General features: G+C 36.6%; 6 protein-coding genes and 1 pseudogene across 7 annotated transcripts; 3 read left to right on the forward strand and 4 right to left on the reverse strand.

The window, feature by feature from the left end:
• Nucleotides 1-505: 505 nt before the first annotated feature.
• Nucleotides 506-20,833, reverse strand: LOC121407632. Its single transcript, XM_041598800.1, has 5 exons — nucleotides 20,396-20,833; nucleotides 5,126-5,268; nucleotides 4,558-4,774; nucleotides 3,902-4,027; nucleotides 506-3,470 (listed from the first exon to the last, which is right to left on the reverse strand). Exons 1-5 carry the CDS (start codon nucleotides 20,589-20,591, stop codon nucleotides 1,810-1,812), a joined length of 2,343 nt encoding a protein of 780 aa, XP_041454734.1. The 5' UTR covers nucleotides 20,592-20,833; the 3' UTR covers nucleotides 506-1,809.
• A 3,289-nt stretch (nucleotides 20,834-24,122) lies between these two features.
• LOC121409412 (melatonin receptor type 1B-like) lies at nucleotides 24,123-28,362 on the reverse strand. The gene is made up of 2 exons (XM_041601350.1): nucleotides 28,275-28,362; nucleotides 24,123-26,619 (listed from the first exon to the last, which is right to left on the reverse strand). Exon 2 carries the CDS (start codon nucleotides 26,564-26,566, stop codon nucleotides 25,511-25,513), a length of 1,056 nt encoding a protein of 351 aa, XP_041457284.1. The 5' UTR covers nucleotides 26,567-26,619; nucleotides 28,275-28,362; the 3' UTR covers nucleotides 24,123-25,510.
• A 19,165-nt stretch (nucleotides 28,363-47,527) lies between these two features.
• Nucleotides 47,528-58,774, forward strand: LOC121407633 (alpha-1A adrenergic receptor-like). Its single transcript, XM_041598801.1, has 2 exons — nucleotides 47,528-48,995; nucleotides 56,280-58,774. Exons 1-2 carry the CDS (start codon nucleotides 47,984-47,986, stop codon nucleotides 56,420-56,422), a joined length of 1,155 nt encoding a protein of 384 aa, XP_041454735.1. The 5' UTR covers nucleotides 47,528-47,983; the 3' UTR covers nucleotides 56,423-58,774.
• A 16,835-nt stretch (nucleotides 58,775-75,609) lies between these two features.
• Nucleotides 75,610-82,441, forward strand: LOC121409413 (annotated as a pseudogene).
• Nucleotides 82,442-85,657: 3,216 nt separating this feature from the next.
• Nucleotides 85,658-91,225, reverse strand: LOC121407634 (low-density lipoprotein receptor-related protein 12-like). The gene is made up of 5 exons (XM_041598802.1): nucleotides 91,089-91,225; nucleotides 89,814-89,990; nucleotides 88,774-88,965; nucleotides 87,712-87,825; nucleotides 85,658-85,973 (listed from the first exon to the last, which is right to left on the reverse strand). Exons 1-5 carry the CDS (start codon nucleotides 91,192-91,194, stop codon nucleotides 85,765-85,767), a joined length of 798 nt encoding a protein of 265 aa, XP_041454736.1. The 5' UTR covers nucleotides 91,195-91,225; the 3' UTR covers nucleotides 85,658-85,764.
• Nucleotides 91,226-92,390: 1,165 nt separating this feature from the next.
• On the forward strand, nucleotides 92,391-99,314 carry LOC121407637 (lengsin-like). The gene is made up of 3 exons (XM_041598805.1): nucleotides 92,391-92,508; nucleotides 96,912-97,029; nucleotides 97,495-99,314. Exons 2-3 carry the CDS (start codon nucleotides 96,966-96,968, stop codon nucleotides 98,817-98,819), a joined length of 1,389 nt encoding a protein of 462 aa, XP_041454739.1. The 5' UTR covers nucleotides 92,391-92,508; nucleotides 96,912-96,965; the 3' UTR covers nucleotides 98,820-99,314.
• Nucleotides 99,315-100,109: 795 nt separating this feature from the next.
• Nucleotides 100,110-112,291, reverse strand: LOC121407636 (cytochrome P450 2J6-like). Of its 2 annotated transcripts, none has more exons than XM_041598803.1 (7): nucleotides 111,638-112,291; nucleotides 107,188-107,330; nucleotides 104,602-104,905; nucleotides 103,850-104,058; nucleotides 102,637-102,818; nucleotides 101,887-102,005; nucleotides 100,110-100,976 (listed from the first exon to the last, which is right to left on the reverse strand). In XM_041598803.1, exons 1-7 carry the CDS (start codon nucleotides 111,999-112,001, stop codon nucleotides 100,792-100,794), a joined length of 1,506 nt encoding a protein of 501 aa, XP_041454737.1. In that variant the 5' UTR covers nucleotides 112,002-112,291; the 3' UTR covers nucleotides 100,110-100,791. The 2 variants fall into 2 exon arrangements, with proteins under 2 accessions (XP_041454737.1, XP_041454738.1); XM_041598804.1 differs by lacking the exon at nucleotides 111,638-112,291 and adding an exon at nucleotides 110,239-110,643.
• Nucleotides 112,292-116,931: the final 4,640 nt, after the last annotated feature.

Raw genomic sequence — 116,931 nt, forward strand, 5'->3', positions numbered from 1 at the left:
TTGGATATTAGTATAGAGTAGCACATCCTTGATCTTGTTTGACAAGTATTTCCCATTCTCCAATATAATCCACACTTTCACCATACTTATAATCGGTTTATTTCCAATTCGTCTAATGCCAATTCGTCCAATTGCCAACTCGTCTACTGTCATTTGGTCTACCATTAGTTCGTCTGCTCACCACGTGGTCTACTTTCATTTAGTCTAATGCAATTTCATCTAATAACTAGTTGGTCCAATAGCTATTTGCCCATATACTATTTGGTCTAATTGGACTAAGAGTTAATTGTGCAAAATTAATGAAAATGAAATGGATATGAGACCAAATTATTAGACAAAATGGTCATAGACGAAATGGTGATTAGACGAGGTGATGATTGAACCAAATAGTTGGTTGTTAGACGAAATGTTGATGGTGGTTAGTGGTGAGTGGATGAGATTGCAGTAGACAAATTGGCAATTTTATAATCACACACAACAATATGCAGGAGAAAATGAAATCAAATAATTTAAATTAATAATTTATTTATAAAAATGCTTTCATTCTGATCAGCAGGTATTGCTTATTATAAATCATAATTATTACTGTATGAAGTCATAACACAAATGTTATCATTGTTTCCACTAAATATAAATACATTTATGATAATTAAATCTTTGTCATTTCAGATTAAAGCAGCAACTTTTGACCAGTCTCCAACTCCTCCATATTACCATCGTGTTAGTAACTTTCAGGTCAAAACTTTTTTTTTTGAAATAGTTTTTAAAATCGACAGGAACACACAACAACTCTCTCATTGTAATCAGACATATACAGTGTATAGGCCTAATATAAAAAAAAACATGTACATCTGATTTAGAATTGAATAAGTAAATAAATATAACCAATCGTATAAATTAGACAAAATATCACATTCAAACTTCAATCCAAGGTCAAATGTCTAAAGGGAATTCGCCCAAGTGACAATTTAAAAAAATATCTAAGAAGCAGAGTGGTGAGAGTTTGAACAAAGTGAGAGAAATGATAAATTTCTTATTAAAAAGGGCAAATACTTTATGGAGTTTCTAGCAGGCCAAATGAATAATGTAATTCCATTGTAATGTAGAGAATGCCTTATCTTGCCATTTACCACATCATCAAAACGTCCCCATTGCCTTTGTTAACAATCTTTCGTTGATAAACTTTTGTTAACAATCTTTTGTAAGAACAGTTCTCAGAGTAAAGCATATAAATGGGTCAAATACTATGACTGAAAAGCATATCTCTGCATTAATATGGGTATGCAAACAAAAAATGGTAGAATACGAAAAATAGAATTTACCCAAAAGAATCTGAGCAGTTAATAACCATGACATGAAAATGATCAACTCTCCAGGGGCCATACTATTCTGAAAACTGCCTTAAGACAAAATATATTCTTGTATCCAGGGGAGGATCCAGGATTTTCCAAAGGGGGGGGGGGGGTTCTGGAGGAAAATTTGATAAGCAAAAATAAAAGGTCATACTTGTGTAGGAACGACATATTTCCATTAAAATCATATGCTGTAACTTTCAAAAGGATGGAACACTTGTATGGCTCATGTGTCTGCCTCGATCGAACCAATTCACTCCTAGTTTTGGAGTTATTGAGTTTAAAGTGTCATGCTTACCTAAATAGACACATTCAATTTACCTAAATCTCTTGTTGACTCGGCTAATATTGAGGCCAAGATATACCGTATAGTCACACACAAATCTACTTCCCTACATTGGTTAAAAATCAAACAAAGTCATACATAATCAAAGTCAATTAATGCATTGCTGTGTTGTCATAGATGAGAGACATATGAATATGTCCCACGTTTTTCGTCCCAAAATTTGACGCTGGTAAACCCATGGACAGTAGCTGGTAAAGCAGGTAGATCGTTCTCACCATCGGGACTGTCTAAGGACGCACCCTCGCTAGCTCTGCGAAACCGTTCACGGTTCGATTGCTTGGTGTACGAACGAGTGCCATCAGGTAGAGTTTCAAATTTCTTCAAAATGCTTATAAGTTTCTTTGGCTCTGCATCCTTTGGCTCTTCCTCTACCTTCTGCACTGTGAAACGACTGGGATTTTTCTTTGCAGGTGCTGGCGTTTTATCGCCATCATCTGATTTTACACCAGAATCAATCCCTGTACTTTTTTCTGAGTCATTTTTAAGGCTGCTATCTTTTGAATCAGTTGCTTTATCCTGAAGAGGGTCTTCAACAAGTTGCATGGCGAAGCGGCTCGATGATTGCTTTGAGACAGACGATACTGTTCTTCCAACACCAGCGGAACTTCTCCGATGTGAAGGCACTTGGAGATATCTATTTGCTGGGATATCTCCATCAGGAACATCACTAGCTCTTCTTGCCTCTCCCTTCCTCAGTTCACTCTCATCAACTGAACTGACACTAAATCTGGACGAAGAAGGCGTTGAACTAGATATTTGAATTTGGGGGTGTACTTGGGTTTTGTCTTCAGGAATCCTAGACACGTTAAACCTCGTTCTAGAAGGTGAGGATTTTACCGGAGTGGATGAATCACCCTGTACTGATTTAGACGACATATCTTCAGGAACTGTCTTAACTTTAAAACGGGAAATACCTTTACTGCGACTTTGATCTGAGTTTGATGCCTTGCCTGGGTTTGATTGCAACTGATCTTCAGGAACTGCTTTAACACTAAACCTGGAAGACGTTCCAACCTTCCTAGGGTCAGTCGAAGGATCTCCTCCTGATTGTGAAGGCAATTGATCTTCAGGAATAGATGAAACACTAGATTTAGATGATCGTTTCCTGTATAGACCATGCAAGGAATTTCTAGGCACACCCTTGGACAGATCTTCAGCAGGATCATACAATACTGCCTTTTTGTTCTCATCGCCATCCTCACTAACTACAACGCTTGGAATGTATTCAAAAGATACTCTATGCTCACTTTGAGGGCTTTCAACGTAGTGATTATTGACTCGACCATGGTCGGAATGATTATTATTCTCCCTATCGATAAGATGAATCAATTCGGTAGTGCTATTAATTTTGTCATAACTGTAATTGACGGACTTTTGCATTGCGGCCTGGGGATTTGACCGACGATACCCGGGGTCTGTCCCATTCTCCTGGATCTTTCGAAGTTCTAACTTGAGCTGCCGGGCAAGCTCCCCGCCGGTGATGGTATTGAGGGTAGTATCATAAGGCTGGCTTACTCGTCTATCATACATTTGACTACCCATTAGTGCTTGTCGAAGCTCTGCCTCAAACTCGTCTTCGGTTGGGACCTTGTCCTCTTCCGGCTCCCTGGTTGTTAATTTCTTCACCCTGCGTTTGATTTGTTTGCATGTGTCCCGGGTACAAACAGTTGCGAAGTAGATGGCAAAGATGGCAGTGAAACCGATGGCGAGCCCGATGTAAATAGCTTCATTTTGCTTTATCACCCTATCTCCAAGGTAATATGGAAGCTCATCTGTCAAGTCAAAAAATTTAAAAAATCAGAGCAATTATTTTATCTAACCACCATCAAATACAGACAAAGCTGCCAAATTATAATCTATTGGGTCCACAGAAAAAAGTTCTATTTCAAGGGCGGAAATCTGTCTCCAAAGGAAGGGGGGACCAGAGGCTGGAAAATTTGACAAGCAAAAAAAAAGGTTATCACCCCAAATGTAAGGTAATTTCGACCAAAATAAATTTGACAAGCTAAAAAAAAGGTTATCACCCAATAAGTAAGGTCATCTCATACAAAATACATGTTAATTTTATCTAATAAAATTACTAAGACTTCAGCAAATAGTTGACTTATGGAAGGTCGCATCTAGAGTATGTCTATTTGTGAGCAAGATATATATGATTCTTAGATCAACACCCCTCCCCTAAATAATGGAATAGACCTGTTACCTTCACATCCAATTGTTTCATCAGAGCTATCGCCACAGTGGTTAACCGAGTCACATCGGAGAACAGAAGGTATACAACGACCATTGCTGCATTGGAATCTATCGTAACCTAGACAGAGGGAGATATCTGCAGGGAAGATGAAGAAAAACGTCAAGGTGTAAAAAGAAGTTTTCATTTTATATCAACCATACACTAGGATTCCTGAAATTAAAGATTTGGAATGCAGTGATGCTCAAATAATATTCTATTTTCTGTTTTGTTTGCAAGTGTTTTAAATTTATCATTGCCTCAAACCTTATTCTTCCTGATATTGTGGTTTGTATATTTTGTGTGGTTCATCCATCCATCCTTTATTTCATTCATTCATTCACTCACTCACTCATTCATTCATTCATTCATTCATTCGTTCGTTTGTTCATTCTATTGTTCATTTGTTCATTAATGAATTCATTAATTCATTCAAATATTCATGCCTTCATTAATTTGTTTGTTCTTTTATTGTTCATTCATTCATTCATTATTTACACATTTCCATCTTATATCTTCCATTCTACGTTTATATGTAGAACAGACTGAAAAAACAACAACACATTTTTGCCTAAACAGCCGAATAAGTTTACAGTATATCCTGTTCTTCCCACGCCTCAGTCACCCACCTGCTGGCAGAATGCTTGTGAAAACCCCAGACCAGCCACGCCCATTCCCGATCCCATCAGAGACCAGATGAAGACGGAGAAAGGAGCCCTCAGAAATCACTTCCAAGGGCGACGTCGTGCCACAGATCCGCCTCGTATTGATGTCATTACTGATGTCATCGATCTCAAGGTAGTCATCATTGCAATCTTCATTTGAATTTAACTCACTTTCATGGAGCTGAAAAAGTGTATAAAGATATGTAAAGTTTTGTATAGAACCCAAGAAAGTTCAATATGGATCCTGTGATAGTTTGAAAAATTTTAATCTTGAAAAAAAAAAATAAACACACTAAATTGGATATGAAGCGGCATTAAAAAAATAATTACAGACTGCAATGGGCCAATAGACATATTTCAGAAATACATGTCTATGTTTATGCTCGTTGAATAACTTATCATACTTTACATCTGACACTAAGTTTGGCAGGAAAAAAAAATCAATTTGTTAAAAGTACTTCACAAAAAATTCAAACAATGACATGATATATAAATGATTTTATTACTCATATTTCATTTCTCTTGTACCAACCTGTAAGAACACTCGACCATCGCCAGTGGGTGTTGCTATGGTAACCGTACAGTTGGTATTTGGAGGATAGTAAAGCCCGCCTTGTGAGTAGATGATATCGCCTGCTGAGTGGATAGTTCGTCCGCACTGGTTGATCATATAAACTGAAAGATGAAGAAACAAGGAAATTCATTTAACCCTCTCAGCAGGACGAGAGACAGAGTGTAAGAATGTCTGGGGTGAAAGGGTTGCAATAGACTTAAATCACAGAGATTGATCTAAAAATAGGTCCCTTTACTGTGATTCAGATTCGTGGTTGCGGATGTTCTGTTCTCGGAAACCTACAACAGGTATTCCTCTACCCAGCTAGACAATAAAAACATACAATATATGGAGTCAGTTTAAAGATCAAATTTGATTTAATAGTAGCCTATGCATAGAACTTGAATGTGTGAGTAAACAGGCTAGAAAACGAAATCAATATCAAATTGAATCTTAATATATTGCAACTCTCTTTCAGACATGTCGGATGGAGCGATTTTGCGGGAAAAAAATGCTAAAAACCCCCTTTTCATATTTATAGCATTTGAAGGATTGGATGAACTACCAAATGATAATGGTTTGGATGGTGTCATTTTCAAGACTTATTTTGGGGCGATTTTTTCAAATCTCATTTTTAACACATGAGTCTTTGGCGCGCCAGGGGGAATATAGTTAGTGGTGTGTGGCCAGACAGACGGCTGTTTGAGAGGGATTGCATGAATGACTCATGGTGTGTCGAAAGTTTGTAAGTTTACACTCTTCCCCTGAGAGTGCTTTGTGCAGTGGCATTGAAATATCACGGACAAGATATCAGCTAATCATACATCCATAATGATATAACCGTGATTTTGTTTGAAACAAATCAAAACTCCGTTTTATTCTTGCTGATTGATAGAGTAAAATGAATACATAAAGTGAAAATGAAAGTTGAACAGTTTTATATATGAAACTAAATTCATCAAAATAATTCTGGTTATTATTAAAAAGTATATGCATAGGCGGCGGAAGCGGGGGGGGGGGGGACAGGTCTCCCCCTAAATTTGAGGTGGGGGGACGGTCCCCCTAAAATTTTTGTTGAGACCCTTTTTTGTCAATTTTTTCCTGCGTCCCCCTAAAATTCAAGTAGACCCCCTGAATTTGTCTGAATTTGTTGTGGTCCCCCTAAAAATTTCGCTTGATAGATAACCTTTTTTTCCTTGTCAAAAAATTTGCTAACCAAACTTTCAGGTGGACCCCCCTAAATGTTTTGCCTTCCGCCGCCAATGAGTATAAGTAATATTACCCCCGCAATCATATTGTCAAGTTAGTAAGGTTCTTTTCGCATAGAACAAAATATTGAAATACATGCACTTCGACTGCATGTGCTTAGTTTTGCAAAGTGCAGTGGAAATTGTTGACAGTGGAATAACCACAAGCAACATTCACAAGTCAAAACAATATCATATTCTCATTGAAGTCACTCCTCCTGCAGATCTACTACAATGTTTTATATTCTATTTAATGAAGGGGGGAGACAAGATATCATGTTTTTGTTTTGTGTAATTTATGCTTATGATTTATTTTAATTTATCTATTCTTTGTATGTTTTTGTATGTTACTATGCTATGTAAACATGTATAATTCAGCCACTCAGCTGCCAATCATGTATTATCAATAAACCATTTGTATTCTAATTCATTCTATTCTATCATGGAGTGGGGTGAAACAAATTTCTCCTAAAACACCGTTGATTTAGCTTCAAACAAACTTAATCACTCCATCCCTCTGCTTTGTGTTTTTTCTACATAATCCTTGAGCTATATCTCGAGTTACTTCTAGTAAGATTTCAAGTTTTCAATATACAGTATATATGACGTCATTACGATCGACCCCAACCCGAGAATTGATATGGCCATTCCAGAAGAATCTACGAAAATGATGACTCATCCCCACATTGGGGAATCCCGCTACTCTCACTCTAATTATCCATCCGATCTTTATTACAAAGCAATTTCTGTTTCCTAAATTTTGATCACCCTCCTCTTTCAATTTCCACATCCGTTGTGACTAAATGCCATGAAAAGGGCGGTGTCCCTCGCTGAGCCAACGCGGGGTTCTCATGCCAATGTTCAAGAATTTGCATTTCCCATTCATGTACCTAGTGCGACAGCTTTTTTATCTAATCAACTTCGATGAATGAGAAAACAATATAACAATATTTCTTAGAAAAAATAATTATTCAATTAAATCTTTTCTGAAAAGACAAAATGTTTATATACTCAAAACGATGTTCATATAATTTACAAAAGTCCCCATTGTGATAATGCCTTCCACATAATATTTATCAATATCCATGAACAGATGATTGGTTCATCTTCAACAAATAGCAGTGGCGTACTGATGGAGGGGGGGGGGGCTGAAGGCGCTTGTCCTACCCGCCCCCAAAAAATAAAATCAGGACAAAGAAAACAAAAAGAGAAAAGGAAAGAGAGAAGGGTGAAATATGAAACTATCTTCTGAATTTTATGTCAAAATCTTTCACAAAATTTGATTTTTGTAATAAAAAAGTCGAACATTTTGCCCGATGCGCCATAATCATCTGGGCCCCCTCAAAATGTTTGGCTCATTACACCACTGATAAATAGTTCGTGATTATCCGAGAATTCATAAAGAGACTTTACGATTCCGAACGGAAACCTTCCCGACAACGATTAGGAGACCGAATACTCCTTTTGCGCTCGCGAGAACCTATAAGATATATTCCGATCAGACTCAGAGTCTAGTTTCTGAATGAATATATCCCACACTCTGACTGAATCAGATGACACGACAAAAGAAAATTAAAAATTAAAACCCCATAACGACTCATTCATCAAAATAGTTAAAATATTTTCATTCATATTATTTATAGGTAAGAATTGACTCAGTTTGAACAATAAGCTTTGCTTTCGGAAGCGAACCGCATCCCATACTAGTATCCCTTAGTTGGATCATGGACCATGGTTTGATCATGTACATTATCCTGACTATCATTTCAACCACGGGAAACAATCGGCTCTTCTTCAAACTGATCAATGCTCCGCAGGAAAAAAGAAATTAATCGCAAAGACGGATATCTGGATGATGTAAGATTGTCGGAGATCCATCAAACGTTTATAGGCATTCAAAAAAGTCATTGTTTCATGTCTCATTTCTGGATATTTGCACTGTGATGAAAATTAATGATGCACTTCCATGAACTTTCACAATCAAGAATTATTTACAAAGATATGTAGAATTTTCAGATTTTTTTTTCATTCCAAATTTATTTAGTGAGTAATGAAAATATTTTGCAAATTAAGAAAAATTTAATTTCCGCTTGGGATGGTTAAGAAAAAAAACAAAAACGGAATGGGAAGTTAAAACAGGTTTTTATCTTCATCCTTAACAGATCGCAAATATATTACTTTTCAGTGTTTCAGCTTCTTTCTTTTTTGTATTTATTGAGTATAACGCATTTACAATATATTTGAAAAGATCTTCACTGAGAAGTTCGGATCAGCGCTGGTGGGGGAGAGGCAGGGGCGGTTGTATTTGTTGGCAGTATATCGTAACCCACTTATTATGCTATATCAGAAGAATACATCCGTTCTCCTCTTTGACTTCACTTTCTCTGAATTTCATTTCGCTGATATGACAACGACATTTCCCCAGTGACGTCGTATCCCCCATGTGATGGCGTTCTTTGGACTTGCACATACGGGTTTCATCAAGAAGCCTTCAACGGGAAAGTGAATGCCAGCAATGTTAGGGACTGAATGTATGGATTGATCTCTCAAGAATGTATTCGATGAAGGGGGCATAGAAAGGGGTCGTCGGTTTCAAGCTGAACATTACGTCAGCATCACAACGATGGAGTTGTGATTGGAGTGGTGTTTTTATTTTGATGATGCGTATGCACTGGCCTGTAATCAGTGCTGGCGAATTATAAAATGGGTGGACCTAACTTTTGGAAATCAAACTGATGATCACAATTTCGTTTGCAGGATCGACTGTTCAATATAAAGAGGATGAATCAATCTCTGAGAATGATGTCCATGGAAAACTGGTGGTTTTGCCCTTGATAATGATGATGGGGATGATAAGGATGATGGTGATGGGTCAACATGGCGGTGATGATTATAATGATGATGGTGCTGATGACTGATGATGATGATGAAGACTGATGATGCCGTGGTGATGATAATGATGGTGATGATGATGGTGATGTTTGTGGTAATGATTCATTATGATGATGAATGTGATGATGATGTTGATGGTGGTGGTAATGATGACGACGACGATGATGCTATTGATGGTGACGATGTTGGTATTGATGGTGATGGTAATAATGTTGGTGATGGAGATGATGGTAGTGACGAGAATGATGGAAGCGATGGTGATGTGGTGATGATCTGATGATAACGATGATGATGATGCTGTTGCTGCTGCTGCTGATGATGATGATGATAATGATGTTGGTGAAGATGATAATATTGCTTTTGATGATCATCATGACGTCGACAATAATAATGGTGATGATGAATAGGATGATTTATTTCAACGATGTTCGTGGAAATGATGAAGACTTTTTCAAATGAAGTTAATGATTAAGATAAGATTATAAATCATTTTATTACAGTGTACTTTTGAAATATGACAGTTACTCTACAAAGAAAAAAAAATCTTCCTCACTATGTAGTATTGCGTCGATACACCTTGATCGATTTCAATCACCAACGTACTATGTTCGAATACATTACATGTATTACGAGGGGCCAAAGACACAACACCACAACCGGGGCATTTCCCCGACACAACAGAGAAGTGATACAAACCAATATTAATTATACATACGAAGAGGAACGATTGGGAGGAAGGTTGTAAAGATTAATTGAATATATTCCTGTAGGTATTGTTTTACCAGGGGAGACAGGGGGACAGGGGCGCGACCGAACTCTCTTAAAATGTAGGTAGTGAAAACAAACAGAACAAAGCATGATGGGGAAAAGGGGAAAATTAAAGGAAGTAAAGAAAAGTATGAAAGAGTGCCGGTTAAACAAACCTAATTGGAGAAGAATGGCATCGCCTTCAAGTCGTCCTGCCTTTACCCCTACCAAGGAGGTGATATCTCCTTGCCCCAACGCCCGTCAAAATATACTGCCATCCCCCGCCCGTCCTGGGTTTTGTTTGGTAGTCGTTTGTGTTGATGGTGGTGGTAGTGGTAATAGACTTGCTCTCCCCTACCCCACACCTGTCTCGCCCCACCCCCTCTATCTCTCTCTCTCTCCCCAACCCCCTCTCTCTCTGTATCCAAGAGAGCTATGACATAAAGAACTATCAATTAATTGATCCTCGACAAATTATCTCTGACGGTCACGGCTGTAGACCTTTCATCATCATGGTGATGTATGTATTGTACATACGAGTGATACGGATTTCTGGTGATACATGCACGCGATTGATATGAAGATAAACTGGGGGTGGGAGTGACTGCTCATAAAAGATTTCGAACACTCGGTATATAGCAAGTTAAAATAAAAACAAACGAGTAAGTTATTGCATACACGACTGAACCTAATGGGAAAACGATGAGGTGATCGATATGCAGGACACAAACAAAAATGATGAAATCATCATTGTATCATGGTCTTCGTCGTCGTCATTTTACGAGTGACATTCAAATAAACGTCATCATTATCCATGCATGATTTCACCACACCCAGGGCCCCGTATCACAAAGGTTAGCGATTAATCGCTTATTTTAAATAACAATTCTGATTGGTTCCTGGTCAGTCTACTGAGAAAAATGCGCATGCATGCAAAGATGATCTCAATAATTTCATTTAGCGATTGATCGCTAAGCTTTGTGGTACGGGGTCTAGGACTCCGTAACAAAACAAAACAAAACATAAAGCATAACGATTGATCGTACGCTTGATTTTGACAATTGATTATATAGTCAATGCAATCAATCGTTAAAAAATATTCTACTATCATTGATAAGCTTTGTGTTCCTGGCTCCAGGTCCTGTTCCATTCTCTTCATCACTCTACACCCTGTCCTTTATAGCACTTGCCAGCAGGGTAAATGAAGACGAAAATCGGGGGGGGGGTGTGAATTTTTTTTAATAGTGCATAATTTCTGGTAAAATTGCGAGCAAAGCGGACGAGCAATATTTTATTGTGTCTGAATTTAAACAATATCAACGGGGATACTTACATGTATTAAATACAAATGTCATAATCAAGATTAGGTGTATTCAGTGGGATGAGATGTAAATTATGTAAACACAATGATGCTACAACATTTCCCGCTGATGATTTATTTCTATTTTATTTTCTATTTATTTACTTATTTATTTATTTATTTATTCATCTATTTTATTTTTTTTATTTTTTATTCATTTTTATTATTATTTTTTTTTTGGGGGGGGTCTCCTGTCCCTCCATATCCATAAAATATTTTTCCATATTCTTTCTTAGTCCTATATACTGTAATCTCGTTATACAAGATGAGATTCATATACGATGTCCATAAACCCGAAAGCTGGGTAAGTGGCTTGATGCACTTCCAACATCGCATAAAAGGTCAATGGCACAGCATAAATTGAAAGCATTTTAATAACGGATTGTGCTTTAGCGTAGGAAGGAGGCGAGTGTGTATGAGTATTAAAAAACACAAAAAAAGAACGACATTGTTTCTTATTCTTTCAAACCTATCTACGCATCATGCCTCTGTCATTTGTTTTAATGTTCAGTATAAAGAAAAAAATAAAAATCGCAAAATATGAACACAAGGAAATTGAAACAAAAAGGAAAACAAAACTTATTCATCTGCGATCTGCGATAGAATAGGGAAAAGTTTCATATCACTCTATGAAACAAATCGAAACTGAAAATGTCAGATGTCCTAAATATAACGTACAATATACGATTACACTTTTCGCGACATAATTCGTGTCAAACATTAATCCGCCTAAGTCTATAAAAAACCTCTTCTATTTATTATTTATGATGCCACAAAGTGATGACGTATGTTGTCACAAATTCGCAGTCTTGTTTTCAATCTTCAAAACCAGATGACGTCATTTTGTTGCATAAATGATAATATATCACTAAATTCACCAATAAAATCTGGAAGGTGTTAGAGGTCCCCTAAATTTAGAATAAACTTAAGTAGCATCCTCCTTGCACACCTCTTTCACAAAAATTGTACCTCGACTTTTTCTTTCATGCTAGAACAGTGATGGTGCCGTGGTCCAATATAAACATGAAAAGGGTTCAAAGCCCGGCGTTGCATGTACCCTCGAGACAAAATTTTGACGCTACGGACATTACATTTTATGGACATTACAGATTTGTCCACTTTAATTCTTTAAAGCCTCAGTCATACAGGTCTATTTCCAATTCGTCTAATGCCAATTCGTCCAATTGCCATCCCGTCGACTACAATTTGGTCTACCATCAGTTCGTCCACTGACCACATGGTCCACTTTCATTTAGTCTAATGCCATTCCGTCCACTAACCAGTTGGCCAATAACCATTTACTCCATATATACTAATTGGACTAAAGTGTTCATTGTGCAAATTAAATGTTAATGAAATGGATATTAATTAGACCACCTGGTACCTGCTATGATACGAAACGGTCATAGCTGAAATGGTGATCAGTTATGCACAACCTTCTAGATACAGATTAGAATTTTTATACGCACAGATACGCACACGCCACTTGACCTTTAAAATGATAAAAATGTTATCAACATGATTATTGTTTATATGCAAAACCGTCAGTGGATGAAATAATCGTCACCCCGAGTCCAGACACAGTATAGACGCACGTAATACAAATATAAGTATATAAAATCGAAGGCGAGATAAGAACATCATTGAAACTTTGCAACCATTATGGTAGTCAGCGAGAATACAGACGTGGTTTAGAAAAATATATATATTAGAAGAAATTTCTCTTTTTTATCCCCCACGTCTACCTCCTCACTCCTTAATTTTCTGCTCTTTATTCTTATTCCTACTGTTAGCTACCTTCGAAAAAAGGATGGTTGTCCCCCCCCCCCCATGTGCTGAATTTCCCCCTGCATCGTCTCTCAAATCATGGAAGAGTCGACCGAAAAATTATATGTGGCTGTTACACGAAGCGTATGCATGGAATACAAGGAATGCAGCACTATAAAATAGTTTTAAACCTTGTCTTCAATATTTGAAGCTCTTCTACAGGAAATCCTCACAACCAAAGCTCATTCTGAAAGCAGAATAATCATGATAATAAACAACGATCAATCACATGAATGCTTGCATCATGTGATATGTGATAGTCTTCGTCAATCGCGTGCACACTTTCTAATGATTCCCCAGTCACACAAGGGCATGCAATCAACCACAGGTTCCTCTCCACGCATTCATCATGTTCATTTTTTTGTTTTAAATCATATTTATTTCTTCTTCATATCACATGTAAAAAATATATATAACATGACATTATTAAAACATAATTGTTTCAAGTTTACACATAAACATTTTAACATGGTAAGAAAAGGAATATATATGAATTTCAAATGTAAACTTAGAATTAATCTGCTCACATTTCTTTAACAACTTATGTCATGAAGACATTTTTATACCAAACGATTAATATACAATATCAGATCATTGGTGCTCCAAATTGGTTTCATTTCTTAATTTGCATTATTTTAATGGCGTAAGGAGTCAACAATTTTGAGGGGGGTGGGGCAAGAGTTTTAAAGAGATGCGAGCAAGCGACTTCATATTTTGATCTAAGTTTTCACCCCCCCACCCAAATTTTTTTTTTGTTGATAGATTTTGACTTAATATGCAGAAAATAATAACATTTCACCCCTTTCCCATCTCTCTCTCTCTCTCACTCTCTCTCCCTCTCCTTGGTCGTGATGGGGGGGGGGAGGGTGGCCCTCAAGCCCCCACCCCTCTGTTATGCAGAGAATAAAATTAAAAAACGGAATTTTAAACCGACCCTTCATGTCCTCAGCCGAGACAAACCAAGGACCGACTTATTGACTTAAAAGTCACAACCGACGTCATACTGTCCAATATCGACTTCAATTGAACCTTATATCAACCCAATTAACATCATTAACAAGCTATTCCATGTATTTGGTGGTAATATCATGTTGTGTAAAGGTTTCATATCGATTTTGTTGGTATGACTTGGGTATTAAGAGGACTCGTCTGATGATAACAAGGCAAGCCTGATTCACGGTCGAGCATCCTACTACTTGAATAATGAAAAATAAACAAAGCAACCTTCTTTTGGTGACAATAATTTGTCAATTTGGTCATGGCGGAGAAGAGGGTATCCCTCTAAATAACGTGTAACCAAAAAGGGCCGATATAAAAAAATCTCCATATTGACAAGTCAAGTTTGATTGCTACCATTTTACATTTCTTTCTAATAAATGCTAATAATTACACATTTGAAAAAGCCATTGCATTAAATTATTCAAATAATCAAATGAACGGTTTGGGGGATCGATTAAAAACGACCACATTTTCAAGAATGCTTGATTTGTACTTGAATATAAATACAGTTTCGTAATGTAAGATACCACAACTTAAACATTCATATTTATATACCACTTTGAAAAAAAGGGACGAGGTAATAAGTCTGTGTTCGGTGCTCTGAATTTGACAACCGTTAGTCAGTATAATAAAATCATAAAACTATGAATAATTTAATTTTAATGGAAAATATTTTCAATGGGCGATGAGACCTGCGATATTATGGTGGCTTCCAATCTGATAGAAGGACATGCCTTTAATTTCGTTTGATTATTCTCAGTCGTGCAATGAAAATTGCAAGTTTGTCACTGTTTTAATATGGCATGACTGCATTTAATATTTGAATCAAAAGACTTAAGCTATGATTGATACAATACGATTACTGAAAATAAATTGTACCTATTATATCGGTCAATATTGGCAAATGATTGATGTTTGATTTTCATCTCCCTTGCATATTTCGATCATGGCAGTGCAGTTCTTTGCCCTTTTATCTGTTTATAATCCGTTTGTTAATCGACGTTATATGAAAGTATAATGGTTGGCGGCTCATTAACGGCCTCATGTGGGTGGAGATATACAACCAAGTCCTTGTTAGTAAATATACCATGATTGAAGGGGCGGACCCAGTAAAGGAAACTGTTGATTTCATATTTTGATGCGATTTTTAGGAGTTACTGAACAAACGTTGTATGTTCATCTTGGGTTTTACCGACTATAAGCGTCATGATTAATTAAATAACATTTTTAACAGGCAAGCATGTTGTTAATATGCCAGTATTATTTATTTCCATTTCATGAATATAATTCCAAATAGGGACATATTTTACTACTGTAGTCTATAAGGCTTACTCTTGTTCTTGCTATCAAGTTGTCACATTTTACATACATATGCTTTTGTATACATATTCGTATAACAATATCTACAATATCTACATGTAATATACTGGCATATAATTCCTCTGGGTGTAATGGGTTCAGGTGTGAATATAAATTTGAGAATATTTCCCCACTCTATTTATTGTCTGTTTAATTTTGTATTTATATTACTAGATTATAATGAATTTCTATATTTTAATATTGACTAACCTGTTCAAAATTGCATTAATAACTCGTTTACTTGCGCAAAAAATTAATATATAATACTTCAACTTTGTATTGATTACTGAATTTTGTATTTATTGCACTGGTGTTTAATTGGCATTTCCTTTTGAACGATTTGTGGCAAATTATGATTAATCTATTCACTACTTTCAACGGACCCAACATTGTCATCATATCAAAATTTTAGATCTACGAGGTCTAATACATGTATCATTTTAAATTTGTATCTTTTTTATATGTATATATATGTGAACCATTTGTAAACACATTTTTTTCAGCCATTGGCTGCCAAATGTGTATTGTTTTTGGAATTAATAAATAAACCATGAATATATGCGGGAGCCCGATAAGGTTTATTTATTAGGTTTATTTAACTTAAAAGTAAGGGGGACAATTTAGCACCCCATCCTGGGGAAAGCACACATCATTTTGTAAAAGGGGTGCCCCACCCTTATGCCCTCTGATGATTCCGTGCATGCTTGATTTTCTCTTGATTCACGAGGCATATGGAGACACAGACATGACAGAAGAAGTGAAGACTGACGAGATCTAATTCTTTGTGCGGGTGGTTCATTTCGCGCGTCATTGTGCTTCCATTAGGGCATTTTAGCAACCACATCGCAGACGCTTTCTATAACGCAGATAATCTTATATCATAAGTCCTTGATAACAAAGCAGCCTTTGTCGAAAATCGGTGAATCAAAACTGCAGTGTTGTCCTGGACTCTGGGAAAACGACACATTTGCAATGTTTCGTTCGGTCCGAATCTTCCGACGATGTGCTGTCCCGGGCCACCAACTTTCGACAATGACCTCTGATCTGTCCACTGGAATTTGACGGGCACTTTCAATAGATTGTCAACACAAAAAGTGTCTGTGAAGTGGTGCTAAAATACGCTATTATAATCACCGCGAGAGTATGTGACAATACAACAAAACCAAACAATAGCAAAAATATTGAATATCACCATACATGTACAATGAGCAGGCATCTGTAAGATGACGATTTTAATATGAATTTGATTTAACAATGTCTCTCGTGATAAAGACATCGCGTGATAAATACGACAGCTGGAACAGAGCAGGGATCACAACTGAATGAGAAATATTGACACCCTTTTGTTTCAAGTGTCGGTTATTATCATTGAGCCCGAGAATCATTGTAAGAAATAAAAACATTTTATGATCATCATCTGCTCCCTGTCTGTGAACATACCCAGCGTTGTTCAGATGAAAATATTATTTCAGGTATAACTTCCTGTCGAAATGAAATGTTTTCTCATAAAATATAAAACTATAGCTTCAATTTCCTGTGACAATGTGGAAGGATGTGACAGTAATGATAAAGACATGGAAGTCTCTTGGTCGAGTGAATTGTATCGTTTTATCGTGTTTTTTTTTTCTTTCCATTTTGATTTAAGCACATAAAAAATTATTGTGATCTCGTGTCGTTTAACATCAACTCAAACGTTCTGCTCTTCTCACACTTAAGGCAACCGCACACCTTACGATTGGTCTGCGACTCAATTTTGGAATACGTAAAACAGTAGAATTTGATGCTAATATTGAGACTTGGAATATCTTACTCTGTAATGTTCTAAATCATCGTACGAATACCTCTGTCCAAATCTGTGACTATGCTATCATCCTTTTTAGAATAAAAGCAAATTTAATATCTAGTCGTAATGACGTCATAGCAGTCGTACGATCGATCGATTGGCTACGATTTGAAACTAATTTGGCCTTTACTCCAAAATAAAGGCTTGCAATCATTCAAAATGGTTATATTATTATTCTTTCAGTTAATTTTAACCTCAAATGAAATATGTTCCATTCACATTTTCAGAAAATGAGTAAAATGCGATTTGTTACAAAATCGGATCGGGAACAGTCGTAAGGTGTGCGGTGGCCTTAAGAGTTGTCAAATTCAATTCATGTCGGGTCAGTAGGCAAATGGTAGGGGCTTGCCTTTCTGACATTGGCTAGCCCAATCAGATATTCCTAAATCCTCGTGCGGAACGCTACAGGACTCCGTGTTCTTGATTTTCATGACATGATTCGGACAAAATAGCATTGGTTCTGTGATCAGAGGGTGGCGATACAGCCTCCATTCTGGAAACATTTGAAAGCCTCCTCCTAAGAGTCCCTTTACAGGCTATTAAAATAGTGTTCACACCGCCCGAGCGTTGTTGGAGCGGTCGTGGAGCGGTAGGGAAAGAGGGCCGAATTTCGCTCACAAAATTGGGGGAAAATCGAAAAAAAAAAAAAACAATCGAAATCGAAATGGTGAACGGTAGCGAGCGGTGGTGATTTTTTTCTCTCCGCTCCACGACCGCTCCAACAATGCTCGGGCGGTGTGACCATGCCTTTAGCGGTGCACCACTGAAGCCGGCGTTGCTTTAGCGATGACACCTCCATACCAACGCCAAACCAAGGAGTTAACTCCTTGGCCAAACTAAAGTTCATCACCGCAATGGCTCGCTGCTTCAAAACCCGACACCGTTCCAGCAATCACGTGTACGCTCGTAAAACGCATACAACCGCTTTACCAAAGTTTGTGCAACGTTTAATCACCGCAGCGGTGGTCCAGCTTTCAAGATTTCTGCGTTGGCCTAGTGTACCATGGCGTCCACGATCTTGCGTCTATCGGTGCCAAACTTTGACTGGGTGTTGTTGGAGAAAATGCGATTTCGCCCAATCTTCATCTTTAATAATTATGCTCCACATTTTTATACTTATATCAAAATACAGGATGAACTCTCCTTGTACATAAAACAGACAAATGCATTAATATATCTAAAATAACGGGCGAATTTCAAAGGGTGTACTTTTTTACAACAAAATTTTGACAAGCAAAAAAAAAGGGGGGTTCACTAACAAATCGAGGTCATTTTGCTCCAGAAAAAAATTAGACTTAAGCAAAAAAAGGGTCTTTATTTGCATATGCATGACATATTCCCTTAAATAATATTTCGTGTGCTTCACAAAAAGGGGTGGGGGCACTGGCCTGATATGCCCCCACCTGGGTCTGCCAATGCAAGCTTCTATAAGTAAATGGTGTAAAACGTAGTGCTGCAGCCTTAACGATGAAAATGAACATTAAAGATATACATTCAAAGACTAGAAGAGCTTCAAGGTCACGTCCACCACAGCAAAAAAAAACTATTTGAATAAAACAAGATAGAAAAAAAGCATAACAGTGAAAGTTGCCTCATAATCGGAACATAATTTATGAAATTTGAAAATTTCGCGTACATGTACCAGTATTATTATTGTTATATGCAAAATAGAGAACCGATGATATCGTCTACACACCATGCTCACTATTTCCTTTCTCCTTTCATTATATGAAATATTGCATTTTCCCTTATTCAAATATGAAACAAGGTAGGATTCCTCCCTGGACATGTGACATTACCAATATTGGATCAATTGTGATTCAATGAATGACTTCCTCATTGTCAGATCTACGAACATTTAAATATGCTATTAAGGGGAAGTTCACCCTGACAAAACGTTTATTGTAAAAATTACAGAAAAACATAATGAAAAATATTGGCGAAGGTTGGAGGAAAATCCATCAAAGAATAAAAAAAGTTATCAGAATTTTAATCATTTGATTTGTGTCGTCATTATGCGATCAACTTGCCTACTGATCGTATCGTTGACCCCCCCCCCCCCATGAAATGTCATCTTCTCAAAATTGAAAATGGTTTTTATTGTACCTTCAGTATATCAATGAACAAATGATTTTGCACCACTTTGATGGATTTTCTTCAAACCTTTACCAATATATTTTATTGTTGATTTTTGCTATTTTTACAACAAGGTTTTCGCCTGAACTTCCCATTTTACGCATCCGAAATGCCATGGTAACGCATTCTCAATGACGACTACATACATGTTACAGCAGCTACAAACTATATAGAGCTGACCCCTTCTTCTTACTTCCATTCTTAAATTGGTTCGATGTCCATCAAAATGCAAGACGAGCGCAAAGTCCAAACAAAAAGTGTTTATTTGACGTAATAGTACAATACACTCTGTACCAACTTGGTAAACATCCCTTGTACAAATCAAGTGATTAGTGTCTCGAGGACGAGGTCCTGATCTATGGCCCAGAATACAGCTTGAATATTGCATATATTAATATCAAGCAAAACGGACTGCGTACTTTTAAAAACACCAAAAGAGATTTACATTAATCATCCAATAATGTGTAATATTTCGAATTACCAGATTTACCTCCCCAAGTCGCCGACGCTAAGCATGCATGGGAGCTGGAAAAGGACTACTTCATCGTTATTACTACATAGTCTAATAATATCCGTGGCAAAAAGCATAACACTTAAAATAACACAAGAGCATTCAACTAGAGATAGATAAATGGATTAATGCATCAACGAAATGTTGCTGATATCGCATTTTTGAGATTTTCTTTAGTCGCCACGCACCGTGAATAGTACAATACTACAGTAAATAGTGAACACTGCATAGCTAGGGTAATAGTACTACTACTAGTCATTGCATGTGTAAAAAAAAGTCAAACCAAAGCAATATTGACTACCTGGACGTAAATATTTTTGATAATTACCTGTCGCCTGGATCTTTTGGGGAAACACGAACAATATCATGAAACCAATGAACAGAAATCGTAGCCACCGAGGCATTGAAGACCATGGCCGCCGTGCCTGGTCCGAGGGAAAACCACTGCTGCTACTGCTGCTGCTACACTGGTGGGCATATCGGTGCTTCGGACACAAACCTCTCCTCCGGCTCTCCATGTGCATACATGCATTCTTGTAAGAATGAACAGGCGATTGTCTGTTGTCAGTTCGACAAACTTTTTTAAAAAAGAGACATGCAACTTTGTTGTTCAAATCATAGGTTGTTATATCCAAATACACGTTCCAATCAGGATCATTTCACAAGAACTCAGCACGTGAAAACGTCACAATGCCCAGCTTGATAGACTGCGGAACAATTTACTCGAACGCACAAAGACCCATATTTCAATTCTCAATGCAATCACAAATGAACGCAGACGACCAGCTGTATGCGGGTATGTAAGTAAACATAAAACTTAGTCTAACAAAAAAGCCAGTTTAACGTGATCATTTTTAGGATTGGTGCCTCAACCCCTGGCCTCAATTGCCTCTTAATTTGTACTTAAAAATGATTCCAAATTTTGGCACCAGAAAATGAGATGGTTGATAACAGATCGATGGAGCTATTGAAATTTTTTCTTTAAGAATTTTTTTTTTATGAAAGTCACAATTTTGAAATTAGTTGTCTGAGACGTAGCCTAGATGAGAGTTTCTCAAGGTGGACGAAATCCCGTACGCGGAATCGTGAATCGTCTGGAGGATTTATATTGTATGTCAAGTTCATTCATTGAATGGCATAGGCGGCTATTACGGAGGGGGGGGGGGTTGCCTTTAGGGTATTACACGAAATTATCGCGAAATCGTATGTGTGAGGGGGGGAGGGGTTGTTGACTGGTGAAATTAAAAAAAATCGATAAACAAGACTAATAAGAGATTCTTTCACAATCTTCGGGTTGCTTGCTCATGCATATATTTTATTTCAATCTATTCTTTTTCTTGATAAATTCTAAGTAATTAAAAGTAAAGTCAAGTTTTGGATTTTAATTATTGAAGTTAATTGATTTTGAGAGTGACCTTTGAACTACTAGTAATCAAACATGGTCGTTTAGCTCATTATCTTTTCCCCACCAACAATCCTAAAGGCTCTCAATTCTTGCTTGCTCTCTTTCTCATCTTGACCCCTCCAATTTGTTCACATTGTTCTCCTCTCAATTGACCCGTATGGTCGGAATAGACCAGTTCGTAGTTCCTTCACGGGCAATGTTGGTCGAATGACCTTTAATTCCCTTCATTATGATAGGAAGATTTCAAAGCGAGATATTATGTAAGCATATCTCACATAGCAGGATGAAGAAATCGAATAGACCAGAATAGCACATCAATGAACACTCTAATCCCATTTGCCTTACTGTAATCCTCATTATTTTTATTTCGAAAAAGAATTAATGCAAATAATATATTGACAACTTTTACACGAGTACAAGATTTATTTTTTAAGGTTTCCCTTCTAATCTCAGTAAAACAGACTGTTAATAAAATTGATACAGAAGTGAAATCAAGAAGGAATATATTGTATGTTTAAATTTATTCATGCACCTCTGTCCACAATGAAAAATAAAATGCAAACCTTTCACTATCATGATGTTCATTAAATCGGAGAGTAGATAGTTCAATGTGAATATTCTGCAATTTGTGTCACAGTGCCCTCTTTCGTCTGTAGGCAACACATGCAACTTGGAGAGAAAAATAATTAGAGATGTGAGGAAAGGGAGAAAGACGAAGGGGGGGGGGGTAAAATAGCATGTGTGTGTGTGTGTATGAGAGAGAGAGAGAGAGAGAGAGACGGACATACAAACACGGAGGGGAGGGAGATTTCTTTTTTTTCGGGGGGGGGGCGAAGTGAAGCTGGTAGGATCAACAAAGTAAGATATTTCAGTGATCGAGGACCTACAAAATATTGCAAATTTCGAAATAGTACCCTTTTAAAGAATAAGTAAGTTAACGCGAAATGGATTTTCAAAAAGAGAGAATTTTTTCTAGTGATGTTGAAAAGTAAAATTTAGAAATAAAACATGAAAAAACAAAGTATAAAGTACGATAATGATCATACAAAAGAATATAAAACGTAATTTTATTTCAATTTTTCAAAACACAAATATTCAAATTTTCAGCGGCTATTGGAAGAGAAACTTTAAATAATAATTATATTACAGACAAACAGACGAACTACTCTTCTGAATGAAACGCAATACCCCTTCAAGAAACGAAGTATTTTTGCACTGAAATTAATCCTCTTCAAAATATCACAGTGATAGATTGTCCAGGCCAGTGGCATATTTTGAATGAAATATGAAACACTTTTGACCTCCTTGTTTTGCCAAGTGTATTTGAGGAATTCTTTGCCAGTGACCGCGGAAAAAATGAATAAAAAGGCCAGCCCCTGAATTCGGGTCGTTGCTTCGGGGGCTCCAGCGGGCTGGCAAACACAAATGGGAATCTCATAAACATGTCAAGCAAAGCAACGATCAAGGCATCACGTGGAATATCAATGCATTATCAGAGATACAAATTTATTCTGAAGGATAAAAGATTCTCTACGCTACTATTTACCTTATTCCTGCTCTCTTCGATAAGATGCAATACCGAGCCCACACATGCCCAGCAATAGTTTGTATACATATTTAAGAAAACATATTTACAAAAACAATTTTAAGCATCATTGATATTATTATTTCAAACATATCCATCTGTGTGGATAATGATAATTTTATTTATGAGAATAATTAAAAATCAAATTAGTTGAAAACAAATGTTTCAGATTATTTGTTATTGATTATTGGTTCAGCCGACAATCTTACAATCGTAAGCCCCGCCCTTGAAAACAAAATGACTGTCCCATTTTTTTCTAAAAAACAAACAAATTCATTTGGTGAATTCTTGCTGAGAGGAAGGGCATCTGTTTGAAAAGACACTTTGTTCTACTATCGCTGCTCCTCAAAGAACACCCCAAAGCTTATTTGGAATCTAGTTCTCTTGGCCACTAAATAACTCCCACGTCTACCCAACCCATGTTGTTAGTAATTAGGTAAATTGCCAATTCGTCTATTGCCAACTCGTCCACTCACCACGGACTACTTTAATTTAGTCTAATGTCATTCCGTCCATCAACATTTCTTCTAACAACCATTTGGTCTATTAATCATTTGGTCCAATCATCACTTCGTCTAATAACCATTTCGTCTATGACCATTTGTGATAGTTTGCATCAAAGAATGGAATAAGTTACCACAAAGCTTTAGATCCAGTCCAACACTGCCCATATTTAAAAATTCATGTCGAAAATATTTATTTGAAAGATTACAAAGTGTATTTAATTGAATCTTGACAAACCATATGTATGCGTGTGTATGTGTGTGTGTGTGGATTTTTGTATGAATTTTTCTTATTTACTATCTAGATTATCATTGTATATATTTTTCATCTCATTCTTGCTGTAATGTACTTTATAAGGGGCCCCTCACACAAGCTCTGTTTCTATGTGGTCCCAAACCTATCATGTATTCTCATTTCTTGTTAAACTATGTAATATGTCTCTTGTTTTGATTGGTTTAAATAAACTTGAACTTGACTTGATAACCAGTTGGTCTAAATATCCATTTCATTTTCATTCATTTTTGCACAATACATAACTCTAAGTCCAATTAGACCAAATGGTATATGGACTAAATGGACATTATACCAACTGGTTATTAGACGAATTGGCATTAGACGAATTGGAAATAAACCGGATGGTTATCCCCAGGAACAACCCAAGAGATGAAATAACGATTTCTTTGTATCAAAGTGATGTTTTGATTTGAATCATGCCTTGGAGACATGAATATTAGGGCGTGTCCACTGGGAGACCGGTGTATGAAGAGGATCGTTGTCTAGGTCTGATCAAAATATGAATCATTCTCAGACGGGGAAAAAAAATCTGGATGTTTGTCTTCTTTAAATAGAACATGAATGATAACAGCATAATCCTGTCCTTAATAAATGATATATACATTCATCATCCCATCTATTTTTTTTCCATCTATAATCCTAATAAAATAGGGCATTTATTAATATATGAGCCGTGGCAACTCTCCTAAAAGTAAACACATGTTACGGGAAAAATTCTCTTTTATTTACAAAAATGATAAAAAAGAAGGAATTCTTGAGGATCTCTGCAATACTATCTGCCAGGAGAAAAGAAAAATGCCCCCATCAAGAGGCGGGATGGAGTGGAATTTGAGCTCGCACCCATCTGATTTAACGAGATGAAATCACAACACTGCGTCAATTCAAATACAGTGATACAGTATAATATAGTGACAATTCTACTACTATTGATAATGATGATTATTGTACACTTATATTGCGCAATTTCTACATGTACACTCAACTGCGCAATACGGTCAAGTTATTATTATTACCCCGGCTATAGCCCTGCTGATACATGCGATCTGGCATTCGAGGAATTTCTTCCTATCGGGTACCCATTCACCTCACCTGGGTTGAGTGCAGCACAATGTGGGTACATTTCTTGCTGAAGGAAAACACACGCAATGGCTCAATTGAATCTAGCCCACGTCCCTCAGATTGAAAGACGAGTCATAACCACTGGATCACGACACCCCCACTACTGGACCATATTTCTGCAGCAGCAGCAGTAACGCCTTCTTCTAAAAACATGATAAACCTAACATGTCTATATTTATACTCTTCATGACAAACTGATTTTTGTATCAAAATTTTATGTTTACGAAAAATGTAGAAATTTGTGAGAAGGAAATAAATGTTTATTTGAATTGAATTGAACAACAGAAACAACATCATTGACAATATCAGTTGTACCATGCACTCCTGATACTCAGAATGAAGCTGTAACTCCTTGTCCATTGGACAAATTTCTGTACTTTCAACCTTAACTCTATACCTATACATTCAATCAAATATCATAATGCTATGTCATGGTATTTTTTTCTACAAAATCGTCTCGTTGTATTCAGTTCATTTCAACTATCATGTGATGGTGCCAATATATTTCAAATACTTGTTCCTGCACGTTGGTTTGATTAAGAAGTTATTGATGACTTAACGGTATGACCACCTTGTCGAAGGATTCTGGCCAAGTACTTCGATGGTTCTGGGATGTCTTGCCATCTGCAACGCACCATGCATCCGAAGACCACTTTAAAGTGTGGGTGCTTCCACGCGTAGATGACCGGATTGAGACAGCTGTCCAAGACGAGCAGAACTGCAGCGTATGATGAGATGTGAAGACCTAGCCTCAACCACGTCCCTTCAAGAAACGGAAGTGCAAGGAACAGCCCGGTATACGGGATAACGCAACAGAAGAATCCGCAGATGACGTAGAGCAAGTTTCTGGTGATCACGAGCTCGATCTGCTTCCGATAGCGCTTACGACTCACCACAGCCGATGGTCGACGGCTGATGACAGAAGACTTGGACCTTGTGATGAGGGCGCTGTTCCTGACGTGCCTGAAGATCAAGAGATAGCTGAAGAGGGTCAGGTTGAACGTTGTCAATGACATTACCGCAGCTAGGACTACATAGATCTTTGCGCTTGGATGAGCGAAATCCCAGATGCAAAGTCGGGTTGACGGATCATACCCCAGTCGACCATGTTTCCCGGACACTTGAGGTAGAACCAAAGTGACGATCGGGTACATCCAAGAAAATATTATCATCGCAGCCAAGAACTTGGTCGAAAATGCGCGTTGGTATGCCTCTTTCGATCTCGTGATGAGTACGAAACGATTGACGCCTATCATCGAGATGGTGATGACGCTACACGAAACGCATGTAATGGCGACCCCGGCAACGATCTTGCAGACGATATCTGGGAGTGGCCAACCATCTTTGCCAAGCATTCCTGCAACTTGAAGAGGTTGAATCAGTGACGCAAGGAGATCTGTCACGCTTAAGCTGACAACGAAGGTGTTGGTGGAGGTTTGAAGCTTCCGCGACAAGGCTACGGCTAGGAGAACCATGACGTTTCCGGAGGTTCCCGCAACAAACATCACCGTCATTACTACTGAGAGAAAGTCCCTCTCCCACTCGTCAAGAAGGAAAGTAGTGTTTTTTCCATCCATTCCAACATCGACCATGTTAATTGGTTTCAGTGTGTTCAGTGCTTGAAAGTTGAAACTAGACGAAGTTCCTGAATGTTGAAAAAAGATAGGAGAGATGTAAGCTTGTACGAGGTCATCAAACCAATGATCTACTTCAACATGCTTAAATGTTTTTTTTTAAAAGCAACGCTTATATAGTAATCAATACAATTTCCTACAAAACTTTTGGAATGGTATCAAATCACATCTTATCAAAATTAATTCAGGATGCCAGCAGATAATATTCGTCATAAATATTTACAGCTCTGTAAAAAGCCAATGAACCTCTACAAGTGCTCAATTTTATTCTTTCCATAATGAACAATGTCAATCATTGCCAAATCTAGAATGAACTTGAAGGGAAGAAAATGTAAAGTCTGCAGGTACCTGAAATTAGTGAGTTGACCCACAAAAATGGTATCAATTACTTGTTTTCAAATAGTAAAAATGTATGTGATCTTTGGAGCGAAGCGACAAAGCTCTCCACAACCATGACAACGGCGTTGTTTGGTTTGTTTTGTTTGTTTTTTACTTTTGTGCATTTTAAAGTAGTATCCCGTGCACATTTTCATTGATTTTTTAATGAAGTTCTGGAATATTTTTTTTTAATTCCCCGCCTCCGTTGTGCTCGCCCATGAGTAGGTCCTAACATAAACAGAGGATTCGTCTTTCTAGAGCAGCTCAATTTCACAGTGAATTTCTCGACATAATGTGTCAAAGTAAAAATCTTCATATCAACAATAAGTCACAAAACGATTGCAAAAATATATAGTGTGATTTTTTCGTGTAAAATATCAAATGAAAATTTGATCTTTATTGGAAACAGGAATATTTCGAAGTATAGTGCAATCCGTTTCACGGCTCGCGTGTTCGCGTGGTAAATATATTGTAACATGAATGCTGGAATTAGTAACAGAAATCATTCATCACTGTGCTTGACATGAAAAGAAAAACGGCGTACATCGTCTTGAAGTAGAAACAAGGAACTTTTTTTATGAACCCCAACCCCCCCGAAATTATCATACATGTACTTACAATGTGCAAATATACATTAGCAAAAAGGATAATGAACAATTAATCATCACTACTCAATACTGTACAGCGCAGAAAAGGACAGCAGATATTAATACAATGCCTTATTAACACTGAGATGACGTTGTTCAAAACGGCTGGATATAGTCGTCACTTTGTGATTAGTCTGTTGACTTTGAATGGAATAAATCAATGACTATTTTGGAATTTAAGTTGTTACTTTGAGTTATTCTATTTTTAGCTTAAATTTATCATTCATTTTAAAGGTTTCTGTAAGTCAACTTTCTACCACCTGACCATATCAGCGTAAAAACCCTGAAACATGTTGGGAGCATGTCGATGATAATTCATTATTTAAGACTAAACCGTGTAAAACCTTCAAGGAAACTTCTCCCGGGAACTTCTTTCTCGCATCGAGTTGATTTTTTTTTAAACATTTATCCTATATCAAAGGAAACATATTTATTAATTTGTAATGTCTCAACTCTGTCACTTGCGAGTTGCCCCAATATTATGTCTCGTAACATAGCTTTCATGAATTATAATTTTTACGGTTCATGGAAACGGAATGTTTTGATTTTTTCCCCTAGAATCTTGTGGTCACTTGAAATATTGCGAAAAATGTAATTTATTACACTCCCGATGACATGGCAAGAAATGTTTTGATACTCACATGTTTTCCCCGACTTGCAGCTAACACTCCTATCAATCTCTGAAATGGTCGTAGATGTTCGTTAGTATAATATCGTCATCAGACTAAAGTAATCTGGTAAATAAAGAATTTTATTCTGGCTTCATAACCTATTAGGTGATATTTTATTTTACAGTGTACCGAAAGTATCTTTGTTGCCAAATGAAAAGCTGAGAGTGATGTGATCACGCATAATGTATCGGATTACTAAACTTGCTTAAGAAACAACTTGTCATTTTGGAAGGTCGTATTTTTTATTCATTTCTTTCTAATCGGAAATAAACTTGCTTCATTAGCTCGATAATGGCAAGATAAGGTAATTGAGATATCTAATATCTAAGAAGTTTGCAAAGCCATGGGAACGATTTTTTACGGGGGGGGGGGGGGCTGGTGTAAGTTTGACAAGCAAGAAAAAGGTTTCACTCCAAACTGAAGGTCACTTTCGTCCCAAGAAATTTGACAAGCCCCCCCCCAAAAAAATAAATAAAAATAAAATAAAAAATTAAATAAAATAAATAAATAAATAAAAAATGTAGGTCATTTTGGGTCACATTTCTCCATTTTGCCACACCATCCAGAATTCATGGGGGTGCTGCCTATGGAAACTAATGCACGCAGCACCCCCGCTTCTGCAGGGCCATGGAGTTTGGTCTACTAATCTAGAAATTAAGCCCCAAACCTGGCAGCCTTGGGGAAATAAAAGCTCATTCTGACATGGTGTATAACAACGCTCAGCAGCAAGGCTTGGCAAATTTTGGCTTTCTAACCTGATTGTATCATACTCATTTTATATATTCATTATTCATTATATTTAGCCGATATACACTAGCGTGATCAGACTCGGTGTAATCTGACAATTAAAGAATATTACCTCTTGCTTCAAAACCATTACGCTATATTTTATCTAGCAATGCATGCCTATGTGGGGCCTCTATAAACATCTGGGTGCGCGAATTACTTATCACACATGATGTATTGAATTTCACACTTGAATGAAAACCATAACCGGATTACTTGCTATTGTAAAAAAACATGCCATTTGGAAGATTGTTATAATTGTTATAATTTGGTTTATTTATTTCTAATCGGAAATAAAGGAGCTTAATTAGTTCCTTAATGGCAATAGTATGTAATTATGATCTTATCATATATCTAAGTATTCGAAGCAATTTGGCCTATTAACTTCTAGGGGGAAGAAGCCATGAATCTATTGGGTGTTTCATAAAGCTGTTTGAGATTCAGAAGAAAAAAAAGAATGCCTCGGACGTATTGCCAACTTCATTGTTTTCGAAAAAAGTGAAATCGGATTAATTTCTCAAAAATGACATACATTCCCATGTAAATGATAAATAAACATGATATAGATGAATAAAATGATAATTTTCAAGCTTCCAATTGAATATATATAAAATTTAGAATTATTCAAAATCAACAAGATAGTTCCAATTGGTCCGTTGCAATGGCAACGGCTTGTTTTTCCCCAGAAAAAATAAAAAATTTGATTAAAAAAACGTTGTAGAATATGATTTATCTTTGATTTCCCCTAATTTTACATTGTTAAACAAAGATATTTTGGTTGCTATGTGTTTAAATTATATCTCAAGCCATTGCCATGGCAACCAAATATTAACTAATTTACAAAAATAACATGGTTGAAAAGACAATGGTCAGGTGGAAAAATCAACTGGAATTGACTTAATCTGTATGCTTAAGTTTTGACCCCTCATTTGAACCAAAAATACAGAAAGTGTTCTGCAGTTCTTTATAAAGATAAAACTTTATGTTGCCATGGTAACGCTTGAATTAAATTTAAAAAACAACGTTACAAAGAACCCGTTGCCATGGCAACAGCTTATTTCCCTCTAGAAAGGTAAAAATATTGATACATGTATGATCATCATTCCATTCTCAATAATTTTAAGGTATCGAGATATGTTTGTGACTAAATTTATAAATATAACATCTTAAGTCATTGCCATGGCAACCAGATAACATCTAATTTAAAAAAACAACAACAACAGGGATGACAAGGTTATGGATAGGTGAAAAATACAATGAAAATTAACTTTTATGCATAAGGTTTGACCTACTCAATTAATTTAGGGGAAATAATACACTGAGTGTTCTGCATGAACTAATTAGAATGATAAACATTGATGTTGCCTTAGTAATACTTGAATTCAACGATAAATATCAATGTTGCAAATGACCTGTTGCCATAGCAACGGCTCATTTACCCAAGAAAAGTACTAGTTTTGATTAGAAAAAGGACTGTAGACTCTGATTTTTCTTTCATTTCTCCTAATTTTGTGGTAAGAATTGATATGTTTGCTGTTAACATACAAATAATATCTGAAGCCATTGTCATGGCAACCAAATTACATCTAATTTAAAAAAAATAACATGGTTGACAACACAATGGACAGGTGGAAAATACAATTAGAATTGACTTAATCTGTATGCTTAAGTTTTGAACCCCTCATTTGAACATAAAGTACAGAATGAGTTGCAAAGGGCCCGTTGCCACGGCAACAGCTTATTTCCCTGTAGAAAGGTAAAAATATTGATAAGAATGTAGAATACAGACATGTATGATCATCTTTCCATTTTCAATAATTTTAAGGTACTGATCGAGATATGTTTGTGACTAGATTTATAAATATAACATCTTAAGCCATTGCCATATAGCAACCAGATAACATCTATTTTTTAAAAAACAACATGGATGACAAGGGTATGGACAGGTGAAAAATACAATGAAAATTCACTTAATGTGCATGCATAAGGTTTGACCTGAATCTAGGGGAAACAATACAATGAGTGTTCTGCATGAACTAATTAGAATGATAAACATTGATGAAACCTTGGTAATACTTGAAATCAATGATAATCAACGTTGCAAATGATCTGTTGCCATAGCAACTACTCATTTTCCCAAGAAAAGTATCAAAATTTTTATTTTTTTCTGGGGAAAAACAAACCGTTCCCATGGCAACGGACCATTGGAACTATCTTGTTGATTTTTAATGTTTCTAAATTTTATATATATATTCAATTGGAAGCTTGAAAATTATCATTTTATTCATCTATATCATGTTTATTTACCATTTACATGGGGATGTATGTCATTTTTGAGAAATAAATCCGTTGCCATGGCAACGGCCGAAAATGGCATTTTAAAATTTACCTCCAATCTTTAAAATAAATCTTACGGCATATACTAATACTTGTGAAAGTTTCATGCTTTAGTCATAATTTGCACAATTGTTCGGCTAATCCGCTCTACTAATGGAAGTAGCGTTGGTGTATAGGGGGTACGCACGACTGGCGACCCTTTCATGTTCGTAACTTTGCGAACAGTTGTATGAAACACCCACCGGAAGGAAATTGGGGCTCGCTCTCAGGGCCCTTGGAACTATTATTTTAGTGGGGTGCTGGTGTAAATTTGAAAAGCAAAAAAATAAAAAATAAACAAATGATAATAATTATGAATGAATAAGAATTTAAACGTGTTTTTCAAGACAAAATAGAAATCAAATTGGTTCCGATAAATTTGAAAAGTAAAAAGAAAGAAGAAAAAAGGTTTCCACTACAAAATAGAAATCAAATTGGTCCCACCGAGAAATTTGAAAAGCAAAAAAAAGGGTTTTCAATACAAAATGGAAGTATAATTAGTCCCGAGAAATTTAAAAAGCCCCCCCCCCCCAACAAAAAAAGGCAAAAAGGGTTTCACTACAAAATAAAGGTCATTTTGGTTACATTTTTCAAGGTTTACACATCTTCCACAATACCTGGGGGTGCTTCCTATGGAGAATAATACACGCGGCACCCGAAGATATTTTTGGGGCCCAGACCATGCTCGCACTGACATGATGCGACAATGCTCAGCATTTTTTTTTTGCATTCAATCTCGATTGTATATGAGGCGTCAGAAGACGAAAATTGTTCCATAGACAATTTTCTTACTTTAAACTGCGAAAATTCTGCAGACCAATCAAACTATACACGGCCGACTCAATGAATATGGTGGAAAATATGATACGATGACTGTGCCAAGGCTCAGAAAGTTGAGTTCTTTTTACATTTCAACATTTCATATCGATTCAATTTTCAGGATTTGAAATCTATTTCATTTTCAGTGAGAAACAAGAAGTGACAAATAATTTTCAGAGAATAAAGTTTAGATAAGTCACTGATTACACATTCGTTTGAAATATGGAACAATATTGAGGCCATTGCTATTTCACAATCTTTCTCTCAATCTTTATTTCAAGCGGAAATGTTGACTTTTAAACTATCCTATCATCTATCTACCAAACACAAGTAAAGCTTTGATAAAGACTACATAAAAAATGCAAATGCTTGTTCTAAAACTTTATTTGAATATCAATTTAAAATGAAATGGTGGAAGTAAATTCTTATTTAAAAATTACAATAAGAAAATGAAATGTTTATGCATCTAACAGAAATCACGTATGCATATATATTTTAATCTTCAGTTTCCGTTCAGTTTTTTTATGTTTTTTTCCATTTCCAGCCCCTCGAAAAGGGAAATAAATTATACAAAACTTTAGAAAACTTCCATGAATGATTATTCTTTTAAGGTCTATAATCATGTAAAGAGATCGGATTTCATAGAGAGATTGTATGACCCAATTATAATTACACGAAGTTCAAGTGAACCCCTACATGTCATTACGATAATAGGGTCATCAATTTAACTTTTTTAATATGTAATTTAATTACCTCTTTTTTTCGTAAGAAAAACAAAATTTACTGTACTAAGCTTGATTGACATAACGGAGGCATGCAGTCTGCGTGATCAAATGACTATGCGGGTACACTGCAGTGGCCAGTATAGGAGACAAATGAAAATGTTTTTAATTATTAGAAGGATAATCTTTTAATGACTGATATTTTCTGTCACGCAAAGCACGCAATAATCATGATGATTACTGATGCGAAGACTGTACTGCTGATATGTTTTAGTGTCTTTGGATTTTATTTGTATAATAGTTTTATTTGTGTTTACATATAAGTACACATTATCTACTCAATTATTTATCTGTATTCATCCATTCATTTGGTTTTTATATTCGTTTATATACTTCTTTCTTCTCCTGATATGCCTATCCATCCATCTATCTATCTATATATCTATCCATTTAACTATCCATCTACCTATCTGTCCATCCATCTAGCCATTCATCCATGTATCCATCTATCTCTATCTTTCCATCCATCCATCCACCCACCCATCCTCCCATCCATCCATTCATTCATCCATCCAACCCTCCATCCATCCATCCATCTATCTATCTATCTATCTACCTACCTATCCATCTCTCTATCTGTCTGTCTATTTTGGTTTTTCAATGCATTGATATATTCATTTCCTAATCATTTGATGCATTTACTCATTTATACTATCATAAGAAAGAATATCTGCCGTGTATGTTTTAAATTGCATGATTTCAGAAGGCAATATGAGTTTGATTTTGATAAGATATAGGCAGTGCCAGTATGAGCATGGGCGTCAATCCAAAAGGGAGGGGAGGGGAAGGGGCACGTCACCCCGAAAATAAAGATTGGGGGACACTATTATGCTACCCCTCCCCTATTCCTTAAAGCATTTCCCTCTGAATGATCATTAGATTATATAATTCATCAATTGTAAACTGCTGTGCTAGTTAGAAAAACTTAAGTTTTTTTTACACACTATGATTTTTTTTAACATGTATTTATCATTTTACGTCAATGAATTGTTTTACATGTTCATATTCAATAACTGTTTTTTTGTTAATATAAAAAAAACAATTCAGATACTATACATACATACATGCAATTACAATTTCAGGGGGTCTTTATTATACAAGCTCCGCTTTTCAGTTGGTCCTCCCTCCCTTTCAATTTATATATTGTTTTGATATATACTTCAAATGTGGTTATATGTTACTATGTCAACTGTATAATAATTGTAAACATTAACAATTGTGGAAAGTGGAAAATAAAAACAATTGACTTGAAAAAAAAGTTTTGGATATCATAAAATGAGCTCAATCTGCAAAATAGATCATGACTTTTCTGATTTTGTAACCCTCGCTACCATGGCTATATACACTCGTCCCTAAGGTTGGTTCAGGTCACATTCAATACTCCCGGTCAATACTATTCGAAAATTCGATTTATCATTAACATTTCGGTAGCCAGATGCATTATCATAACTAAATCATAGACGGAATCGTCATTCTTGCATGATACCAATCAATGATCATCCATGCATACCTGATTGGCGACAACGCGCATTTTTGACCGACCGAAAAAGGCTAATTAACTTTTCAATTCAGTTCAATTTTCAATTTTATTTATTTCACTTCCATCAAACAAAAACAAATTGTATACCATATATAAAAAAATAAGTATTTGTATCCATTGCAAAGAAACAAAAATAATAATACATATGTTGTGAAAAAAAATTTACACGATTTGGGCAACACATTGGAGGTTTTAAATAAGTATACTATTTTTCAATAGAAATTAAATTAAGATGGAAATGGAGGGACCCACTAAAAAGCAATGCTTGTACAATATGGGTCCCTCAAAAATTAACTTAAACTTGAGAAGTGCGCAACCTTTCTTCGACATTGGAAGTACATTGATAACCAGTATGCAGATATAGTAGATGCACGGACCTTGCTTCGTGAAATATGATAAAAGGCAATAATATTTTGTGATTGATTTAATTGGATGTCTATAATGATAGCGCACAGTATATAAATTGTAATCAATTGTAAATTCTATTTTCTTTCAACAGAGACCCCTGGATGTGTGTATCCTGTTATCATGGTTATCACATTGCATAATTATCTTACCGGGTTACAAAAAATATGTGCACTGCAGTAGCAATCAATCATTGTTTACATCAAACAGAACATTTAATCTTATCTTAGCTTTCAATAACATATCACGTAACATTGACGAATTAAATAAAATGGGTGACATTAGATGCTTAGTGATAATGATCCTCTAGGATTTTGCCGTACAACTGACGACAATTTATCAGAATTAGAATAATTTCTTTTTTCTTCGAAGTACTGATGTTGCAGGGTACGTACTCTATGCAGACTGTGTAGCGACAGATGAGAAGGGGGGGGGGCTGGGGGGGGGGCATGGGGAGGTGTGGAGGGGTTGTTTTAGACCCCACAGTTGAGCATTTGCCTCCACGGGATACCTAAACAAATCAGTCAAAATGACTACTTAATTGGGTCAGTTGGGTGCAACTGTTATTCTAATCATATTCTACTAGAACAGAGTTATTTCTGACTAGAATATACGTCAGAAATGTGAAGCAGTTGCACTACTGATCTAGTCAATTTGACTGATTTGTTTTTAGACATGTTATAGAGTGTATAATGTGGATTATTGCATACGCTATGGAGATATGGCTCTATGCTGGGCTTGGAATGAATTTTGGAAATAAGAGAAAAATTGGAATGGGTCTGGATAGAAAAGAAGGGTTTGATTCATTCATCTTTTCTTGTTTCCTCACTCTGCACATGACGGAACGGCGCGTGGAGGCTATGGCATCGTGGTCTGTAAACTAATGGCCCGTATCTGAAGTCAGGTTTAATTTAGATCATGGTCTTACTCTGTGCTAAAATTATGGGAAGCCAAAAGTGTCAAAATTGTTATTAAGTTGTATATGTTTCTTATGTCTACTGTGCTCTTTCCTGATTCATCGATGGTGAAGACAACAATCTATTTATACTTCCTAGACAATAATGAATGATTTGAGAGCCAAATGAGCTGAAATATGATATCTCTACCTTTAGTGATTTATGTAACAATTGGCTATCCATACTTAACCCACAACTTTAAACCAGAGTTTAAGTTAAACCCGACTTCAAAATACGGGCCATATAGGGCCGGGGTGAATGTGCTGTGAAGTTTCAAAGTGAACCTCAACTTCCCCCAGTTCAAGTGGTTTCTTGTCGTTTCTTTACGCACAAGGGTACACAATTTAACTTCTGTGTGTATTTGTCTCTTCTTTTTAATTAACTAGTATTCACATCACAGATTCCACTTTAGCTTTGCAGTGATAATCAATACATTATTGCCACTGATTAATTGTTTTAATAAAGGCCAGAACCAGAAACTACAAAGAAGCGCCAAGGATATCCTTCAGTCGTCCCAAGATCATCTTTCAACCGCAGCCACTTCTTATACCGACTTACGGTCTACAATTATCCATTATTGCTTATTGTTTTTTGTAAATATTAATGTAAATATCCACTATTAGCATCCGCATTGGGTGCACTTTTGATTTTTGTGTCGGGTTTCTTCAATATAATAAGAAAATCCCGCAATACAAGGAAGCATCTTGAAGACCAATTCAAGGGCATCTTGAAGATGTAATTGTCCCCAGGGAATTTGTCCTTCGTATATCAAAGAGGAAATAATAACCAATATCGAGTTGGTGCTGTCGGGATTTCTAATAAAAATGCAATACTGTATACCTTTTTGCCATACATGTAAATATTGTATAGAAATTGTAATGACTTGCAGTCGCATTCATCAATGAATCAATGAAGTCCGTTTGACCGTAGGGTCCATGGTTTGACCAGACTTAGACTCGGACACATCAGTGGACGAGACACGATAAGACCTAAAATGGTTAGTGTTCCGGTAGCTCACCTACAATCTTCCAATTCTTAGTAGTCATGGTAGTTGGGTTGAACCAGGGACGTCTCACGTCCCTGGTTGAACGAATCGTCAACATCACGACCGCTACAGAATCCTATACTTCAAGTTGATTAACTATCCTTACTATAATACTTTTAAACCTATTCATTTTGTTTCGGTAATATCAACAAGGATAAATCACTTTAAAATACATCTTGGAGGGGTTAAAAAGGTTCATTGAAAAATTGAGTATTCTTTATTATAACACCCTATAAGAAGAAGAAATAAAGAAACAAACAATGAAGCAAAGAAAGAAAGAAAGAAAATAGAAATGAATAAAGGAAGGAAGAAAGAAAAGTGGATAAAGAAAGAAAGGAAGGAAGGAAGGAAGGAAGGAAGGAAGGAAGGAAGGAAGAAAGAAAGAAAGAAAGAAAGAAAGAAAGAAGAAGAAAGAAAGAAAGAGAGAGAGGACAAAGAAAGAAAGAAAGAATGAAAAAAAGAAAGAAAGAAAGAAAATGAATGTTAGATTAACAGACAAACATGTATAAGACCAAACAACTCGTCACTTTATGTTAATTGAGAGAATCCAAGCTTCTGACGGCTTGGTCGCGCTCCACTCATTAAAATGCGATCAGGAAGGTGGATGATTGGCTAATCGTGGATGCCTGGCAAAGATAAAAACAGCCCAACACATATAAGAAGACTTGCCAAGACCAAACTCAAGGATCATTAATCTCCTTGGTGACTGATCATGGAGACAGAACATGGGGTGTCTGCAACTGTCATTTGCCTATTCTTCCGTAAACCTTATTTTCTACCTCAACTTATTGTGAAATCGCACTTGGCAACTTGCTAAAAAGAGGATTAAGCTATAATCAACTAAATATTTTATTGAAAAAAAATAAGATTATTTTATTTAATGCATGCGCATAAAGATTTCTGATGATGTCGATCCAGTGGTAGCGATTTAGGAAACCACTTTTTTAAGTTTTATAAAACGCATTACTAATACCGTAAAGAAATAGTGCATTATTCCTCAATGCTTATGCCCTCTCTTTTACGCGACTATTTTCATATAATTGATCCGATATTCTACCTCGACCCCCACAACTCCCCCTCCCCAATCAGCGGCGTAATGACATGAATGAGGCAAAAAAAATTAATAGGAAGCTGATCTTTAGATATGGTGCACCAATAATTTGCGAGCGACCCCCCCAAAAAAAAAATAAAATAAATAAATAAATAAAAATAAAATAAATAAATAAAATAAGATAAATACATTAATAAATGAATAAAAAAACAACTAAATAAAAAAAATCAGCAAATTAAGATTTTATCGGCAACTTTTAATGGAATTTCAGAAACCGTGATGTTGAAAAGTACAATACAATGGATTTCCTTCAAATCCCCTAACACACCAATGCTGTGATTATTTTCTATATGGTGGGGACAGAAACCCCCTTTGAAACCCGTTAGTACACCTCATCCATAAACTGTTTGGATCTATCCTGTCTGTCTCACACTCACACACTCTTTCCTAATCCTCTCAGACCATTTACTTATTTCCCCACTTTCCTTGTTCATTTTCTTGTTCCTACCTCCCAGTCCCCTTCACCTGTCTAGGTTTGGTGTCGATCCCATCGAGAAGGACGAGAAATGAAAACCCATCATCATCCATCATCCGGATTAATTCATTTGAAGGCTCGAGCTCCTCCATGCCTTACATTCGTCACATATGCACTTGTAAAGTGGTGTCACAGACGCAGTCACTCACACAGACAAAAATATACTTATTGTTTTATTTTGTAAGTGTGGCTGCAACACTGTGCATCATTGTGAGCATGACGAGTCCAAAGATACAGTTGGAATTTGTAGGCAACCTAAGAGCAGACCGTCAGGCGAGAGGCCCCCTGAACGCTCTTCTCGTCACCTTTTCTGCATCGGTCACTGTTACGTTCAGATAATGTAAACGCTTATTACTTGTAATATATACGTCATGGACGCGAAGCGCCAATTTTAAAACACTTTAGGGAATGAACCTGACCAACATCTCGGGCCTGTTGCAGAAAGAGTTGCAATCATCGAAACTCTAAAAATCAAGCGTACCTCAGTTTTTCAACCAATCAACAGCACGCGTTTGGACTTGCGATTGATTTTTGACCTGCGTTTAAACGCAACTCTTTCTGCAACGAGCCCCTGATTACGTATTTTGCATTGTTGTATTTTGCATTTAGGCCTTCTTTGAAAACAATGCGTCTCTATAGGCTAAACTAAACTATCTTTATTCACGCACGCAAAAATGGACAAGATTTCATCTGTATAACATGTTTTGCACGCGATGTCATTCAAAATCATGACATTTTGAAGGGCTTATTACGATAATACACGATTACCAAAGAAAAATGAAAATCACAACAATACAACTTTTCCATATTTTCCCACGGACTTCAGCTTTTCCTTATAATTTGACGGCCATTCTTTGAAGAATACCACTCCCATGCAAAAATGACAAGAAAAGGATGGCATTGGATAACAGTCTTTTGAGTGTTAGATCAACAATGTTGATTCATATTGAACAAAAATTAATGCATGGTACGTGATTGATTGTAGGGTTTCAGTTTGTTGTTCATATTCATCACGAACCACTTGAAAGTACAGTACCATTTAGCATGTCTAGTTCAAAACAAATCAACAACAAAATGATGCACTGCAGAGGTTTACATACACTGAAGCGCATAATGTTCTCTATAGGAGGTGACTGAATCATTGGCGAAAAGTGAATGCAGATTTGTCCAAAAGTGCGTTGCACTGTATACTATCTTTTGAAAAAGATTTTAATACGCGCACATATACACACACGCGCGATAACGTTTTTCAATACATTGTTTACGGTATGGTATATAAAGCGAATAATCAACATTTGCCTTAAGTGGATGAGAGAAACTATCATTACCTCGGTGATATGAATGTAGACGCTATATCTACATCGAATATTGCCTCGGATAGTAAAGTTTTGACCTTATTCTCTCTAACCTGAGGTAATTATTTGCTAAAGAGATTATTAGATAACATCTCTTTGCGCTTGCAAGTAATTTCCATGCCTTTATAATACCAGGGGAGCGTTTCATGAAGGGACTTTGTCCGACAAGTTCTGTTTTATCCGACAATTACCATAGTAACAGTACCTCTCAGCCAATCAGAATCAAGGAAAGATGTCAGATCTGATAACTTGTCGGACAAAAATGTTGATGAAACGCTCACCAGGTAGACCCATGAGCTTCACCTGGGTCGGGCGCGGCGCGTGTGAATGCCGAATGAAAGACGTGAGGCAGAACCTGATAAACGATCATGTAAAATGAGTCTGTGTCACCTGGGGCCCGTTGCAGAAAGAGTTGCGTTTAAACGCAATCCAAAAAATCAATCGCAAGCCCCAAATGCGCGCTGTTGATTGGTTGAAAATCAAGATGCACATGATTTTTAGAGTTTCGATTGATTGCAACTCTTTCTGCACGGGCCCCAGGTCATTAAAGGTGGTTTTGAAATCCATTGGTTGAACTATAATGGTTTATTTAGCTTTCCTGTATAAATTACGCTTAATTTACCGCGTATATTTAAATATGATGCTCATTGGCGCTTCGTACACAAAGAGATATTGTAACACAGAAAATGCGTGATCTTTTTAACCAAAAAATTATTGAAAAGTTAATATTTTTTACACAGCCACTTGTTTTCCTTGACAAAATAGTTGAATGATCTTTTCATTTTTATCTGGCATGTTGTACACGATTCTAAAATAATGATTCCGAAGTAAAGCACAAAATTTTCCCGCGTGTGAAAAAAAAATGAGAGAAAGAAGCTGATCACTAAACCATCTGCACTTTTAAGCGAGTCACTTCTAAGCACATATTGAAGAAAATCAAACTTTTGATTGCTCTGTGCCATTTCCTGAAACACTATCTCTTCCTCAGCTCTCACATGTCTTATATGATTAATCGATAAGTAGTTTCGGTGTTCTTTTTAGATGTAAAATTCTTAAAGGACACTGAAAATCTTAATAGAAAGTCACGTTCTAGCGTTCTTTTTCTCAATTTACCAATCTCCAGTATCTGTCTGTTGTATCCAATTAATGTTTTGCTCCAATTTGTTTAACTAAGCCTTTTCTTCCGTTTTAATTCAATTAATTTTGACTAATAACATCGCATCAATTCTCAAACAAATCATTTAAATATGTCTATTTTGCATGTCCTTGCAAAGAAACACTAAAAAGGAATATTCCAATATCACAGAATATATATATTTTTTTTATATTAGGAACATTAAATAAAGCGAAAGCCTGTTACAATTGAATATTTGAATTATCATCAATATCATGATTATGGTCAGTGCATCTTTGCCGTTTTTTCTCACGGTGAATTATATAGGGCCTACTCCTTCTCATCTGTTTTACTCCTTCAAAAATATATCGGCGTCGTTGGTTTTGTTCGTGCGGCTTACAATATCGGGCAAGGTCAATATTACACGCGATTTACAAAATTTTCCCAACGCAAAAAACAAAGATTTCGTCTTAACTCTTATGTGCCAGAAGAACTGAATCTCTCTTGGATTTATTGTACTATTTGGTGCCTATTGGCGACACCAATGTGTTAGGAGTTAATATTTTCCTATATACCAGAATTTAACAGGTGTAACTATCGTTAAGCCCTCTTATCCATTTTGAATATCAATGTAAAACTCATCAACTCATCTTAAACGATATGGGATGTTCCAGGTCGACCCTTCTAACTTGACTCCATTAACTAAATTAATTTAGCGATCCCTGCAATAATACGAATGTACCACCCCCCCCCTTGCCGGTAGGAAAGAGGGCGAGGTGATATTGGTATAGTAAGAGTACCCACTGTCTGCGAATGAATGTGTAAAGAATTTAAAGGGGAATGAAACCTTTGGAACAAATAGGCTTGTGTAGAAACAGAAAAATTAAAGAATAAGAATAAAGAAAGTTTGAGAAAAATCGGACAAATAATGAGAAAGTTATGAGCATTTGAATATTGCAATCACTAATGCTATGGAGATCCTCCCATTGGCAATGCGACAAGGATGTGTGATGTCACTGATGAACAACTTTCCCTTTGGTGGACTATAAAATACCCTCAAAATGTCTCTTTTTGCTTTTTCTTACGATGATACAAACTCTTTATCCATTATGTATTCTTAAAAAATATGTATTACATGCCCTCATGTAGAAAGAACACATGATCTATGGATAGATGTGATAAAAGAGACAATTCAAGTGAAATATATACTAAAGTAATGGGGAGAGTTGTTCATCAGTGACATCACACATCTTTGTCGCATTGCCAATTTGCTATCTCCATAGCAATAGTGATCGCAATATTCAAATGCTCATAACTTTCTCATTATTTGTCTGATTTTTCTCAAACTTTTGTTGATCTGTTTCTTTGATTTTTCTGTTTTCACACAAGCTATCTTGTTCCAATGGTTTCATTCTCCTTTAATACTAAATATTTCATCATGTTCATAGGTCTAAATGAATGAAATTTTAAATTGTATACACTTTTTTATTCGACTTCAACAACGGTGGTAACCAGACTGTCTTGTGTGTGTTGTTCATTCACCCCTATGTCTACCCCTTAGTTTTATGAATCTTTTATTTACCCGACTTTTTCAAATTTTCATCTCTAAATCATCTGCATTTCAGATCAGACTGACAAAGATGACCTTTCCCAAGGGTAACCTTGTAATTTCTTTGACTTTCGAAAAATCCCGTTTCCAGATATCTGAAGTATATTTTACTTAACTGTATGAATTGTGTATTCAAAAATGAAAAAAAGAGAAAATTGTGGATTTTTTTAAAAACAGAAATAACATATCAATATTCACGTGATAATGTGCATGTATATGTATACTCGAAAATAGTTGGTATAATAAATCGATTATTACAACATATGTCATGATGTAAACAGACAAAAAATAAGACTTCGAGGAGAGTCATGTTGAACCGAGTTATTTCAAATTTTAGACCTTTAATTTAGAATCATAATATAAGAACCAAGTTGTTATAAGAAAACAGGTTGTCTATCAATATAGCAACAAAAGTAACATTATACTTTAATGAATTACAGGTAATAAGACTCAAATTGACAATAAGGAAGCATTAAATTACATTACACAATTTATGAAGCCGATAATTGTAGAATGAATTTTCTTTTTAATATGTTTGAAAATATTTTAGGCTTCCACCTGCAATACTTTGTAAACTCGTAACATATATGAATTGAAACATCAGTCACTAAGATGGACCCTAAATATTCAACGAAATATGTAGGCAGTTTTCAGTATACTATTGGAAATTGAACATAATCAGCTAATTACCTGTGTCATGAGTGGTTGTATGTCTTGTGTTCCCTTGGTGAATATTTTAATACTGTAATAAGTCGTTTATTGCTTATAAAAAAATATTCATGCAACATTTCCAGAAATATATATGATTGAAACTGTGAATCATATTGATTTTTTTCGTCTACTTTGACAGCCAGTTAAGGCGAAGTGATTGCTGTTTGCCAAAAATAAACGGTTTTATCATTAATAGCTCCATGGTTTTATCTAGCTCATAATATTGCGTTTTTATTCAAATACTTCCCATCGGAGCTACGGGCAAAAGCCTTATAATGTTGTTGATCAGTTCAAAACTAATTGTCAGGTCTGTTTGTTCAGCTTCAAGCCGTCCTCTCTACTCGGAAGCATTGAATTGCCCTGGACGGAACCCCTCTCTTAAGTCAATTACACATACAATCATACATTAATATCCTCGTAAAGAACCCTGAATATTACATCTCTTGGTCCTGTACTTTCTTTATTCTTCGAAATCTTTGAAGACAGCCAGAATGGACTTTTATCCTGCATGTAGGTTTACGATGATTAAGAGGGACAGCAGAGAATTAAAGGAAATTGGATTTTGTAGGGTTGAGAATGTCACTTCTTTTCCAGTCGCTTTTCTACTCGTTGACGGAGAACTTAGACAAGCTTGCATTATGTTGATACGGACATTTTGGTTGTTTCGCATCCATGTCAATATTTTTGCTTTTTTTTGCTTGGCATATTTTATTCTTTTTTACTTACTGCCATTCAATAGGACTCCCTTTTTTCATTCCATTAAAAACATATGTAGACTTAACTCGGATATCAGTTCTACAAACTTCTCACATAGCTAGCGGGGATCCGGAGAGGTGGGGGCCGGGGGAATGTGTGCACGGGGTATGCGCACAATTTCTTTCCAAAGCTAAATGCAATTTATACCATGTGATGAGTATGAAAATATAGCCATCCGTCCACAGCCCCCCGTTCCCTTTTTTAGATGAAAATTTTGCTTTTCATCATGTTCAGTGCTTTTCACTTTCTTCTTCTCACGACATTTCGCGGTATACACCTTTCAGTTATGAACAAAGGTGGTTCAGTGCCAAAATACAAATATAGTCATCATTCGCTGCTCACCATAACCATATTACAGACGGAGTCGATGTATTTATCATTTATGGCGACAAAACTTTGATTTTATCAATTATTGGATGATTGCATCTTCGCCGTTGTATGACTAAAAACTCCCTTTGGAAAATAGGGGCCTCGCAGTTCACCCAATTAAAGTGGAACCTCTTTGGCTTCCAAAGAGTGGGAATAAAATGAGCTTGGATCGTTTGCATTTAGCAATGATAGAGATCTTCATACTGATACATCATTTGCATTAACTTATACAATGACAACTCCCTCCTAATTAAATTCGTCCATTAACCCCCACTCCCTCACCATACTTTACAAAATTATTTCATTAACAATAATTTCATTTGCTCTATAGGAAAGTAGCCACTCCATTAATGAAACTGCTCTTCCCTGTGTGCCCTGCATTGTTCCGATATCATATTTTAAATGAAGAAAATCTGAAAAATTGTGTACAAAACAAATGAAGAGTTGTCCACAAAATCAACATTTTTTAAGCACGTTTGCCAATTTGAGGATCCCCATAGAAAGTACAACAAGAGTTTTTTCAAACTTCCATAACTCACTTATTCTATAACCGATTTTTATAAAACAAGTTTTAGATTGCTCCACTCGTTTTATTCTTTCTGATAAGATGGATTCTTTCCTTGTCTTTTGGTTTCTTTTTTATACCTCTCTTTTTCTGCTCCTGCTCCCCATAAAACAGCAAAGAATTACATTAAGGACAATCTAAGCATCATTAATAGACCAGTTCGTAGTTACTTCATGGGTAATTTTGGTCAAATGACCTTTCATTTCTTTCATCATGATAGGCAGATTTCAAAGCAAGATATTACGTAAGCTTGCCTTACATAGCAGGATGAAGAAATTGAATAGACCAGGTGACTAGAATAGCACACCAATGAACACTTAATGAAGGTATTTGTTGCATTCCTACTTTGAATGCATATCTTGGCATGTTGCACAATGTACTTGACAAACTGTGAAATACCAGTCGTTCGTGGAAGCATTGTTGTTTTTTGTGGATGTATAATGAAAACGACAATTCAAAAGAATATATGAATAATCAAGACATCAAAGTTGGTGCTTATCTCATTAGATTTTAAAGCACCATGTCACTTTAGTGCAAATGACCTTCTTCTGATCATGCGTAGAATCTTTTGATCATGCGCAGAAAGGAACTACGAACTGGCTTATAACATGGTCAATCTCATTGCATCCTCCTCCTCCTTCTCCATCTAATTGCCCAGAGTACTGAGGCATAGTTGGGTAAACATTATCATTGGTATATCATAACTTTCTATCATGAGTTATTTCCCACGATGTTACATCGTTGCTAAACCGTTAGATTTAAAAAAATATATATATAAAGTCTCATCTTTCCAAGTGTACAGCCAATCTTCTTTATCTTTTTACACATCCTTGATATCAAATTACTTCCATTCTAACGCAGTTAAGCTCCTGTTTCACTATGGTTGAACATTCATTTTCCATATGAAATTGGTAAAGTGATTGTTTTCCGTTTCTTACTCAAAACTGTGTTTTGAGGCCTTAATTTTATTAATAGGGTATTTTGCAGAAATAAAGGTGAAAATATCATTATTCTTGTATCATAATCTTTAAAAAACGCAAACAAAAACTTTAAAAATTTCAGACATTTTCAATGTTTTTATGCGAACATAATACATGATACGAGTTAATAATGCAAGAAGAATTTAGTATTACAGTGATTGTATGGGTTAATGGAAAAAGAAGAATTCTTATGCGAGATTTGTCACTCTCTCATAATATTTTAGACCTGATATCAAATTGGCGAAAGGGAAATAATTTTATCAATTGAGTTAAACGATGATTCACGACAACAATTGGAAGATTTGAGTAAAAATAAAAACGACATCACAATGGCGAAGTATGAAAGGGTAACTGGATACCTAATACGATGATTTCCTGACGAATCCATTTATCTTATTTTTAGCTTCGGGGGTCATCACGGGAGATTCCACCACGATACTTTGAATATAAGGGATATTTCTATTTTTCAAATGAATCGGGGTGATCAAGAAGAAAATGTATTAAAGCAATGAGCTGTAAGAACTTCTTTGTCATCACTAACTGATCTTCCAGACAGCTGAGCAATGAGCTCCGCCGGTGATGGCGCACCGCCCCGATCAACCAGACAAACTCGTCCGTCAGCAGCGACGCATTTGGTAGCCGGGCGTTGCGCTGTGAGGACGCAGTTGTCGAGGGTATGCACTTGTTACCAAAATTAAAGGAACACTCTGTTGGCTGTCATCTTGCTTTAATGGATTCGTCAACCGACCTGCGGTAGCTGGTAACCAACCCAAGCAATCAAGGCTTGACCTTGCATTTGAGGAAGAGGGTAGAAATCTATAAATCGGAGTGTTTTGAAAAACCGAGGGGCATTTTGAATGGTCTGTCATCGCCGAAGAGTCGGAGAGTGCTTGCTCTATATTTTATGCGCATGTTTTCATTTTCAAAAGTGGTATTTTGAGCCAATCTTAGCACGCCTCAAACTTTTCTGTAATACCACCTATGCCATGTATCACGTTACTCCACCAGAGGAATTGAAAGTACATTCAGGATATAATCTGAGCTGATCCTCATTTTCTACCTCAAGTTTGGCGCCATTAACTGGCTGATAAACCTGGCTTTATGAAGGAATCAAATTGTAATGCTTCTCAACCAAGGTTCGATAACCCCAATTCGATTCTCTTCTAAACATTTTTTTTGCTCACGGACACACCTGGTATTTGACATAAAAGCTCAACCATCCAAAGGATCACTGGCGGATATTGGCAGCCTTCTTTAGATGGTACTTGATCTCATTATACGGTCAATGTATCTTTTATTGCTGGTTATATGGAGACTGCTGTAACTCAATCTTCAAATGACATTGCTCACCTCGGAGGACATACTGATCAATATGTAATTTTTATTACATACTCTGGTCTACAGCTCTCTCGCGAAAAAAAACACGAAATTTTTCTTCTCGGCGTCACTCTCTTCATATATATATATAAATATATATAAATCTTTTTATCTTAATTGTGAAGAATATACTGCGTGATTATTATACGGGCCATCACGTACTCAAATGTTGAGATTAAGTAAACATCTTCTTCCTTGATACACTTGAGGCTGCAACAAGAATAACTATAAAGATCATTTTCTTAAGAGAGACGATGGACCATGGATTATTCTTACAATGAATGTCTAGTGACCATGTTTTGAGCTGAATAACATTACTTACTGTGTTTTTGATTATCGCATACATCAAAAAGGTCAACGCAATTCAGGATCTGTTTGGGATAGACATCTGAATTCAATAATCGCAGACATTGATTTTTATTGATATCTACTCTCCTCTTTGGAGGTTTGACTGTAAGCTTGGAATTTTTTTGGGATTCGCTCACACTACCATAAAGTAAACTTATTTCTTATAACTTCATCGACCCTGAACACGGGACTTTGTCAACATGAATGAAACGGACTTTGTCATCACGGAAGCACCGTACGATTATGAAAGTCCTCTCCATTATACGGAGCGGATTTTTCTTGCTACGATGTCGGCTTTAATTGCCGTCGTCGGTCTCCTAGGGAACGGCCTCGTCATCACCGGTGTGGCACTCTCAAGGAAGCTACGGACAGCCACCAATGTTTATGTCGTCAACCTTAGTGTTGCCGATATGTTCACGTGCATTCTCATGCCTTTCCATGTCATCGCCGTGTTGAGTACGGAGACGTATCCGATCGCCGAATGGACGTGTTCGATCGCAGCGGCAAGCAGCATCATATCGTCTGGGTGTAGTATATTTACCTTGGCCGCCATCGCTCTCAATCGCCTTTTCCTCGTCACTCAACCCAGCCATCGCTACCGTAGCTTCTATCGAACCCGTAACCTGGTCTTCACGACTCTCCTTACGTGGATCGTACCGACAGTCTTCACCGTCTTCCCGCCCCTGTTCTCTATCGGTGAGATTGGATTCGATGAGAAGTACACTAGATGCGGTCCAAAGCACACCGACAACGCCAGCATCTACGACATGATGCTTGCAACCATCTTCTACCCCGGCCCCCTCGTCATCATCATCGTATGCTACTGCAAAATATTCGCCTACGTGAAACGTCACATGAAGACGATGTCGTCTTCGGAACCCTCATCGTCGTCGTTTCCGCCAAAGACGCCATCCGACGCCGTTGCGACGTCGCCGCCCATGTCGCGTACATCCGAGTCGGCGGAGAAGGGGGAGAAGTTTTTCCAGGACTTAAACAGGAGACAAACCAAGCAGCATTTTAGCAGACGACAGCTTGAGATCACAAGGAATCTCTTCTATGTCGTGATCGCTTTCTTTCTTTGCTTGACTCCGTACAGTGTTTCGTTGATGATTCCAGGGAGTGACCACATAGTGCCTTATGCTGGAGCTATCTATCTCTTAGGGAGCTGCGTCAATCCATTCATCTATGCTACAAAACATCCTCATTTCAAAAGTAAGTTTCATTGATATCATACGTTGTTCATTCGTAATCATTGTATTTCATTATCGGCAACATATAATCTTTACAGAAATCGATTGAATATTTTCAACTATCAGTGGCCACTGATTAACACAAAAGTGTGTTAAAGCCACCGCACACCTTGCGATTGCTTTGCGACCCGATTTTGGAGTAAAGCGTAGTAGAATTTGATGCTAATATTGAGACATGGAATATCTTACTGTGTAATGTTCTACATCATGCTATCATCCTTATCAGAATAAAAGCGATTTCAATATCTAGTCTTAATGATGTCGTATCAATAGTACGATTGGCTACGATTTGAAACTAATTTGGCCATTACTCCAAAGTAAAAAAGGCTTGCAATCATCCAAAATGGTTATATTAGTATATTTTCATTTAATATGAACCTCAAATAGAAAGATACTTTCAATTTACATTCTCAGAAAAAAGATAAAAAATGCGATTTGTTCCAAAATCAGATCGTGAACCAGTCGTAAGGTAACCTTAAGATATACGTTAACATGATACATAGATAAGTAACGAGGAAAGACGAGAAACAAGACAGATGAAATTGGACAGGTTGATATAAGACTATAAAATTATATTAATGATGATGACGACGACGATGACGACGGTTACTATGATTGAGACGACTTATCGTGTATTGCAACTAATCATTTGTCCCAATATACTACACATTATTGGTGCGAAAAGGCTTAAGAGTTTTAATCATTTGAATCAATCTATTTTACACTATTTCCAAGAAAAATCGCAAAAAAGGAACCGAGGATTTTCCTTTTTTCATGCTAATTGATAGATGGCATATCGAGCTTTGAATCCCATTCCAAATGTTGCAACTTATTATACATAATAACGCGTAAGTCAGTAAAATAACTTGAGGAGGTGTTGAGGAGAGCGTATCAAAATAATCTGGAGGGTAATTGTTTTCTGCCCTTTAATAAGAAATCCAAACCAATAAAATGAGAACGCATAACTTGTTTAAAATAATTCTCCAAATTCTTTTAACTATGTTAGTATGCTTACGTTTTAATTAAAAATTGTTACAAATAAAACAAAGTGATATAAGCACAATAAGGCACAACGTATAATCATAAAACATGTAATTTCAGGTTTCTTTTTTTTCTGGGATGCAATGTAATTTCAATTTATTTCAACTTAACACGCTTCTATCCACACTGCCCATATACCTGAATATCCAATCAACTGTTTCCGGGAAAACTGATCGAGGAAGCTATTCTACACTTTATCAAAACATACAGGCTAAACAATAATGCCATGGAGTCATTTTCTTTAACTTGAACTCTTTTAGAATATAACCCACATGGTTTATGAATCTGAGATAGATTTTACGGATGATAATCACATTAAGTTTAAGCATTGTGCCGAAATTTGAAACAATAGCTTCATTAAACAGTTTTGATCAAGGGACTGCGCAAGGATATTTTAATTGGTAAAGGGGGGGGACAAGATATTAAACCTAGAGATGGTGTCATATTTTCGTGATCAAGACATCTCCATTTAATTATCTTCTGCCTCCTTTCGTCCTAATTCCCCCTCTTTTCATTTTCTCCCTTTAAAATGTTTTCACTACTTGAAAATTTAGGGGAGGGGCGGTCGCCCCCGCTCCCCCCTCTGGTACCGCCTGCGCCCCTGCCTTGGTGTAATGAAAAATTTCAAACCACTCATATAGATTTATGATTATCAGAAGGCAGAATATCATTATCAATGGCTGCAATATAAACTCATTCGAGTCAGAGCCATTTCCTGAAACTTCATAGTATACTATAACGTATAATTTTGTCAAAGTTGGAAAAAAGAACACATTTTTTTCTTATGATAAATCACTCACTAAATGAATAAAATTTGAAGGAAAAGGAATTTTAAGAGCTTCTGTGGTATAAAAATAATGTTAACAATATTCTTCAACCACATTTTGGCATTTCAGGAATCGTTAATGGTAGCACTTTGCATTCCTTATTTCATTTAGGTAGACGAAGTGGTCTAATTCAAAACAATCATCGTTTCGCAAATACATGGATTGAATTAAACAATTATAATCATAATTACACCAGCCTGTCACCATCAATCAAAATGTCAATGCTAACAAAATAGAAATAGGAGGAGAGAGAAAGAAATGCTTGCCACGTTCATTAAGAATTCAATAACTAAAGCCCTTGAACTGAGAGTGTGTACTTCGTGGTGAACCCCGTTGTTAGCAAACCGCAACCAATCAAGGAATAAGTTTACTCCTGCCTTGGTCTTACCCCCAGGTGTAAACCCCCTTACACGGTAATCTAATCTGGCTTGGCCAAAATGACGTCTTAAAAGTGCAACGAAACTATATAAGCACAGAAATTGTAGAGTTAATCCCCAGAATATGTATAATTATTAAGAAGATTTTTGAGATATGAAGTATTTTGATTAGACTACTTTAAGCCTGCATTTGAGTGATCGTTTTCATAAGATAACTTTGTTGAAATTACCCCGTGGTTCTCAGAAAAGTCAACAGCTATCCCATTTACCCCATTTTCATTTTGGGTTGAATGAAAAACTTAAAATTCTTCAGAAGTACTACTGAAATATAAACATTTCTCCTTTTTTTTCAATTTTGAGCTAATATGTGATTGGAAAATCAATGAAACACAGATTAAATAGATTTTTTTCTTCAATTCAGACTCTAAAGTGCATGAAAATTGAATTGGAAAATTGCAGTCTGTAGTTAGTCTGCTGGGCAAATGATTCACTCGAGTTAAAGGTCTGAATGTGCAGCCTACTCATGCCTTGTGTGCGGAATAGTAAGTTTTGTATGTGCTAGTCTTTGCGTGGAGGCACACTTGTTGATCAATTCAGGGTCTGTGCCTGCAGACTGTCTGTGGTAGCCTGAAAATAAAGGCATACTTTTAAAATCTGCACTTTATCATGGAGTTTATGATTATGATTCAAAATCAATAAAGTGTTCCAATTCTCTCCTGGTTGTAGGCCTACATTCATTTCCTGTATCTGATTACTATTTCATCTTGGATAAAATTAAAAACTATGAACGAACTGACTTGTTTTCCTCCTCCTACATTTCCTTTCTACTTTTAACGTGTTTAAAGACAAAGATACAAACAACATTAATCCCACATCCTTCCGTCCGTGAGCATTGTTGTCTTGTTTACAACCGTTTACAACCGTTTCGAGACAACGATTTTTTATAATTTCTGGTAAACCGGGTTCTACTTTTGCTTAACCCTTCAAATACATTGTGCGTTCTTGTGCTCTCCTCCTGAAATTTGTTTTCCCATTTTTCTTTTGCATTTTGAAAAATATTATTAAAAGGGTTACCATTTTCAAGTATGAGAGATACTGATTTTTGCAAAATGAATATGATCACATTCCACTCATATTTTTGATGATCATAGTAAATTAATTGTTTAATAATCTATCATATATAAGCTTTGAACCAACTTGTGATTCCAATTATGATTATGATGAGATCCAACGATTCAACGAGGCAACATATACCCATTCACGTCTCACTGTTTCAATAAGAATCGACAATTGAACATCATTTTTTCTCCAGATGATAATCTTAAATAGTCTAAATAATCGAAATAACAATCTCTAGTCAAGTGGACTATATTCATCATCCACTTGTAGACGCTTTATAACCCAGGCCACTCACTCTTACTCATCAAAGATAAGTAATAACCTTCAAGCTCTGGTCATGAACGGAACACAGGTAGTATAGGTTACAACTCCGGTAGTGGCTTAGGTCATTAACAAGATTTGATAGATAATACTTACCAGTTTGCCACAGACATATAAAATCAAAGCAAGGTTGTATTGTTGGACAAAGGAAGGGTGTCAGTTGATATCAACATTTTTTTTAAATCATGATGATCTCCAAGATAAGACATATACGTCATTATTTTCTTGACTAGCCACTTAAGATAATATTGAATAATAGTTTTTTTGCCAAGGAATGTGCGTATTCAGGGTATTATAACTTGTTATTCGAAAAAAGTCTTTTGACCTGCTATCGCAACGGGTTTAGAAAATCTCAACTTTTCGACAAAACGTTGACCCCTTCTGTGTTTATTTACATATTTCTTATTAGGGTAATGACTGTGAATCAATATCAAATCAAATCATTACAGACACAAGGGAATCCCATGGTTATATCAAGGAACCACAAAATGATTATTAGAAACTTTCGTTTTTTATTAGCATTATATCTACCATGAACGAACGATACCATACGGGATACCAATTAGACGTCAGAGCTCGCGTGGGAAATGAGAAAGGGGGTACAACAAAGTCAAGTTTGAATACATCCCTTCTGGGTATTTTGATTCATAACGCTGCCCACGTTTGAAAAATGCAGATGTTCGATGTCATAAAAATAAGGTCTGACCACGACTCTGTACTTGATATCTAAAATATTATGATTGTTTGTCAATTACTTGACATCTTTCGTCGATGGTTGTTTTCAAATAAACAAACACATCCAGAAGAAAGAGGAAAGATTGTTTCACGCAATACAGGATAGGGTGTGATATGTGACCGCCTACTTAAAAAAAAAAGAACAACACATAATCAAAACAAATCAGAATACGATTTTTAAAATGATGTCAGCAGCATTATTTAGAAATGAACAAGAAAAAAATTAAACAATTGATTATGGAAAATGATACAAAGAATACAGCGGGCGTTTGAAGGGGAAGGAAAGGGTGTATATCAGTTCATCTAAGATCTCGACGGTCTTGAGTAAAGAAGCATGTTTGCATTTTCTTTTAATCCAGTATGTCTGAGAAAGTTACAACCGGTCTGCGCATGGAAAGGTGTACCCGTGTATCCGCCTTGAAACGGATACCTCGGTACTTACAGTTTATGGCCGGTCACACAGGCGAAACCGACTCGAGACCGACCAAAGTTTTTTACGTTGTTACCAGTGGCATACCATCAATCGGTTTGGAGTCGGTTTCGTTGGTGAGACTGTATGGCATCATCATGCACCAGCAGAAGATGCGTCACACAGTTGCACGACAAGCAGTGGAAACGTGCCAACCTCTCTATTTCCAAATGATTCAATAATGAATCCTAAGTGTCACAGTGTCTGTGCAACCCGCAGTGGGAGTACGCTCTATACTTTCTCCAACTTAGACATGTTAGAGGCCAAAGCGAGCCAAGAATAATGATGACCAGCCATGACGCAGTCACACCAATGACCCTTACTGCCAACCGACCGATGATTCATGTCATTGGATATAACGCAATGGCTTTGATCGGTCTGGAGTCGGCTTCATTAATGTGACTGAAGCATAGGGATGCGCTACACGTACTTGAAGCAAAATTGTCCAATCGGTTTGAGAATTCCCGAATGCCAGCACAGTGCGAACGCATCATAGTGCGTCAGGTCACAGAGAGTGTATATAGGGTCAACGTCTTGTAAGGAAATCCCAATATTGGAAGACGCATCGGGGAAGTAAAGAAGAAGGATGAGATGGTTGCTGTCTGCTAAAAAATGCTTTGTTTTTAGTTTGCAAAAAAAGGAGGGTCCACTCTGAAATCTTGACCATAACGGTCTGGGAAACTCCTTGCCCTGGATAAATCTAGGCAAGGTATGAAATTCGTTTTGTTTTGATTTGTATCATCTCGATAACAGAAGAAAAGACAGGAGTCTTAAGAACACTCCTCGCCACTCCCATCCACTTAATTACTTAGTTCCATTTAGTATTGATTTCAAAGCAAGACAAAACACACTTATTCATTGCAGTCACCCTACAATCAGACTTATTTCCGAAAAGTGCCACTTCCATTCGTCTCACTGTTTGACGTTTCCTTTTTACCGTTAACTAAAACAAATTCTGATTAGTCAGGTAGAAGAAGTTCCTGAATCAATAAAGGAATCTAACTTTATTTAGATTATTCGCGACCCCAAAGCCAATTTGGCAAAAATTCTGGTGATATGCATGGTCATCATCCGAGTTATCAGAATCAATAGAGGGCTCATCAGACCAACACAAATTATTATTACCTACCACAATATTGCGTATTGCGTATATTGCTTCGCTCTCTTGCGTCGAGATGAAAAGGGCGCATATACGTTCGCCGGCATGATCGAGTTGGGGTATTCCTCAAATAGATCGGAGGTAAATACGGGGGTAAATAGTGATTTTTCTTATAGGAAGTAAGGATACGGCTTCTTGTATTTAAAATCATATGAAGGAATTGTACTTCATTCGGAGATCTGAACAATCGGATGCCCCTCCTTGTAGTTCAACCGAAAGAGGAATTGCGCTTCATAGCTAAAAGTCTTGACCAATTTGGTGTTTTTCAGGAACAATTCTTAGAGGTGGTCATCGATGACTTCAGCCATGACCCCTCTCTGGCTCTCTCCTGCCTCGAGACCCCTTCGGGTCCCTCGTGTCCCCCTCTCGGACTTTATGAACCAGACAAAATTTCCTGAAGCAACATTTCGATGGGGGTCATTTCTAGCAGTATCCCCCTTCAATTCCCCGTGACGAAACAATTTTCGGGTTATAGATCATTAACGATGTAGGTTAAACTCCCATGACTCATTGAGAACACTGTTGTGACTTAATTGACCATGTTTAAGCATCTATCATGTCAAAGATAATTGATTGTTATTGACAAAGTGATGTCCGATTGTGAGCTCATTGATTCCTTAACATCGCTAATCGAATCTTATACGATTTAAATCTTTTATCATAAATTGATTCAGAGATAACTGACAATTTTAATTGAGCGCGTGATGTCATGCTTTACATATTAATAAGTCGACACCCTTCATACATGACAATATCTAATCAACACACGTTTAAACAAAATGTATTCATTGGAGTACTAAGTCAACAACTTTGAGGGGGCCAAATATGGCGCATCGGGTTTGATTTATTTAAAGAAATGGGCATTTTTATTACAAAGATCAAATTTTGTGATATATTTTGCCATAAGAATATTCAGATTATAATATTCAAATTCATCCTTCTCTCTTTCCTTTTCTTTTTTTATTAGTCGTGTGGGACCCGAAGCCCCCATCTGTACGCTGCTGATTGTATCCCCACAAATGCACATAAGAAAGTACATGCGTATTCATACTCTTTTCATGACCATGCATGCCGCTTTTTTGGGAATTCATCGTCATCACAATACCGGCCCAAATGTAATTAATCATATCTTTGAAATAAAAGAGAATGGGCATTAATTGACTTTCGTTGTCTTTACTCTCTATCATTATCGTTGCAGATGTTATCCGATGCATCATCCAATGTCGCTTCACGGATATCGACCAACCAGCCCAGTTCCTCCGTAGGATCATCTCCAACAAGCAGATGACACACATTGTCAGCGGAAACAACCACTCCACCAAGAAAGAGCCACTGAAATAACGGGCTCTGTGCAAGGACGTTTCCAGAAAAAGGAGACGTATTGGCCATTTGATTTACCTAACTGCTTAATGGTGTAATCTTGTTTTACATGGGATATGGTGGAGCTGATATGATACCTATGGCTTTAATCCCATCGAGTGGGACACTGGAGGAGCAGATGCTGAGCTATGCGAAGACATCGAAGTTCGGACCTTTGATCTCTGCATCTCTATCTTATTCCGACATAGACGGCATGCCAGGCGGAACTTTACGTCATTGTCAAGGAATCAAAAAATAAAAAATAAAGTAAAGATCAATGCATTCGAGGAATTTTTTTATGCGATTTGTATACCTTTATATGTGGGCATTTGTATATATCGATATGTTTCTTATTACTTGATATCAATGAATTTGTTAAGCTAAAGTTGGCTATTGTGTTGAAGAGCGTTTGATACGAGAATACACATCTCTGCCAACACTGACCACTGGGCCAACAAGAAAGGATGCGATCAAGGATGCGGTGAATTCGGGGCAGTTCTAAGTCGATGTACATCCCGCATCTTCACGGATCATCCCTGTGGTTTACTAACGGTTGGAGACAAGGTGATCTTCAAATTACACAAGGCAAAAGGATTCCTTGATCAAATTAGCTCCGATGGTGACGATGACGGAGTTGCGGTCGCTTGTTGAATCACAGACTAACTTCTTGAAGACGAATAGGAAAAGACAGCATATCGCGAAGGAGCAGATAGGCACGACCAGGAATCTGCCTAATCATTGCAGCCTCGGCCTGTAAAATGATAACGTTTAGAGAGGTGATTCTAAGGGCCAGGTGCATTTTGGCCTGGATACTATACGTGAAAAGACTATATAATGTCGAAGTTCAATTGAGCGAAATCAGGTTAAAATATCAGAAAACCAACACGAAGACATTGTGCACACAGTACCCACAGTTGGAGATTTGTGTTAACCATACAAAATGCCTCTTATATTGGTTCCAATCGTTTATTATTTTATGTGTACTTTTTAGCATTGGTATAATGAGCAAAATAAATCAATGTGGACTGACGGAGAATTTATTACATTTGCTTTTTTTTACATGAAAATTTAACATTTCCTAATTGATTATAATTATTCTGTCATGTATTTGAAAATTTGAAATAATTTGGCCTTTGATATTGATAGAAACAAGTACCAGCTAGAATAGTAGAATAAAAGACGGCCTATTAAAACATATACATGTATATATATTTGGAAATTTGATGCAAGTTAATCATCTAGTCTAACGAACCCATTTTAATTGTCGAGATACCATTATTGCCTTGGACTAATAACGGGTAGAAATCAACTGTTTGTGTATTTGTAAAGGCTTTACTTTGCGAGCATGGGCGACGACAATCGGGATGGGGGCGGGGTGCCCCCCCCCCTTCTCTGGAGGGACCAACAATCTCACGAATTCGCCGCGCATGCTCACGAGCGTTGCACTTTATCTGACTTCCAAAGTGATATATGGTTCTGCATGGATTTAAGTGATGTTATTACGATGTAACTTCTCAAATAGTTCCGGTTGTCGAACTGACATCACATCTTGTTGTATGACGTAATTCAGATATTAAAGATACCTTTCAAATTAGGGAGGGTCATTTTCAGTACCATCATGCACCTGCATCGATGGTCATTTGGGTCACGTCTTATACAAAGAGTTGCCATTGATCTGATCAAACTGAACTATTGAAAGCCAGCAATGCCTACATCTAAAAATACATGCTTGTTCAAAAATATTTCTAGAGATGATGTATTTTCATAAATTCATTGATTTCTTGACAATTTGGTTTGTTTGCCTTTGATACAAAGGCCATTTTGTAAATTTCCTGTATAAAAAAATTATGACACTGATGGATTTCCATAGACTTACGATTAATTGGATCAATCATAACTCTTTGTAAGACGGGGCCCAGGTCATTACCATCCCCTGCACTCGCAGAACCGATTTACCGGCAGGGGGACTGTTTCATAAAACCGTTCGTAAAGTTACGCCTGACTTTAAGAATGAATGGAATATCTCTACAACATAATGATGATGATATGAAATTTGTAAATAGAACTTGATTTATCATAATGAAAGCAATTCAGGAAATATAATGCCTATCAATTTACCCCTAACCATTTCAAAATGCATTGTTGATATTCTTATTTAAGAGTGAAATCCATTCTATTTGTTAAATGCCTCAAGTATCGTGCCTTTGACATATTTCAATGACAATTAAGGTTGCATAATGCCCAGTCCGATGATAACGCGTTTGCTTGCAGTATGTTTAATTATATGAAAGATTGACAAAAATTATATATATGTGCAGGTAGTCAACGTTGGGTGTAATAATATTATGTGTAAATGTATGTGATGCATAAAATTTAATTTTAAACTCTTGGTATTTTATACTTGTAGATCATAAAGCACTAGTTACATAACGAATAAAAGGGCATTAACCCAGATAATTATACTGTTTTAATTGTTTTTAAACGATGCAGACAATTCTTTATTTTGAGGTACTTCGATATCAGGGAGGCGTTTCATGCAAGGACTTGTCGGACGTTGTATCCGACAAGTCCTATTTTATCTGACAGTCACCATGGTAATGGTGCTTCTCAGCCAATCATAATCAAGGAAAGATGTCAGATCTGACAACTTGTCGGACAAAAAATTGAAGAAACGGTTCCCAGTAATAGAGGTTGAATGGGGTCATGTGGAAATGTAACAAATTAAATGTCATCCTTTGTACACTCTAAAAAATATTGGGTAAAAATGCTCCGTGCATGAAGGTAATTATGTGTTCAACCAAAATTGGGCAATTCTTTTGGGCATTTTTATTTATCCAGTGTGATGAAAATTTTCCCCATTCTAAAGTAATTTCTGCTTTTTTTTTAACCTATACTGGAAAATATGCTCCCCACATTGGGAAAAAAGACCCAAATTTTTTGGACACGTATATATGTATTGACAACTTTTTGAATTTTAAAAAGGTTTAAATTTACAACGTTAATTTCACACAACATGAATATCAGTTTTAGATATTAATTACTGGTAATCACTATTCATGTCTCAATCTGTTACATATGGGGGAAAAGTTACCCTTTTAGAATTCTATCATGCAGTTTCGTCTGTCTATTTACTACGGTAATAATCATGGCTCCGTTCAACTGGTATAGGCGTCATAATGTCATACTTCCAGATTACAAGAGAGCAGCAATTCGTCGACTTATAACTGCTTACTAAAGATGAACTTGCCAATGACCTCGAGGTCTTTTTAGGTCATGTGGGGCTAAAACAATTTTCAGCGATTACGAATCTGTTGGTCTTTGAAATTGATGTGGCGTCTCCTTCGATAAAAAGGAAAGACCAAAACTCGATTGCTGATGATCTTTTGAAGTTCAAGAGGTGGAAGGGGTCGCGCAAATATTGCTTATATAATAATAACTGTTTGGAAAATTTGAACAACAATGTATGACTAAGAGGAGTGGTTGCTTTTGAAGGGCGTAAAAATCGTTTCTCAACCGTTTCTCAATCGACACTTCTGTGTCGTATTTTACAGTGAACAGAAAGAAAACAAAACTTGAGGGAAAAAATACGAGAGTGGATGAGGTGAACGGCAGAATAAAGAGAGATTAGAACAGAGACAGAAATGAAATAGAATATCATAAGCACAGAGGACGGAGAGAGAGGGGGAAGTTAGGAAGAGAGAGCAGGGAGGAGATAGACGGGGAGAGGGGTTGGGAAAAGAGAAACAGATACTGGATACAAAGTGACAAACTCACAAATTATACTTTAAACAATGTTCAATGTTGCATATTAAAAATGATATAAGCCCTGAATCCTGAGTGAGGTAACATCTTAGAACCTGCTTCCAATTAGTCCCAAATTGAATTTGATGTTGACAACAACCATTGAGTCTTTTAGGTCATCGAGAGAAAAAAATTAAAAGGAGTAAATCATCCGAGGGACTGGATGATGACCCACCCATGACATCATCAAAACATCCACCGTAGTTCCACGTGATGTGTTTAATTGTCACCTATTGTTTTCAATTACTCGCCGTAGTAAATAAAGACTTAATTAATGGACATGCTTCAGATTGGAGCAATTATGATACGAGGATGCAAGGGAGGTCAGCCGATCTTGTTCAAAAGGCGATTTGCTCAATGTTACTCATATCCCGTTTTCCGAAATTAATATTTTCGTCTTTTCGTGATCTAATTTGGCCTTGTTTTTAACAGAGCATTGCAACACAAAGTGGGATAAGGTATTATGTATTTAATAATTTTGTTTCTTATTTACTGTGGTCAGGTTGGTATGTTTAATTAGCAAATATTTTCATCATTTTCTGACGAATACTTTGAATTCATAAAAATAAAATTGAACTTGACGATTTCATAGAACGGCATTTTTTTTTCGTTTATGGAATCTTCGATGTCGAACAGTATACCAATCTTTTTAAAACTGAAATTTTCAGATCTTTTCAGAATTCGAAAAATAAATATAATAGTCACAATATGCCTTCTTCGCCTAACATGAAAATGAAAAAGTAATACATTCAATGAGATGGTCTAGATTAATCTCGGTCTCCGCTTCCGGCGAAATTTTAAAAACTGCAAGCAATTTCTCACTTCATATCATGAAGTTTCGATGACTTGTAAATTAAACCAGGCTTAGGCCATATAGCGACGGCGGATCTAGGAATTTTCAGGGTAGGGGTGCATTCCGTCGGCGGGGATGAAACAAAATAAAAGGTTCGTGAAAAAGGAAAGGCACGGCATCTCGACCTCAATCATGAGGAAAGAATAAGCGAGAGACTTGAATTTGAATGAGATATTTGTAGGGAAAAAATAATTGTCAAGGTTTCGAAGTGTCTGAATTTATCATTTACAAGAAAAAGGGATGCTCTAGATCAAGATCGTATGAGGATTCGTCAAAAACATAACCACGTTCTCTACTATGAACAAAGCTATAAGCTCAGAGGGTTTCAGAAGTCAGATGTCATTCATGTCAATTTATGAATAAATCTTAGCCCAAGGGTCGTTTTGAAAATTATAACAAGGACTGCTTTCCTCATTAATTGGATCCAAGCATCGAAGTCTTGCAAGAATCACCGGTGACAACAATCAAATCAGAATCATCTGAAGTCCATTTATCTAGTTTGTTACAGCCATTAAGAGAGAAAGGTCACCAATGCCAATATGCTGTCAGATATTTTGGGTCGGGCACATCGAACATAATTAGGAAAGACAGAATGAAAGTAAAATCTGTTTTACATTGACCTTAATGTGATTTTCTGCAAAGAAAAAACGGGTGTTTATGTAAAACCAAGTGCATATTGTGTTCAGTGGGTTTTAAATGTAATGTCAAATTGGCGACGGTGGCATAACAGATGGTGGTAAAAGGGTGCCGAAAAGGTGACGAAAATGGGACAAAAAGTGACGGAAGTGACAAAAGAGGCGATAGAAAGGTGACAGAACATTACGAAATGTGACGAAGAGACGAGAAATGATAAGTAAAGGGCGGCGACAAAAAGGGAAGAAAAAAGGAGGAACTCTAATCAAACGAAAATTTTCCTCATCATTTCAATTTCTTCCGAATCTACTTTTCTTTAAAAAAAAATCACCACCATCATCGTCTTCATCAGCACCAATATTGTAATCAGCTATTTTTCATGATCACATTGTAATTACGTTTCAAAGACGGTTTCTGGTTCTACATAATCCAGAGAAGCTTGATTTTTTTGGGGGGCATATGTCAAAATCAAATTATTGGAAGATATTGACCTTAATCATTATAGCAACTCCCATTCTTTGCTTCTCCTATATTGGCCCCGGTCAAATTCCCTGTTTAATCCAACATGAGCTTTCTTGTATGATATATAGCATTGGATCCGCGTCAGACGAAAATATCACGAGGAACAGAAAACAAGCAGGGCTTCTAGGGCAACATCCGACACATTCCATTGTCTCTGCCAAGGATGTTTATACATGTTTTAAAGACATTTGTCAGTGGGTCATTATTTCAGGGCGTCCAGACAAATTAGACCTACTTCCCTCTTTCACCCCGTTTGTCTTCAGAAACAGTTGCCCGAAGCCATTGTTGCACCAACACATTATGTTACCCGATCACTGGCTTATTCCTTGGGCTTATGGCTGTGTTGAGATGTGGACTCAATACCAGGATAGAAGCCAGGAAGGGGAGGGGTGGGGCACCGAGTCATATCTCTCGTGTCAACGCCACCACGCACATATCATACCTATAGATGACAAGTACATTGTCACCTGTCTCGACGCAGATACATTGGTGACTTTCAGCTCACCTTTGGTTATTTTTATCAATTTTTTTTTCATTTTGACTTTTTATATGCTTCTCAACATTTCTTTATCATCCAATTACAATAAATAAATCATGAATATCATTAAATGAATTAAAATTGAAATGTGAAGGTTAAATATAATAGAATTCTTATAGGTGAATGCCATAGGAATTATAAAAGTTGCGGGACGGAATCTAAATGGAAATCTTCGATTGTACAGGTGATCCAGAAACAATGTCCGTATTAAGATCGGCAAGGATACAACAGATACAAATGACATACACTAATGCATGATCTTGGGAAGCGGTGTTTGGTGGTTCTTAAACACCCTTAAGACTTTTCTGGGGGTGCTGCGTATGTTATACACCATAGACAGCACCATCAGGAAATCAGGTGCTTATGCCAAAATGTCAACAACAAAAAATACAACAAAAAAATTTGGAGGGAAAACCTTTTTTTTTTGGCTTTTCACTGTTTTTTTTTAAAACCCAAATTACCTTCTTTTTTGGAGCACAAACCCTTTTGTGGGGGTTGTCTTTTTTTTTTTTTTTTACCAAAGCAGGGGTCCTGGGAAGCGGAGCTTGGTGGTTCTTAAACACTCTTAAGACTTTTCTGGGGGTGCTGCGTATGTTATACACCATAGACAGCACCACCGGGAAATCAGGTGCTTATGCCAAACTGTCAAAAACAAAAAATACCAAAACAAAATTTGGAGGGAAAACCTTTTTTTTTTGGCTTTTCACTGTTTTTTTTTTAAACCCAAATTACCTTCTTTTTTGGAGCACAAACCCTTTTGTGTGGGTTGTCTTTTTTTTTACCAAAGCAGGGGTCCTGGGAAGCGGAGCGTGGTGGTTCTTAAACACCCTTAAGACTCTTCTGGGGGTGATGCGTATGTTATACACCATAGACAGCACCACCGGGAAATCAGGTGCTTATGCCAAAATGTCAACAACAAATACAAGAAAATCACTTTCCTTTTGGAGTGAAAATTTTTTTTTTGCTTGTCACTGTTTTTTTTTTACCAAAATTACCTTCATTTTAGGAGCAAAAACCCCAAGTTTTGTGGAGGATGTCAATTTTTTTACCAAACCAGCACCCTTTATCAGGTTTAATAAAAAATAGTTCACAGGTCCCTGCACAATGAAATATTATTGTCAAAGCAAAACAAAATTGTTTTAAGTTGTATAAGAGATAGTCCAAGATTGAGGACAAACATGAAATCTTGTTTGGTTGCAAACTGTTGGTGATCAGTGGACTTTAGCCGTCGTTCACTCTCTGCTTATTATGATCTGGGCCCTGTTGTACAAAGATTTACGATTGATCCGATCAATCGCAACTCTGGACGGCCAGCAACGTCAACATCTATTATGCATGTTTGTTCAAAATATTTTATAGCTGTGATGTATATTCATGCATTCATTGATTTCTTGAAAATTCACCGTGCTTCTCTTTGCATTAAAAGGACATTGTGCAAATTTTTCGTAGAAAAAATTATGACACTGATGGATTTCCATAAAGTTACGATTGATCGGATCAATCGTAACTCTTTTTACAACAGGGCCCAGGTTATATGATACCATAATGCTCTACTTTTTCAAGGATGTAAGGACAATTCTATGAAATATGTCATTAGTAAACACTCACTTGATTTCATACAGGTCTTAGATGATGGAAAGGATGGTGGGTATCTGGTTCGAAACTCTCATGAAACTTGATGATTCTTATCAGGACACTATGTAATTTAACCTTGATCTAAACTTTACAAAGATGCATTTACCCTATTTTCTTCATTTTGTGTTTCAAGTGAGCCAATACCAGCAGAGAAAGATTGAATAACTTGGTTCAACTGTTGAAAGTCAGACCAAAGAGTAAATAATATACCCAACATTTCCAATACATGACACCGTCCGGCGTCTGCACTTATATAAAGAAAGGAAAAACATTTCTGTTATTCAAAACAAGTAAAATTACATCCGGGTGTATTCACCTTGCTTTTCGTAACACCCGTTATCTCAAATATTTTATATGCATTTTTTTTTACTTACCAATCAGGTAACAACTTAAACGCATTTTTGAAAATGATCTGATTTCGAAGAAAAATAAATAATGAACTTCAAGTTGAATCCTGACACTTCCAACAATTCTTTACTCGAGATTACCAGCCACTAATTATTATCAACAGTTAGAGTACCTCCCTCTGTCGTTTGACTTTGGAACACTTGCGGAGTCTTGTCTTTCGTCAAGGCAAGCTTTCGTCGATGAAAATTCCAATCGGGAAGCCATAATCAGTATTTTGGTAATAGAGAGCAGAAACTTACCAATTCAAGCTAATTCAATCTCTTGAGCGCTGCGTCGCACGTTTTCTACAGTGGATTGACATGCACGAGATATGGAAAAGTGAAAGGGAGTTAGAAGTTTGTATTCACATGCAGAAAATAAAGATTGGAAATCTTTTTCTATTTTCGTTTTCCAAGAACAACAGTTTTGAGTTCAATTAAAAAGTAAATAAGACAATTTATTGAATGAAATTCTTTTTTTTCTTTTTTTTAATATTGTTGTTTTTTCTTTTCTTAGATTAGGTCAAATGTAAATCTCTAAAGCATAAGTGATTTGCTTCCATTCCTTTTTTCTGGAGGGGTCCTAAAAAATCTCCTTTGATAAATCATTACAATTACGAATTTTCAAATGATGCAACGTAAACATATACATCGAACAATTTAAAAGCAGAATGTCGACAACTAGTTACATACAAATTTGTTTGAAATGTTGTTTTAATCGATTCATAATGAGTCACTATTATTCGGCCAAGCGACATTCAAAATACGTTTAGTCTTAACGATCAGATTCATCAAGATATAGGGATATCAATATTATTGGATATTTTTCATCGTGTAATTATTCAGTTCTATTGCCTCCTCCTCCATAAAATAATACATACATACAATCGAATATGACTTAGTGGCCACCTGTCTATAGCGGCCACATAAAAATCACCAGCAGGAAATTCATGCGTTGAAGATCCTGTCTATTAAATAGTGGCCACTCATCTTGCATCCCTCGGTCAACATCAGCAGACCCTCCAGGGGCTACTAAAAACAAGCTTCCCCAAAACTTTGGACTCGGACAGTCGTTGAATAGCTAGTCCTTGCCCTTGTAATTGCATTTAAACAAGAATCTTACTCTTGAAATAACTATCATGCAATCAACATAAGTATTTGGTCAATTGAAATAGATACATGTATGCATATTATGTACAAAAAAATGTTTAAAACACATGCTGTATCCAGTACATTGCACAGTATCTGCAATGATAAATCTAAGATGGCCGCCAACCTGTCTATAGTGGCCACTTTCGCTGTTTCCCTTCAGTGACCACTATGCACAGGTTGACTGTCGGCCTATACACTATATAAGTTTTTAACTTCTCCATTAACCGATACCATAGAATTCCATCTATTCTTGTCTGTTGCGCATCCTATTATATTTCGAATTGAGGATGACATTTTGGTCAGAAGAGACGGAAGTTTGGAAGAGGAAGTGTGATATTTACTGAAAGATTCGAGGGGAGGGGGGGGGGCTATACAGAGACAGGCGACGGGCCTTGTAATATTGCAATCATGACTAGGGGTGGGGAGCCTTCAACTTCAACCCAGGTGGGTCAAATGGAAACCTGGCAGGATTTTATCCCTTGAAAATCTTATACTTCGGCCACGGTAATTTATGCTGCATTTATTGATATAGATGTAATAGGCGCAAGCAAGTATAATTATATATCAATTGAATCATTTTTAAACATGCTCTCATTAGCGTGTTTAAAACAAGGACTGACCACCTATACAATATTTCCTTGGTGTTAACGAATACTGACAAGTAAAATAATAAATTACAATATATATGGCACCCGCTTCAGGCCGCCGAGGGCCCTAACTAGATTTGACAGGACTTACCCTAAGTTAGAGGGAAACGAATAATTTCAACTTTTAATTTTCCCGTGAGGCAACAATCAGAAAGCGCCTGAGTACGCTCCCATTTCCCGCTCTTTTTTTAAATTATTTGTATGCAAGCTAAATAATAACGTCTGCTAGAGGTATCACCGAAAAGCGATCAGAAGCGCATTTGACGTTTCCTCTCGGCAGCTATATGCTCGGGGCGCGAACAGCTGGCCCGGCGGCCAAAACAAAATGCGGAATCGGAGTATAATATTTACAGATGTAAAGATAGATATATATTTCAGTTGAATAAAGCCCCACGAGATATTGATATTTCTTTTCTTGTTGGTAGAGGCAAATGTAAATGAGATTTCACGCTCTCTGGCGCACAGGTGCCGGTGGTGACTATATGGATAGGAGTTTGGTATAATTTTTGTCCTGGTTTAGGCGGGCACTGTGAGAGAGGTCAATAATCGCTGTTACACCTGGTGAAGGGTAGATGAAAATCGTTTGATATTGTTTTAGAAGTACAATTGGTGAATATGTTAAATTCTTATTCCGGACTACTTTGGCCTGAACAAAATTGCTCTTTAGAAAGAGTGATAACATAATACAGCTTATATCAAACACATGCAGTTTAAAGGTCAAGTCCACCCCAGGAAATTGTTGACTTGAATAAATAGAGAAAAAATCAAACTAGCATATAGTGCTGAAAATTTCATCAAAATCGGATGTAAAATAAGAAAGTTGTGACATTTTAAAATTTCGCTTATTTTTCACAAAACAGTGATATGCACAACTAGGTTAGTCAGTCGATGATGTCCATCACTCACTATTTCTTTTGTTTTTTATTGTTTAAATTATACAATATTTCATTTTTTATTGATTTGACAATAAGGACCAACTTGACTGAACCATATAGTATTAAACAATGCTCATTCCACATGTTCAGGGAGGAATTAATCGTTGTATCACTTGACAATGAGGAGAAAATTAGAATATTTCATATAATAAAATACAAAAGAAATAGTGTGGATGACGTCATAGTTTCCTCATTTGCATACCAGCCAGGATGTGCATATAACTGTTTGATGAAATTAAGCGAAACTTTAAAATGTCATAACTTTCTTATTTTACATCCGATTTTGATGAAATTTTCAGTGTTATGCTTGTTGGATTTTTCTCTTATTATTCAAATCAACTTTTTGTTGGGGTGGACTTGTCCTTTAATGAAAGGAAAGTAAAATTTATAAAACAAAGCTCATGGAATCTCATTTCAATAACAAATCTATATTTGCAACGCAAAAGAGATAAAGTACATATAACGATCAACAATAACTCTTGATGATATTGTAGGTCTTAAGATCAACAGTTATACAGCAGTTGATATGAATATAAAAGATTGAATACATCTTTAACAGGGCGCAACTGTCTAAGCCTAATTATATTGGCTCAATTGTCGAGACAAAGTAAAATAAATAATATTATGTACGGCCAAAACAAGATGTGTAACCCTAAGTGTTTCTCGGTATTTTGTCAACCACGCGTTCAAAATATGAATTCAATTAATGCATCATTTCAGGTCATTGGTCATTTTAGGGTGGGGTAGACACGCCCTATTTCACCCCATGACAATGACCCCGGTGGCATTCACGCCATACTGGACAGCAATGGGTCATCCTTATAATGGAACAGTCATTAATGAAAACTCCCAACTCTCGTAAAATTTGAATACGAACCAGATTTCTAATCACTTTACCAGTAAGGAACCAACATGATCAAGCACCTCGGTCTGGCGTACTGGATTTTTTTTTTGGGGGGGCACTGCCACGAAAGTTTTCATAAGCAAGGATGATTGGATGGCTATTGCTATTCACCCCCTCGGGAAAAAAGGAATGGTCATTACGCCACTGTAGACAAAGAAACCCATTTAACAGCAACCAGCCCCCCCCCCCCAAAAAAAAAAAAGAGAGACTTTATTGGTTAACTAAGCGATTACAAAAAAAAAATAGCTCTTGTAATTTCTTGAACAATAAAAATGTTTGTTAAAAAAAAGTGTCTACTAATTTTTGCCTATTGATTCAACAAATCAAATATACATAAACCGAATTGGATCTAGGTGCGCATCATAATCGGTCAATATTATGTCTGTGAAAAAGAAGGAAGTGTCCCCTCCTTTCCCTTCAAGTTGATTCTTGATATTTTGTGTGGGGCATAATTTTGTTTGGGGAAAAAATTACCAATTAGACATTGATGATCTTTTCTGTCAGTTATTTATGTGATAAATGTGATCAACATTTTCTTTATCTTTTAAAATGATTTGTGCTTATAAAAAATGCACCCCAATGAAAAAAAATGACTCCGTCGCTGTATTTTAACCAACCTACAGACTGTTCTGAAATTGTCTGAGAGTCATTGATCATCATCGATATTCAATATTTATAATGGATACACAACATGTGCGAATCTTACTACAGGTTTTATCATCATTGCTGCAACTGAAGATTCTATGAAGCAACATCGCATTTTAACTTTTGATCTCTGGATACAAGGTGCGACCGACCGTTCTTGCTGGACTTGAGAACCAACTGGTTCGCCCATCCTGATCAGGTCATGGCCGCTTCACAGCTGATGTGATAACTCGACACTAATTAAAACACGGGTGAGAACAGTCTGTCGTCCATGTCGCCCTCTAATGAATAAGTTCCCTCGTTTTTAATGGATTAATTCAAAGTGTTGCGATGAAAGATGTTTTGGAGCAGTTTTTCAGGCCAATAATCGGTCTGTCAGGATGTAATATAGAATTTGAATTCTAGCCTTGATTTTAACCAGCCCGCCATCTTTATCCATCCAACGATTTTTGCTCGAAGAGCATGACTTTCAATGTCATGTTTAAATATGAACAAACATTTTTAAAAGTGTAACTATTCAAATGACTTCCTTACTGTTTGTGTAAAACGTCTACAGTTGTTTTTAGCTTTTGTATCAGAAATAACATATCTAACAATTCAATGGATCCATGAGTTGAAAATGCCATGCTGGTCTATCGGGACCTAACCCGTGCATCCCCGTTTTTTTAAGGATGAAAAACGGTTTTTCAAATAATGGACCTAAGCGCGTTTCCCCTTATAATTTGTCGCATTATTTTGCGTTCATTATAAACTGGTAGTCAGTCACCATAACTACAGTCAATCACACGTAGATGAAGGGGGAAGGGACGCAGACAGACAGAGAAATAAGCAATTATTATTTTTGATATATCATGACAAAATATATCGCAATTTCTTTATATAAAAAAGTATTTAAAAATGGTTTCTTGCAGCTTTAAAAAAAATTGCCCCATAATGATTATGTCACGTCTAGCCCCCTCAAACTCCTTGGCTTATTGTGCCACTGACAAAGAAAGAAAGAGAAAGAGAGTAATCGCATACCATACACCAAAGCTGAATCGCTTAGCGACACTGCAAACAAGTTCAATCATAGCATACGAACACTAATAGCAAAAATTTTAATATCGTACAAACAGTAAATATACATTGTGGGGTACTCGTCGCATCACAATCATGATACTAATACCAAATTCAAATCACAAGATGGCCATGAATGCCATCAGATTTTATTTTCTATGGCTCGTCACAATTAGGAGTGTTGAGGCCTGCCTGACGAGGCAGACGGTACGAGATACTGCAAATCAGCCTGACATAGCAACAGGTAGGAGTGTATCACATGTATTGTTCTAACATTGTCCATCAAATTTATGAGAGCTACATATATTATATGCGTGAGGATTGCGAAGCTTTCCCCGACAATGTATATTTTTTATTTCTTATCTATTTTCCCCGACAATATATTTGTTTATTTCTTATCTATTATTAGGTTTATTATTCTTTGGTGAAAATTACGATTTGTTCAAGTGGGGAGGTGAAAGAAGCCATCGCACCATTCACTTAAAATAAATATTTCGTGTTCATTTTGACTAATATCAATCTTTTTTATGTATTGTATAGATTTTGGTGGTTCTATCTTGGGTCCAGGGTCCTGTTTCATAAAAACTTTTTTAACAACAAATGCAAAATATCTATAACAAGGTCACCAATCGGATTGAAGGATTTCAGTAGCTTTGTTATTAAAACAAGTTTTATGAAATATGTCCCTGTTCTCGTAACATTATGGTTGACTTTCCCCGGTAGAGAGTACGTCGTATTGATATCAACTCATTGATGGTCTCAGGGAGGAGGGTTTGACAACAGAATTCCATCCTGCAATCACTCGAAAGCAAAGGAAAAATATGTTATTTCACGAGTGCCATCAAAATGCTAGTTCAAAGTTCAATATTATTTTTGAAACCAGTTGAACACGAAACAAAAAAGAAGAAATTTTGATCGAACGAAGATAAAAATAAATTCAAACATTCCTGTAGATAAAAACCCCATCAAGATATTTCTTGTTATCATCTAATCGTATTGTTGTTTTCATCGAAACAGATATTCTCATTTCCGACGATGGCAGTTGCCTAGCAACAACGTCAGGGGCAGATTCATTCAGCAAGGAGTTGAAATCTCATTCAAACCAGTTAACCTTTGACCTGTATAACGTCACAATCGATTGTTCATATCTGATCCAGGCAAGTGACCCTTATTCCAGAGTAATGGTCGACTTTCGATGGTTTGATGTTAATAGAAGGTAAGTAAAAAAAAAAATGGACATAAATATCACACGAGATGTGGTGCAAATTTTGTCCCTACCCCCATTCTCATTGTTAGTGTGGATTAAAAATATTCGTATCAAATTTGAAAATTTAAAGTTTAACGAGTATTTCATCCGATCAATCAAGCGACAGTACCATTAATGTTTTCTCATGCCTATGTGAAAACATGTGGGTAAGTGTTAAATAAGTTTCCTTTCCACATAGTTGTGCTTCATTGATTCGTCGTTCGCTGCGCTCACTCGTACATTTATATATAGGATGCTTTTGGAAAAGAAAAGAATATGGCAAGCACAGCGAAATAAAAAAAAGGTAAAGTATATTACGTAGAACCTCAATGAAAAAACAAAAAACACCACAAATAAAATAGGAGTAGGTCTGAGTATTTGAGTGTTGACGGTTCATTCCTCAATTCATTTTGCTTTTCATCATCTTCCAGCAGACATTTTTTATTCTCTGCCAAATCATTATCACCTTCCAGTAAATTCTTCGGAAGTAATAGAATGTTTTAGAGCTCGAGAAATTCGTTTTAAGCTCATTCGCATGCATTGTAAAAAGTTTTTATACAGATGATGACGATGGTGCAAAATGACGATTAAAATGACGAAATGGGTGACGAAAATGTCGTCATGATGACGATGATCAATCACCAGCATTCTGAAATGGATGTAATTAAAATAATCCTATCACAATGTTTTAAAAACACATTTTCAGCACATGATAGCCTGTAAAATGACAATAACCACTCATAGGATGACGATGGTGAATCTGCAGATTAAATTGGAAAATGCCGAGCATGTCGGAATGACTGTGACCATTAATTTTCGACTCCATCTTTTTTTTTAGGTATGGCTTTCCAAATGACAATTGTGATCATGCCAGTGTGCGAATTTTCGATGGTCCCATCGCATCCTCTAGCCAGCTCGGTGACACGCTGTGCGGTACAGACAGACCATCACTGGTTCTTTCCTCCGGGAGCAGCTTAAGGATGAGATTACAAACATCCGGGGATTTCAGTGTCTTCGACTTCAGAGCCATCTACACTGCGTTTTCAGACAGTAATGAAAGTTCATAGACATTCATGAACATCAATCAAAGTCTTCAAGATCTGTAATTCTGACATCAAAATTGGCATGATTGCATAAAAAGACATAGGCCTAACAGGCCTTACACTAAAGCTGCAGAAATATTATTGAGAGTAATCGTCAATAAGAAATGTATTTCTCACGGACGGCTATCCCATTAGAAGGACTAAAGCTTAAAAACGAAAAAAAATCACTGCACATTGTAGTTGAGGATGTACACATTGATTGAGGAGAAATATGTGTCCTTTCTTGAAACATGCTTCATTGTCCACGATATTTGGTTATTTATAGTTTTTTTATGTAAAATAATTTGAAATAGTGTTTGAATTAAAATGATATAGATTTACTTTCGGGATTCATTTATTTATTAGACTTTGTCAGAAAGACAGGGCATCTCAAAAACATTATTCATCCGCTTCCTTTCTCCGTAGATCTCCCACTCCTCTTTCCAAATTTCTGAGGGGGTGACTCCATCCCTCATGCTCCCCCTCAAGCTTCATCTTATTGATCTTCACATCACCATCCTCTCACATTCTTCTATCACCCTCTCTTCTATAACCTCTTTGCCCTTTTATCAGTGTTCCCCTCTCCTTCAACATGATAATCCACCTTTCATGATCTTGTTTCATCTAGATACGTCGTGTTCATCGTTCACGTGTACGACGACGGGTCGGTGCATCGACTCGACCGTGACGTGTGACAGGCAGGGGTATGGCAACTGCGGCGATGAGGACTTCAGCGACCAGGATGAAGGCAACTGCCCCGGTAAACACCCGATCAACGAGATCATAATTTTACTTTGAAGATGATTGTATTGTTTGATTCATCAAGAGTAAATGGGGAGCGTTTCATCAACATTTTTATCCGACGGGTTATCAGATCTGACAACTTTGCTTGATTCTGATTGGCTGAGAGGCACTGTTACTATGGTAACTGTCGGATAAAACAGGACTTGTCGGATAAAGCGTCTGACAAGTCTTTCCATGAAACGCCCCCTGTGTAATGCTAAGATGATACATCCCCTCTCACCTATTTTCCAATTTAATGATCATAACGGCTATAATATAGAAATCTTGGTCACTACACTTGTACTTTTCCCTGAAGGTTATATTCTTGTCACTGGCGTAAAGATGGGGGTTGGGATCATGGACCCTCATTTTTCCGACAAAGAAAAACAAGTGAAAGGAAAGGCAAGGATAAAGATTATATTATTTCTGACTAACAAGTCAAATCCGTCACAAAATGCAACCATCTAAAGAAGAAAGATTTTGAATCACAAAATAGATTACCATTGAATTATTTTCATCTCGACAGTAATCTACACGTCACCCGACCTCCGCCCTCTTCTATACGCGGCCCTCGCCCTCATCCTCCCCTTCCTGTTCCTCCTCTACTTCTGTTTCTGGAGACCCGGCTACATGGTATGGGCCTGTGGTTGCTGGCGACGCCGAAGTTTGGGCGACTGTGGATGGTGCTGCCCCGTTCGAAGTCGAGGGCTGTGTCGTCGAATATGCACCTGTGGTCGACGAGCAACGAAGATGAACTCCGTCGGCAGTCTTCGAGAAGGCAGAAAAATGCGCAGAGAGAAAATGTTGTAGTAGTGTTTCTTGCATTATTTCGAGAGGACTTGACAGACATTGTTTTGAGTACGCTAAGATTTTTTATTTGCATATAAAAACAAATGAATAGAATAAAAATGGAGGATGGTGAGCGGCAATAAGGACAACATTTAAGCCTTTTAGCTAAAAGAATAAGAAGAGGAGGAGTGAGAGGAACAGGGAAGTAGAGGGAGTGGAAGAGAAGAATATAAGAAAGAGGAAGAGGGGAAGAGAAAGATGGAGAAGAAAAAGAGAAACAAGAACAACAGACAGTTTTTATGTAACTTTCATTGTATGATTTTCATTTTCTTCTTTGTTTTTTGTAATGATTTTAAAAGTGTATTTAGTGTGTTTTTTCTTGTTATATAAACTGTACAAAATGTGCTGAACTTGGTTAATGTGTATTTTTAATGCAAATAAAGGCGACAATGAATTGAAGTAATAATAGCCATGACATTTCGCTTTCTTCTGATATTGTTTTGTCCTTCTAAGCTCTTCGAGAGCTGACTAATGTATCATTGAGCAGTAATTAAAATCGTTTCATCAGGCGCAATATATACCCATATATTTACCATTATTCTATATTACAGTAAAGTCTTGAATTAAGTAATAAAGAAATGTTATCCAGTACATTCTTATCTCCATTACTATATTTGAAATGTACTTCCTTCTGATTTACTAATCCCCCTCCTCCCCCTCCATTTTCTCTCCTCTCTCTCTCTCTCTCTCCCCCTCTCTCTCTCTCTCTTTCCCTCTCGTGCTCCATTGTTCATTTCCGACAATCTTCTTCATTCTATTTCCCATTTTTAATGCTCTACATTTCTGTTATATATATATATATATATATATATATATATATAATTTAAATCCACCTCCAGCAAACTTTCTGCTTTGAAGCATATTTCCAAGTCAATATCCAAATTGATACAAATCATTGGCCAATTAACCTTTATCAAGTTTGGTCACAATTCGCCCAATTTTGAGCGAAATTGTAACCAATAATGTGATGCCCACATAAATTTACCGAAATTTCTAGTATACACTGTATATACTATATACCTAATATCCTTAGTTGAAAAAAAGAATAACGATCCACTTTTTAGACAATAGATCATCAGAGCATCATCGAGGGGAATGCCAGTTGAATTATGAATATCACAGCCCTTGGCGTAGCAAGGGGTTTTCAACAGGGGGGGGGGGGCAAGTCGAGGGAACGAAGCAATCAACTGACGGAAGGGGTATCCCACTGTAGAGGGGTTTTTATATAGATAGTCGTGTTTGAAATAGGAGGGAATTATGAATTATGGACACAATCAGATAAGCTCGAAATCGAGTTTATTAACATTCAGTATTCAATCTAAACATTGACTTTAAGAATACATCGCAAATATTCTGATCGTGTTAAGTAAACATGATATTCCAGAGAGACGTCAATTTCTATTCTAACGCAGAAAAACAGCACTGAGCTGTGTGTAGTGAACATACAGCTAGCGTCCTCCGTTGCCAAGACAACGGCATGCTAATAATACGGAATATCCTTATGCCTTTACTGTGCGGTGTTTTAATTAACATCTAATTGCGACCTGGCAAAATCTGAAATCAATAAATGAGGATTTTGATCACAGATTAGATACGATGCGTGCCGTCTCCCTTGACAATTATTACAGAGGTTGTAATGTAGGCGCTACAAGGTGAAGTGCATTTCCAGGGAAAAGTGTATTTTGATCTGAAGGAGAACTACCCGGCGCCATTTTGAAAAAAATCTGACACGGAAGCCTGCAGTTTGATATGATTTCAACACTGGATGAGACGGAAGAATTCACTGTCTTCTTTGTTTGTTTCAACTGGAGATTCAGCAGTTAATTTTGATGGAATTTAGTGAATATGCTGTTGATTATGATCTGTCTGGGATACCAATAATAATTTAACATTATTTCCATTTTGCAAATATTATGACGGCGGCGCCCATGATAGTTATGAACGGCAAAAACAAAGAGCTATACCATCTTGAGAGAGAAAAAGTGAGAATTGGAAATTACTGATTTCAACATGTCAATAATATGTTAACGTCTTCTTGAGTAGGTCTATAAGGATCTTTAATCCCAGATCATATTACAACAATGGCGACGTCGCAGCTCATTGTAGGTTTGGTGAATATTCTTTTCGTCATCGTCAGCGGAAGTACAAATACAGGTAATTTCATGATTTGATTTTACATGCTTTTTCATCTCTTCGCTTATTTTAACTATTCTCCTCTGAACTCCATCAACATCCACCTCTTAATTATCTTCATTACAATTATTATCAGTATAAAGAAAATGCAGTATCAAATAAAACAAGACAAGTATAACATTTAAAGTTTGAAGATCAAAGTATAATATGCTTCCCTAATAGTATTTTTGGTATTTGTCAAAAATAATACCTTATACACGTCTTACCTGCTGCTTTCTGTGTACATTTTACCCAGGCCGTAAAAAGTGTACCCTATAAATCCTGTCCCTTATCAAGAAATTTTAGAGTGTGTAATTTCAAGACAGACTGAGGAACAAAACAAAAGTGATTATCCCCTTTCCATCGTTTTTTTTTGGGGGGATGGTCCCTGTCTCATTGTTGACATAATTATTAAACACCTTTTTTTTTTTTTGCAGGTGTTTCTGCATTTATTGAAAATTCAATATATCAAACACAGTAATCATAATGAATATAAAGAAATACAAAAATAAATGAAATAATTTCAAATTGTGACGATTACATAATAGAATAATTTACATAGATATACATGTACATGTAAGTAGTAATAATTGCAGTGGCCAGCTATCATAAGCAAAATGCTTGAGAGAATAGCAGCCAAAGGAAGGCAGCTACATGAAAATCATTGTAGAAAAAAAAAATCACGGGTCTATAATAATGATGTCACATAATTATTTGAAATGTTAAGAAAAAAAAATGCGAATGCGACAAGCGCGAATTGCCTTTTAACCATCGAATATGAATTTGATGTTCTTAGCCAGAAAAAAAATGCTACTCTTTTTTTCTGGCCGCCAACTGAATAAAGAGACGTCTTATGTGAAATAATATTTAAGTATACTAGCATGATGAATTTTTATGGTTATGGTACAAATAAGACTAGGATTAAGGAAACAAATTGGTTTATAATAGCTATATTCGATGAATATCAGATTTTGATCAGATTTCACTCCGTATGTCAGAGCGTTATCATACAATTTTAAGCTCATTTTGTTCTGAAAGTTTAGCAATATTTTTTTTAATCCATTTATTTTTCATGATGCCGTATGAAGTTGTTCTGACAAGCGTCTGTGATGCAAGTCTTCAGAAAAAGGACGCTAGCTTCATTGTGACGTCAGCAACCTTCGAGAACATCACCGGCCCTCAGGATTGCACCGTGGTCGTCCAGGCTCTCAAATCCAACCAGATGATCGCTGTCGTCTTCGTTCCACCATTCCTACTCGAAGGTACATGCTTTCCGTCATGATGTAATGTTAAATTAATCAATTGAAATACTCCCCTCCCCTACCCGTGATCACCCCATGAAAATTTTGTACTACTTCTACTACTACTACTACTACTACTACTACTACTACTACTACTACTACTACTACTACTACTACTACTACTACTACTACCACTACTACTACTACCACTACTACTACCACTACTACTACTACTACTACTACTACTATACTACTACTACTACTACTACTACTACTACTACTACTACTACGGCTGCTGCTGCTACTGCTACTGCTACTACTACTACCACCATCACCACCACCATTTCTTCCATCGCCACCACCACCATCAGCAAAAGTCACCACTATAATGATAATCCATGATATCATATAATAGGCCTAAATCAAAACCAATTATGATAATCAATCATCAATCTCACTTGATAAATCATGATTTATATAACTTATAAATAAACATTAGGATTAAATGATAAAAGTAACACAATAGGCCAAAACCACATTGTTGATCAAATCTATTTAGAGCAAGGTCTACCTTTGGGTAAAACTCATTTCTTTGCTTGCGTGCATGTCAAATTGAATATCCGATTGTCGATATCCCAGATTTTCCTCAAAAAGTTTGAATACATCGCGGGCTTCTTGTTTTATTAAGGATTTTCTTCATGATAACAAACGAGATAAAAGGGTCTTTCTTTATTATGTCAATTGGCGATAATAATATTCTCCGCTGGATTAAGTTGTCTATCCATTATTATTTCTTCGTAATGTTTGTCGAATTGGATGTCCTGCTTTGGGATATGCCCATTGCTAATTTATACCTCAGTCATATTTTCCCTAGGGTGGTCGTACGGAGAGTCTTTCACAGCCGTTTTATTCATTTTTATTCAAACCACCTACATGTAGCTGGTACCAAAAAATGTTAAAACGGCTGTTTTCGACTCGCCGTAGGGGAAATGTGATTGAGGGATATTAGTGATCATAGCTTTGAGGGCACTAATTAGGTCGGGAATTTGAATAAATAAGATTCATTTCTCCTTCATCATTTGGGCATAATCATGTCAATTATAATACCAAAACATAATATTAGCAGTTGAAAAGATCAAAGATCATGAAGATTGTGTCACTTTTTTTCTTTTCTTGGGGGGTGGGGCTCACGTTCACATTCAGCCGCTGTAATTTTGAAGCAAGATAATGATCATTACCTACTCCAAATACTAAATCGTGACTCATTGATTTTTATATTATATAAATAGTGTACAATCTATTGTACAATATACTGGATTATATGTACGACAAATATAAAATTATCCCGAGTGCAGGTTTATTTCACCGAGGCCGAAGGCCGAGGTGAAATAGGCTTGCACGAGGGATAATTTTATATTTGGAGTTCATATAGTCCAGTAATATTGTATGATAGAACGTTCACTATTTATTATAGTAAATAGATCCCTTAATCTAAGCCCCCCATCATGGAGTTTGCCATCCAAAAATCGAAAGTTATATTGTACATATGTACAATATAACTTTTTGAAGGGAGGTCACGTGGTACAAATCCAGCCAATCACAGCTCGTATTTTACTACCACTATTTACTATTATACGTTATTGTTGAATCTTCATTTCAGGGTTGTACAATATCAATGGTATTTGGAAAATTGTGTAGAATGAAGTACACAATCAAGGGGAGATATTTTATTTGGTATACTGTGTATGCAGGGGTGACCCCATACTATTTTGATAGAGGTGCAAGATGCTTCAGCAGTGTGCCCCTTCAAACACGAACAGAAAACATTTCATTCTTCTTCTTTTAAACAGACGATGAAAATAACCCAAGTATACCAGACGGACAAGGTTGCAGAAGATCCTCACTGATGATATGGGATGGAGATGACTATGAGACGGACGCGCTGATTGGTCGATACTGCGGCACAGAGACTCCTGTAAGCTTCGACTCTACTGGTCAGTTCTTGACAGTCAGGCTCACTCTCAACGAATCAGCCGCGGCCAACATCACACTCCTCGTCACTTCATTTGATAATGGTAAGAGCACTGGCGTACTGGTTGGGGCTCGGGCTGCTACCCCCCCCCTGTTTTCCATTTGCTGATTGGTACTTATTAAATCACGGTATTGTATTTTGAACATAATAAATTTAATGTCTTTTGTGTGCCAAATAGATTATTAAGACTATTCACATTTCAATTAACTGAGTTTTATCTTGCTTTTCTTTCTCTCCCTCGCAAATAGTGCATCGCGTACAAAAACCCACCCCCTCAAAAATGCTGGTAAATATATAATGACGCCACTGCAAGGAGCATAATTGGTATCCCGGGATTGGTATTCCTCAAAAGTCAGATTACATGTCTCTCCACTGACAAATCCAACATTATTTTGTTGGTTATGATTTATATCTTTTAAAAATTGTTGACATGATATACTACTAGTATTGTAAAAAGGAAATATGATAATCCGCTTGTTTCAGCCTTTTTCCTCCTACTAAGAAGAAGAAAAGAAGAAAAAATGAGAAGCGAAAGGATGATAAGGAGAAGGGGAGGAATAAAAAAGAGAGAAAAGGAAGACAAAAAACAGGAATAGAAGAACAAGAAAAAGAAAACAAGAGAATCAGAAGACGAACTTAAGAGAGGAGGAAGATGGAGGAGTAAAATGAGAATCCTAAAAACAAAAGAAACAAAAAGAAGGATGAGATGAAATGAGACATACAGCGAGAAAGAAAGTTGGGAAAATAGTCCATTATGATACACGTTTTGTTGATGAAGGTCTCTGCCATCAGGGAGTAACATTATCAATTATACTCCATTCTTCAATAATTATTCTACTTTTCTCCCATCCTTATTACATCAAGAGTCAGTACATCATCTTTTTTTTCTACCTAGCAGTATAATCCAATGAACTTTATTTTCCTTTTCAGGTGCATGTGATGACGATGTCACTGAGCTGAGATGCAACAACGGACGATGCGTGCCGCGCTCTGTCCGCTGTGATTTCGCCAACAACTGTGGCGACAATTCAGACCAATTCGTCCATGAACCAGCATTCTGCTCTGGTAAAACTCAAATCTTTGTTACAAAAACTTCCTTTTTTACAAGTTCATACTCGTGCAACGTAATAAGAATCTTGTCTTTGAGAAAGCCTCCTTGCAGAACGATCTCGTAGACTATTAAAAGTCTGAGGAAAACATACAAGAAATGTTGGCCGGGGTAACGCCGAGCATAAAGATTATGGGAATAAAAACAAAAGAAAAACATTACTACACAGATGATGGAGATGAAATTGGTAGTACATGTATATTCAACATTCTAAATTATCTCGTTCTCTGCAGATATCGTCTTGTTGAACAGTTGAAGAACTTTTAGTTTTTATCAACATTTAGGTGAATTTCTCCTACGTTTCCATTTATGAGGATTCTCAATGTGCATTCCTAATGTTTTAAATGCATTCAGGGGCGGAGCCAGGGTACTTAAGTGGGGTGGGGCAGAAATACGATCTAAAGCTGACGTCATTTTTTGGAATCCCACACTCTGACCACTTTTTGATGGTCAGTTTTCCTTTTTCTTACCTCTCAAGTCTCAACCCTCCACCACCTCCGTTTTTTTTTCCAAATAATATTTCACTATATAAGTAATCAAAGAGGGACGTCCCTTGTCCCATGTGACACTGATCTGCGACATGCAGTTGTCTAACCCCTTTCCTTCTATTTTTTTTAAATCCCATTTTAAGAATCTGACGATTCAACCGACTCCGAATCCTACCTATGGCTCTGGGTCCTACTCGGCATCATTGGTGCCCTCTTGATGGCGTTCATCCTCTATTGGTTGCTATGGCGACCGGGCTACATCATCTGGAGACTCGGATGTTGTCGGAACCTCTGGTATGGGTGCTGCAAGGGCGCCAATTCAAAATGCTGCGGAAAGTCCCGCAGGTATAACAAAGGATCTCAAGGAAATAAGAGTGGGCTAGGAGCGGGTCACCAAGACGGGATGCAATACCACGATGCAGCCCACGAGGATGACGACGACGATGATGATGTATCAAGAGGATGTTTTTGCTGCCGGTGTTGTCGATGTTGCTCCTCAAACGATCGGAGGTCAAATCGTCATCCAAGTCAAGGATCGAATTCCAGCATGACCCCACTTGAGCGACCTGGGCTCCACAAAGAGGGGCTAATGTTACCCCCTGACGCGGGGGAGAGACCAAGGCTTGAACGTGAGGGGGTAATGTTACCACCCGGTGCGGGGGAAAGACCACGACTCCAACGTGAGGGTTTGATGTTGCCCCCCGATGCTATCCGTCCATCGTTATACAAGGAAGATTTGATCGTACCCCAATATGGACCCAGGCCACAACTCAATAAAGATGGGGTTATACTTCCCCCGTCAGAGGAACAAGGGAGGATACAACCAATGTCTTTTGGTATCTACCACGAGGACACCATTTTACCCCCCACCATCAACTCTTATTACCCCTTCTCTCTTGGAGGACTGTCAAAAAGACTGGGATGGTGGACATGCTCGAGAGGCTCGATGAGAAAAAAAGGAAGATAAACTGATTAAATTGAAGATTTATACAAATTTACAAGTACCAATAATATATCAAGGAGATATCTCCTTGAATATATACAGTACATATTTCCGTGTATATGTATATATATTTTTCATCCTTTTCTTTGGGGAATTTGAGCAAGAGCTTTGAAGTTCGAACGAAGGATCGATTGATTTGAAAAAAATATTGTAAATGGTAATGTGTTAAACCTTACAAAGATGGGACTAAAAATATATCCATTTTTGATCATTGATTTGTGAAGATGATCAAATTTGATCATTCATTTGTAAAGAGCAAAACGCTGTAATAAACTAGTATATTTGGAATAAAAGATATTCTTTGAGATTTGCAATTTGCTTGTATGTTGATAATGTATATAATAGTCGCGTTTGATAATCCTTAATTTAAAAAGAGATTAGTTGAAGCAATAACACTGCCCAACAGAGAGGTAGAGATGATTAAGTGTGCTAGGTTAAAAGGTTAAACTTTGCACCTTTGCCAATGCCACATCGGGAGCTCATTTAAAAGTGCTTTTCTTTCTGAAAGATAGAAAATTTAAATACAAAAGTTGCTCCTGATCCTCAGCTTTTCACAGTAAATGATATCATTAAAGGTGCAATGTCAAACCTGTGGCTGTGTGAGAGTGAGGAAGGGGACAGATGTGGTGAAATGTCACTGAATCGTTCCTTCTCCATCTTTCTCCGACTCTTTCTCTCTCTCTCCTTCTTTTGCTCCCTTTCTCCAAATCTCTTTCTCAGACACATATCCCCTCCCCACACAGACATACACATGATACTCTTACAGTCACTATAGTTACAGTTACTATATCTCTCTCACTGCTTGTTTATACACTTTTCTCCACCTATATTGACTTTTGTTTCCTTCTCTGATCATCTAAATCAGGCAAAAGAAGAGGGCAATATATGGTGTTCACTATTAAGAATGCAGGCTTAACACAAGGAATAGACTTGTGTCTAAGTGTAATTTGTAAAACGAACTTTTAATATCATGTTTGTGTACAAAGCAGAAAGACAGATTGGCTATCTCCAATTATTTTCATGTAGAAACATGCATCTTTAAGACATCATTTTGAAATTCAAGAATAGCACGCTGTTCCTCATCTATAACAGCTGTATTACATAACGGGGTCCTGCTGAATACTATTACAGTAGCTTTCCCATCTTGGTAACTACCAGGAAATGTTGATTTCATTAGCTGCTGAGACCTGTTACCAAAGTATACCATTAATAACAAAGTTTTCATAAAAATAACTTGCATGTAGTAGGTGCCATTACACCAGTTGACATAAAATTCTGTGAAGATGGTGGAACGAATGCTTAATTTTAATTCCCCCGAAAAATAACATATCTAAAACCTTACTTCAAAAAAAGCTAGTAAATTTGCAATAAAGCATGACAAATCTAGATCATCCACAAGACATGCTTTGCCTCCCTCCGGCACTATCAACAAAGGGTGAAAGCTTGAAGGCTGATTGGCACGGGATATATGTTTCAGTCGACTTCAGGCAAATTTCTGTGATCTCAAAAGAGTGCTATTCTAGAAAGTCAAGCTAATGAATACCCATCTACATAAAGCATGATCTTACACTAAACACAACTAAGTGTTATATGCATGTACTTGTACAACATGTAACACTTGTTCAATTTAAATTATGTACATGATCTAATTCCTTTATTTCTCTACAAAATATTATAGAAAAAATATATCATGAAACTATCATCACAATACAACTACATGTTTTAGGTTGTTCTGAGCTTTGTAACAATATTATATTGAGTCACTGACATTGATATTTGGACGGATACAATAATAAATAGAAAGACAAACAGCACACCCAGGAATGCTTAAAGTATATTCACAATTATCGCAAATATATGTATGAAAGACGAGGAGTTCTAGAGTACTTTCAGTGTAAGATATTTATATACAAGTATAAAAAATAATCAATTATATATGTATGATTTCAAAAAGCACTTGATTGATAATTTGTCAAATATATATATTTATTTTTTATACAATTTATAGATGAAAGGATATATTAGATAGAAAAGTAATGGCTTTCACAAAAGACCACAAGCAACCCAAAGAACATTACATATGTTTGTAATTTGGTAATAAGAGATTCTTTCCCTCTTTCATGATATTAATGTTGTTGAAAAATAAGATTTGTTACACCCATTTTCATTACTTCGTGGGAAGCATTCCCAACACAGGGGAATTTTATGATGCGCCTCATCAGTAAATTCCAGGGCCCCGTCTTACAAAGAGTTAACATTGATGTGATCAACCACTGCTATGGAAAGCCAGTAACGTCTAACATCTAAATTGCATGTGTTGTTCAAAATATTTTCCAGATATGCTTAACACCCTTACATTCATTGTTTTCTTGAAAATTTAGTGTGCTTCTCTTTGTTTACAATTTTACAAAGGACATTGTGCAAAGATCCTGTAGTAAAAATTATGACAATGATGGATTTCCATACAGTTTAGGTTGATCGGATCAATCTTGACTCTTAGTAAGATGGGGCCCAGGCCTGGTAAATTCACCTGACAAATTTCTACGTGTAAATGTCCAGTCACTTACAAAGATTTCAAGCAGTTTGCAATTTTGACTGTGTATGGAGTCTTTAAAGGACAAGTCCATCCCAACAAAAAATGGATTTGAATAAAAAGATAAAAATCCAACAAACACAGCACTGAAAATTTCATCAAAATCAGATGTAAAATAAGAAAGTTGTGACATCTTAAAGTTTCGCTTAAATTCACAGAACAGTTATATGCACATCCTGGTTGGTATGCAAATGAGAAGAGTGATGTCATCATACACTCACTATTTCTTTTGTATTTTATCATATGAAATATTCTAATTATGTCCTCATTGTCAAGTAAAACAGTGATTAATTCCTCCCTGAACATGTGGAATTAGCATTGTTTAATACTATATGATTCAGTAAAGTCAGTCCTTATGGTCAAATCTGTAAAAAATGATATATTGTATAATTCAAAAAAAAAAAAAAGTGAGTGATGGACATCATCAACTGAATCATTAGCATGTCACTGAGATGTGCATATCACTGTTTTGTGAAAAATAACGAAACTTTAAAATGCCATAATTTTCTTATTTTACATCTGATTTTGATGAAATTTTTAGTGTTACGCTAGTTTGATTTTTCTCTATTTATTCAAATCAACATTTTGCTGGGGTGGACTTGACCTTTAAAACACTTATTACTTTTTGCCATTCTAGGCATTCCCTGCAGCAGGTACGACTGGAATCAGAAGAAATTGATTGAGTTGCATGGTCTTCACTCTTCAAGATAGGTAACCAACAAAACACAAACATACAAAGGTATGTTTACAGAGCCAATTTCAAAGTAGACAATGATGTCTTTTCAAAATATGTATTTTGAGAAACTAGAATGAAATTTTAAGAAAATTGGGTCTTGAGGAAAAATTAATATTCCTATAAAGAAATGATATCCAAAAACACATGATTTCAACTGTGTAAAGTGTGTGTATTTTGTGTGATCAACCATTATTAACATTGGATTCCTTACACATTTTGGCGGGCCAACTACACTTTGCTAAATTACCTAAACCGAGAGGCCTGTCATGTCTATTCCTGCTCCATCACTTGCCCCAGAAGTCTTTATTGCTATACTCGTTGTCCACCCGGGAGTTGTCCATGTCGGCTCTGAGCTGCTTCACAAGCTTGTTGGAGCGGAACTTCTGTGCGAGTGATCTGGCAATGAAAATGACGATGACGACAACCACAATGCCTCCAAGAGCGATGAGGACAAGCTGACCTAGTGTTAGCCCACTGGATGTTTCGATGACATCTGATCAAAGTAAATAGAGGAGACCAAAAGTATATAGATATTGTTTCATACTAATGAGGTAAACATAAATAGGTACATGAAGTGTTTGCTTCAATAAAAATATAGTAGTGAGGGAGGACTGGGATTTACATTGTCTTTCTTTAGATGTAATCTTGGGGGAAAAATTAAGCGCTGAACACTTTAACTGTAGAAGTAGTGATCAGAGCTCCAGAGGCTTAAAATATTGAAATGATAAAGATCTGAGAAGGACAATAAGTAACAGTGCTACATGGCAGTATTTGCCACACCTCTGAGAAATAGAGATTCAGGATCCTCTAAGGTTTCACTCAAAACACATTTTTTATCAGGTATTTGTGTGTGAAGGTGTCTGACAATGTAAAATGTTATTTAAACAGATTCAAAGCACTGTGCAACTGCTGTGAATCATTATCACTATATCAAAGTGGATCCTTGTTATTTGATAATCCATCCTCATCTCCAAACCATAATCGGTGAAAACGATTCCAAAGTTTTATCATGAAATATTATATGTCTATTTGTACTTTCAAGTGCAGAGAATTGCAAAGGATTGTTATGGTTAAACAACAATATCAGACTTAATGGAAGGATGATGCTATTTAGGAACTGGATACGGTCAAATATTTTGTTCATTGGTGATCTGGTATCTAAGAATACCTTTCTTACTGTAAATGACTTAAAAGAAAGGTTAGTCAATCTTGATGGACAGTGGTTGACAGAATATGCAGTTTGTATTATGTCAATACCAAAAATGTGGAGAGAACAACTAAAAGAAAATAACCTTGCTTTGTTTAGAAAATTTAAACATTCAATCTTGAATGATGAGTCATGTATGCCAACTGTAAATACATTGCTTAATTGTAACTCTAGAGTAAAACAAATTTATCAAGAGATATTGCAATTAAATGTTGAAAGATCAAGGGCCGAATTTTGGAGAGAAATTTTAGATGAAAAAAATAAGAATTCTTGGTTGTTTACATGGGCACTGAAACTCATAAGTATTCAAGATAATACCATAGCCCATTTTAATTTCAATTTCATGTATAATTTATTACCTCTTATTTACTACTCTCTGTAACTTAAAAAAAATAAAAATTTAAGAAACACAGATATTTGTAGTGAATGCAATAAGTTGTGTGATTTATTACATTTGTTTTGGTTTTGTACAGAGGTTGATAAATTTTGGAAATACGTCGAAGCACTCATAAGAAAATGTATAATTCAAAATTTTTGTTTGAAGCCTCAGCATATTGTTTACGGTTTAAGAAAAGGAAAAAGAAATCAATTTAATGTTGAATTATGCATTATATTCTATTTACAAATGTCACAAGATAACATTAGCTACAATGAAAAAGATGAAGTTTTATGATTTGAAAATTATGTTCATATATGTTCTGGAAAAAAGATATGATAATGAGAAAGGTAAACGAAAGGAAAATTTGTATATGAATATGAGCAAATGGAATTCAATATTGAATGACTTTTAAAAGTTTTGTTTGTGTACATATATATGTGTGTATATTTTCATTCAAATAAAGAAGACCAGTACTGGTTTAAAAAAAATAATCGGTGATACATGGTGTATCTGAAAATTTGTCATCTAGTCTCACCACCATGTAAACCTGCAAAGCTCATAAGTATCTGTCTCTGCTACGGCAAAGCAATGATTACAAGTAACTTTTCTGAAGCATGGAGAAAAGAAGACATTTGAGTTGCTTACCCATGCATTGTGCCTCATCACTGTTATCTCCACAGTTGTCCAGTGAATCACAGATGAGAGAGTAATCAATACACCGACTGTTGTTACACTGAAACTGACCTGCTGAACATGGTGCTGAAGAAGAATGTGAATGAAGAAGGATGTTAGCTTTCACATGTAGCTAAATTCTCATCATTTATTATGCCCATACCATTAAACTTACATTGTTGAATTTATATTCTATAAAAGGCAAATTTTTTGGCATACATTTATTAGCAAATATTTGGCATACTTTTATCAGCCAATATTTTGGCAGACATGAATCCAACTTTTTCACACTTGACCCAGGGGAGGTTTTAAATGTCATGGGTACCCAACAGGAATAAGTTCCTGCAACTTCCTTGAAATGTTTGTGTTCTGTAAAAGGTTGTCAGGCTATAGCTAGGGTAAAATAAGTATCAAAAGTCCCTTGAAAGTGCCTAAGGTGTCTGATAACATGATATCTTTGTACAAGAATGGAATTAATCCAATTTTCAAAATCTAAATTACTATTTTTCATCAGTGAAAATTGCATGGAACAGAGGCATCTCATCTCCCTTATCTTCAAAAGTTTAAAACCACATTTAACCATTCGGCGCGTTTCTACAGACAATCGTAAAACGGTATTACCCACGTAAGTATCCAGAATAACTTCCCTGGAGAGACAAGTGCGATCGCCATAACCACCTCCGGGAGGTGGTTATTGCCGTGTTGATCTGTTTGTTTGCAATGCGGCATGTGAGTTAAATTGAATTATTCATTCGGTAAAAACAGGTTGGTTTGAGGGCAATACGATTTTTCGATTCCGGAAAGATAATCCGTTTTTAACGATTCTCTGTAGAACCACGCCGTTTTTTGTTTCACGCCTAGAACAATACAACTCTGGAGTTTTAAAAACTGTACAACTGTATACATTTTCATGTAGATTCAAATGCAGCAATACCATTATGTAGAATACTATGTACACTAGCTATAACAGCAAAGCCTTGTTTTACAGACACATGAAACTTCAAAGACCTCGAGCTCCACCTGTACGCGACTCACCATCTTCAAACACTGTGTACAGAATTCCGAATCCGAGGCTAACCCCTGTATCATCTGTTTCAAACACAAACGTCACATTGCTACTGGTTGAGACCACCTCGGACAGGGATTGTCGACCGCAGAGTTTTGGGGTCAAAGGGGGCGCCATGTCGGACTCTCCATCGTGCAATCTTAAACTGTCCACACATGCTCCTGAAGTACGCAAAGACAAAATAAATATTTAATAAACAGGAAATTGAAAAAAATTGATTTTGTTAATGATTTAAATAAAGGTTATTGTTTTTTAATAAACATTCAGTGAAATTCCTGAAATAGACATATTTTACCACTTGTGGAAGCAATACTAATCATGAAGAGATTACATGAAATTTAGAAACCCTAACACTTTAACCCCCCCTTCCCCATACGTAAACATAAAGCAAGTTTGAAGTTGGACCTTCAAACAGTTCTTTAGTCATCGTTAGAATGGGGTACGTTCAGGTAGGTATACAATGGCCTCTGTGAACCTGATACCCAAAATCATAATCTGGGCCCCAAAACACAAAGGTTAGCAGTTGATCGTGAATTTGAAAGAGCAATTCTGATTGGTTCCTAGTCAGCCTACTGACCAAAATGCGCATGCAACAACGATACTGATAGGCCAATTAATTCAGTGATTGATCGCTAAACTTTGTGTTACGGGACCCAGATCATGGTCATCCCAATAATTGCATACTTGGACCGAGTTTGAAATTGATCGGTCAAACAAATGTTTTTTTTTAATTATCTCGAGAACAAAAAAAGAAGGGATGGTCAACCAGAAAACATGATGTCTCTGGAAACCATCTAGAGGGGGGGGGCATAAAAATAATGAAAAGATATTGATGATAATGTTGATGACATGATAATGATTCCATAAACAGATAAGTGTAATGATGTTAAAAAGGATATGTAAAGATAATGATAAAGAGTATGATGAGAATGATGGACAAGATGGTTACATGTATAACAATGAAAATTAGAAGGATGAAATCTGATATCAAATGCTGTCTTTATTTTACCATTTACTGCCTCTTCTAAGACAAATCTGTTGAACTGTAAGAGCAGCTTCTTGCTTGGCTCTGTTGAGAGGACAACGTGGCAGTCCTGATTATTTCTGTATCGCAGACTACTGTCGGGCTCTACAAGGCCTGTGATATCTGCTAGGATTGTGGTATTGCAGCTATTGTACAGATACGCTGAAAGATACAATAAAATAATCAAATGAGAATATCTTGGGTGAAGAAAATATATTAAAAGAATAACAACATGTAGACTATTTACAAATCAAGTGGAACGTCTTTGGCAGTCTCGCCATGGTGACTTTTACATCATACATGTATATTATTTTTAACCTTCTCCATATTTTTGTTTTCAATTTTGGGTGGCTGTCGCTAAAGGAGCTCTTCCCCTAGACGGTCATTCACATTTCGATTACAGAGATTCAAGGTTCGAGCCCCAGTCATATCTTTTGGATGGTGATGTAAAAGGTCAGTCCCAGACGTAAATAATCATATCTGATTGATGCACGTCTGACAAAACTCAAAACACACACACACAGTTGTTTGCCTGATTTCCACCGCAGTATGAAAGGATCTTCGGAGCATCTTGGCTGAGACTTGGAGGTAAGAGTTAACAGAGACACTAATTATATTTTTAAAACAATTTGGATATACATGTATGTCTAACATTAGATCTAATGTTAGACAAATCAAGGACAGGTAGATCTGGATCTAGTTGATAATTAAGAATAACCCAATAATTAAGAGTCTATGCACTGAAGACGAAGTTCTTTTGCCTTTATTTTAGTTGGCTTTCCTGGGAAAAATTGTGGCATGTTTTATCACCCCGAATTTGTGTGATGAAGGACAAATCAAATGTCCATCATCAAAACACATACTTGTACGAGGTTAGTATAGCATGATACTAACCTCGCATGCGCAGGGCAAGGGGCCGCGGAAGCGAGGGGGCTTCAGCCCCCCCCCCCCCCCCCATTTTTTTTACAAAACTGTGTGTTGCATGTACAAAAAACGTAAAAATGACCATATGATTATGATTTTTTGCATGGTCAGCCCCCCCCCCCCCCTTTGAAAACCGTTCCGCGGCCCCTGGCATGTGTGTGAGTGGGTTGAGTGCAGTGAACAAAAAATTGACAAAAGCCAATGACGACTTAAACTTCAACTTACGCAGAAATAAGTATGCGGGACAATGTTGTACTGGAGGTACGGACCCAGGAAATGATATTATACTCTCATTATCTCAATTACATTTAATTCAATTAAATTAATCATACTCACAAACTTGTATTCCCTCTCCAAATGCAGTGAAAATCGAAAGAATTAACATAAAAACGCTTAAATCTCTGCTCCTTCTCGGAGATAAAATCTTCACATCAATTGCCATTTTGTTTGGGTTAATCCATCAGATGCAGAATTAAAAGGGGTGACGTAATGAGGGACATAATTAGTAACAATTTACGGATGATGAAACAGATAGAATCTAGGCTAAATCATTCCTCATCAATCTGTTATTATATTTATATCTGTTGCAGTTACATAATGAAACAAATTTTCCGTATACCATTACATTTTCTATAAAAAAAATCAACTCAAAAGTTGAGATAGTTCGTCGTACGTACATCCTTATACCCTTTACGAAATGTTTTCATCCAATATTGTTGATCATTGCCATGCAACAATAAATCGGATATATATGAGGCTGAGGGATTGGACCAATACCATTCACTAGGTACATTGTGACATTTATTTACACGTATTTCGAAACTTTCTTTTTAAACTTCAATCTCCCCAAAGTACAATCACGGGCGTATACCCCCCCTTCGGGAGATGGGGGTTACCCCGGCCCTACATGTAACTCCCCCACTTCTGGGGGATGGCATGTACAATCACCTCCCCCTCCCTTCAAGACACAAAGTTTACCCTGACAAAAAGTTTTTGAAAAAAAGAGGAGAAAAACAATAAAATATATGTTGGCGAAGGTTTCAGGAAACTCCATGAAATAATATAAAAATTGTTAAAATTTCAATAATTTGAGTTGTGACGCTATATGCGAGCCGATTTGAAACAACGAGGAACACTGACTTTACCGAACCATTAAATGTTATAACAATGGTAATACCACAGGTTCATGGAGGAATACAACTTTGTTTCGCATGAAGATGAGGAGAAAATTATAATATTTCATTTTATAATACAATACAAAAGATATAGTGAGTGGGTGATTCTCATTAGTCCCAGAATAAAACTCTAATCAGTCCCCTCATTTGCATAGGGCCTACCAACCCAGGATGTGTTTTGTGAATAGGTGAAACTTAAAAACGTCATAACTTTTGTATTCAACATCCAATTTCGATGACATTTTCAGTGTTATGCTTTTTGGATTTTCTCGTTTTATTCAAATCAAGTATTGGTCGGAGAGGAGTTTTCCTTTTAAAAAGTATTCGTTATTAAGAGGGCGCTCGCGACGCAATCATGTTAATTTGGCTCTGTATATTGCGTGGCTTATTGCACAAGTCAACGACTATAAAAAATCAATAAGTGAGCGATCATTTAGCAAGTTGAAACTCATCCTCTCCTATGCACTTGACGGTGGGCCAAGGTAGACAAATTCGAGTGGTCGAGCTTTACTGAGTGTCGAGGAGAAGTCGTTGCACCTGCGTAGTATTGTATTGAAGCATTTGAACTGAGACATTCCGAGGTATTTATTTCATTTTGTGCTACGGTAATTCTGTTTGAAACTAAGTGTTTTTGAATACGTTGACATGTTTGTTTGACGATAATAAATAATGAATAAACTTTCAAAAATAATTTAAACAACGCTGTTTACTTTGTGAACCGCACAGTAGTTGGTTAAACAGTTTAAATAAGTGTTTAATAACAAGTCTTTAAAAACATGCTTATATTGATAATGTTGTTTAGCAGTTTAAAAACTTGTTTAAAATGTTTCACCAACCTACTGTGCGATTCACATAGTAAACAGCGTTTTTTAATAGTGTACAGCTTGCATATTTTGATCAAAATCAATAGTCATATATTTCTTTATTCCTCCGAAAAAAAATATAATAAACTGGCATAAATTAATGAAGATAACCGATACCTGTGAAAAAAAAAAACAAATCCAGTGAAACTCTCAAACTGTAAACCCACTCTTTGTGATAAGCCCATAAGGCAAATTCAATTTCACATAAATTCTAATTTTCAAGTCACCGAGACAGTTCTTCTGACATTATCATACAGTAATGATTTAAGGACGTTAAAAATGACATGAAAAAAATGCAGAAGTCGGTATGTTATGATATTTGTATGAGAACAAAATTGATTTAAGGCCTTTTACATATACTTCCCTCTTGATTATTATTACGATGCTAGAGATGAGCGTGCATATAAGTCACTGTGGCTGATACATGTATGTTTATTATGAAATGAATATTAAGTGTGCGTTTAATCACATGAGCGGCAGAACGTATTTTCGTTAAGGGGGGCAAAGCCAAAAAGGGCACTTATATCTCAAAATGGGCACTTTGGTGCAAGCGGATATTTTCACCATGAGATTATCATCTGCGTGAAGTAGTTGTGTGTTTTGCAGTAATTAAGTTGAGCAAAGCCAATTTGAAGTGATTTCTGAATGATATTTTGGTTAAGCGAGCGATCGGTTTGGAAAAATTTAAATATTTGTAAAACTCGATTTTTTTTGGGGGGGGGTCAATTATGACGCTAATGACTGCCAAAAGATCATTCTTGCGAAATGTTGCGAGCTCGAGTCACGAGCTCAAACTTTTGACCATTTCATGTATTAAGACATGAGAGTAAAACATTCCGAGTAATTTTTGGAATCATGAAAGAATGTGCAGTGCCCCTCTATCCCGATCTCTATTCAATCTTATCCAACCATACGGTAAAATTGTATTAAAAATAGTGTACCAAAACAATAACTTAATCAATCTCTCGGACATGCACTGCTTAATTGATTATGGTAGAAATGACTGGTGGTGCATGCGTTTAATATTATATACTATAATTAAACGTTTTAACAGTAATTTTCCACTTCAATCATTTAAGCAGTAATGGCCGAGGAGATCGAATAAATTATTGTTTTGGTATACATTTTTACCGTATGGTATACAGTGGCGGACCGTGACCCGGAGGAGACAAAGCATTGGAGGGGCACGGTGTTGTTTGTGAACGATGCTGTGCCCCTCCAATGCTTTGTTTCCTCAGGGTCACGGTCAGCCACTGTGTGTATATATATATATATATATATATATATATATATATATATATATATATATATATATATATATATATATATATATATACATATATATATACATATATATATATATATATATATATATATATATATATATACATTGTTCTCTTCATCCATTTCTTTACACAATATATATATATGCCCATGAACAGACAACCAGAAGAATTTGGGCAGAGCTAAACTGTGTATTATGAACTCAAACGACTATACCACTTTTGAAAAGTGCACTCTTCCTGAATATGTTGATATCCATTGATTAATATCTTGTGATTCTTTTCATTTGTAGTACCTGTACATTTCAGTTTTTCACTCCGAGGCACAATCCATTTATCTATTTATCTTATCTGTAATCATTGATCCATTGCTCATCAAACTTCACTATATTATTGGGGTTCGAATCTGCTCCCTCATTTTTTTTCAGTGAGAAGATATATCTTCCTATTCATTTATCAAATGCATAAATTGACTTTGTAATAAGTATTTGACGGTATTAGAGACAAGCGACCTGCATGCCGTACCTGAGAACATAAAGAAGGCAGATCGAACGTGTTAATGACCCGGCGCATACAAATATCAATTATATAATTTACGTTTTTTTAGCCCACTCTATCATGTCCATGGTTGAGAAATGTGTTTATAATTTAATTTATATTCTGGTTGAATATTTGTTAAATATCATTTTCTATATGGCTCAAGGCAAATGCTTTTGAGAAGATTTTCAGAAATATATTAAAATATCGTGAACAAACTTTTTGGGCCCGGGCATTTTTCCCCCTTAAAAAATATGGTAAATATAGGGAGCCCTTCAGGGGCATGATACCTTTTACTGACTCCCACGAGTGATGGAAATTAGTTATTTTAATAGTCGAGAGATCTAGATACAAGTCGAGGAAACGAGGTATAAGTCGAAAAAAGAGTTATATATAATGAGAGTTACAAGTCGAGGGAAAGAGTTATAAGTCGAAGGAACAATGTATAAGTCTAGGAATATAAGTGGAGGGAACGAGTTATAGAGTCGTGTGAACGAGATAAGACGAAAGAAAGAGGCAGTAGCGTACCTAGGATTTTCCACAGGGGGAGGGGGCGACATCGTCCTCCAAAAATTGACAAGCAAAAAAAAAGGTCTTCAACCACAAAAAAAGGATTTCGTACCAAAATAAAAATTACAAGCAAAAAATAAATAAATGAAATAAAAATAAATAAAAGATATGTCCTCAACAGGATATAAAGGACATTTCGCATCTCAAAAAAAATTGACGAGCCAAAAAAAAAGAAAAGAACTTCAAATTCAAAGGAGGGGGCCACTGGCGGCTCGTCAGCGATCAGTTTTTTACTCGTCAGGGGGATACGTCCCTTGCATGGGTTGTGACTCGTCAGGGGGCAGTCTGCACCCCCCATAGGTACGCTAGTGGAAAGAGGTACTTAAGAAGAGAGGGACCAACATAAGTCGAAGGAACGAATTATATATCGCATACATGAGTTTAAGCTTGAGGGGACGAGTTATCTAAGGCGAGGAAACGAAATCAGTCGAAGGAATGAGGTATGAGTCGAGGGAGCAAGTCGAAGGAACTAGGTAGGCTATATTGAAGTCGAGGAACGAGTTATGGTCTACGGAATGGGCTATAAGTTAAGGGAACTAGTTATTAGTCGAGGGGCGACCTATATATGTCGTAGGAACGAGATAAGTTGAGTTATATAAGGAGAAGGAACGAGTAATATAAGTCGAGAGAACGAGTTATGTTAGTCGAGGGACCGAATTATATGATTCGAAGAACGAACAAGCTGAAACGAGTTGTACTACTGTCATTGGCGGAGGAAGCCAAAAATATTAGGAGGGGACAAGCAAAAAAAAAAAAAAGTCGACCAAAATAATTAGGGGAACGTAGGGAAATAAATTCAAAAGCAAAAAAAAAAAAAAAAAAAAAAAAAAAAGGTCATCAACAACAAATTTAGGGGGGACACGTCCCCCCGTCCCCCCCCCCCGCTTCCGCCGCCTATGACTACTGTATATAAATCGTAGGATGAACGGGCAGGAGAAATAAAACGTCATGCACATGTGCCGCGGAACGGTTTTTAAAGTTGGGGAGGGGGGGCTAACCATGCAAAAAATCACAATCATATGGTCATTTTTACGATTTTGTCCATGGTTTTGGGAAAAAGTGGGGGCTGAACCCCCCCCCCCCTCGCTTTTGCGGCCACTGATGCATGTTTTTTTTTTGGTGGGGTATAAAACTTCCGCTCTTTGCATCACTTTTGTTTTTACATTTTCTGTTAAAAATACTTACTTGACCATTATGTGTTAAAGGGGTAGTTCACCCTGGCAAAGAATTTGTTGTAAATATAGCAACAACAAAAAAAAACTATTGATGAAGGTTTGAGGAAAATCCAATCAAGAAAGTTATTAATTCTGTTTATTTGTGACGTTATATAAATGCAGCTGCCCAAAATGTTATGCAATATAAAATGCATAAATTTCATTTTTTTTAATGGTTCATGGTGACTAAAAACTTCTTCTTTCGGGAGCGGATGTGAAATAATTTGTCTGTTGATACTGAGGTACAATAAAAAAAAACATCTTCAATTTTTTTTTATAAAATGGCATTTCATTGATTTTTTTTAAAATTTATGATACATGGGAAGCTGCTCGCATATGACGTCACAAAAATGAATTTCAAATAAATTCTAGTCTTTGATGGATTCCTCTATTATTGAATATTGAATACAAACTATTTTAAAACCAACTTTTGGTCAGGGTGAACTTTCACTTCAAGTGCAATTGTGTGCAAGTGATATATCTGATAATCTGGTATTCCATTATTTTGTCTCATCAGATCAGCTTGCTTCTACAAAAATGGGTCTTAAATTGTCAACTCATTCCTCCGGACATGCCGGAAAAGGATATCCAACCCACAGGCCAAGAACACTTGACCATGACGACGATAACAGAAGGTACTTGCTCACAGATTCACTGCAAAATTTTTTTTCGTTCATTGCCTGTAGCAAATGGCAAGGACGTTTTAGTAAGAAGGTATCCTTGTCACGATATATAAATGGGTTAAAAAAAAATTTTAATTGATACATACGAACATCGAACATATTTAACGGGATGTGTGCATGTTCCCCATGCAACACCGCCTTATAGACCAAAATATATTAAGGATTCCTTTTATTAAAGCAGAAGTTCACCCCAACAAAAGTTTATTAGAATGAAATTAGAAAAAAAAAATCAAACAAGCATAATGTGATATTTTCTCGCGAATCGGTTCCAGGGCCATGATCTTGATTATTATTATCATAATCACATCATCATCACTTTCATCGCCCCCCCCCCCCCTTCTCCGTCGTCGTCGCCCTCCTCCCCATCACTGGCACACTCGTTATCATAATGGACTATGTTTCTCTTTCTATAAACAGATAATGTCTCCCGACCAAAGGAACTGAAGCGCGTTTTGAATGACGTCAAGAAGAGAGGCATCAAATGGATCCGGGTGGAAATCACCGATATCAATGGTATGGCGTGTTGTAAGATGGTAGCCGTCCATTCTTTGAAGGAACTGGGGTCGAAACTAGAGAGGGGATTTTCCTTCCCTCCTGCATGCATTATACTTGGCCATTCAGGGATTTTTTATGAGTCGGCTTTCAAGGTTAAATATATGTTCTCGGATGTATGTGCGCTTCCAGATCTTGGTTCCTTTAGGATGATTCCCTGGCTTGAGGATACAGCGACGTTCTCAACGGTACTCTATCATATAAATAGGAAAGACCTCGTGGTAGAGCATCCCAGGAATGAGGCGATCCAACAACTCCAACGATTGAAGAGTTTGGGACTCTCATTGATGAGCGCCTGCGAATTGGAGTTTCGACTCTGTGACACTCAAGGACAAGATCTGTTTGAGGAAGGTACACGAATCTACTGCAGCACAAAGATATTGATAAAGGCCAATGACTACATCAAGAAGCTGTTCGAATGTTTGAAACAGGCTGGAGTCCCTGTTGATGGAATTCACGCTGAGCACCTTCCTGGGTCTCTTGAACTAATCATGAAGCCTTCATTTGGAATAAAAACCGCTGATGACGTCGTCATGTGCAAGAATGCATGTAAAGAGATCGCCCTCTGCAACGGTTATATTGCGCAATTTATACCAAACCCCAGCGGTACAGGGAATGGATGTACAATCCACTTCAACCATTCCATTTGGGACAAGTCTGGCAACGTGGTGTCCAACGTGGCAACGGGTGATCTAACTGACGTGGGTAAGCATTGGATTGCTGGTCTCCTTGCCCATTCCCGAGGGCTGACTCCGCTCCTGGCTCCAACCGTCAGCGGAATCAAGATGTTTGCTGATTATGACAACCCTGACAGGTGTGAACCGTCATACGTTAGCTGGGGCAGGCATAACCGATCGGTTACTTTCCGCGTCAAGAACGCTGATGGACCAAATGGATCCTATGTAGAGAACCGGATTGGAAGAATTGATGCGGATCCGTATATCATGCTTGCCGGTACCATAGCTGCGGGACTCGATGGCATTATGAACAAGCTACCTCTACCAGAGGAATGCAAGGGAAACGCTCATAAGGACATGCCAAACAATGCAACCAAAATTCCCTGTGATATAGGAATCGCTGCTTTGGTCCAAGATAAAGCCCTATGTGACGCCCTCGGGCAGGAATTCATTGATCTTATAGTTGCTGTAAGGAGGCATGAAATTGAATGTTGCAACGAAAAGGAGACCTGAAACAACTCTGAATATATACCATAGTAGGCCATTATCATAGCAAAAATCATTTCAAGAGGGAAATCTTTCTATACATTTTATTTTCTACCACACTACAGAAATTCAGAAGTGTAATTAGCACCAGAATTAGACCATAAAATAAGTTCTTCGTATTTATTTTTTGTTTCACTCGCTCGCGGAATTTACAGCTTATTGTGTACATTTAATAATCATAAATTCCTTTCAAAATGTTTTGCTCAACTTATATTACCACATAATGCACAGCTACTTCAGGCAGTTCATCTGTTGTGAAAAATGGTTGTACCTTATTCTCTCTTTGACATATAAGTACATGAAGGCCTATCCATTTGGAGGCTCAACGCCTCCCCCCCCCCCCTTCTGAAAAATCTGACCCTGGTCGGAAATCAACAAGCTACAGTTCTCATTTAATTTGAACGCTTATGCGTCCTGTCATTTAGAGTGGGGTAAATATTATGCTGTATTTCTTTAATTTAAGATAGTGCGGGTTACAAATGAGAAAGTGCCATTTCCCCTGTGCCCACCCCCCCCCCCCCTCCCCGTTCGATATCACTCCACCGCTCCTGAGGATTTGCCCTTCCCATGTAAATATTATCGAGTACCATAATGTTTTTCCCTGTATCCATCCCCTCTATGTCTTTCTGTCTCTCTGTATCTTCATCCATATGTTTTTTCGTCTCTCTGTCTCGACCTCTCAACCATTTTCGTGCGTATGCACTTCTAATCTCCTAAAAAAATATTCATTAAGGTTTTGGGTATCTTATATTACGATATGAAGCTATCTTTCTAAATTTCTTTACATATTATTATTATGCATTTGCGACGACATAAATATAATAAAACAGTATTTTAATCACATGTACTTGAACGATTACAATCTTTATAATCAAGTCATTTTACAAAAAATGATATATCATCTGACACCACATAATAATACTTTATGATACAGTCACTGCAAATCGTTTATTAGTAAATTTGTATTATGCCAGTAGTTCTATTAAAAACGATTATTATCACACGTATCAGATATCATGCGTGGACAATTATTCTTCGCGGTAAGAGGGAGAGTGTATTTCATAACTATATATATTCAAGTATCAAAGTTCATGTACAAGTTTTCATATCAAAACATTTTGGGGAAAAGGTGTAACAAATGGCAGAACAGATACATACGTCTCTATATATGGAAATACGACATTTGCTCCTGCGACAATTGCTCCAGTCTTGATATCTCAGGGGCAAAAGATTAGAGTAACGATTGTAAAAAAAAAATCAGAATATTCAGAATAATGTATTAGGGTTTAATTAGTTTTGGAAGTTAGTTTTTATGTTTGGCTTAACGTGCAAATTTTCTGTCGGAGCAATTGTCGCCGGAGCAGATTAATGTCATGGAACCAAAACAGTGCACTCTATCTACAATAATTTTTCGTAACCATTCGTTAATATAACTTGGAAACTTCGAGTAGTAAAGGATCTATTGGAAATTTATAAGAAAATAATTCACATTTTTAAGACAGTAAGAGGTATTAATCTAAAGGCTGCGCAATTAATCGCCTTCGACCGTAGAAGGTAATACGCCTATCCTAACCAAGTTCACTATCACTGATTATGATGATTATACGCCCAAGCCAGTTTGTCCTCGCCTTCAATTTGAGAAGGAATATTCACAGACATCAATGTGATTTAAATGAGAATGGTGCACTTAAGAAAGTAACAAATGTTTCAAAGAATGCAATTCAAGCGCCTTTGATAATTTCACTGACGCATTAGAAATCTCTAGATTAAAATGCCTTTGACTGCCTTCTGGAATTTTAGACACCTTTTGAATAATATACACGTAGTTCTAGATCTTTGGTAAGTTCTCGAAATCCGACCAGGAATGCGTTGGGCTTGACTGCCGCGTTCTAATTTTGAGACATCGATTGGAAGTGGACAATCCTCGGGGAATGGTTATCTAGTTAGACCATGCCGAGACCTGGACCTGGAATGGTTTGGGCTTGCGTGCCAGGTCCAAGAGACCATCCATTGGAAGCGGACCATCCCCGGAAGGAATGGTGAACTTGATCTGCTGAACCATCGAAGTGAAGAAAATAAACAGTTCCATCTTGGCTAATTGGTCTCCCATACACATGCGTTTTCCTAAAAAGATTTAAAAAAAAACAAGAACCAAAATGAAGTTCAAAACAAAGATGGATATTTGAGACCTATTCAATGAATTCAAAACTGCTCTCACGCCGGGGGTTCCATCTATGGAAACTCCTGAAAATTATGCAAGTCCTAATTCTGGCCTGATAGGTCTATCTATCTCTTCCCTCACTGTCTGTAAGCTGCAGAAGACAAAATAATCTCTTAACTGGAATCGGACAGCGATTCGGAGACAACGTCATCTTTTGCTTGCAATTAACAGGGGTGTGAGAGAGAGAGATAATAGGTAGTTTTCGCATTTACTACGAAAAACTCTCTATAACGCATCGATTTCTTTGAAAATGCATTTAACATCACAGTGGAGAGCTGAGAGGCTTTGGTCGAAATTTGATGGACTGGAACAGCAGATCATTCGAAGATTTACAACGCGCGAACATTTGCAAATATGTCTAGAGCCAAGAGATTCCGATGCTGTCCCGGTCCACCAACTTCCGACACTGAAAGCCTCTCATCTCTCCATTGTGATTTGACTTGCATTTTCAAAGGAATCGGTGCGTTGTTGAGTGTTTCCGTAGTAAATGCAAAAAGTCCGGAAAAGTCTAGAATCTAAACCAAATAAAATGGTGTAAATCCGACGTTCTAGACTATCCAAAATTTAGATAGCTAGAATAACGGTGTGATCCCGGCATTATCGATGAAATCACTTTCCCGCATGCGGGAGCACGTTTCAGCTAAACAGTTTTTTGTCAATGTGCCTATTCAGAACAAATAGACAATGTAGTTGTTTCTGTGAACAAGACAGACCGTTGCTCTTGTAAAAAAAGAAGCTACAATACTTATGTATGCCTTGTACAATTAACATTATCTGATAAAAAGAGAAGTGCATTAAAGTGGTAATACATACCGGCTGAGAATGGCAGAAAATTGTCTGGTTGCTTGACAAGTGTACCGTCATTATTGAGGAACCTGTCAGGATTAAACTGACTGGGATCCTTCCACACGTCTGGGTCGTGATGCAGAGACCTATAGAGAATTAAAATAAGCAGGTGTATATTGCTATGGTAGTTGCAATTGATGGCAAAACCATTATCAAGTAATAATGATAGTTGTCATTGTAGACATCATGAGTATGTCGAAATTCCTTGTTATAATGTGCTTTTAATCCGAAAACCAATCGGGGCTGATGCAATTCTTTCACACTTTTGCAAAAAAAAAAGTAATGAGCATATTTGCATTATTAGCATTGTTAATCACACGACTTAAGCGTTAATCATCCGATAACGCATTCTTTTAGACCATGGCGGGCTGCATGTGGTCCAAGTTTGGTTGAATTAGGAGAGAATATGACTTCAGTAATTGTAGGCGTCAAACAGTTTAGTCTTTTTTTAGCGTTGATTTGCTCTCCAAGAACAAACCTAAACAATCGTTCCACCTAATTTAACAAAATGTAATGCCGTTATGTTGTTCATGTTAAAACCAGATCACACCCGCCCCTTAAGGAGTTTATGAGAGAGATATACATTCTGATCACCCCGAAAAAAATCTAAGATTTACGGTTGTGACCTTAGACATTCTCTTCTAGAGTAAACCCATTACTATATCTATACCATCTAGGGCGCCCTCCCCCTGAATCGGCGAATGCACCATTTCTCACCAGAGATTGATGAGTAGTGCGGTTCCTTTGGGAAGCCTGTGACCGCAAAGATCAGCATCCCTGGCTGCCTCGCGAGGTACAAGGGGTGCTACGGTCGCCAAACGTTGGACCTCTATCAGGGCTGCCTGGGTGTAGTTTAAACCAGATCGATGAGACAAGGACACTTCTTTGAGGCCTATTTCCTATCAGAGAGAAAGTAAGATGATTGGGAGGTAAGTCTATCGATAGGTCGAAAGAGAACTTTAGAGGACATCTAAAGAAAAATCCTCTTATTTGTTGTGTCAGTTTAAGACTATAAAACAGTGTCTGTGCTTAGAAACTTATTATCTCCGTAATTCTCCATAATCATAAAAACATACTAAAATGACATAATAAAATTATTATTAAACACTATTTTATTTCCGTTCGAATGTAAGTCAAATAGGCCTTCATCTCTCTCTATACGTTTACGATATGCATAAGGCAAACTCAAGTCGGATCAATCGTTTTATGACAATATCAGCATTGACGATGTTTCTTTCAGTGCAGTTTAATAAGTGCAGAGAACTTTGACGAACCAATGCCCAGATAAGATACTGGGGGAACTTGTGGGATAAAAGTTACCATAGTAACAGTATCAGTCAAAATCCAAGAAAATTGAATGTAGAAGACCTGCGTTTACATGCAAACGCAGACCAAAAAGTCAAGAACAAGAACCGAATATGCGTTTTTGTTTGGTTGAAAATGAGTTAGGTATGACTTTATAGAGAGATGTATTTCATTGCATTTCTTTCGACAACGGGCTCCCAGCAACTTGTTAGACAATATTGTTGACAAAAAGCTCTCAAGGAGCTAGAGCAGGACATCAAAATTTTGTCATCCGACAGGTTGTCAGATCCGACAACCTTCCTTGATTTGATTAGCAGAAAAGCGCTACTATGGTAACTATAGAATGAAACGAGGTTTATTTATCAAGCTTCCCATCAACGCATAAACGCATCTCGTGCGCTCAGTATTTCTATTTTAAAAATTTAATTTCTTATATACTCATCATGGCTCAGTGACGAAGATAGGCCCCTACTTTCCCGACGTATACATCTTTCCTTTATTAATCTCCATGATCATATCCGGTATCAACACTTTAATGGTGTCAACGATACCAATTACCACTAGACTCATAAATCCAAAAGAGCTTCAATATCTGGCATAGTTGTGAAATGTAAATGCTACTCACATTAATAATCTCGTCGTGGATTTTCTGCTGGATCTCTGGATTATTAGCAAGGTAGATCACTGCCCATGTCATGGTGGTTGATACGGTGTCAGTTCCCGCCAAAAACAGATCAACCAGCACCAGATCCAGTGAATCCAGTGAATAATTATTTGGCTCCGAACGACGTTGGATGAGGTAAGCGTCCAGAAAATCGCTGGCCACCAGTTCACCTAGATGTGTATGCGATCAAGATGTCCATAAATCGAAGATGGTATTGGGGTAAGTTTTAAGGGGGAGGGGAGCTGAAAAACTAGGCATGTGAAATCACGATTACATATCCGGTACGGCTTTAATTGCTGTATTTACTTAAGTTAATGTATTAGGGATCTCAATGAAGAAAAAAATCTCAATCAAACATAATTTTCTTAGTGTTCCTGTAAATTCGTAGAAAAAAATATGTGAATCTTGGTAAGGGGGTGTAAGGGGTTTGAAGCACACAAAATGAGAATATGGGCAAAGGGTCTACGCCAGAGGGACGAATACAAATCACATTCCATATGGAGCCGTACCGATGCAATTGTAAGGGACTCTAAGCTGAACCATCTTTGGCTTCAAAATTCCTGGTCAGATCGTTTGGGTCACACTCTGATCCGGGTAAAAAAGAAGTGATCTGAAATAAGTTCTGATGTGTCCCCAACGGACTGATTTGCGAATCAATCTGACTCTGGAACTATCTAAATCGTTATAAGTGACATATAAAATCATATACATACCTTCACACGCATCCATTCGTTTCTCCCGTATGTCGATCTGCTGGTTGAAAAATACCTTGATTTTTCTCCATGCATTGTCGAGTCTCCTCCACTTCGATGCGTACCTGAGTACGGGCCAAAGGAAAGGAAAGAGAGTAAGCAAGGCACCTTCGTCAGCCACCATCAGGTCTCGTACATTCCTCATCAATTCGTCCCCGCTCTCTGATCCGTGGTCATTCCGGTGATTGAACACAAGTTTGTTGATGACGTTGGATGAGGTAACACCGAATGCGATGCTTGGGTCCAGCTTGGATCCGAATTTGGACTGTCGAGGTTAAAATGGTAAAGGATTTTAAAAATAAATGAGCAACATGACCAGTACACTGTACATGCTGAATTACGCATGGTGTACTCTGTGAAAGATTCATCTTGTTTCAGATGCTATAAAGGTAAAGATGTGAATGTGAACCTTTCCAAAGGATATCTTCCTAATAGAACGCAGTTTGATAAGGGCGTACAACAGAACCAACTTTCAATGAGTGGCATTTCGGTCATATATTTATCTTGATAATCTTGAATTTTTAATCTTAAAAATCACATATCATATGCAACAATCATAAGAATTCACCCACGTTTAAATTAATCATCGAAATTCTCATTAAGTTTAACGAGTGAGAAGAGATTTATCATTAAGTGGGGCGATTATCCCGATGGACGAAATGACGTGGAGGGGAAATTTTAAGAGAATGGCGTATTTTTGTACTTTTCTTCCTAATATTTTGAAACAAGTTTCAAATAACTACCAGAAAATACAATTTTGTATTTCGTTTCAAGTTTTAAAGCCTTCAATGTTATGAATAAAAAAAACTCAGATTTATGATTGAGGTGGACCTTAAAGGTGACGCTGGGATCAGGGACGTCTCCTGGGGGACGTCTTCACTTTGCTTTACAAGTATAAACACGGTTAAGAGGTAGATGGAAGAAAAAAAATACAGGTCCACTTATTCTTCTTCTCCTTTTCCTTTTCCCTTCTCCTTCTTCTTTGGGACCCGTTATTCATAAATTGGCGGGAAGTGGGGCCTACACTCTAAAAAAAAGATTGACCCAATATAGAGTAAAATGGGGACCTGCATGTTTGTTGGGTAAAAGGATACCCAATATTTTGTAACTTTTACACAATGTTGTGTTAAAATAGCCCAATACGGGGTTAAAAAAATACACAGGAAACATCGATTTGAAACAATCGTTGTAAGACCGAACTTCTGGCCTTCATTACGATTCACCTATCTGCCTATATTAACGAGTTTTCCCAATCCCAACATGGACGGATTCTACGACATTGTAATCAATTGGGTCAGATGCATATAAGATTCAAATGCTTTAGAAAGGCTTTTGCGTGATTGTGTATGTATAAAAATGAGCGAGCAAATGCTTTCACTAGAAAGCTCAAGCAATAGCTAACTGCCCGCTAGAATTTGCTTGAACGATTAAGCCTTTGCTATCAAGCTTATACATAAAGCGAACATGTAGCTTGATCCTTTAAACGTTTGTTTGGGTTTTTGTCAAGCTCCATCAGCGCATCTTCTTGCGCGTTTGCTTGCAGGGTGTTTTATAATCATTATGATTATGCACCTGAGAGAGAACCCCAAGGTGTCTCTTACTAGTAAGTGCATACTGAATACCAACTGTATAAATATGATAAAAAGACAAGTTAAAGGTAGTCTGACACCACGTCCAAAGAAAATATCTTAGTACATGAGAGATGCGTTAGTTGGCACTGCCCCACTTCTGCATTCGAGCCCCGCCTTTATTTGTTCCTCGCACCAGCGTGACATGGCTATTGTTTATTGTTCAAACAGCTAGCAATTGCTCTCTGACATGTCTGAAGGGACGAAAAAAAAGTTCTTTCATATGGAATTATGCATAGGAAATAAAGCAATTGCTAAGTCATGATCTTGTACTTGGCTACCACACTGTAAAACATGAAATGCTAATTTAGCACTTACAGTGCTTGTATATTGACTGCACTACAAGTGCTGATTTTTTATCTAGAAAATAAGCACTTGTAGTGCAGTCACTACACAAGCACTGTAAGTGCTAAATTAGCACTTCATTTTTAAGTGCAATAACTGCAACTGCTTATTTTTCATGCATCTGACCCATTGAAAATACCGTCAAATAACAATGGACTTTGTCGAAAATTGGTGAACCGGGACAACAGATTATCCAAAAATTCAGAGATGACGAAAAATTGCAAATTTGTAATAGTCCATGGGGTGTTTCTCAAAGATTTAAGTATGACTTAAGTCGCACTTAAATGCCGACGCGTACACGATATGCAACGCGCAATCTTATTGATAGATACGAAGTAGTGCGCGTCCTCATGGCACGATCTGACCAATAGCGGCTGCGATCAAGCCTTTCATACCGTACGAAACTCGGCATTTAAGTACGACTCTAAGTCATATCTTTGTGAAACACCCCCCAGGACTACACTGCTGTTTAACTGCTTTGACATGTAGGGTTTTTGACAATGGATTCTCAACGTTTCAGAAAGCATCTGAGTACTAGTTGCGAAAACTCCATATTGACAAAATGACTACTGACCTTGAAATAGTCCATAGCATGTCTGGCTTCTGTTTGAATAAGGGGTTCCAGGGATACTTTGCCAAAACCCATCCCTCTTAAGGTGGTGTGTGCAAATTTTCTTTGGCGTTTCCATTCTTCATCAGCCCTCGTGTCGAAAAGACCTGTTGTGGGGACAAACATAAATGGACAAACAACGTCATTTCAACCACGTATAGTCATCAACTGGGCTATGCACCTGTAGCCTTATGATCCAGTCACACCATCGAAATCGATTCCAAACCGACCAATGGTATGTCATTGGAGATCGGTCATTCTTTAGTCGGTTTCATGGGGTGGTACTGCACCATTATATTTTCGGAGTCAGGATGTGTGCTGCGCTTACCCGATACATATAAATAACACTATGCGCGAATATTCTTGAACTTGAATCAATTGACACAAATTTGTTTGCCTGTTTCGAAAAATCAAGCACGAAGCGCGAGCTAAATTTGTTATTATAATTATGACCTACTGACTTGAAAAAGGACCCTGTTGGGGACTGTTTGCATACTCGTGAGGATGATATCTTACCAAATCAAGCGCAAAGCGTGCTGAAGCTGAAAAATTAATATCCTGATATGATTACCATGAACAGAAAGGGCATCTAACTCAACAATAAATTGATACGAGCGCGTATCCTGAGCTGAAATGTTTCAATGCTGAATGAAATGTTTTAATCTTTCAGCACAGTTTTTGTAATTATGAACATGCAGGATGCGTTTAATGAAAACTCGAATCACGAAAAGAAGATTTTTTGCATATTGACTTGAACACTGGATTTTTAAGGCCCCCCCCCCCCTTGCTTGCCGCCACTAACTTGAACTACAATTAGCTAAAGTACAAACAATAATAGAAATAATAGAAATAGAAATAAAAAACACACCATTTTTATCTGCCCAGCAGCTAAAAATCGACTCTGTACGAAAGAGTAACAAGTTTTATTTATAGAAGCCTACGTGTCGATCATGAAACCTCTGTGGACCTTCTTTTTATTAGTAGACAATAGTGAGTCAGCAAAAATTGTATTGTCTGACCATAGGTAAATTCGTAATTTTCTACATGATCGCGCCTATCCCGATGTCTAAAATGTCTTGTATTTACCTCGGTTCTTTACCATGCGCTGTGTCGATATTCATCTATTGACCCAGTAATCAACATTAGAAAGCAATAAATGCACTAATTGAATTTAAAACTTTTGTTTTTCTTTTCGTGAATGACGGTCGTAATGTCCTCAATCATAAAAGGAACAATAAAAAACATCTACTGGTGGTAAGTAGTACAGGGGAATGGAAGATAATATGCTTACCCGCATTATCAAGTTAACTTATAAAAAAAAAAAAAATGTCTGATGTCAGTTTGGGATTTTGAAAACCCTCTGTCAATCAGTACTGCTTGGTGACGTCACGAGTGTAAAACATGTATAGAGTATAGTCAAATAAACACTGTGGCCCGTATTCTGAAGTCGGGTTTCACAAAGTTAAAGAATACCTTTAAACTGAGGTTTAAAGTTGTGGTTTAAGTATGGATAGCCAATTTGCTACATAAATCACTACCAGTAGAGATATAATATTTCACCTCATTTGGCTCTCAAATCATCCATAATTGTGTTGGAAGTATAAATAGATGATTGTCTTCACTATTGATGGATCAGGAAAGAGCACATTCAACATACGAAACATACAACTTAATAAAAATTTTGACACTTTTGGCTTCCCATAATTTTAGCACAGAGTTAGACCATGGTCTAAGTTAAACCCGACTTCAGAATACGGGCCTATGCTGGGTTCAATTAACATTTCATAAATCGATTTAGTGATTGGCAGTTTAGACTCTTCTGGGTTTAGTATTCATAACGCTTCCCGAATTAAAAGACTAGTACATGCAACAAAACAAACTTTCATCCTTCTTCATGTTATGCCTCCGTCATGGCGCCATCGACGTCTTCGAATAACCGTGATCTAATCCAGCCCCATTCACCAAATCACCACAAAGACAACAATTTGTGTACGCCATTTAGGGTTGCAAAATACATAATCAATGAACATTTCTGAGGTGGTATATATCGGACACTGCATGGTCATAATGGGGTATCACTTCCTTGTGACCATCCTGATAATGGCTTTAACTTTGTATCCAAATGTCGGATTATGAAACACAATGATAAATGTAAGATTTTGAACAGGAAAAAAAAATCATGCCACAAAGAAGATGAAGGAATATACCATGCGTCTCTCCCTCTTCATCCTCTATAGCCCAAATATTCACCCATAATTTGCCAATGAGCGACACCCCAATTATTTTAAAGTCCATCCTAACAAAAAGTTGATTTGAATAAAAAGAAAAAAAATCCAACAAGCAACGCTGAAAACTTCATTGAAATCGGATGTAAAATAAGAAAGTTATGACATTTTAAAGTTTAGCTTGATTAAAGTTATAATATGTACATACCGGTTGGTATGGAAATGAGGGAACTGATGACATCACTCACTATTTCTTTTGTATTTTATTATATAAAAATATTCTCATTTTCCCCCATTGTCCTGTGAAACAAAATTTTATTCTCCCTGAACATGTGGAATTACCATTGTTTAGCATTTTATGGTTCAGTAAGGTTGTCCTTATTGTCAAATCTGTAAAAAATGAAATATTGAAATAATTCTCACAATAAAAAAAAGAAATAGTGAGTGAGGGACATCATCAGTTCTCTCATTTGCATGTGACTAAATTGTGCATATCACTGTTTTTGTGACACTTTAAAAAAAAATCATATCTTTCTTATTTTACATCCGATTTTGATGAAATTTCAGCAATACGCTTGTCTGATTTTTCTCTATTCAAAAAAACTTTTTTCTGGAGTGGACTTGACCTTTTAAAAAGAATTAACCAACATCAATTAACCTATATCAATGTGAAGTTGCCAACTTTCTTATGCACGCTCCACCCCCCCCCCCCCCCGCTTAATCTTCTGGATGAAATACTTTCAGGACGTAACCCAGAATGATAATAAAAATGATGATGGCCGAAAAATACCTCTTCGATTTGGGTTTATGTCGCGAATGGCAACAGAATCATTTCGGTCAGCGAAGTCCAATCCTGTCTTAGTCGTTATTTCTTTAATCGCGTCCAAACCATTCACCACCACAAACAGCCTTCTACCGAAATAAAGTGAATAAATAGAACCATATTCTTTGCACCAATCCAAAATCAATTTCAAAAGTTCATCGTGCTGTTTCAGCGAAAGTATATTGCCCAAGATGGGAAGTGCCGTTGGTCCTTTGGGAATGTTAAAGGAAAGCTTGCTCTTCAAGATAGTAAAGAGTATGATGAAGGTGATTACGAAGACAAGGAACGAGCCAATATTCTCCGTGATAAACTCAATCGTCGCCATTTTCTGTGACGAGAAACCTTTTGTTTGTCTGTTCAATAAAAGAAGTCTGACGTCGATCTGAATGACGTCATGTCAGCTGGTACGTTAATTGTTTACCTCTTATCACGTGATCAATTTTTAGAATTATTACGTAAGACTAGACATCGTGAAATGTCGCTTGGCACTCGTTAGAGGCAGAGACGGGTTAGGGGATCTGATGGGGTGTATCAAATGATAGGTGTCGGAGATGGGTGTGGATGCGTGTAGGCCTTTTCTTCACTGACACAGGGTCCAACCCCGGTCAAGACAATTAAAGGGGAAGTTCACCCTGAAGAAAACTTTGCTGTAAAAAGCAGAAAAAATAGTAAAAAATATTGGTGAAGGTTTGAGGAAAATCCGTTAAAGAGTAAGAAAGTTATTATAGAGTTCAAAGTTTTGGATTTGTGACGTCATAAACGAGCAGCTGTCCCATGTGTTATGTAATATAAATTGCATGAATTCCAAATTTTGTATGGTTCCTGATGACTTGGTTTTGTTTTCTATTCATGATCGGGTGTGAAATGATTTGTCTATTGATATACATAAGGTACAGTGAAAACCATTTTCAATTTTTTGAGAAAATGACATTTCATTGATTTTTTACCATTCGCTTTGTAGGATTGCTGCTCGCATATGACGTCACAAATCAAATAATTGAAATTCTAATAACTTTTTAATTATTTGATGAATTTTTTCTCAAAACTTCGGCAATATTTTTTATTATTTTTTGTGCTATTTTTACAATAAACTTTTTGTCAGGGTGAACTTCCCCTTTAAGTCCAATTGAACAATAACATTTGATCATTTGATTATGCGTGCCCCACTAGTGGAATAGCCTTCCTGAAGACATAAGAAATGCACCCCGTGTCGAGGCTTTTAAAAATCTTCAGAAACTCGTTTAACTCCTTGCTCTTCATGCGCCTTGAGCACTCTACAGAGTGGATTTGGCGCTTTACAAGTCACATTATCATTTATTATTATCATATTCAGAAAACCAAACGGACAGGGAACTTCGAAACATACCTAGTCTATTGGGGTTGTAGGATAGAAAAACGACACTCTCATTCCTATCGCCGAAGTCGTATCCCGTTCTGGTGGTGAGCTCTTTCACAGCGTCCAACCCGTTGACGACCACCATCAATTTCCCACCGACATACAGAGAGTAGATGCATCCATGCTCCTTTCCCAGCTGGAGCAACTGACGAAGGAGTCCATCGTGTTCTTTCAGAGACAGTGTGTTTCCGAAAAAGGGTATCGCCGCTGGTCCCTTTGGGATATTGAAGCCTGCAAGAGATCTTTTCTTGAGGAAAGTCACGACGAGGACGAAGGTGGTTACGAAGACGAGCAGAGTTCCAAGATTTTGCGTTATGAAGTCGGCAGTCGCCATATTTGCTGGAATCGTTCGGTCCGTCTTTTAAACCTTGTGATTATTGAAGATTCAAAGGTCAAGTCTACGTTGTTGATACCACGCTTAAAATGCCTATATGGTATAATGTCTGTAATAAACCTACTCCGAGCCTACTACATGACGCATCGCACTCACCATGCTCAATGTGTGTGTCTACTGGTCTTGAACGAAACGTTTGAAAGAGAATGTAATCTGTTCACGATGAAATCATAATCATATCGATTTTCTGTCCGGAGAATTTCTAAAGCTGAGCGTGTACGACACAGACGGGTCACCGTCGAAACCGACTCGAGAGGGAGTTAACGTTGTTTATCGTATGAATTCATTCAGTTCATTATACAAAGTCCTACAAAATGTATTACAAAAATGAACGGTTTTGCATAAATCTTTTTTTTTAAATACATAATGAGCAAATTTTGTATAGAGAAAACTATACAGTCTATTAAGACATTGTTTCTTACACGAATGAAATATTCTTGTTCATAACTCTATTATCTTGATCATTATAATCATGCTGTACTAAAACATTCCGTTTTCAAGTCAATATACACCAAATATATTTCCTCGCACTTCGAGTTATTATTGTTTTATGTAGTGACATAATCATGCTCCTTTTTCATGACTCGGGCCTACATCAAGTGATTGTTCCCTTTTAACCCTAAGAAGACTGGGTCTGATTCAGCCCCCTCCCCCTTGATATTTTTCGCGATAAATCTGCCGCGCAAGTATTTTGCCCGCGTCGCTCGCCGATTTTTTTTTCCTTCAAGTCTCGCGCAACTTTTGAGACTAAAATTGCATCCCCCGTGTACACGGTTCCCAAATTACGCCAAATTTCGTAAGTACATGCAGACCCAAAATGGCTCAAAAACCTTAATTCGTTTACAAATCCAATGTAAATAGTGTTTTTAGCCAGAATTCATAAATGTATCATTGTTTTTCATTTTACTGATCAAAAATAAATTAATTCCATTTTGTTTATGGTAAAAATAAAGCCCCCGACATTTTCCATTAAAAAAACAATAAAAAAAGTCGAAAAACAGATAAATACATAAGAAATATAAAAAAAACAGTAAAATGCATAAGATAATAAATGCGATGTTGAACTTTTTACAGTACATTTGATCAGATTCCTATAAAGAGTCTGTGTACCAAAAAATAGCATTCTAGGGGCATTATTTAGTTTATTAGAGCAAACTTTTGATTTTACGCATGACTAGATTAGCATAATTAATTAGCAATGAGATTTTTCGCAGCATTTGATCTTCTAGTTCTGTAGATAATGCCATGGGTAACGTGCGTGCCAATTTTCTCGGCGGCCGAGATTATCTAAACAAAAATTAATAAGGGGGACGCCCCGTCTTCTTAGGCGTCGAAATAGCCCAGTCTATTTAGGGTTAAGGTCTGAATATAAAACATTTTTATATATTCATACATATATATATATACATATATATGTGTGTGTGTGTGTGTGTGTATAATCTTCAGGGTCTGAATTTCCTAAATTCCCAACTCGCACCGCGCTCGCAGTATTTGATTAGTGAGATCAGTATGTTATCATTACAATGACTACAAAAAGGGTTTCATGTGTTTAGAAGTAATTCTAACAAAATCAGCAAGCGCTTTGCACTCGCATGAGATGATTATATGGTGGGATAATGGTCACTCAAATGGTCCCATTAAAAACCAGAGTAAATTGGTTTATAACTTTTTGAAACCATTCCAATTTACATCAATGTCAGTGGTGCTGCGTAGATCACACGAACCGCTTTATTCCCGCCATACTTGGGGTAATGGATGTTTTTTTGTCATGATCTGCCGAAAACGACGCTTTTAAATGTAATCTAGGATAATTATTTGGGGATTTTCCTATTTATATATTTCTCCTATGTATGTTTTCTGTTCCGTCTAGACTTGAGTTCATTTAGATTTTTTTTTCAGCACTGCCCTTGCAGTCTGAACATAGATTATATGAGTTTGATAGTTGCCATTCATTTCTTTCCACTCTATATTCCTTTCCTCTTATTCTCGCTTTTCATCTTCATTCCTTCTCTATTCTCTCTTCAGGTGTTCCACTCATTCCATCCCTCACCTGACTCCCTATATTACCCAGACATCTTTATCATCTTCATCTCCTTATTCCATCTTTCTCTCTGTGTTCTGTTCCTGATATGTTACGTTGCTGTTAAGTTCCTGAGTTATGCTGTTGTTTTGAACTGATTATTTTATTCTCATCAACTAGGTGCTTAGTTCCAGACCCTACCGTAATTTCGATGCTCCGGTGCTATCTTGACAAGCAAAAAAACATTGATCAAGAAACGCACTACATTGACAAAAATATAATAGAGGTATATTCTCCGATAGTATTTAAGATTCTTGATTTTATTCAATTTCATTTAATTTATACTTCTGAATACATCGGTGCACAGCACAAGATGACAAATGACACAATTCAGACATGCACTTTCAATTTGAAACAACAAATATCATTCTGCTTGGTTTATATCGACTCTTATGTAGGGCTTTCATTTTGATTTTGTTTCATGGCACACACTGAATCATGACACACACTGAATCATGACATAAAGCATCGACAATCATGACAAATAGATGATGTCATTTTCATTGCCGATTGGTAGTTTTTCTGCAGTGATCTATTAACTTTTCAATAAAAATTAATGAATTGATGTTGCCTGAGTAGAGTATGTAATTTGCTGACAGAGGCACAGAAGCAGATAACTATACGTTGCTCATTGCCGTGTCGTAAAAATAAACCGAACTTGAACTTTACATATTTCAACAACCGACATCATCATGTTTTAAAATTGAAATATAATTAATGTGTCTGGATACTGGAAATGGCAAACTCCCCTTAAAGGACAAGGCCACCCCAACAAAAGGTTGGTTTGAATAAAAAAGAGAAAATTCCGACAAGTATGAAAATTTCATCAAAATAGGATGTTAAAATAAGAAAGTTATGACATTTTCAAGTTTTGCTTAATTTCACAAACAGTTATATGGACATCCTGTTGGGTATATATGCAAATGAGGAGACTGATGACGTCATTCACTCGCCATTTCTTTCGTATTTGATTATATAAAATAGAGAATATCCTATTTTTCTCCTCATTGTCAAGTGAAACAACGATTAATTCCTCCCTGAACATTTGGAATGAGCATTGTTTAATACAATATGATTCAGTCAAGTTGGTCCTTACTGTCAAATCTATACAAAAGGAAATATTGTATAATTTAAACAATAAAAACAAAAAAATGCGAGTGAGGGACATCATCGACTGTCTTATTTGAGTTATGCATGTGAAAAATAAGCAAAACTTTAAAATGTCATAACTTTCTTATTTTACATCAGATTTTGATGAAATTTTTAGCATTTGGCTAGTTTATTTTTTTTTCTCTATCTATTAAAATCAACATTTTTGTGAGGTGGACTTGTCTTTTTAGGGTTAAGTACACTCCAATATAAATTTGATTTAAATGAAAAAATAAGTATTAATTTCCTTCTAACAAGAATAGCCTATAACAATTTCATGGTTCTACGACAATTACATAAAATGAAATACCAAGAAATAATGAATGTCATGTTACCTCATACACTGTTAAAAAATCTCCTTAAAAACAAAAGTTCCTACAGCACCGTCTCAAGAAACTGTAATCTTATTGCAACCGCGTATAACTGTATAATCTTATACGTGCATTTTGTTTAGTTACAGAAATTGGTATATTATGTCTTGTACTAAACCTTTTTAGGGGGCAGGGGGTTGTGGGTTTTTTTATTGTTGTTGTTGTTGCAAACTCCGCTTTTAACAGTGTGGGTTCGTGATGTAACACTACCGGCTTCATCAGTTCAATACAAACGTGTATAACTGTTCTTAAAATAAGCAAAACTTTCAAATGTTGTACCATGATAATTTTACATCATATTCTGATGAAATATCACCGTTGTTATGATTGTTTAATTCTTTTATTATTTGAATGAATGTGTTCTTGAATTGACCTTCAATCTACAATCCTGCTGTCCTCAATTACGTCATGAAGAATATGCTCGATATGTTGATAAAAGAATCACATTTCTAATTCTCTCTGTTGTACATTTTTAACATTCCTGCATAAAATGTCAAAATCTTGATTAGTTTTCTCTTTAGATAAACTGAAAATTACTTACTTTGCTTCAGTATCAGCTATGCAATTATTACAAAATATCACAAGCTGCAATCAACAAAGGTGAATTCAAAGTAAATATAAAGACAATTGTCATGATTATCCCTTTCTAGTTATAGATTGTTATTATATTGCACAATTTCATAAAAATCAAACTGATCTCGGAAAGCTATAAACTGGCAAGATAAATATTGATAAAATATCTTACAATCATAGCAATAGTAGTACGAATTATTCCATACCAATGAATTAATGATAAAATATTGTCACAATCATTATAATTCTATAAATCCATGCAAGCAAGAATATTTAACGCAATATATATATAGGACTGAATAAATCGATTTTTTTTCTATTAAGAATTACAAGAAGAATCATTTTATATTCTATTGCAAAACAGATTTCAGCACAAGACAATCTACTATTTCAAATCAATTCAAAGCGACAACAATGCATGAAACAAATAAATCTTTATAACGAAAGACTATGAATAAAATCATCATAAAAGCGACATCAGAAATGTGATTTATCTTCAGAATGAATATAATAATATGTCATTTTGATCTTAATGCTCTATAATTTTGTCATAATGCATGTATCATACTACAATAAAATAAATTCTTTTAAATATTCATACAAGACCTTTTTCTAGTGATGCTACAATGATACAAATATACTAAAACATGAGTACAAATTTAACAGTACTTTCACGATGGAATGCAGGTGATGAGTC

The sequence above is a fragment of the Lytechinus variegatus genome, chromosome 2 (genome assembly GCF_018143015.1).
Source record: "Lytechinus variegatus isolate NC3 chromosome 2, Lvar_3.0, whole genome shotgun sequence".
Lineage (NCBI taxonomy): Eukaryota > Metazoa > Echinodermata > Echinoidea > Temnopleuroida > Toxopneustidae > Lytechinus > Lytechinus variegatus.

What these genes read in the sequence shown, in the direction of transcription:
- LOC121407634 (XM_041598802.1), bottom strand. Translation starts at nt 91,194, where the DNA reads ATGGCAATTGATGTGAAGATTTTATCTCCGAGAAGGAGCAGAGATTTA. An exon ending in CTTAGAAGAGGCAGTAAATG is followed by an intron (nt 88,966 to 89,813) that starts GTAAAATAAAGA and finishes TGCGTACTTCAG; the next exon opens with GAGCATGTGTGGACAGTTTA. An exon ending in GTACACAGTGTTTGAAGATG is followed by an intron (nt 87,826 to 88,773) that starts GTGAGTCGCGTA and finishes ATTCTTCTTCAG; the next exon opens with CACCATGTTCAGCAGGTCAG.
- LOC121407632 (XM_041598800.1), bottom strand. Translation starts at nt 20,591, where the DNA reads ATGCACATGGAGAGCCGGAGGAGAGGTTTGTGTCCGAAGCACCGATAT. An exon ending in CCAAAAGATCCAGGCGACAG is followed by an intron (nt 5,269 to 20,395) that starts GTAATTATCAAA and finishes TTCATCTTTCAG; the next exon opens with TTTATATGATCAACCAGTGC. An exon ending in TGAAACAATTGGATGTGAAG is followed by an intron (nt 3,471 to 3,901) that starts GTAACAGGTCTA and finishes TTGACTTGACAG; the next exon opens with ATGAGCTTCCATATTACCTT.
- LOC121407637 (XM_041598805.1), top strand. Translation starts at nt 96,966, where the DNA reads ATGCCGGAAAAGGATATCCAACCCACAGGCCAAGAACACTTGACCATG. An exon ending in CATGACGACGATAACAGAAG is followed by an intron (nt 97,030 to 97,494) that starts GTACTTGCTCAC and finishes TTCTATAAACAG; the next exon opens with ATAATGTCTCCCGACCAAAG.
- LOC121407636 (XM_041598803.1), bottom strand. Translation starts at nt 112,001, where the DNA reads ATGGCGACTGCCGACTTCATAACGCAAAATCTTGGAACTCTGCTCGTC. An exon ending in CTACAACCCCAATAGACTAG is followed by an intron (nt 107,331 to 111,637) that starts GTATGTTTCGAA and finishes TCCCCACAACAG; the next exon opens with GTCTTTTCGACACGAGGGCT. An exon ending in ACGAATGGATGCGTGTGAAG is followed by an intron (nt 104,059 to 104,601) that starts GTATGTATATGA and finishes ATACACATCTAG; the next exon opens with GTGAACTGGTGGCCAGCGAT.
- LOC121407633 (XM_041598801.1), top strand. Translation starts at nt 47,984, where the DNA reads ATGAATGAAACGGACTTTGTCATCACGGAAGCACCGTACGATTATGAA. An exon ending in AAAACATCCTCATTTCAAAA is followed by an intron (nt 48,996 to 56,279) that starts GTAAGTTTCATT and finishes TTATCGTTGCAG; the next exon opens with ATGTTATCCGATGCATCATC.
- LOC121409412 (XM_041601350.1), bottom strand. Translation starts at nt 26,566, where the DNA reads ATGGTCGATGTTGGAATGGATGGAAAAAACACTACTTTCCTTCTTGAC.